General features: G+C 38.7%; 2 protein-coding genes across 7 annotated transcripts; one reads left to right on the top strand and one right to left on the bottom strand.

Moving 5' to 3' along the window:
- The first annotated feature begins 42,038 nt into the window (after positions 1-42,038).
- CLNK (cytokine dependent hematopoietic cell linker) lies at positions 42,039-98,456 on the top strand. Of its 2 annotated transcripts, XM_065659301.1 has the most exons (18): positions 42,039-42,204; positions 45,991-46,039; positions 67,281-67,330; positions 70,924-70,961; positions 73,335-73,497; positions 75,576-75,655; positions 75,960-76,005; positions 78,976-79,004; positions 79,338-79,357; positions 80,662-80,790; positions 83,831-83,858; positions 86,792-86,810; positions 87,898-87,973; positions 89,156-89,196; positions 91,568-91,701; positions 92,077-92,154; positions 92,281-92,436; positions 97,895-98,456. In XM_065659301.1, the coding sequence occupies exons 2-18, from the start codon at positions 46,029-46,031 to the stop codon at positions 98,039-98,041; spliced, it is 1,245 nt and encodes a 414-aa protein (XP_065515373.1). In that variant the 5' UTR covers positions 42,039-42,204; positions 45,991-46,028; the 3' UTR covers positions 98,042-98,456. The 2 variants fall into 2 exon arrangements, with proteins under 2 accessions (XP_065515373.1, XP_065515381.1); XM_065659309.1 differs by lacking the exons at positions 42,039-42,204; positions 45,991-46,039 and adding an exon at positions 66,197-66,269.
- A 906-nt stretch (positions 98,457-99,362) lies between these two features.
- On the bottom strand, positions 99,363-112,618 carry ZNF518B (zinc finger protein 518B). 5 transcript variants are annotated; one of them, XM_065659287.1, is made up of 2 exons: positions 112,533-112,618; positions 99,363-104,870 (listed from the first exon to the last, which is right to left on the bottom strand). In XM_065659287.1, the coding sequence occupies exon 2, from the start codon at positions 104,664-104,666 to the stop codon at positions 101,424-101,426; it is 3,243 nt and encodes a 1,080-aa protein (XP_065515359.1). In that variant the 5' UTR covers positions 104,667-104,870; positions 112,533-112,618; the 3' UTR covers positions 99,363-101,423. The 5 variants fall into 5 exon arrangements, with proteins under 5 accessions (XP_065515359.1, XP_065515331.1, XP_065515352.1 ...); XM_065659259.1 differs by lacking the exon at positions 112,533-112,618 and adding an exon at positions 112,456-112,526; XM_065659280.1 differs by lacking the exon at positions 112,533-112,618 and adding an exon at positions 112,315-112,428.
- Between the last annotated feature and the right edge of the window lie 31,561 nt (positions 112,619-144,179).

Genomic DNA, 144,179 nt, shown 5'->3' on the forward strand with positions numbered 1-144,179 from the left:
GACACAAAGTGTCCAAAACCTTTAAGCTGTTTTCCAAATTAAGCTACAGTTCCACTTCTTGCTTGCTTTTTCCAAAGTCATATGTTGCTTTTGCTTTCTATTGTTTAATATACTATTTAAATGTCTCATGTTCTCTTTATCCCCATCAATGGTTATCATTGCTATTCAGTTTGGTGGTGCGATGCTCTGCTTAGCTTGTTCCACCTTGTGCTTTTCCACAGAATTAAGAGTATTACTAACACAAGCTCCCTAACAAAAAAAAAAAAAAAAAAAAAAAAAGATAAATTTATAAAGGTTATATGGAATTATCCTGAAAAAGATTATCATGTAACTGTAAATATGATGTAACGGAGAGGGGAAAAAGACATTTCAAATAATTACCGAATAATGCTGTAATCTTGGTTTGCCTTTCAGGCAAGCATTAATCACAAAATGCAGCAAAAAAAAGAAATGCAAGAAATCCCAGATTCGTAGAGTAGTGGAGGTTGGAATGGACCTACTGAGATCAATTAAGTCTAAAGCCAGTTCTCAAGAACCATGTCCAGTTTTTCTCTGGGCAACCTGTGCCAGTGCTTGCTCACCATCAAATTATAGAAGTGCTTTCTTGTGTTAAGATCAAATTCAGTATTTTTTCATTTGTGCCCATTGCTTCTTGTCCCATCAGTGGACAATACTGGGAAAAGCCTGGCTCCTTTTCCTTCATTCCTTCCTCTCAGGAGGGAATACACACTGACAAAACGCCCCTGAGCCTTCTTTTCAATGATTCAATGATTGAACAGTCATTGCTCTCTTAGCCTCTCCACATACAAATGATGCTTCAACCACTTACTCATCTTTCTTTGTGGTCCTTTGTAGGCCCTTTGGACCCATTGTAGTCATTCCATATCACCATGTACTGGTGATCCCAGTAAGTCCATATAAGCCCATATACAGTTTGTACATCGCTTTCTGGAATGTTGTAGGGAACAAAAAGAAACCCACCAACAAAACCAAAATCAGCAACAACAAAACCAAAAACAACAAAACCCACCACAAAATCTATTGCAAATGAGAAGAAAAAATTCAAGATTTTTCATTTCACACATGTTCTTTTTTTTGTATTTGTATTCCATTCTCTCAGTGAAAGACTTGGTAGACACCAAAAGCAATACTTTCTGCAACATGCAGAAATAGGACAAATCAGTGAAGAAAAAGGAAAGTGAGTAAATCACATAGTTCATGTCTGATTTATTTCCCACAGATGTACAGCCACCCTGATACAAACAAAAGCAGAAAGGCAATGCTACAGAAGCTTTAGTTGACAGTTAACAAACAGCACAGTCCAAAGAGCCCTTGTAAAAATGAGGAAATCAAGAAAGCAACTTACGACACCAACAACCTGTGCGAAGATTCATCAAAATATACTGAATGGATATTCTGGAGTGAGTATGCACAAGGAAAAATAAGCTAGAAAGCTGTTCAAACCTTACCTTAATACTTATTGTTTCCTCACGTAATACTTATTTTCTCATTGTTCTGCTCTGGGCTTCTTCCCTGACTGGAATGATCAGACATACATATTGGGTGGACACACATGTGCTCTGGCTGTTTTCTGTGACTGTGTTGGATCCTATTCTGCTGATACAGGCACCTAAGATGCCTGCAAAACCAGATCCACTTGCTTTGATTTTTCAGCAAAACCTCAGATGTGCCAAGAAGCTGCCACACTGTACTCAGTGTAGCTCTGCCTTATTTTGGCCTTCATACCCCATCACAGTATGTTGACAGTCCTACCCAGAGATTTTACACAAATGTTGTCCTTAGGTTACCATTCATTGGAGACAAGCTACCATGAGCCCTGCCATTCCCAAGATTATGTTTTTATGACTATATAGCATAAAGGTCTCAAACTCTTTCTCTTGTGACTGCATACCTCGGTAAGAAAGTATACAACAGAATGGCTGACGTCTCAGCCACCTCTTCTCAATACCACCTATTGTACTCTAACGCAGACTTTAGAGGCTCAAAGGTACTGCCACGAAGAATCTTCTGCCTTTTGCAGTATATGAAGCAAAAGCTATGGAGCACATCTTTTTACCTGAGACACATAACAAGCAAACAACTAAACTGTTGTTTTCTTTACTATTTTTAATTAATGGATTTCTTCTCCTCTCACAATTTATGATAGATTTAAAGTCATTATTTTCTCTCTGGGTATAGAGTTCAGGAAGAATAACTATAAAAATTGGTATAAATGGTATAAATCAGTACACTGACTTTTGTGTCAATTCATGCCTATTAAGTTTCAGTGTTTTACATTTGCTTTCTCTCTTCCATCTACAATCATTTTAAATCGTATTTTTGGCTACAACTTTGTCTTTTCCTCTTTTTCTGTCATACATCCACAACACAATTCTTTCGCTCCTCTCTGCAAAGTACAAAGAGTTCTCAAGTAGGTCATCTGATGCTACTACAATTTTCCGTCTCATATATGGAATATGTTTGTTTATTTTTCTCACTTTGCAGAAATTTTGATTTTTTTCAACCAGACACATTGGTGCAATTATTTTTACCTTATTTTATGCACCCTGCTGTGTATGTCTACAGGCTCACAGTAAAAATGTCTGCTTCCTTAGCAGCTGATAATCTTCCAAGCTCTGTGGGACTTCTTTATTAGTCTATGCCAAAGGGGCACAATGTTTTTTGAGTGGCTCTAGTAGAGAGATGTTGAAACTTTTACCAAAAGGAAAATCACTGGAAAGCAAAAGCCAAGACGAATTTGCTTTCACTTAATTAACTCAAAAAAGTACATTTTCACATGAGGGTCACATTTACCCAAGTCTGCTACAGTAAAGACATATGACTTCATCATTATTTAGGCCGGTTTTTCAACTAAAGCATAATCAGTCCAATCAGAACCTGAGGTAAGGAAATTAGAATGGGATTTTGTTTCTTTCTTAAAATATCCACATTAAACTACTGGCAGATGATGTCGGATGTTCAGCATCAGTGTATAAGCCCACCGTATAGTTTAAGTAAGTGCTTAATCATACTAAACTTGAAGTAGCTCTATAACCAGTATGTGCTGCTGAATCAGACCATTGCTTTTTTATTTTTAAGCAACCACCTACCTGTGACATAAATAAATGAGAAAAAAACAAGTTTTTTTCCCCTGTGCTCTATTGTGTATGGGAAGACAAATAGTCCCACTAGACAACAGAACCTAACAATCTCATGTACTTACATGTCACTTCCTGATTCAGCCTCTGGGTGTACTGGACAAATAATTTCATTTCTGCTTTTCCTGTGAAGCAGTAATAATACTACAGACCTCCACTGAATCCTTTGAGACTTAATAACAGAAACATAATAGAGGAGATGGGAATTACCATAATATGATGATAGCAATTTAATTGTTCACAAGTCGGTGAACAACCACAAGGTAGTGCAAAAATAGTATGAAAATTCATCTTTTGAAGTCTGCTCTGCTGTGCATTTGCTAAACAGTATACAATGGTTACAAGCATATATTTATTCAAGAACAAACTATTACTTGTCACCTAGAGGTTTAGCAATTTTCAGCAACTTGACTGATAAGCAATAACTTATGATGAATTACTGATTTTTTTTTTCTGTTAAAGTTGAGCATTTGTTTTAACATATTTGGGTATCATCTTCAGCATGCTCAGACTTTCCTTTCCTTTCCTGCTGAATGGAATAGCTATTAACTGCTTCTGTTAAAATACCAACTGTCTGGATAAGCTCCATGCAAAATTAGCACACCAAATCTGAGTAAGAGGTAGAGCTGTAACAGCATCCTTCTGAGATGCATTCCGTTATGGGGGCAAATGGAGAAATGACCTGCTTCAGCTTTATCAGCTGAACGTTCCCAGTATTACAAGATTTTTCTAGAGTCTTGCTGTTACAGTCATACTAACCATAATCTTCAGAAAATAATTCTGGTTTTTGCATCATTTAAACAGCTTGCATTAGTTGAGATAGTAAGATTTAAAATTATGTGTGTTGAATAGCAGAAATCAACACCAGATTCTACAGGTCTTTCTAATGTCATAATAGTTACAGTAAGACATTTATATCAAGATACCAGGGTATATTTTCCCATTTGTTTTCCCAAAAATAAACAGGCTCCTCACTCACATCCACCTAGTGCATTTGGTGAGTATAATTTCAGGAATAAGCTGTAAAACACCTATTCTATTGAAATGTCTGAATTTTCTGATAAAGATACTAATTTTGTGTGTAGCTTTGAGTGTTGTTATTTGCTTACTAGCTCAGTGCTGAAATATGATTAAGTGGTCATAACAGCTGCTTGAAATACAGCTGTATGTGTCTCTTGACAGTGCTACAGCACACAGCAAATTGGTACAGCTATCTAGGAAACAAAGAGATCATTTTTTCTTATATTCCAACCAGAATGTTTTTTTCTTATATGCCAACCAATGTCTTCTCTCCCAGGAGGAGTCTGGGAAAATACAAAAAAGATATGCACCAAGTGAAATTATGTGACTGCTTTTCTTCTGGGGTCCTCACCAGAACAAGCACATGGATATCAGGGGGCAACCAGTCAGACATCATTTGACACGAAATACAAAATGAATGCATCAGCCTCAAGAAGGACAAAAGGAATAATGTGTCAGGTGCTAGATCAAATTTCAGGTATCTTGTTGAGGTGGCTGTCAGGTTTCTTCCGCCATCTGTTATAGACTCACCAAATGAAACAAATTGCTATACAATGGTCAAAAAACTTCTCTAATATTCGACTATGATAATTTTTTCTTCTTTACATGACATACAACTCAGGTATTCAAAATGAACAGAACATAGGAAGCTAAAACAAAAGTGATAGATACAGGCATTAGATGAGAAATGGGAAAAGTTTTCTTCTGCAGATTGAATATCTGAGACTGAAATATACAAGGTAAAACAAACATCCATAATAAAACAAAGATGGAATGAGGTTAGAGGGTACCAGTAATTAATTTTGAAAATATTTATTTTATTCCCTTCCATTTGACATATTCACTAACTTTTTCATTTATTATTGCAATCACTGGATAGTATTGGTAATGAGCTGTGTACTTGGGTTTGATTTGAATATATTGCCATTAAGATTTGGCAGCTTAATGAAATATGAATAAATAATAGTTTTAATGTCAAAGCATCTCTTATACACAATATTGCTATATTACAATATGTTTTGTAAGTTGTCTGTGTATCTGCATAAAGTACTATGCTTAGATGGAATGCATAGTAATGAAAATTACTAATTATTCCTTAACTTCATAAGTTGGGCCATATGGGAGATATTCAGATGTTTTCCTTTAGGGAACCTATATTCCAGAAGAAAGATAGAAATACATTTGAGGGCATATTCTAATCTAATATATAATGCTTTTGGAAGAATACTATTCATACTGTTATACAATCCAGAAATCCTGTTTTAAGCAAGCATGTGTTAAAAATTTGCTCAGAAAATTTATTTTGAATAATGAACTTTTAGCTTCCTTAACTCAGACATGAAGTTCCATACAGCAAGAACAAGAATCCTTTTTCCACTGGTCTAGCATATCTTTGAGACAGCTAAACCTAACTTATTGCAGAAATTCCCTGCATTAACAAATCAAATTATCAGGTGATCACACAGGCCTTTACACTTCAATTGCTTAGTAACAGTTAGGATGCATTTCTTTACATACAGAAGCAGCACAGCTGTTGTCACATATACTAACATAAATAAATACATCACTACTTACAAAGTTCAATGCCAAAAATTCATAATATCACAACCTATAAAATTAAGCAGTGGCTCCAGGAAGCCTGAACACAGTTAACTGGCACACAAAACCACTTTAGAGATAAGGAAGCTTATTTGTTCTTCAAATCCGCATTAATTTGAAGATACAATCTCCAATACAATGTTTAAAAATTTAAGCAAAACAGTTACTCATGTAATATTTTTTTAACATGCTTTCTGTAAAATAAGAGTACATATTTTGCAATTCTACTACAAATAACCATTTTACAGAAAAAAGAAGTAGGCCAAATTAAATCTATGGTGCAATTCTACTGTAAATTGATGGTACTGTTCTCAGGATGCACTTGGCCATTATTTTCTGCCAAGACAGCACATTCATGTCTCTGAAAAGCTAAAGGAGTTTAGGTAAATCCTTTTCATCTCTGAACTGGAACTTTTTCCTACTGTGTTTGAATTAAATGCATTAATGCACTGAAGCCCACAGAACAAGCTGCATGACTGTGCCTGGAAACTTCTGCTACATCCAGTGTAATGAAGTTAAAAAATCCTTTCAGAGTGGGGTGCCAACTGCAACTGCACTTTACTGTGAAGCAAAGGGTAAAACTTATAAAAAATTCAGTTCTCAATACGTAAAAGAGGATTTCACTTTTGTCTGGTGTGCTTGTAAATTAAGATGGGTGAGTCTTCTCAACATTGCTAACTTTCTCAGTTGATTTCAGATCCAAACAATGCTCCATCTTCCTGTACAATACAGTTGCAAGTGTATGAACTGGAAATAAAGCATATTGTAAACTTCTGTCTCAAGATCAAACAGTTCTACATATTATATGTTATTAAAGAAAATTATTTCCTTTAACAGGAAAAAAAAAGCCCAACCCAAAACAAAAAAAACAAAACAAAATCCACAACATTCTATGTTTGATGTCATGACCCATCCCTGATCTTTATAGCATCAGGCGTGGAAAACCCACACTCAGAATACCAAGTGCTTCCCAGTCAACCCAGGATAGGCACTAGCATTGGCCAGTCAGTCTAGTATTCCTAGTTAGGCTGGCCAAAGGCATGGTCTCAAACACTCTCCATGGACTGGTGTCCTTGTTCAGATCACAAAAATCTGCAGCACACTTGTTTTAAATCCTATAATCAATGCCTGAGCCCACACTCACGTTTGCACACTCTTTGTCAAAGTATCATGCAGTCTTTTACTATTCCTTGGCTTCTCTGAATTCCACGTTAAGCCTTCTTTTAAACAGAGTAGAAAACAAGAGAATGCAAACTTAGGTATGCTCATCCAGGCTTAACCGAGGAGTATGCAGCATCCTTGCCTCTTAAAAGCATTTCAGAATTGGAGTGGTATTCTGTTCCTTCGTTGAGAAAAGCAGCACTTTCTTTCTGCTGTAAAGGCAAGCTGCCCTGCAGCTCAAGCTGCTGCAAGAAAGCCCACTGTTATAAGGAGCTGGACCTGCAATTCTGAAGCAGGTCCTTAACTGCTGTATCATGCTTTCCCACAAGCCCTCCAGAATTTGTCACAAACTTGCTGTGGAATACACCGTAGCAGATTTGCCTGGACGAGCTTAGACGCACACTGAGAACTTACCACAAAATACAGGTCAGGCTGAAAATAGTGCACCCCCTGTGTCACAGCCACCTTCCATCCTTCCTCTTTCAGCTTAGAAATAAAACTCAGCTGCTGATCATTAGCAGTCACTGAAGTTCCTCTGTCATTTTTCTGCATTGTTTTATTACAGGGTACCCAGGCCTGATTCTGGACAGGTTATTGTATTTTACTTGTGTTATGCTCCTCGTTATTCTTAAATTGAATTGGATCTTGTCCCACATATCACTTCCTAACCTGATAAATATCTGTAAACAAGTTTCCATTTCACTACTTCTAACTGACCACAATTCCTGTAATTATTTCACCCTCTTGCATTTTTTAGGCTAAAACTGCTCTTGTTAGTGCTGCTGTTCTTTCCTAATATTCCCTGTATCCAACAATATTTATAAAAGATGGAATCAGCATATCACAGAAACAATTTATTTGACCAGTTCTTTCTAGAAAATTTGTCATAAAAGGAAATGTATTAAATGAAATTACAAAGCAAAGGAATTAGCATGTGGTACCAATTGGATAATGTAACCTTAATCGTACTTATCTCACAGCAGTTATGACACTGGTTAAGATAAGGGACACAGCATGAGGTACTTTCGTAAAACTGTAAGGATTATAACTGACAATAATCAAAACAATAAACAAAAATGGAATTAGCCTTGAGATTATCCTGTTTTCGTAAATATGTATGAATTTACTGAAGAAAGGAAAGGCTTGGCTATTTTATCTTACTGGCTTCTTATCACTTGTCACAAATGATGACTACTCTACATTCTGTCACTGTATCTCCCCCTTCACTCACAATCTGTGACCTTCCAGTATGACAGGATTCTGTTTTTAACAAAACACTGAATAGAGTTTTCTGTTCTCCATCATCTTGGATGCTAAAAGCGAGGCTCCACAAATTTAACAGAAACACCTGCCCAAGTTCATAGCCTGCTTTCTCACCTTGTATGCTCTGGGATCAAAAGTGTTTGATACATAGTTGAGAAAATCCGTGAATAAAATAATGCATATCTACTATAGAAAAATCTTCCAAAACTATTGGATTTTTACCGGAAATAAAGGAAAAGTTGATTGCATAGCTCTTTATGACTATAGATTTTTATCACAAATGCATCTAAAGCCAACTTTTTAATGGCTCGCAGTCCCCCAAATCTTCAATTCTAATGGTTCTCAATTCAGTCTCCTCAACCCCCCACCCCCCACCCCCCCATTCTGTCCTTCAAAAGTGTATGTCTTTCCAATGGCTAGTCTTCTAAGGACACAGACATTTAGTCACATACACCTTTTAACCTGTTCTCAGGGATGAAGACAAGGCAAATTTTAACATACTGTATTTAGGAAAAACATATTTGAGCTGGCCATTAGAAGTCTAGAAGGCCATTTCTTTGAGACACCTAGAAGGATCCACAGGTCCTTTGCAGCCTTTCCATTCTGGAGAATTCAGCAAGATTTAATCCCTTAGGTCAAGTTCTAAGAAAAAAAAAAAATCACATATAATACAATGGAAATTTATGATCTGCAGACACTTTCACCAGGTCAATGCCCTCCTGATTTAAAACACTGTATCTGGGAGTCCTTCCTTGAATTTCAAAGGAAATTAAAATGAAGGAGTATCTTTCAGCTCCAAGCATATAATCAAAACAAAATTGGTTATCCACTAAATCCATTTGTTGATGTGACTAATGGGAATCATTGATCTAGTAAGTGAGCCTTAATTACAGCTTTGATTTGACCATATTTTTGTTCTATTTGCAATAGATGTAATAGTAAAAACTCAGTAATAATTTATACAGAAGAACAACTTTGATTTCATTAAAAAGTTGAGCAAGCAATGTAAAAACAAGTACACAAATGGAAGAGTGAATGGATCCCCAATGATCTTCACCACACCACTGTTATTCAGCACTGGCTTTGCTTTGGTTCACTGTAGTGACAGGACAAGGGGTAATGGGTTAAAACTTAAACAGGGGAAGTTTAGACTGGATATAAGGAGGAAATTCTTTCCTGTTAGGGTGGTGAGGCACTGGAATGGGTTGCCCAGGGAGGTTGTGAATGCTCCATCCCGGATGGTGTTCAAGGCCAGGTTGGACGAAGCCTTGGGTGGGATGGTTTAGTGTGAGGTGTCCCTGCCCATGGCAGGGGGGTTGGAACTAGATGATCTTGAGGTCCTTTCCAACCCTAACTATTCTATGATTCTATGATTTTAAGTAGCCCTTTACAAGACTGCTTTTCTAATAGAGAGGACAAGTCCTAAGATATTCAGACACAAACTAGTCATTAGCATTTATACCAATGAGGACGGATGGTCATTTCTTGGCCCTCTTTTATTTAGCCCACGATATGGACACAACCCACAAGGACCATGAACCCTGACAGCTCCAGAGAGTTCAGAAAAGCAGTCTATGGACCACAGGACTCTACTTCCAAATTAAACCCAGACCACTCACATCATTGCATAGGACCACATCAAATTCTTATAGACAAATATGGCAAATAAAAAGCTGTAAATATAGCCAGCCCAGCATTTTAATAAGTTGGTTTAAACAGGTTTGTGAGGCTTTTAGAGAAGAGAAGACGACCATGGTTTGAGTACAAAGGCCTGCAACATGTAAGGTTTAAATAGCTATAGAAGGTCATTTAGATCTGAAATACTTCCACATAAAGTGACAACTGAAATTATGAAGAGACATGATGCAAATTGTATGGACTGTTCAGCGCTCAGCAATAGAAATAGTGACCTTTTAAAATAGAGTGGACTTGAGAATTGATGGCACTACCACTTCCCTAACATGTCAGTTTTACATCAAGGAGATGGATGTAACAGGATATGCCATCACCAGAACCTACCAGCACAGTTTCTGATTTCAGTAAACAGCAGGTCTCTTCCTGGAATATACCTTTCATGTGCTACAATGAAAGCTTGGTTGGAGATCCCAGGCTGTCAAGAACAGACAGCATTAGTGACAGGAATTGGATTCCTCTCATCCAAATAGTGATGTCCAGTAATGGAGCTGAAGACCCATTCGGCTCCTCGGAGCCTAAAACTTTTGAGTAGCACAAAACCCATAGCATTTGAAAGAAAAAGCATAGCACAGAAAGGAAGGAAATTCAGCTTCAAAAATGACTGTTTGTTCTGAGTAAGTATTGCATTGGTGATTTGCATGTGGCCGGCTGCAGACCTCATATAACAGAATAAATTAGGTCTGCATAGGAATATCCAAGCATACTCATTTTTTTAAAAAGCCCTAATTCGATACAGCATCTATTCTTTCTGACTCACCCATCTTCCTTCTTCACTTCTGATCTTTGCATTTCCTTTTAGTGTAGCTGTTCATTCTTCTCTTTACAGTATGTGTCTATCCATCTCTGGATTTTTTTTTTTTTTGTCTATACTGCAGCAGCTTCTGCTTTACATATTTGGGGGTTTTAAGGGTTTGTTTAGTTCGGAGTTTTAACCTTCTCATTATTGTTTCAGCTTCTGTTTCTCCTTTCCTTTGCCTTGTTAGTTTTATTTCTCGACTGCTCCCAGAAGACAATACTTTTTGCTCTATCAGATGTTGATCTTATCCACATCTTTATCATACCCCAATTCTCACCTTTCGGAACGTTATTTTTTATTTTTTTTTTTTTTGTATTTTACTTCATTTTTTCACCTGTGGCTTACATCCACATCCTTTCTGTTCCTTTGGTAATACCCCTCTGCCTTTCTCCCACCTGATTTCCACTCTACTTTCCAGCCATTAATAGGATCTCCATTCACTGCTGCCAGATTTATGCCTCTCAACACCTTTGAGGCTTCCCATTCTACTGAAGAGCTAAAGTAAAAGGAACATCAGGCAAAATATGAAGAAGGAAACTCATTAAATCATAGAATCACGGAATCATAGTACAGTTAGGGTTGGAAAGGACCTCAAGATCATCTAGTTCCACCCACCCCGCCATAGGCAGGGACACCTCACACTAAACCATCCCACACAAGGCTTCATCCAACCTGGCCTTGAACACTGCCAGGGAAGGAGCACTCACAACCTCCCTGGGCAACTGATTCCAGTGTCTCACCACCCCAACAGGGAAGAATTTCCTCCTTATATCCAATCTAAACTTCCCCTGTTTAAGTTTTAACCCATTACCCCTTGTCCTGTCACTACAGTCCCTGATGAAGAGTCCCTCCCCAGCATCCCTATAGGCCCCCTTCAGGAACTGGAAGGCTGCTATCAGGTCTCCACGCAGCCTTCTCTTCTCCAGGCTGAACAGCCCCAACTTCCTCAGCCTGTCTTCATACGGGAGGTGCTCCAGTCCCCTGATCATCCTCGTGGCCCTCCTCTGCACTTGTTCCAGCAGTTCCATGTCCTTTTTATGTTGAGGACACCAGAACTGCACACAATGCTCCAGGTGAGGTCTCACAAGAGCAGAGTAGAGGGGCAGGATCACCTCCTTCGACCTGCTGGTCATGCTCCTTTTGATGCAGCCCAGGATACGGTTGGCTTTCTGGGCTGCGAGCGCTCGCTGAAGCCGGCTCATGTTCATTTTCTCATCGACCAGCACCCCCAAGTCCTTCTCTGCAGGGCCGCTCTGAATCTCTTCTTTGCCCAGTCTGCTGCTGTGCCTGGGATTGCTCCAACCCAGGTGTAGGACCTTGCACTTGTCATGGTTGAACTTCATGAGGTTGGCATCAGCCCACCTCACAAGCGTGTCAAGGTCCCTCTGGATGGCATCCCTTCCCTCCAGCATGTCAACCAAACCACACAGCTTGGTGTCATCGGCAAACTTGCTGAGGGCACACTCAATCCCACTGTCCATGTCAGCAACGAAGATGTTAAACAAGACCGGTCCCAACACCGATCCCTGAGGGACACCACTCGTTACCGGTCTCCAGCCGGACATCGAGCCATTGACCACAACTCTTTGTGTGCGGCCGCCCAGCCAGTTCTTTATCCACCGAGTGGTCCATCCATCAATTTGATATCTCTCCAATTTAGAGACAAGGATGTTGTGTGGGACAGTGTCAAATGCTTTGCACACGTCCAGGTAGATGACATCAACTGCTTTACCCTGGTCCATCAGTTCTGTAGCCCCATCATAGAAGGCCACCAAATTGGTCAGGCAGGATTTCCCCTTAGTGAAGCCATGCTGGCTGTCATCAAGCACCTTCTTGTTTTTCATGTGCCTTAACATGCCTTCCAGGAGAATGGGCTCCAAGATTTTACCAGGCACAGAGGTGAGACTGACTGGTCTGTAATTCCCCGGGTCTTCCATTTTCTCCTTCTTGAAAATGGGGGCTCTATTTCCCTTTTTCCAGTTGTCGGGAACTTCACCTGACTGCCATGATTTATCAAATATGATGGCCAGTGGCTTAGCCACTTCATTCGCCAGCTCCTTCAGGACCCACGGATGGATTCCATCAGGTCCCATGGACTTGTGCACATTCAGATTTTGAAGATGGTCTTGAACCAGATCCTCTCCTTCAGCGGGCCCAAGGTCTTCATTCTCACAGTCCCTGCATCTACCTTCTAAATACAGTATAATTATGATTTTCTTACTTTTTCTTAATGGTATCAAGATCTAATTGCTGTGATTTTAATACATTCAGCCTTTACTAATATAGGAAAATTCTAGAACTCTTAGTTGGAACTATTCTATAGTTTCGTTAGGTCATTTAGAAGGTGAGATTTGACCATATATTTTTACTCATACAACACCAAACAGTTGCAATTATGCCATTCTAAATATTTTAATCTCCATATGGAAAGATCTATAAACTGTATTAACTCAGGGCTGTGTTCCATTAGATTAAACATATCCCCAAGGAGGTTTCTCAGTGTTACGACTGCAGTTTATATATTGCAACTTCTGTGCATAGGCAAGACCTCAGACGATTTAGATAGCCCTCAGGCTTGACCATTACAACTGAATGCAGCTATTTAAATGATTTCTTATGTTTTCCTAACTAAGAGGAAAGTGAAACTATCTGGTACATTTTAGCTAATGTAGAAAAAAATATGAATTTATTTTTCTGTTTGTTTCTGCCAGCTGTTTACTCCTTGGAGCTGAAAAGATGGTGACAGCACCTGTATTTATTTTTGATTCCATAATAATAAAAAACCAGAGTATAAATTTTAGGTCAGGCATTATAGAGAATATAAGACTCTTTGCACAAACTAGAGTTTTTTTCTGCTGTCTGTTGTTGACTTTTAACTTATTTTGCTTTATGGATCTCTTTCTGAGGTTACTTTCAGTAGTGCCATTAGGGTATAGTTATATGTAGATGGATGCAACACTGAATTTTATGTGCAATTAAAAAAAAAATTCATCTTTTTCTAAACCAGCATGTTCATATAGGAAAAGACAAAGCCTTTTACATACAGCAGACTTCTTCATTGTCTATTTCCAGTGGGAGCATGAGGAAAATTCAGGGGGCTGTTTCAACCTCTAAAGCATATACCCATGACACTTCAGCTAGAGGCAAGATTTTCTACCCGATCAGACAAAAGGACACAAAATCAGCTTTTATCACAGGGCAGAATACTGCTAGCTAGAATGATTTACTAACAACTCGGCTTTGTTTTCTGACAAAGCAGAAGCACCAAGACATAAAACACTTTATCACACCATTTCTGATAGCCAAAAAGAATTCAGAGAGCACATAGTGTTTTCTGACATAACTGATTAGAGATTGCCACAGTAAATTCTTTCATTGTCTATCCAAACCTGCCGCATGGAGAAATGTACTCACTGTTACAGAGATAATGTCTCATACTGCTCTTCCTCCTCATCTGTCTGCATTTATCTTGACATAATTCTACAAGAGAAGGGAAAAGGTGAAGAAAGAAGATATACTTAATTTGTTTACAAAGTATGGCCAGTTATGACACTCTTCAGATATATGCATCAACCTCATGTTTTATCTAACATGTATATCTTCACTTTGGCACTTTGAGTATTTTTGACTCTATAATAACTCCAGTGTTCCCAAGTATTGTTATGCATACTGTAAAAGGACTCTGGACCAAAAGGACCAAAATCCTTGCTAGTTTTATCCCTGCTTTAAAAATTAACATTTACTTTGACATTTACATAGCTCCTCTTTTGCTTCTACGCCCATTTATCTCCATCTCCCAAGCACACCTTTCATGACAGCATTGATACGCTGGAGGGAAGGGATGCCATCCAGAGGGACCTTGACACGCTTGTGAGGTGGGCTGATGCCAAACTTATGAAGTTTAACCACGACAAGTGCAAGGTCCTACACCTGGGTCGGAGCAATCCCAGGCACAGCAGCAGACTGGGCAAAGAAGAGATTCAGAGCGGCCCTGCAGAGAAGGACTTGGGGGTGCTGGTCGATGAGAAAATGAACATGAGCCAGCTTCAGTGTGCACTCGCAGCCCAGAAAGCCAACCGTATCCTGGGCTGCATCAAAAGGAGCGTGACCAGCAGGTCGAAGGAGGTGATCCTGCCCCTCTACTCTGCTCTTGTGAGACCTCACCTGGAGTATTGTGTGCAGTTCTGGTGTCCTCAACATAAAAAGGACATGGAACTGCTGGAACAAGTGCAGAGGAGGGCCACGAGGATGATCAGGGGACTGGAGCACCTCCCGTATGAAGACAGGCTGAGAAAGTTGGGGCTGTTCAGCCTGGAGAAGAGAAGGCTGCGTGGAGACCTGATAGCAGCTTTCCAGTACCTGAAGGGGGCCTATGGGGATGCTGGGGAGGGACTCTTCATCAGGGACTGTAGTTACAGGACAAGGGGTAATGGGTTAAAACTTAAACAGGGGAAGTTTAGACTGGATATAAGGAGGAAATTCTTTCCTGTTAGGGTGGTGAGACACTGGAATGGGTTGCCCAGGGAGGTTGTGAGTGCTCCATCCCTGGCAGTGTTCAAGGCCAGGCTGCATGAAGCCTTGTGTGGGATGGTTTAGTGAGAGGTGTCCGTGTCCATGGCAGGGGGGTTGGAACTAGATGATCTTGAGGTCCTTTCCAGCCGTAACCATTCTATGATTCTATGATTTATTCTAATGACTGGACTATCTCAGTTATGTTTCAGAATATATGCGATCATGCCAGATTCTAGTGGTTCAGTACCTGCATCATATAGGATTATGAGATATATCGTACTACTTTACTGGCATAGTAGTTGCACTGACTGTCTTAGTTACTAATGGGGATAATAATGCTGTGAGCCTTGACATGCTCAGTAAGACTATACCAGCTATATGCCAGCATATATAAATTCCAAAAATTATCAAGTCTATACATATATTCTGTTATTGTGCCTGATGAGTGACTGTCCCAGAAAGATAACAGTAGGACTTCAAAAATCCTGAAATCCATGAATTCCTCCATTTTATATTTCTAAGTTAAACTATCCCAGAAATTTGTGTGCCATGCATTCTTAGTCCAGACAAGACTGAGTTGCTCAGTAGTTGTTTCACAAAAAAGGCTTACCCACATTCAGAAGGGCCTAGACTGGCCCTTCTTCCCTCATTTTTAAATGGGCACTGACATTCACTGCTTCCTCTTAAGGAGATACCGATTATACTTATTTCTTCTATTTCTCCTCTTGTCTACTACCTAACACCAAGATGTCACCATTAATGCTTTTTGCCCTCCTGAGCAAGAGAAATTAAAAGATAAAAAACCCATTAAATATACCTGTGGGAGTTTTTGTTTCCCCAACAGTAGACATAATTCTTATTTTCTGATTTAAATGCATACATTTTACATATAAAGTATGGATTGGATGTATAGATTAGACAACATACAGGCAAACCAAGAAAGAGACATGCAAGTGGCACTTCAACATACGTGCAATTACAGGGTGTATTTTCCATCTTAATGTTACTTGGATGTAATGAAATGAAAACATTAGCAAACAGGTATTTCACACATTGAAGATTTTTCTGTCTCTCTTTCAGTGATTTGTGATAGGGGTGTATTTCCCCCTCCAAGGATGATATGTGAGGGAATTATACCCTTCTTCATACATTATCTCCAAACTAGAGGTAGAATTAGGCTGACACCAGCATAAAGAAGACTTCTTTTCAGAGCACTATCCAAAAATCCCACATTCCAATTCTTTTTTTTTTACTTTTAGCAGATGTATTGCACATCAAGAGCTTTATGGGAGAGAAAAAAATTAACGACAAATAAAATGGATAAATGGAGTGAATAAAACCACATAAATTAATATAAACCAAAACGTATTTATAGGATGGAGAAAAAAATAGAAGGAATAAAACCAGCTTTAAAACCAGCTCTTGAAACTCTGAGGTGCTAGACCAAGAGCTTCCAGAGCAGAGATATAAAGCCTCTTGAGGTCATAGAAATGATCAGTGAAGTCATGAACTTGATGGAGGTGACTTTTGCAACCAGAAGTGTAGATACCTGATATAAACTGGGAAAAAGTATCTGCCAGAGAAACTTGGCTCTCAGACTTACAAATAACTTTATTTTAAATCATAAACACAATATAATGACAAAAATTAGTGCACTGCAAATAAAACACAGAGAATGTACATACAGAAGTATAAAATGAGCATCTGGGTAATAAATGAAAAAGAAATATTTGAATTCAAAACTTCAGATATTGACTTGAATATTGCTGATGAATGGCCATTTCACTGGAAAGACAGCTAACTTCAGTTTAGAGATACAGTTTCACAGATCCAGGAGACCAAACTCAATGGAAAGTGGGGGCTGTTCCTGAATATAAGCTTAGTGCAAGGCAAACACCATTTTAAAGCACAGAACTTCCTTATAATCTTGTCTCTAACACCAAATTGTTTCCTCAGTCTGCATGAAGAGAATATTATTATATAATTCTCAATTCCATAAGGCAAATAAATACATCTATTACTAATTTTAATTTGTTTCATATTTAAAAGCAAAACAATTGGTCTATTTTGGATCAAGCTGCCTTTCAATCTTTGCTCATGAAAAGCCCTTTTGTTATTTCTGATTCTTCTTCGTCACAGCAGTTTCCAGTCATCTTACTTCCTATTCACATAACTAATGCCAAACTGGGGCTGTATTATCAGTGACTTTTATTTGTGCTTTGCCTATATTTATTTAAGCTTTTTTAAGATTATTTTGGACTATCAAATGAATTAAGGCTTCATGACAAAACTCAGAAATAAGGTCAAGAGTCTGAAAATAAGGTTGCCTTTGAATGCAATTGAAAATGCTGCTATGGAGAACGAAGAGCTCTCTATATTGACAGGGAGAGCAAAGAACAGCCTCAAAGATGCTTTGTCAATATGGGTTATTTAACTCAGATACTAACAGAAGCTCCAAAATGGAGGAAATTTCTCCCCCTCTCTACATGAATAAAGACAGCTTCACTGGCATAAGGTTTCTACTCAAATATCTTCCAAAGACACTTGGCAAACCACCATAACTTACATGAAGTCAGCAGTAGTTAGCAGTTAAACTCAGGCAAGGATAACTTCCATCTTAAAACTAGGAATGTAGTTTTGGCAAGAGAAATTTTACATAAGAGTTTCAGATATGTTAGTTCTCTGCTTGAGTGTCATATGGACTATATGGTTTAGCACAGAAACTAATAACAGATAATGATATGGAGATGGTTTTCTGGAAGAGTGCAATGCAAAGAGCATCTTTGTTGAAGCCCCAGAGGACAACAGCACAAATGAGTGATCTCTGCAGAGCACTCTCTTAACCAACTGTTACAGAATTTTGAAATTCCTAAATCTAAACGAGATGTGGGAAATATGAGGACTGGGTCTGGCATCACTTATTGAGGCAATTTTCCTCTCAGGCATATCAAAATTGTAGTTATATTTGTTGAAATCAAATTAGAAGTGAGATTCATAGGACAAGAGAGGCAAAATGATAACGGAAAAAATAGTTTGCTTTTTGTAGACATATGTGGTTAGGTAAAGAGTCACTTAATAGCTTCCTGCCAACCTTATGTTCCTTTCGTTTGTCATGGAGGTGTCATACTCCATAATCAATCTGTATGTTATTTCTTTTCGTCTCTCCCCTCTGGCTCCTCACTACCTCAATTCTTTCTACTCCATTTTTCAATTTGAAAAATCCAGGAATCCAAGCAGACAAAGCAAGAATTTCCATGCTGGGTCAGATAAAATGTCCATCAACAACATTTGCTGTTTGTGCCTGTCCCCAGCTGCTAATACTAACAGAAAGGCATAAGCCATGAAGTATAATGTTGGACATCTTTTCAAAATGAGGGACATAACATGTTTTTACACTGATGGGTACTCCTTCTGCCTACCAATATGTCCCTTCCTTCAAACAAATTGCTAGCATCTTCATGTGTGATATTGAGTTAGAGTCTTACACATACAAGGGAAAGGGTTGTGGGAAGGGGAAGAATTTAATCAATCCACATAGAGAATTTCTTGATTTCTTTCAGTCTCATTTTCCTCTTGTGCTGTCCTGTTTGCCCTATCAGCCCAACATGCCAGATTTAAGAAAGTTCATTCATGCTTCACTGTCATTTTTCTTCAAACATTATTAAAGCACTGATATTTAGAAATTCCTCTTTAGTTAAAGGTGAAGGTTTCGGTTTTGTAAGTATCTTTAGAAATCAGATGCTTAAGTGGAAACATTAACATATCAAAATGTGACTGAATGTCAATTTTTGGATTACTGGTCTTCATCTGAACTTTTGACATCTGGCATTTTGCTCATCTCTCTAAAGAACATGCTTCCTAAGTGATAATACTGTGGAGAACATGACACAACCTAATTAGCACTAACAGATGAAGTGTTGATTTATCATCAGAAGTGAAACCTGCTATAGGAAGGAAAAGAAGATTATTGGTAAATGTAAATAAATGCTGGTGATTAGCATTTATAATCTTTCTTTTCTTGATACGCACACAAAAATACAGAAGGAGTTTTGCACAGAGAGCTTATATGGAAATATCTGCACCTCTATTGTGGGGGAAAGAGGAAATAGCTGCTAGCAGATGGAATAGTCACATGGCCTCTTCACCTTCTCTGCTTTCAAATAAGTGCTTTCTGTTATCAGTTCCATAACCAAAATGAGAAGGTGTGGCAGGTACAGGCTACATGAGAAACCATAAGAACGTATGGGTTCCAAATAACAAGAACCCAATCAGCCTCTATACTGGAAGGGATTTGACTGTGTTTTCAGGGCACTGGTTGGAATAGCAGCCACAAAGAAAGCTGTATAAATTACCAGGTAAACCCTGATGATTGATGCTGGATTGGTGCCTATAGAGATGCTAACCATGCCATCCTTACTGGGTTGCCTTCTAGATTCACAAAAGGTAAAAAGACTTGAACTGTCCTTACGTTAGACATCTAGATTTTGGAGAACAAAAGACTGGGGAAATAAATCTCATTTTTAGTCTAAATTAGACATCTACACTCTTCCATAGTCAATGAAAAGAGATGGACACTGAGAAAGGTAATTAATCCCATCCATCTTAAGATGGAATGAAGCTTCCTGGAGACGGTTATTTCTCACCACTGACTAGAGAGTGAACTTGGATGACTGCCTTAGATTAGAGATGTATCTTTTATGATGGCTGAAATAAAATAAGACGAATCTAGGCAAAAATAACTAGAACTTCCAGAAACCCATTCATTTTTCTTTCATCTCAGGTTACCTGCAATCACTGAGAACAGTACAGATGAGTACATTTTCTCTGCTCATTAATTTTAATTCAATAACATTCCTTACCTAGCCTAATATAAATTTCTTCAAAGATGCCATATTCTGTTCAAGTCTAATAAATTTCTACTAACCCTTCAACTGTTTAATTTTTGAAATAGATTATTTTAACCCTACATCATAAATTATGCAGTATTTCAGTTTATTTTAAAAGTCTGAACAGTGGTCCATGAGATGTAAAATCTCTGTTCATTAATTCCCTGTCAATTTTCCATTTTATCTTTTTAACTGTTAATGGCTGTTTAAAAGAAAAATCTATAGGCACTATCATGTTGGAAAGCTAGTATTAAGTAATTAGTAAAAAATGATATTTTAGTTCAAGAGAAAGATTTTAGCAGCTTGCTTTTCTTTGCTGCAATGACTTTTGGTTTAAGTTTAGTACATATCCTGCCTGGGCTTGTGTTTCTTGTTTTGACCTATGAAGATGTAAAAACCTCCCCTGAAACTTGCACAGGGTAACTTTGGATCCAGAGGCATTATGGACAGGAAACACTCCATATTTTTTCTGCTTAAAATCCCTTGTTTCCTCTCTGGAGCAAATACAAAGGAAAGGTGAAGAATGAGTTCGACCTCAGTTGAGCCTTCAGCAGCCCGCTTTGCAACAGTGAACTGGCACCAGCCAGCAGCTCATTAACAGTCCATGGAGCTCGACAGCATTTGGATGAACAGTATTTCAGGAGAACACCCAGGTAGAAGACCATGCAGAATAGGTAATAAGTAAGGAAACTTGAATCTTGATCTGGTCAGTAATCAAAGGAAGCAATCTGCCCCTCAGTTATTATTTGTAGATTAAAATAAATAAATAAAAGCACTAAGTTTTGCTACTTCTAATGTTTATGACTGAATTATACCAAATATTATTATAAATAACACTACTGATTGAAGTATGGGTACCTTTCTGATGACCAAAACTCAAGAATATTCTGCAGGTTTGCTTATTAATGGCACTATTTGGAATTCCCAAATTCTCAACCAATTTTTGTAAGTGTTGCACATCTCCAGGAAAAGAAAAAAAAAAAATAACAACAAAAAAATCCAAACAAAATCGACCAACAAACAAACAAAAACGCAACCAAAAAACAAATTTGCAAATACATTCCATCAGTCAAATCCAGAATTATCAGTAACATCCTTCTGCTTAGAGGACATACTGTGCCACCTAGGTGACAACACAGTGGTGACAAATAGTATAACATTAGAAGAGTGAAGTTTGCCACATGCCTTGAGAATAAGTGGCTCAGAGCAACCCAATCAGTCTAGGCCTGCCTGAGCAGGGGGGTGAATTAAGATGGGCTCTGGTGGTCCCTTTTCACCCAAATGATCATTCTGTAACATTAGTCACTGGGTGCCAATAAACAGTCTGTGGGGCTGCTCAGCAGTAAAGCAGATGAAGTGGAGCTACAATGTCAGCTATGCAGGCAAAGCTTATGACAGGAGATGATTTGGTGGGACAGAGAGTAATAATATACACTTGATAAAGGTTAATAATTAATGTCTCAAGGGGCCTAATTGACATATTAAGATGCTTAGAAAAGCCTCCTCAAACTTACACCTGAATGTGGACTGCTACAGATGGCTGAGTAGGCTGGAATCAGTATCTTGGCTTTACATTTACGATGCCACCCAATACTCAGTGACAATTCTAAATGGGAAAGAAATTAGACAAGGAAAAGTAAACAAGAAGCGGTGTGAATGGGAAAGTCAAAGAACAGATAAAAAAAGTATTTGATATTTTAAAACAAAATCCAATGCTTTATAATTATTTTTTAATATATTCAAGCATAAATCCATTAACAATTATATTACCAGTGAAATTTCTGTCAGTATGGGCTGTTACTTCACTAGTCAAGATTTTAAAGACATTTCATTGACATTTAAATGACTGTATTTTTTCTTTTTATTATTGAGAATTTACTAAAGATAGTAGAAAGAAATCATCTCTGGAGCAAGTTTCTTGCCTTTTGCTGTGTGCAGGTTTCTGTTAGAACCTCTCAGAAGGGTACTTACATGGTAGGTAACTGAGAACAGAGAGCTGCAAAGCCTTTCACACCACACGTTATGTTTCTGACTGGAACCTGCAAACTAGGTCAGGCCCCAGATGTTTTCACAGGGAGCTGTCACATCTATGTGAGGTGTGTGAGACTGCAGAGAAGATTTTTAACTTCCTGTGGGCCACCTCAGCAGTTAAAATACACTAATACTGCTGGTTTGGTGGTTAGCATCTGCCCCATAATGCTGGTGAATGCTGCAGCAACAGTCTCACTAGCTCATGCCCACTGTTTTCTTTCCATCTTTTTTTATTTTCTTGATAGAACCAGAGCAATTGCCCATAAGTTTTATAGTATCATGGCTGGTTCAACAGTAGTGTTTGTCTAGAAATCACCTTTCCAGGGCTCAGCTGACACCAGTGATAAAGCATGGCCACTACACAAGAAAATACACTTTGGCACGATAAGTGTCATTTCAGCTCAAGTTGTGATTCTGCAACAAAATCGGCAATGTTAATTCCAGTTTCAGTAGCGGAAAAATCAACAACGTTTGTCAAAGCAATGATAATTTTCAGTCCTCTTTAAAGAATGTTGCAGATGAGAAAAGTACCTTATTTAATCAGTGGAATGCCTGCCTTTCTCATAATAGATTTGAGGACTGAAAAGGCCTTAGCATTCTGAGCTGCAAACGTTGCTCTACTATATTATTATTATTTTAAGAATGCCATGCATTAGAGCTGCTGCAGAGCTGGCTTTACCTTCTAGTTTGGTAAGTTCTCAACAGAAGCAAAAGGGTAATTCTGTAATTCTAAATCATTTATGGATAACTCCTAAACCAGAAAGATTTTATCTCAAAGGAAGCTTGGCAATGATAACTACATAGCCTATTAAATGAGTCATTGTTTAGCCCTGACTTCAGAGTGGAAGAGCTCTAATTGTTCCTTCATTCCTGCTTGTCAAGAATTAGCACAAATTCTACAGATTTCCATCAGCTGTAATTAGAGGAGTTGCTTTGTAATTCGTGACAATTTTGTCACCCCTTTCAATTTTCCAGACTCTGGAAATTTTGCATGGTTCCTGTTGCTGTATTAACCCAGCTTTGTGTCACTAGAAATGGATTAAACTAGATTAAATCAACAGTTTGCCTTTCATTTTGATGTATTGCAGAGACAAAACACAAAACAATGAGTTTAAGGTCATTCCATTTAAAAGGTAGGTCCATTCTGATGGGTCTGCGATAGCAATTGACCTAGAGTTAAGTCTTCCAAATTTGCTCAAATCCCCTACTAGTGGTAATGAAGAGTAGAGTGCTCTTGCATGGCTAAAAGACAATTTTAAGTATTTAAAAAATGGAAGATATGAAAGAATGAATATTCAGCTGGGACAACATTTAAATACCCAAGTGCTCCTGACGTGCATTAAAAGCATGGGTCTTCACAGTCCATTACTTGATTCAACTAAATTACCTATAAAATCTTTTAATTAATTTCCAAAGGTGTTGCCAGTGTTATTCCATGTTCCCTGTACAAATACTTATCTATCCTGATTGCTATGAAATATCTGAATAAATAGAAATACCTTTAATCCTGCATGAACAGCATGAATATCTTCATGAATTTTCAGAAGAATGACTCTATACAATGAAATCTTACCACTAATTAAAATTAGCATACAATTAAAAATCGGAAGAAAATAATAAACAGTTTAGAGAGTTATGATATTCCCTCCATAGATATACTTGTCCCAGGATCTTTCCACATAGCTTTTCTAGAAAGTTCTTGGACAGAATTAACTAGTGCAAAGAACAACAGGTAAGCAAAGCCCCACTTTGTAAATAATGAGTGTGACATTATTGTTACTTGTAAAATAAATGTTTTATTGCCCTTTTCTTGACAGAAATCTATCCTTAGAACTGAACTTTTCATGAACTTTAGATTTTTTAATTCCGTTTTTCTTATTAAAACATATCTTTCAATTTTCCAGTTTGCTCTATTTCAACTTCTTTAGAAAAAAAAATACATATCTATTTTCTAAGACTTTTTTTAAGCATTCTAAACCAGTTATAATGTAGATATAGCATATCTATATGACTATAAACATTTACTATGTAACTGCAGGCTACATTGCTTTAGCCTTTATCATACGATAGGAACACTTATGTGTGTGCTTCTGTTCATACTTGTCCATAATTTCAGTGCCTCCCACAAGCACACTGCAAGCAGGAAGAAGTGCTCCCTCTTTCCCTCACCTCCCACCTCTCATTGCCTTGACAAACAGGTTAATGTTAATTCATGGTTAATGCAGGTCTATTATTGACACATAGCTCTTACTAAGTATGTTTCCTGCTTACCATTTGGCAGTTTTACCACAAGCTGTGTTGGGAACATGCTGTCACTCATCTGAAGAGTCTCTGTATTTCTGTTTGAAAAATAAGCATGCATTGCTTGATAAATTCAATCATGAACCAGCTTCTTACCAAGCATTAATAGCTAGGATAGAATAATTTAAGAACTATGTGTTCAAACATGGCATTGGCCATTCGACTGCAACAAAACCTGTCCAAAAATACTGTCAGGATATTTGTTAGGAGATTCTTGGAAAAATTCCTTCCTCATCAATCTCCAACAGTGGGGCATTTTAGAAGGGAATACTAGCTAATGAACTGCTGTTTTACATATCAGCCCTCCAGGACTTTGAAATGTTTACCAGCAGTGAATTTGAGAATTGGATTTTTCAGGGAGAGAGTTAAATCTGTGTCCAAAAAAAAAACCATTGTCCAGTATCGGATGATAACCTGATCTTGGGACTGTGGTGCTCCTGTTATCCCACTAACATAGGTCTAGCCTGTATCTACACCAGCTTACTTTTATCAAACATTAAACCTGGTATTTAAAGTATTTTTAATAGTGCTGCTTTCTGTGCCAGTGTTTGTTTTCCACTAACACTTACTATCTAATGGAAAGAATTTAAGCTTTAAGCTTTTTTGCAGTCTGTTGCTTAGTGCATGAAAGCACTGCCAATTTTCAATTTTCTTAAGACAGATTTTAAAATAGAAAATAGCTGATACCAACACAATATTTGCTTGGAAATAATGTGAAGTTTACATAAGTTCTGCCTTACTTCCTTTACAAGTCCAGTCTATCAGCTTGGGCAAATATCACTGAAAATGATGCAGATGGATCAAAGTGTCCTGCACAGGTGGAGTCAGGGATGTCCACTCTAAGAACCCAGTCTTCTAACACTAAAGTCACTGATTAAGTAGCAAATATAGTTCTGACAGATTGGAATCAACAGCCAGTAATGTAAGGCATGTTTTTCTGAAGAAAATTGGGGGTAGGAAAGAATGTCCTTGTGAGAACATTGTGTCACTATGGTGTAAAAGGCACAAAAATCCTTTTCTTCCCAGATATGAAACTCAAAGTGAAAGAACAACCTTTAGGAATGTTATGATCTTCTAATTCCTTAGAACAAGAAAGTGTTTTTCCTTCTGGATTTACAGTTTCCAGATGTTTCAAGATTAAAATGCCAACCTAAACTCTGCTTTGACATCAAAAGGAGGAAAAAGAGAGAATAACAAGTTTCAAAGGGAAGAAAGGGACCAAACATGCTTGCTGGAAACACCTTCATACATTAAAAGAAATTATTACTATTAAATGTCACACAGATTTCCCTGCAAAAGTGACTTCTCCCAAAGCACCGATACTTCATACCCCCAGAACAGATCCTGGGCAAATCACTCAGCTATTTTATGTCTCTGTTTAAGCAGTTATAAGGCTCAGGAGGATGTGAGATTTTCCAACCTCACACCCTTTCTGCTACAGGCTGTGTAATTGTTTAATTTGTTTATTCAGAATTACTAAAAGGTAACATGGGCTTGATCCTTTACAAAGTTATATCTGGGTGGCAGGTAGAAAAGCTGCTTCATTTTCTTTGGCCCAGCATGTACACACTGAGTTAAGGAAACCAGGAAAATTGAGAAGGATACTCCTTCATCCAGGGAAGCTGAGGAGGAGCCAGTGGGAAGAGAGTGATACTCAGCGCTATGGTGGTGTCAGATCCTAGAGCGCTTTCTTTAAAGAAATGCACCCCAAACAATTCATCAGTGTGTAACCAAGCTGGGTATGTGCTAACATTATTTTTTTTAATAGATTTGGATAACTAAACAAATTTTTGATCAGTTAATCCAGTATTATCCTTATTATCCTTTTTTAATTTAATAACTATTTTGTATTTTTACAGCAAAAAAACTGAATCCATGATCTTTTATAAAATCCTGGTCTTTTACTAAGCCTTTCGGGGATAAAGAAATTAAAATGTCTTTGTGTTTCACAGCTACGAGGCACTTAACGTCACTTACGTCAGTACTCTGCCACAAACTCTCTCAAGGCTCGTGTTTTTGTAGTCCTACCGAGTTTTTGCATCTTCAGTTTTTCCCTCTGCGCTTTGGCTTGCTTCTGCCTCTCTTTGAATACCTCCCTGGCACAAATTGACCAAATAAAAACATTCCACCTAAACAGGTCCAACTTCTAAGTGATTACACATATGCATTTTTTTCTCTTTGGAAACTTTTATCTTCTACCGTTTCTGCAGTCAAAAGTTCAGGGCAGGGCTATATCCACACTCAGCTAAGCTTTTCTAAGCTTCATTAGCTTTATACTAATAAGTATTGAATTTATTTCTTGTTCTTTAAAATAAGCTGTTCTTTTATTCACTTTGAGTTTCGCATTAATACAATGAATTTTTAAACACTTTTTTTACCTCAGCATCTTTACTGTCTTGGTAAAACTTGCATACTTCAAAATTACTCAGTATTTTTTAAAAGGGTATTTATCAGAGGTATTTGTTCAGAGATATTTATTGCAGTGCCAGCAAACACCTCATCTTCCTTTGTGACAAAGAGAAATTCTTTCATCCCTTTTCTGCCAAGTGGTCCTTAGGGGAGTTTAGACATCAAAAAAATGGTAAAGGCTGGTGGCCTCTCACTGAAATGCAGTATGTAGTTTCACATACTGCGTTAGGGGATGGATTTTGGTTTCCAACCTCTGTGTGTCCCCAGCTCCTAGGTACTTTATAGAACTATTCTACAGGGTTTTCCCTCTTAAGCAGCTGATTATTGTGAAACCTGATTCTTTTTTCCTCTCAGAATAAGACAGATTCTCCTTCCAGCTGCCTTCTTCTTTGGAAGTGTTATACAAATCCTTTTGACTGATTTATTCTACCTTCTAATTGAGTCAAATGTGTATACTCATACACACTTGCTTCTGTAACAATTTTGTTTAGCTTAAATAACTCTTCCCTCCCTGTTTTTCCCTCCTAGTACAGAGAATCTCCTCCCAGACTTTGTCATACGAGCTGTTCCTGTTCATTTTCATCAAATATCCATCTTTTTCTTCATTTCCTTACATGTAGAATTTCATTTTATTTGCAAATAAGATACTAGGAACCATTCTTGCTCCCCACCAACCTACAACAATATTCACTTGGGATCTGTGTTGGGAAACCATTTCATGAGAAAGTAGAAATTGAACATTGTAATTTTTTTTTTATTTATGAGGGAAAACAGACTTGAGATGATTGAAAAAGAAAGCAGACAATAACGGCAACACAAACACACCAACATCCACCTTAGGCCAATTTTAGCAAAGAACTATCAATGACCAGGGAAAATTATAAAAACTTAAACCCTGTGAACATTCTGATAAATAATTCACAGTGAAACTATGGGTTCTCTACAGTGATAAAGTAATCGTCCTCTTTTTTCCTGGAGAGGTGAGAATTATGGCTAGAATCTTCTGGCCATAACCATGTAAGCCTTTGTTAAACTTTCCAGATTTTTGTTCCAGATGATGAAGACAAACAGCCACCTCCTACCAGCCCCTTTTATGCCCGGTTTAACATCTGCCTTCCTGTTTCACACACTACAAGTTATCTGTTTCACACTAGCAGTTAAACAGGTACTTAACTTTCCTGATGAATGAGCAGGTACCAGAAAAAAAGTAAATTATTGTGTTAAAGCCCACAGTTTAGAGGATAAAATAACATGCCTAAAAAATTTCAGCCATTGTGCAGCATCACAACTCAAAGCCAATGAAATTTCACACAAGCACAAAGGTGTGTCTGTGTTAGAGTGGTCTGAGACTAGGACTACAAACTGCAGGAGTCAGAATCTATTATGGAATTATGTTAAGAAGAAGGTAATATCTCTGTGCTGTTCACATAAGTTAAATACGCAAACAAGCCTTGCTCAGCATGAGTCCCACTCACATACAACTAATAAGAACATTAAAGTTGAACGTTTGTTTCCATATATATGTGTCCTAGGTGCTCCTGTCTCTTCTGATTGTAGGATATAGGTTATTTCTATCCCTGCTATTCTTTTTATATAAACTTAAGTAATATGCCAGCTTTTTGTGTGAATGCATATCATATTTAAAACATTAGCTGTATCAATCTACATACACCTCTATAAATTTGTTTCCTACCCGTTTTTCAACAAGTTGTCCCCTTGAAGTCAGCTTCCCAACAGATATAATTCCGGGAAGAATTCAGTATAGAAGCCTCAGCCACAAGAATGCAGGACTACTTCTTGTGGCTGGCTCAACAGAACCTCATTATTTTCTGACATCTCCTTAGGTACACTTGTTTGGAAAACACTGTGAAATAGGTTGCATTTAAATATGTAGTGGTGCTGAAAATGCAGCCTGATTCAAAGCAAAATCAACCGAATGTCAAGGCTGGCTAATTTTAGAAGAGGCAAAACTGAATAGTTTAAACTAAAGAACTTATCTTTTCAATGTCAGTTTTTCAGTTTTCCAGGTCAGCTTAGGTCCATACTTCATCCTTTTTTCCCTCTCCAAACCTTTTCTCCTGCTTATCCCTGCCTTTCTATTTAAAAAAGAAAATCAACAGAAAACCCATGCTAACCTCAGCTCCCAAGCTACGACGCTAAACCCAAGCTCCCATGCCATCCCTCACTTTCTTGACAACTCTGAAGCCCATAATGCGAGTGTGCAGCATGTGTCTGTACACCCATAGAGCTTCATCTCTGGACATTCAAAGTAACTTTGCTAAATGAGGCCATTCAAGAACTGAAGCATTTGGAAGTATTTTGGAAGAGGAAAAAATTACTGAACATTGATGGCTGCTGGAGGAGTTTGTTGAGGTTTTTAAACAGGTTTTAATTCATGCCTCTCCAAGTTAGCAGACCACCCCTTTAACAACCAGTAACCTGATTCTCTGCTCAAGCCATCTGCATACATTTTACTACCTTTTTCCATAGCTTGCAAGGATTTAAGAGATATGAAGTAGTAGAAAATCAACATACATATCCCAGAGTTCTTCACCTATCTAGGCTAAGAAAGCCTTAAAGGTGATGTTGAAAAGATATTTCAGCTCTTAGTTTGTTTTCTAGATTTATCTGTATTTGAGCAAATTACTAGTTTTAATTTTAATCATTTTCTTTTTACTTTTAGGTTCTCTCTGTTGTTAGACTCGTGATTACAAATGTCTGTCACTAAAATTGGATTCCATTGCTCTTAAATGAAAAAATAAATCCATATGTTTTTATTTTGGAACTCCTTGCTATTTATTTTGGAAGGTGTTTGGGTTTTTTTAATAATACAGGATTTGCATATTCAAGCTTTCCTCTGAGGGTTAGGAACGATTCTCTTTTAAGGGAAAGCTGAATCTGACACACATAACCACATGACTTTGGGGTTATGGTCTGTTAGAGAAAAATAATATACCTACTGCAAGACTTGCCCATGAGAATTGGCAGCAGTGAGTGCAATGCTGGTCTTTCAATCATCATAACAGAATGTTTGGAATAAAATATATAAAATCAGAATAAAATGTGACAAATACTTCTATCAGTCTCAGTTGTACAAAAGTCTATTTATATGCAGTGTACAAGCCAAATCTAAGTTGGCATAGTCCCTGTAAACCAGAATGTGGAAGAAAGTTGAAGACAAATATGAATAATACTAAAGAGCAAAAGCTTCTCTGAATCTCAATAAAAGTAATTCTGTTGAAGCCAATATAAACATTTCTTATTTTATTTTCCTCATGTCATGTATCTCTAGTGATTGTTTAGTAAGCTGTAGAAATGGATTTTAAAAACAGCATTAACATGTAAAGATGGATAAAATATGTGATGCTCTGCTATGCTTCTTTCCATACTGTAAAACACAGTCACAGCATAAAATAATACTAGTAAGTCTTAGCTTCTAAGAAATTGAGAGTCACGCTCTATTAATTTGTCCATAAGAGGATGATGTTTTTCTTACAGTACTTAACACCATGATGCCTTCATGTCGTACACAGCTGAGTTTACTTTTCAGTAATTTCAGTGTGATTTGAGTTAGGTTCCACTTGAGAATCCCAACAAAATATATTATGTTATCTGAAACAGATGTATCTGTTATTTTAGAAACTCCAGCCACTTATGAAAGTGATTACTTGAGTGCCTAGAAGCAATAATCATTGTCTGGGAAAAATATACTGAAAAAATTGGAATTATCCAAATCAGGTTTTTGCACACATGCAGCAGTAGTGGACTTACGAACTTTCTGGAAGTTAGTTTATGATCAGCCTTCCTCCAGTAACACTGTTCTTTGCTGTAAGCCAGTTCCCATTCTGCAGACTGCTATTTCAGAGAAATCTTCATAGGGTCATCTTTCTTAAAACACCTGCTCTTTTCTAGCCTTACTTCGTTCCATACACTTTCAGGAATCATTCCATGCACTATTTGAAATAACCATCTGTATTTGCATTACATATGTTGTGGTAAAGCACACTACTGCTCATTGGTGTGTATTCTTGGCACGCATTTACATAATTAAACACACAGCCCAATTAGTTGACACAGTCATTCAGTTCAAAGCATCAGACATCAAAGTCCTAGAAAACATCTTCAATAAAATTGTCTACTTGACATCCTTGTCAGGTAGAGAAATTGCTTGTTATTTGGGAAGAGTTAGCTTTTGGTGAAGAATACTGTCGAATTACACCCAGCCAGCAGGATGGACCATACACATGCTGAGATGCATGGGCCAAGATGAAAAGTGCTGTAGGAGCTGCACACTGTGCAGAAGCAGAGTCTTATGTGATCAGCAGTGATAAGTAGTCCTTCAGTGTCTTTAAGGACTAAACTTATAAAATCAATCTGAAAAACAAAATAAAACCTAAAACCACATATATGACATCAGCATAAGAAGACACTGACACATTCATTATTCTGGGATATACTGAAGAACTCTTTCTCCTTTGGTTTGCTAAATGGTTTTGATCTCATTTAGTATGATGGTAGGCGTTTTTAGCTTTTGTACTACTATGTTAGAAAAATTACCTTTCTTGTAGTATACAGGAGGGAATTCTAAACTAGAAATTAAAATAATTTATAGACTCATTTTAGCATATTAAATATATAAAGCAAATATAAGTAAAGCAAATACAAAGCAATAATAAAAATATGAAGCTAGCCTGTAGATGTGCTTGCAAAATGGTGAATACATTGAATACAGCTAGATCCCTAGAGCGGTATTTCCTCTATATTTTAAAAGAGGAATATTATGGAAAAGTTAACCTGAAAATGATTGTACGTAACAACACTAACAGTACATAAGAGACTCTGCCAGGAATGACAGGCTAATTAGAGGCTCTGTCAACAAACAATTATGGGCTAACACCCAGTGTTAGTAAGACCACTGATGGCAATGCTGTACATTCTCTGTTATCCACAGACGAAGGATGTGAAAACTCAAAGACAGTTCAAAGGAAGGCCAAAATAATGAACTAGGAATAGGAAAAATAAGCCCCATGATATAAGACTTAAAGAGCTCAACTTAAAAAATAAGTGCTTGATCATGAATACATGAAATAGCTTTTTGAGAGTGGGAGGCCTTTGAACCTTGCTGACAATGACATAACAAGAACCAATGACTGGAAATGGAAATTAGATGCCTCGACTTCAAAGTAGCTGAAAGTTCACAAAAGATGAATTTTCCAAGAAATGACACCGATTAAACACTTCAACAACTCAGCTTTACTAACACCTTGAGCCTGTAAAGTGAATTATTTCTCCAGAACACAATTAATTTCTCATTTGGAAGAAATTGTGATCATGGCTTATGATCATGGTATGAAAGGAAGAGTAAGGCTGAAGACTCTTTCTGGGTTTGAATTCTTTGGACTGGATTAGTATCAGTCATGTCTTTTATTTCTGAGACCCAGGGAGGCCAAGACTCGCATGCACATCCCCCACATGTTCTGTAGTTCTGCATTAAGATAGGGAATAGAAATGTCATTATTTGGGATTTGTCAAAATGCCTGTAAAGTATCAAAAATAACAGCTTTTCCTCGATGCCTTATTGGGTGCCAAGTGGTAAAGGGTTCTTACTTCCCTTAGAAGCAACAGAGTTTAGCTGTGGGGAAGGGTAAGACATGAAGTATAAACCTATGAGCAGTAGTATATTTTATAAATAAATTAAAAAATAAAAATTTAAGTCAGTGTAGGGAAATAAGTTTCCTCTCCAGTGAGAATGGAAGAAATCTTATTTTTTCACAATTTCTGACTTAAAATGAGTAATTCTGCTCTCTCAATGATCTTGTCACTGCAGAAAACTCAATTCATAGTTACATGTCATAAACATTTACGTTCTGAGTATTTAAATGTTGGTCTTGCCGGATGATCTCTAATATAGACAAGATCAAACAAGATGTTCTCATGAACTACTGGTCTTTGACCTACTTAATTTCTTTACATTAAATTAAAGCAATTTTAAAAATTTAAAAAACTTGCATTTACTATCTTGCCAGTGTAAGCAAAAGGTGAGATTTACATATATACTATATATATATGTATGCTGTATGTATATGATTAATGTACACTCTACAGACAGATAGGAAAAGCCTCACGCTTGCAGGCCCTTGCTCTCATGGGGGATTTCAACCACCCTGACATCTGTTGGAACGATGGCACTGCACGGCACAAGCAACCCAGGAGGTTCCTCGATTGTGTGGAAGACAACTTCCTTCTGCAACTAATAGAGGAGCCGACAAGGAGAGGTGCCATGCTTGACCTTGTGCTCACCAACAGGGAAGGGCTTGTTGAGAATGTGGTACTCCAGGGCAGCCTTGGATGCAGCGATAACGAGATGGTCGAATTTGAGATCCCCAGGAGAGTGAGAAGAGCGTGTAGCAAGCTCACTGCCCTGGACTTCAAAAGAGCAGACTTTGGCCTCTTCAGGAGCCTGCTTAGTAAGGTTCCATGGGATATAGCCCTGGAGGGCAGGGGGGCCCAAGACTGTTGGTTGATATTCAAGGATCACCTGCTACAAGCTCAGGAGTGTTGCATCCCAACTAGAAGGAAGTGCGGCAGGAGTGCCAGGAGACCTCCTTGGACAGATAAGGAGCTGCTCAGGAAAATTCAAAGGAAAAAAGAGGCTTATGAAAAATGGAAGCAAGGACAGGCGGCCTGGGTAGAGTACAGGGATGTTGTCCGGGAAGCTAGGGACCAGGTTAGGAAGGCTAAGGCCCAGTTAGAATTAAACCTAGCCAGGGATCTTAAGGATAATAGGAAAGGATTCTACAGGTATGTAGCAAACAAAAAACAGACTAGGGACAAAATAGGCCCCCTGAGGAAGCTTTCGGGAGAACTGGCTACACAGGATTTGGAGAAGGTTGAGGTTCTGAATAACTTCTTCGCCTCGGTCTTCACTGGCAAAGGCTCTGACTGCACCACCCAGGTCTTAGAAGGCAGACGCAGGGACTGTGAGAATGAAGACTTTGGGCCCACTGTAGGAGAGGATCTGGTTCAAGACCATCTTCAAAATCTGAATGTGCACAAGTCCGTGGGACCTGATGGAATCCATCCACAGGTCCTGAAGGAGCTGGCGAATGAAGTTGCTAAGTCACTGGCCATCCTATTTGAAAAATCCTGGCAGTCAGGTGAAGTTCCCGACGACTGGAAAAAGGGAAATAGAACCCCCATTTTCAAGAAGGGGAAAATGGAAGACCCGGGGAATTACAGACCAGTCAGTCTCACCTCTGTGCCTGGTAAAATCTTGGAGCCCATTCTCCTGGAAGGCATGCTAAGGCACATGAAAAACAAGAAGGTGCTTGGTGACAGCCAGCATGGCTTCACTAAGGGCAAATCCTGCCTGACCAATTTGGTGGCCTTCTATGATGGGGCCACAGAACTGATGGACAAGGGTAAAGCAGTTGATGTCATCTACCTGGACTTGTGCAAAGCGTTTGACACTGTCCCACACAACATCCTTGTCTCTAAATTGGAGAGATATCAAATTGATGGATGGACCACTCGGTGGATAAAGAACTGGCTGGACGGCCGCACACAAAGAGTTGTGGTCAATGGCTCGATGTCTGGCTGGAGACCGGTAACGAGTGGATGGAGCACTCACAACCTCCCTGGGCAACCCATTACAGTGTCTCACCACCCTAACAGGAAAGAATTTCCTCCTTATATCCAATCTAAACTTCCCCTGCTTAAGTTTTAACCCATTACCCCTTGTCCTGTCACTACAGTCCCTGATGAAGAGTCCCTCCCCAGCATCCCTATAGTGGATTCTGGGGGAATCTTGCCAGTGATGACTCTGAAGAGTCCCCTCCTTGAAGACTACTCTAGAAACCTTTGGTGTCTTAAGTCCCAGCTTCACAGCAAAGAATCCAGATCAGGAAGACGTGACTTACATTGAGTTCCTCAGTGGTCCCAGGCTCCCTTTTGTGAAGGTGGAGCTGAGCTGTGTGGCTAGAGACTGCGTTCCTCAGTCAGAGAGGCTCTGTTTAGATGGTGCTGCCTGAGGTTGTGGCCTCCGGAGTCACATCAGGCAGGTTATCCAAGAGCTGGGTTCCTAGAGCTCCCAGGCTGCCTTGCTCTGGGAATATCTCTGGCAGAATGGACCAGTGTTTTCAGAATGCAGTGTTTCCCTTGGGAAATAAGGTACTCAAGGTTTTCAGATTCAGAGCTGCCGGCTACCTGCTGTCAGAGCATCCAGTATGGGATGACTACATTTGTTAACGGGATGTGCTTTGGAGTGCTATAGAAGGATAAGGATTTTGATAACTTAGATTTTTGACACCTTAGAGTGGACTCCCAGAATTAATGGAAGCTTTTCACCTGAATTCCTCAGTTCCCCATCAGTCAAATTTGGATAATATCATGCCATCACCTCCCAAGGGTGCTGTGAAGATTTATTAGCTAGTGTTTATGAAGCACTCAGATACCACAGTGATGGTGCCATAGGAAAGTCTGTCAGGACTGTCAAGAAAGTAATTACTCTGGCTTCAAAGCATGCTTCCAACAACATGCAGGAAAAATATGAGGCACGATCTGAACAGTGAAGAAAGAATAAACTGTTCCTCAGCAAAACCTACTTACTGAATGTGTTTAGCAAGGCATCCTAATGCTTTTAAATAAGAAATGAAACTGGGGAAAAGAGAATCTGGATAAGCCTATCCACACAGAAATTATGGCATTTCTTTAATTCTGAGTGCTGACTGTGCAACCTCCACAAAGCTCTTCTAATACTGAATCTTTGTATAATCTCTCAAAGATTAAAACATAGTTAGATATGGTTTACCATATTTATTTAGTGTATTTAATGTATCACACATCCAGTATTATGCTTTAATCTCTATGTTTACCTAAATGAGACTCTAGCTGCTGAGCTCTACAGTGAACGTTCCTTCAGCAAGTAGTTTTACTAACCAAAAATCTTAGTTTTAGTGAAGTGTTCCAGGAAATATGACCAACCACAAAAAGTTTATACTGAAACAAAAAGTACCTACAAAAAGCATGAGCATATGCAGAGGTCCTGAAGTTTGCTAACTACAGTGAGAGTTTTTACTCATTTCTGTCTAAAATCAGTCAACTCCCATTTGAATTGTTTAAATGTAGCACTAGTAAAATTTTGATGTATTAAATTTTGAGTCAGACTCAAGCACAGGATATGTTAATTTTATTAAGAAAAACCTCTAAACTTACGTTGCAACCTTATAACACAAAAGTGATTCTCAGAATTCACAGCCCCAGCCATTGATTTATTCTTTCTGAGCAGAACATCACCCAAGTTCCACTTCTGATAGGAAACACCTGACCTGGGAATGTGCAGGAACCCAACAAGAGGTACTGAATTGTCATACAGACAGGCCAGCTCAGCTCATCAAACATTACATTTCACAAAGGAGAAGATAAGTGATCACCGGGTCAACAGTATTTTGTCTTGGTTCCTGACTTGTGCTTCCTGCTGAGCTTTGAGCTTAGCATCAGCTGAAAGTCTGTTATGCTGAGGGTGGACACTGCCTTTTGTACAAGCAGGTCCTCCTTAACTCTATTTTTTTCACCTCTAAGCCAGGCCAGAGCCCGATGCACTGGTATAATGCCCAATGAGAGTTGTGCATCTAAGTAGACAATGCTAAATCAGTCCTATATTGATGAAACTATGTATTTATGTTTTCAGTACTTGCTACTGAGGTGTGCAATGTACTGACGGGCTAATTTTAACAGCTTGAATACCCTTCATATGAAATTATTTCAGTGCTTGCAGAAAATTTAAAAATACCAAAAAAAAAAAAAGAAAAAAGCAAAAAGAAACCTTATAGAAACCTTACTTCTCATCTCTGGAATTTGGAACCCAGGTTGACTTTGTTTTGGAAAAAGAAAAGACAGAATATGACATGTTATTTTTATGCACGTGGGGAGTGTGGCAGTGACACTGAAACACAGATGAATTAAAAGGTACAGAAAAATAACTGCCCCAGTTGCTCCTTCGTGCCCCAATGAGACACTGAATAAGTTATCATATCAGCTGAACTGGAAGAGACAGAAATAACGTAGGGTTTTTTCATTTTCTAAAGGCAGAGGAATCGGTAATGCTTTGCTCTTCCTTTTGGCAATCCCATATTAACACCAGGCAGCCATGCGTCAGGGTGCATCCTCCTCCCCAAAACAGGCTTACGTTGATGGGGAATTTCAAAATATTTCACCAAAGTATCCCCGGGTTTACTTAAAACTTATCACTGAGCTCCTTTTCCCCAAACCCAAGCTTGATCAGAGAGACATTCGCTACAATTTACATGGATGAACCCAAACACCCTTCTTCCCACAAAGGAATTGCTTTCAGCAACTTTTACCCAAGCCCATATTTGACAGCTGTGCTACTTAGCCACAAATTGAGTATAAACAACTACATAAGTTGAAAGGAGATAAGCTGCTAATGACTTGCGCTAAATTTTTTAATTAACATATTCTAGAGGTAGCTGAATTGGAATAAATATGAATGGAGACCATTATCATTGTTCAGCAGGCCTGATAGGTTTTTATTATTTAAGCAGTGTTAAAACTTTCATCTCATTTAAGTCAGACTTCCTGAAAGCACAGTGCGCAGATCTCAAATACTGTGGCTCTGGAAAAGCAAAACAAAACCAAACCCACTCAAATGCATTAATGTCAATGAAACTTGATTTGTTACCAGTCAAAACCTGTATTGTTTGTTTTAGTAAATTTTTGTATCTCACAGACAGACATTTTTGCTATATGCACATATCACATTCCTAGTCAACTTGGAGGAAAGTGGATGACTGTAATGAAAAGTAGATCAAAAATATTCATAAACTTGTTCAAGGTGTGATGTCCAGGTCCAAAAATGGCAGCATTTACTTTGCCAAGGAAAACTTTTAATAGAATTCAACAGAGTAAAACTTTTCAACATGAAGAGCAGAAGGGATTCATATTGACCTACACTGGAAATTTACATTCTCTTCAGGTTCCCTCTACAGAGAATGGAAATAGAGCACTTCAGAGAGCATAAAAGGATGCTGCTCTGAATCATTAAGAAAAACTCAGTCTCCCTCCGCTGCCCATAGTGAATGGTCTCCTGCTTCAGGCATTAAGCTTGGCACCCAGCGCTTACACTGTACAAATAATAAAGGTTAAACAGAGTTATCAACTGAAACAAAGTTAAACATGTCATTGTGCACCAAAATTTCAGCTTTTTGACTTCTCCAGATGTTACTTATCTTTCATTTTGACCTGAATTGATGCAAGGCTTTTCTCCTGTTTACATTCCTATATCATTCAATCCACCAAAGCAAATCCCATTGTTTTTCTCTCACTGTTGACATAATTCCCCTAACAAACTATATGAAACTACAGTAGCAGTAGTGTACTGCATCCTCACCTGACCAATAATTAAGCAAAGGCTTCCATGAGACTTCCCTGGCACTATTATCTTTTAATTTAGCTTGGAAGAAGAGTACATTTAGATTAAAAAGGTATGTTCTGACCTAATTTATATTGGCAAAGTTGATCTATTACTGCAGACTTCATGGCCTTGATAACACAGACATTTTAATATGGAGGTGGTCTCCATAAATAGCAAAAGGCACACTGTACACCGATATGACAGACTTATTTATATTAGCATAACATATAGGAGGATTTACTGGGCTGTAGTTTGGCCTTGGAAAGCGAGACAGAGGAGTATATAAGAAAGAAAACTGAGAAGTCAATAAAACACCTTGTAAATAGAGGGAAGTACTTGCTTTTCAAAGGGATATTACAAACAACAGGATGGCAAAAAAAAGAAATCTATAAGCAGTCGAAAAATAACCTTCCTCAAAAGGTTTAAATATAATTCTGTAATGCTACAGGCAACTTGTTATTGCCTCAGGGAACTAATGCACAATATACGTGTTCCTTGTACGTAGAAATTCCATTATCATCAATAGGATTTAACCATAAAAGTATTTATCATCAAAACATAAACTGGGGGAAAAAAAAAAAAGGATCATGTGATTTTTTTTCATTGACCAAACCAAAAAGACAATGTCTGACCTACAGAATGTCACATGAAAGACACAAACATAAACAACATATAAATAATAGGTCTTGCCCCACCATTTACTCATTCCAGCTTTTCTCAGCATAGAGTTTGCACGTACCCAGGTACAACAGAAGATTCTTCACAAACATCCATACTCTGAAACTTTTTTAGCCCTTTCACTGACATGGGAAAGACAACAAGTTTTTATTCCATCTATGTCAAAGCTGAGCTTTTTCTCATTCCATTTTCTCTAGATCGCTCTACATTGTGTTGTAAAAGTTGTCTCTTTGTGTTTACTTTCCCATCATAATTCATCAGCACTCACACTCAAAAATCATTATGTTGTTAGAAACCAAGTCCGGCAATTCTGGCATTTCATCCTGTGTTGATGGCTACCTGTAATACTTCAAAATGTGAGGAATGTCCCAGTGCTGTCATGACTAACAACATAATTGACTAAAAAGAAAAATAAAAGGTGCAGAAATAAAAGGGAAGTAAAATGGACACCTCAATGTAGGACTTTCAGCTCTTCAGCCAAGAACTAAAGGGAATAAAGAGAAAACACAATGTCCTCCAAACCACAAAGAGTAATGTACAGTCCATTTTTATCTCTGCATCATAGAGAAAAATTCTGTATATCTATTTAATTCATTAAAGGGCACTTCTACTGGCCCTGTTGAGCCTCAGGTCTTCAATATGGTAGGCCTGCAAAAGATGGGGTGAGGAGAGCATCCTCTGTACATGAGGACATGCAGGTCCAAGGGTGCCCAGCGCATTCAGCCTGTCCCGCAGGCAGTCTATAGGCTGTATACGCAGGCATCCATGCAGATGGAAAGCTTGCAGGAGACAAATCATGCTGTGTTTACATCTGTCCTGAGATGCTGCTCTTTCAGAGGCATAAAGACATGGACATTGAGTCCCTCTACTGTAAATGAAACATTTTCTTGCAATGAACAGCTTGGATATTAAAGTAGTAATGTACCATTTACTAAAGGCAAAGTAATATCAGTGTCAACTACAACGTCAAAAGACCTCTTTCTGAAGAGACCTTGAGGGAATTTAGCAGCTAATCACTTCAAGATGCTGAGAAATTTTCTGAGGAGGTGAGATTTTTCAGCTTCCCCTGGTTGATATAGGAGCTCAGTGCTTACAGATTTAAGCTTTTGTCAATGTCTGTTACTCCAGGACAACAGTTACCAAAGATATTTGGAGACTCGTTACTCCACAGCGGTGGCATGTACCTTGCTGTTCAGCCTTAAAAAAGATGTACATTTCTCACAAATACTTTTGCATGATCCACAAAGTCATAAAGGAAGGTTTGCTCCCTTGGAATCAAGTAGTGCTTTTATTAGTGGTACCTACGTGAACTTTCTGAACATAGTCTGAAAAAACCCTGAATGTTTAATTTTAGAAATACCAAAATAAACTGCTTCGAAATGGCTGCTTTTTTTTTTCTTTTTACTTTTTCTTCAGTTGAACTATTAAAGGGACCCAGCGGTTACTGAGTCTGCAAGTGGAAGTGGGTCAACTGAAATTATTTTGATCAGCAACTAGAGCAAATAATTCTAGGCAAAAAAATACCATAGTCGTAGACTCATCCTCACGGCACAAAAGACACAGTCCCATCAGAAACTGCCTTACAGCTCCAGAGCTTTCTGTTCTGTAAAACAAGAGCAGGGACAGACTTCTGAAACAAAAACAAAACTCAAGTTAGCATTGCTCCAGTCAAATGAAACCCTGAGCTGAACAGAAAGTGAGAAGAGAGGATGAACAGCTCTGGAGGCACTTCTGCTGTATGCAACCAGAAAGGTCCATCCTGCAGTGGACAGTATTAGTACTATCATGCCATTTTTCCTACTTTAGTTTCTTCCTAAGAATTCCTGCAGTCACACTCCCACAGCAGGACAGCTGCCCATAGCACCATGAGAAAAGAAAGAAGAAAACTGAATTTGCATGTTGTTTTACAAATGACATCATAGAGTTCATCTTCACTGTCGAAAAGAACAAATAAAGAACAGTAGGACGCCTGTTGACTCCAATTATTCTAAATCAGGACTCTGCAGTTTTGCAGCATATGATTATAAATTTTTCCATCTGCCATAATGATGGCTCCATGCAACTTATTAATTATATTTTATTTATACAAACAGTACCATGAATGCAATGGCTTCAAATGTTTGCATTAGAAATACCAAACAAAAACATAACACGCTTTCCAAATACAGACAAAATATAGACTGGTTCGGGGGCCATATGCCAAACTAACTGAGAACCGGAATTACCTATTCCATTTTTATCTGATTTCTTGCATGAAGAGCAGATTTTCAGATAAAATACTTTTTCTTCCTGAGAAATACAACAAGCCTGCAGCAAAGCTGTTGTAGGGGCAGTCAGCTTACAACTGAAGTTATTTGTTTTGGAGATTCCATTACAAAGATTTATTGGGTCTATTGGGTGAGTGCCCCATGCATGATAATTTCTGGGCTGTCTCAAATGCCACCATGCTCTTATGCTGGACATCATTGTATACTATGGACAGATGCTCTCAAGATGTACAGCTTTCTCCCACAGCAGCATTATTTTTAAAAAAAAATGTTATTTTTAATAGAAAATATATATTTACCAAAGTATCTTTTAATAAATTACCTACATCTTTTCTATTTACATATAGGTCTTATGTTTTAAAATGCAAGGAAAAGCATTCATGTTCTACACAGTAGTCCTATACATAAGTACAAAAATCTACTGAAATTCTTTTAAAACCATATGTAAGAATAAGCACATCACTCCCTAAATATTAATTTCTTTTGAGAAACAGATAATGAAATAGTTAAACATGTCTTAAAATAATTCATAACCTCTTTGAAAAGCTTAAGAAGATGAGAAAACTTAAAATCAGCAGGAATAATTACTTCCCCCCTTTAAAATTGAGCAGCAGCCTATCAAATGAAATAAACTCTGTCCGTGCTAACATTTGAAACAGCTATTGCCACAGAGATAGTCTCTGAATGTGGGTTAAGGCAGAGAAGAGTGAGGGAGTATGCTCTCTGTCTTATCTCGCTCTGAGGCAAATTCACAGAGAGGAAACACTGGGTATTCACCGGTCAGGTCTTATCGTGCTGATTGGTGCCTGGACGTGTGGTAGCCGACCAGAGGAAACTTACCAAAAACCTGCAGAATATTCTTCCACTTGCACTGCTTCAACCTACGTCAGATAGCTTGGTGAAGCATTTAGCAAGGGTGCACAAAAATTGCTAGACAGAGGAAACCGTCTTGGCCTTGTGCTAGCTCCGAACCCTCGCGCCCTGGAAAAAAGCATCTGTGAGTTGCCCTTGTTTCTTTCTATGCTCTTCTGCTTTTAAAAGGCTTCTGCTGAAGAAAACCATTTTAACCAAGGCATTAGCTTGTGTTCCACCGTCTGCTTTTGTTCCAGCAGATACCGACTGTGAATTGAAAAACAAGGATTGCATGGGATGCAGATACTGGAAATAGCCTGCCACTTTGGGCAGCCTCATGACATATAGCAAAAGCTTGTGCCTGCCTTTTTAAACTGTTTCCCTCTCCTCTCCCTTAAGCAAATCAAGAGAGCCTTTACCAAGCAACTGGGCCTTTTTAACTAATTTCACTGCATGTGTTTTCTGCATTGCTAATTTATGTTTCCGGGTAGAAGTAATGTGTTAGAACAGTGTGATGAAGTTACACTTAATAAACCAACGCAAACAGTTTGCTAAGTAACTGTCTTTACAGAGAACTTTGGCACCTCCTATTAGTGATATATTTTGTTACTGTGAAGCTTCTGGTTGCATTCCTGGCAAAAGAAGGAATCAAATTAATGTGCTGTTAAAATAAAATCAGCCACATGCTAATTATTGCAAGAAACAAATTAGTGAAACCAGACTGTATTCATTTAAATCAGATAAATAAGTACTTCCTCCTACATGTGACTGTTTGCTGTTGTTGTGAATATAGATTTTGCAAATAATCTTGACAATGCCATCTGACAACTGCTTTACACTTGCTGGTAAAATTACTTTCATTTTCTACCATTGTTCCCTCTTGCACGAAATACAATTGGCCTGGTACTATAAAGCACTTCTAAAGCAGATAGAGCAGGACACTAGCAGCATAAAAATTAAACTTCCCAACATTTCCTGCACCTCAACTGTAATCTTATAACTGATTTTCTGAACCAGGCATATAGTGGAGCCTACACCAGCTTTCATCTTTTTCCATTAAACTTTATTGTGAGAATACAGACGGCCAAACAACCAAGGACGACCAGTGTAAAGTTTATATGATGCCTCTGTAATGCCACAGTCTCTGCATGAAAATTTGGCTCCTGGTAGACTTTTTTAGCTATTTATAGATCTCTTGATACAGGAGACAGACTGAGTTAATTATTTACAGAACTGAAACCCTTGACTGAGATGACAGCTTTTGACACTTATCTGTTTTTTGCAAACTCCTGGTGGCTCAGTCTTATCTTCCTTGCTTCTTTTTAAATTGAATGGAAGCACCCATATGAGCCTCACTTACAGGAGAGTATTTTGCTGGTTATTTCGACTAAGACAGACACATGACTGCTTTGATTGCACATCAATTTGCTTGGCAAGTCTCCTCTGCACCATAGGGTTTTAGCCAAAAGAAAGACTCTTCTTGATTCCTGCACAATGCACTGCATGTCTCTGTGTCCTTGCACTTGCTGGACAGAAGCAGAAAGGCACTGTAAAGCACATCACAAGGCCATTACATTTTGGTTGCTTGCAAAGCAATTTTGTAGCCCTGCTGAAAAGCAGACAGGCAGTTATGGTTTGTTGATTGTCAATCACTTACTCCTCTTTTAACCCATGGAACATCTACATTTACAAACTGGGTCAAGTTTACTAACCTAAATGATAGCAAAACTTTTTCTTTTAATCAATAACAGACAATTCTGGTAATTTGATTAGGTGTATTTATTCCAAGAATTTTATTTCCAAAGACCCTCACGCCCACGGTAAAGGCTGCCACCAAAATTCAGTAAGCGTAGACTGCTCATGGCAACAGTTGCTTGGGCTAACATTGTATAGTGTTAATTCTGTGCTGTGAGTGATTTCCAGCTAGGTTTAGGTACAAGAAACAAGAAGGTATTTCTGTATATTAGCTGAATAGGATTTATATGATCCATCAACTAAGAAAGTTCTACCTAGAGCTCGTTGGCATCTTTCTCAGTAGAATCTACTAATGTTTTTGAAGTTTTTTCTCTACTTCATCTTACATCCCCACTACTGACAACCTCAATCTTTCAATGCTTTCAAAGCAAGCCTTAGAAATACTGTAAGGTTTGATTTTTTCATGTGAATTTTCTCTTTTTGTCCTTGTGCTTTTAAGCTCCATTTTACACCAAAATCCTTAGAAATATCCCGAAAAAGATATCATTATATAACTCTATGTAATTATTAAATTCCTAATAATCCCCTCATTTGCAATACTGAGAGTAACTGGCAACTGTTGGAATTATAATTTTTTGCAATTTCGCTTATGTTATTTGAATATTTTGAAACAAGTTTAACAAGGAAAAAGATCCAAACTTTTAATAGATGATTTTTTTATTCAATAACACACATCCAATAGTAAATTTTCAGGCAACTTTCTTCAGAATATTAAACTATTTTTAGATATCTGAAGCATAATGTTCAATATTTAAGGCAGGAAAAATAGCTTTTCTTCTCTTGTTATGGAATAAGAGAAATCAACACTCTTGGTGAACTTTTTAAAATGCAGTCATTTAGACAAAAGTGCTGTTTCTTGCACATCATCCAGAATTTTAATCCTGTTTTAAGTTTAAAAAGTAATTAAGGGACACTTTTTCTAGTTAGATGTTCCTTTGCTTTTACTGTGACTGCTTACTGTAAATCACAAGCCACCAGTGGCTATTTCTGCTGTCACAAAGACATTATTGTGATTTCAGATAAAGAGCAACCTGCCATAGAAACCTAACAGCAGTTCCACAAACACAGAATAAATATAATCAGTACAGGAAAACAGCAGGAGAAAATTAACTATTGGAAAAGCAACCATTTTGGTTCACTGCTGATATAATTCAGCAACAGCTAAAATTGAGTTAAGGCATTTTTAACTAAACCGAATGTGTATACTCCCCTGTAAATAGAAAGCTTAAGAATTTTTGTCTGTGAATTTAAGCCCAATTTGAAATGAAAATGTGAAATAGGGCAGTGAAGGTATCAGAAAGCTCAGAAATGGTATTATAAGGTTGTGAGGCCCTGGCATTTGACAAGTTGCTGCACATTAAGAGAGAAGATAATAAGTCTATTTTTTACTCTCACTACAGTTATTAAGCTGAGAGAAAATAATGGCAGTGGACAGTGCTAGAGACAGAGTAAATGGAAAAAGTTATAAATTCCTTTTTTATGTCCAAGTTATGTGACTACTAAGGTTTTTGTTAGGAAACACCAGGCAGAGACAAGCAGACAACTGAAAAATTGATTGAGTCATCAGCTTAAAAGACTTGGCAATACAATAGCTGACAACTCTGAAACAGCTTTTAGAATTCCACATTTCTCCTACAAAACTGTAAAACTAAACTTTTAAAAAGTGTGTGTATTGTATATATTTTAACTCCGTCATTTGTGACCAAGGAATTTCACAGATCCATAGTGTTTTGATTTGGTTTTCCTAGATCTGTTTCAAAATTTATGCTTGGTTTGTAAAACTTAAATTTCATGTAACAAATTCTCACATGAATACAGATCTGTACATACAAATTCCATTACTGACTCCACAGATGGTAATGGTAGAACAATGTATGCAAAAATTAGAACTTGATCATGTACAAATAGAGATATCATTAAGGCCACCCTTAAAAACATGACTACGCTGTATACTTTCTGATGCTGGTCATAGTTGTCATCACATCTTCAAACAGACTAACACCTGTCAAAACTGATGCATTTACTCCTCAGAATAGATGGTAACTCAAGGTATGTCCTTTCCTAGTCTAGCTAAAAGTATTCAGAAAGAAAAACAAAAACAAAAACCAACAACCAAATGCATACATCTTGATTTTTAAGATTCTAAATAAACAATGTGTTCACTTTTTTTTCACAGCCTCTTTTGAAGATTTGCATTTCCATGAGTCAGGAATTATGAACAAGGAGTAAGTACTGTACCTGAATGTTTGCCAACCTCTTTGGCACTCTATACTTAGCTGTTATTGCATTTGATTATTGATGTTAATTTTATGCTTCACTCATGCTGGAGGTTATGTGGCAGTCTCACACTCCATCCACATCTTCTGTAATCTGTTACTGCCTTCTACTTTTGTCCTTTCTGAAACCGCCTGCGCCTGCTTTACATCCTAGTTCTGAAATCACTCCTCCAGGATGATTTCTGCAGGGTGTCCTCAATTCCACCATGCTTCTTCTAGTATCCAGTATTTAAAACTCATCCGTCTTTCTAGCAGAGTAGTTCAGAGATTTTAAATAAGGTAAAAGAGCCATCAGCCAGATGCTAGTCATACAGTGCTACTGCCAGTGCTGATGGGATGCAGCGGGGCAGTGAAGCTACAAATGAATTACACATATGCAACTTTGAACAGACCTCAGAAGATAAGGAAACCTACGGATCTTCCAATTCCTGGGAAAAACACCTGCAGCACTCTAGAATCATAAAATCGACTAGTTTGTAAAAGATCTTTAACATCATCAAGTCCAACCTTTAGAGTTAGCTTGTAGGAGCCTCTAGTAGTAACAGTGTGGATGGCGAAACAAAGTCTAGGCATGATTGTGAAGCCAGCTAAAATACACTGAATGCATGGCCAGAGTCATTTATCCAAGGTCATACAGGGATTTGGTAGAATGTGTTAGCAAGGAATGTACTTTCCAAATCCCGCTCTAACATTCCTCTTCACTGAGAAACTGTCTCCTGTGTCTCCTTGTCAACAAGGACATTCGAAGATAAGGTTTTTCAAAGCAGTTCCAGATTCATATATTAATGGATAGCTCTAAGAATATGTTTTAAATAACCTGAAGCCAAAGGATTTTTCCAGGGGTAATAAATGTACAATTATTGTGTCACAAATTATCCCTAAACATATTTCTCTTGTGTAAACCTCTGAAGTGAACAACTTCCGGGAGATGGAGTCAATAACTTCTTGCTTTCTTTATGTGCTTTGGTTTCTTTCTCACATACTTCTCCAAATCTATATCTGTCTCTTGAAAAAAAAACAAAAAAACAAACCAAACCAAAACATTGAGACAGAACTGAGAGGAAAAGACTGAAAGAGGCTTTTGTGTTTGTCTGAGATATCTTTCCCAAAGGAAATCTGATTTTCTAATAAGGTGACCCATCTTTCTTCTGTGATGCGAAATCTCCATCTTGCCTCTTACCCACAGTGAGTATCTAAACTTCCACTCAGGATACCTCACTTACACCACTTACATTGGTGTTGCAACACTACCGCTGTAATCTAACTTCATTTTAGGGTGGCTTTGCTTCTGGGTAGAATCACAAACATGTTCACTACATGAACATCTAGCAGCATACTGACTGCCTGGAAGTGCTATGTGTTGCATCAGGATTCAACAGCACACACAGAAAGGAAATATTCAGCACTGGCGTTTATTCCCTTTGTTGCAGACCAATTCAGTTATAAGCAACAGAGCAACTCAAATGCTGTCAGGAATGTATTTTTTATTTCAAAATACGCCTTAGGTAACTGAGAGTAATTGACAGTGGGAAACAACTCCCCAAATTAGTCTTTAGTTTTAGATTTTTCTGTCTCAGACTTTTCATAGATTTACCTTTTTTCTTCTTTATATTTCTCCTGCTCTATTTTTTGCATCTCTTCTCACATTACCTCTTCTCCATGGTTTCTTTTCCATGTTTCCTCCAGCACACCCAAATGATGGGAGCCGTCATTCAGGGCCTTCCTTTAAAGACACTTCCATTCCTTTAACAGCTCCTCTGACTAATATGAAAATGTATTTCAACAACTGTAAAGCTTTAATTTGCTGTAATATATAAGTGAACAGAATGGTTGAGGTTGGAAGGGACATGTGGAGGTTTTATCTTGTCCAGCCCTGCTGCTCAAGCAGAATCAGCTGGAACAGGCTCCTCAGGGCTGTGTTTGAGTTCTGAATATCTCTGAGGATGGAGACTCCTCAACATCCCTGGGTGAACTGTGCCAGTGTTTGACCACCCTTAGAGTAAAGAAGTCTTTTTTTCTATACAAATGGGATTTCCTGGTTTTCAGTGTGTGCCCATGGACTCTAGTCCATCACTGCTCACCACTGAGAAAAGCTGGGCTTTCTCTTTGCTCCCTCCTGTCAGGTATTTATCCTCTGAACAGTCTCAGCTCTTTCAGGCTCTCCTTGCATGGAAGATGCTCTGGTCACTTAATCATCTTTGTGCCCTTTCACTGAACTCACTCCAGCAAGTCCATGTCTTTCTTTTACTGGTAGCCTGAAGTTCCATACTCTAGGTGTGGCCTTGTCAGTGCTGAGGAGTCACCTTCCTCAACCTTCCTGGCAACACTCCTCCTAATGCAACTCAGGATGCAGCTGGTCTTCTTCGTTGCAAGGGCACATTGCTGGCTCATGTTCAACTTGGTGTCCACCAAGTGGTATCAACTACTTCTCCTAGTTTTTTATCTCCTGAAAACTCGCTGCTTCTGCACTCTGACACATCATGATCATCAATGAAAGTAGTAAACATTATGGGCCCCAGCATCAACCACTGGAGTACACTACTGGTGACTGGCCTCCAGCTGGACTTTGTGCCACTGATCACAACCCCCTAGGCCTGGCTATTCAGCCAGTTTTCAATCTTCTTCAATGCCTGCTTATCTAACTCACATTCAGCTTGTCTGTGGGGATGAATCATATACATATATGCAAATCCTATTATGCTGTAGCTCTTTCTCCTGTTCTTTTCTCATTCTTCTGATAGCATGTTAGAAAGGATGCTATCACATCCCATACATATTTCAATGCCCTTGCAATTCCCAGAGTGGGGCATGTGTGTGTGTTTGGATGGAGGAATTCACCCTCTGACTGATCTAGGAGCTGTGGAGCTCAGAGAGCAGTAATAGTTGAGTGTCTAATTTCGGTTCAGGTTTTGAGTTATGCTAATTGGTAGTTTTCTCCCAGGGACACAACCATATTTCACTTTTTTCATCTGTTGGCTTCAGGGTAGAACTCAAATTCACAGGAACATAAGGAAGGCCATGTAATTTCTTAGTTACAGGCTTGCAAAACCCTCAGGTTGTGCATGTCATAGAGGCAGTGACAGAAGCTGTAATTCAGAACATGTTATTTCCAGCAGCAGCAGATTGTGGTTTGGGGAGGGGGAAGTTGTTGGAGTTTTGTGAAGCTATGGCACTGCTTTGTTCAGGTTCAGGTCCATCAGTCAGGATCAGCTCACATTTCCACAAAGAGCAGGATGCTGCAGCTTCCGCTTACCACCCCGGCAGAAATGATACAGATCTGTGAAAAGGTTTTTTTTTTTTTACATAAAAGTTCAGTCTCTACTTCATTTTTTGCTGTGGTTATTTTTAGGCACTCCAGGCACCAAGAAAATGTTACTGCAGAAATACCCTGTAGCTACCAGATCTTGTAAAGAAATAACCAACTTATTTAAACTAGTTAGCTCTCTACTGATAGTAACATACTGACAGCAGCTCACTCCTTAGTAAAACCAGAGTATTTACCCCCATAAACTGCAGCTCTCAGTTTAAAACTAGCTTCAGCAGATTCACCTTGGCTGCAGTCCCTCTAGTAACTGAATTAAAGATATACAGTTAGGTTTTATGCATGGGGTGGAGGGTGAATTTGTGTGTTTGTAGGCGCACTACCATAATAACCTAGGAAAAAATCATGTTCTGCCAGGTAACTCTGGTCAATTCTTTACAGTAAAACTTGTGTGTATAAATGGCAATATCAGGCACTTGCAGATATTTTTCTTGCTCAGCTGGGGAAAGGGAGACTTCAATTATCAGTGCTCAGGCTTAGCTAAATGAGAAGACTTCACAAATACCCATCTTGTGAGCTATCACAAAAAATACAATGCATGTTTTAGGAAGGTAGGCTTTCACGGGGCATGGGGCCTAGGAAAAAGAACTGGCAAATCTGATTTATTAAATTATGAACAGTTCCTGAGGTCTTGCCAGGTTTATACTTTGCTATAGCAAAACAGGTTTATACTTTGCTATATCTTTTATAGATGTCAATTATATAGCTAGTCAGCTTTCCATCTTAGTCTGCCTACCTTTTTGAGACTGATTGATCAGTAGCAGGACTTGCCCAATGTGAGTCTATAATTTTGAAGGTGTTTAAACACAATAGCAAAAATTATGATAAAGCACGTGTTTGGACCACGATACACAGCATCCTGTAAATACAGAAATTCACTAATCACTAATGAACTGCTGTAATCCCTCTTCCGGCAGTAAAACACATGCCTGTGGACCTGACCAGTATAATTTCTGTGGAAAAACCCATGTGTATAAAGTCACTTAGCACTTGTCATATCAGAGATATAATTAGTAAAATAATACATAACACGTAAGAGATGCACATATTTTCCTCTCCCACCAAAACCCCCCAAAACAAAACAAAAACCCAAAGCCATTTATTCCCTCTAACTTGGAAATCAATGGGAAATAAATACCTAAATACCTTTAAATCCATGAGCTTAAAATATGTTAAAGTCAACATACTCTTTCATCCTCGAGCAAAGACATTCTGAAAATCTCTCAAAGCTTTGCTGCAGTCAGGCCTCTAGCACAAAAAGCAACGGGATAACCTAATATTCCTGATATTTTTAACTGAGACCATGAAGTAAAATAATGTCTAAAATTGTACTGTCTTATGAAATAACATAAAAGAGAACAACCTTTGTGGTTCACCCTTCCACATGCTCTCGTTCTGTGGGTGCAGTATAGAAATGGGGCTAACACAGAGTTTCCGGAGCAAGGCACTCATCCTCTTTTCTGTTTCCATTTCATTTTCTCACAAAGCTGACCAGAGGGAAGGAACGTGCGGCTGCGATTATCCTCTTCAAGGTCTCATAACAGCCATGCAATATATCACCTTAAAAAAAATGAACAAGTTGCCCTCAAGGCTGAGGACTGGTGAAACCTCCCGTGCTAGATAAAACCACTGCTTTCAGTTCAGCTACAGCCCCTGCTGTGACTGCTCTTTTGAAGTGCTCACAGGTAGGGGCAGCTCAGCACAGAAAGCCCTGCTGTTTTAAAGCAAGAAGCCTGAACCCAGGGAGCAGCTTACATTCTACCTCTTCTGGAAAAACTCCCGCTGAGCTACAGGCAGAGGTATTCAAATAGAGTGATGGGTACATTGGAAATTTTGCAATTGATTAAATGACACTTTGCATGGGAAAGAGGCTTAAATTTAAACCAAGGTCTTTGCACCAAACTGTAACATAATTATAAACCGAATTTTAGCCTGTGTTTCAAGTCTGGTGGCTTACCTTTGTTATGGAAGTGGATTGCTAACTACACTTGAGACTGAAGTTGTTGTGGTATCACCTGCATCTAAAGCAGATACAGGGATGTCTCTGCATTGAAAAGCAAGTCTTTAAGTCAAGTTCCAACTAAGCTACAGCAAATTTAAAGCCAATGTTTTAAGACAGCAGGTTTCTTTTTCTGCAGAGACGAGCTTCAACCCCAGCTGTGAGTACTTCAAAGGCATAGATGCCACAGCTGGAACTAGAGCTAGAATTAAGATGCCAGCTTCAACACATGCTAGGTTTTATGATCCAAAGTTTTCCAGCATCAGTTTTATGAGTGTACACATTTTAATAAATTGGAAGTCATCTATAACACTAATTTGCAATTTTAAATATAGCTACACTCTAAAATATTATTTAGATGAAGTAGACATTTTAGCATTTTTGAGTTATTTACGTGTCAGAGGCCTTCCTTTCCAAAGGTTCACAAATATACCTCCTGTAGTTTTGCAAGAGGCTGAAAGTAAGATTTGCCTTTATTAGCATGTCAGGTAGAACTGTTCCTATGATCAATCAAGGCCCCTGAAATATTTATACAATATACTGAGGAATGACTTCACAATCCAGCCAAGTACAGTGTTTCCTGCAAAAGGGCCAGTTCAACTATACAGACCTCCCTACCTTATCCCTGTTTCACAGACAGGTAGTTCTGCCATTGTCCATCTGCTGAGCTTGGCATCTAAAGAAAGGATCTAGACATAGGCAAGACACACAAAAGGAAAACTCCCTGCTGGTCCATTGTCCACAGGGTATTGAACGAACAGGAGCAGAAAAGTATTTTAAGAACAGGCTTTGGGGGTGCTGTCAATTCCAATTTTTACTCATGGGTTTTCTTTCCTCTGAAATGAAGCTCTACTTTTAAGAGTTTGCCCTTTTATTTTTAATGAAAAAACTAAGTCAATAATTTACAGCCTTGCTGACAAAAAGGTCTCTTAAAAATCTTCTCAAGATTTTCTTGGTGAAGTAGCTTTATTTTACTTTGTATTAATTATTTGGTGAACGAAGGATTCTGGCTTCTTTGGTTTTATTTATATGTTTCCCCTCCTTCAGAAAAAAAAAATTAAAGGAGGACAAAAATATAGAGAATGGGATGAAATTAGAAGGGAAAACTAAATTAAACTGCAGACAGCTTGATGCTTCCTGAGAGTCTTCTCTACATACTCATTACAGCTTCCATTTCCTCCCTTCCTCCTCTGGGCAAGAGGCAATGCTCCATTTTACTAGCCCACAATGAGAAACAATACAATGTTTTCTATCTGGCTAGTCTAGAATTACTGCCAATTAAGCTGCTCTGTGCAAGAGACATTAAAGGGTATCTCTTGTTCTATACTGGGGTTTACGTTTTGTCTGGAGCTACGAAGTTTTTTCAGCCTTTTTAACAAGGGCAGTACAATGTCTTTGGAGGGATTATATGCTTGCCCTTTTCTTACTGCGACTTAAAGTATAATAGAGAGCTATAGAGTAAATATAATGGTGTAATTAACTGGAGTGGCTCTGCTGATGTTATTAACCATGAGCGTGTAACTCAAGTGGCTTCTGAATAGCCTCAAAGCCCCAGGAGTGAAATACAGCTCTGTATTCACTTCATAGCCATCTGTTATTATTAAAATATGCTGGAAGTTTTAAAGTAAGACATCACTATGAGATGCTGGAAAATGGTTTTCTAGATGGTACCTGATTGCAGGACCAGGCAAAAATTATAATACATTGCTACTAAACATTAGTTTTATTTACTGTGTCACAGCAAAGACATGCTTGTAATGTTGATTACCCATTTTTTTTTCCCAATGCAATATTCTTTTTCATTTTAATTCTTTATTCTGAGCAGTTTATGTACTTGCAACATAACTATAGCCTGCATTAGGGAAGAGTGAAAAGCATACAGTTCAAAGCCATTACGGCTCTCCCTGCTCTGTGGTACAGAGCCTAGCTTGTGTGAGTCGTAGCTTTATTAAGGTCAACATTCCAGCAACTAGAAGAGCAGCTGATGCTCCTGTGGTTTTGATCTGAACACACTCATGATTTCCTTCTCATCTGCTTTCCCTCATATACTAAACATTTATATTTCAGAATTGCATGCTTAAAATTCACCTTTTAATTCACATGCAAACACCTTAAAATTTTTATTTTTAAGGTGTTTATGCCATCTCTGGCCCCTGGGAAAGCAAGACAGGAACCCTGGCTGGGACAGCAAAACTTTAGCAGGAATCAAACCTTAAGCTTTTAGCACAGAATTGGAATTTCTTGATTTTTTTTGCAGCTCCCCTTATTACATGCAACATCACTCTAGTGCTACTCTTAGAAGATATTTCAGGACAAATTGTTGAAAAAATGAAACTGGTCACAAGAGGTTGCTAATCACTCACTCAAAGGAATCTAATAAACTGGGCAAGGTAGACCTCGCCTTTTTCCTTTATAACAGTACTCTGGCCAAGTGTCTCAAGTAAAGCCAAGTATCCATGAGCCTCTGTCAAGCCACTGTAATTGTGTGCAAAGAACTGGGGGCTGAGATGAAGACAATCAGTAGAATTGTGAATCCAGTTGCTGATGGGTGATGTGGGGAGATGGGATTGTGGAGCGTGTTTAATCCAGATCCAGGAGTGGAGTTTGAGACTAAAGTAACATGACTCTGCAAGGTGCTTGGCATCAGATGAAGGATGCTGCTGCTATGGACAAAGACTTTATGTTTGTTTGGGGCTATATTAAAACTAGTACTAGAACTGGAGTTAGTGTAAAGCTCTCAGAGAGTAAGAACAGAAAAGATGGTTGTGTTGCTGAATGCCAGTGCTACCCACAGGGCCAGCAAATGCATATTATTAAAGGTTGCTTTACAGATGGATATGTTTTGTTGAGACAAAATAACATCTGGGGCAAAAATGAGGGAATTAGATGAGCATGAACCGAATTTAATATGCTGACAGATTTGATTGGACTGGTAGAGTTAGGATGAGAACCACCCTGAGGGATGCAGAGCCAGAAGCCAAGGGAGATGCTGGGACCACTGGGCTGGCTTTGCCAGCCAAAGCTCATCATACCACCCCAGTGGGACAAGCATGGTACCCAGGGGTGGTACCCAAGGCCAAGCTGGGAAGTCAGTTTCTTGTCAGGGTTACAATCATGTCTAATGAATGCAATCATGGTCAGACACAGACCAGTGGTTCCCGGGGAGGTTCAAAGTCAGGCTGGAAGTCCTTTTGTGAATGAGGGTCTGAATCAACAGGGTTCACAGCCAGACATGGGCATGACTGTGGCTGAGCTGGAGACTGATATGCCTATAACACTGCCATTGGGTAGGGTCTGACAGCCACCAGGTGAGCTGCAAATGGGATCCTGGGCCATAGGCAGGGGTGAGAAAGGCCCCAGGTGGGGCTGGTCAGGGCCATTAAAACCTATCAGTGTCCTCAAGGCCTTGACAGTAGAGATTACGAGTTACAGGAGTCCCTGAGCTATCTTTAGGGTTCAGAACCGGGACTGAGGCTCGAGACCTAAACTCTGTGGAATTAAGATATGGGCTGACAGCAGCAGCAGTATGAGTATATCTGTTGAAGATTTCACTGAAATGTAGTTAAGTACCACTCAGGGAATAAGTGGTTAGTAAAAGGCATGGTTCTCACCTGGTTAGTCAACACCAGAGGATCTGCTAATCTAGCTGGCCCTGCCCAATCAAAACTTTTACATACTGTAGAAGGGGATAAAATCACTGTAGTGCGCATAAAGAGTACATTGTGGACATACTGGGCACAGATAGGGTTATACCTGCCTTGGGCAGAGGTAAACCTATCTGTGGGATTGCCTTCCTCAAGGACCTGGGTGCACTTGGTGAGTAATGTGGAAGGGTGGGGAAGTCTGATGTGCACCTCAGAGGGGTTTGATTTTGGATGAGAATGGCCACTGATTTGAATTTCATGTTTATTGCTATACGGTAACGTATGTCATCACTACTATAGTTGCTATATGCCATATCAATGGTATTACAGTAAGAATTTCCCAGATTAATGAAGGATGAATTCTGATGAAACTGAGCAAAGTGCGCCAATAATAGAACTGAAAAAACATAGCAGTGATGGAAGCAGAACTGGTTTCAACCGTTTTTAGTATATTAATTCATGTTAGTAAAATAAAATAATTTTCTTGCATCACATGCTCATATTTGGCAGCCTTTTGGCTGCCAAAGGGCTCCTTCTTCTTTTGGTAGCATCCTGATGATGCTGCTGGTGACATCTACAGAGAAAAGTACAAGACTTTTGCAACCCTCTGTCTGCAACATGAAATGTCTGTTGCTGTCAAAGGAGAATATCTCTGTGGCTATCATTGACACCTTGACAGCAGGAAGGAAAAATAAAAAGTATTGACATACACGAATACAAACGCAAAATCAAACCACCTCAGAATAGATGTTTTTAGTAACAGAAAGTAATTCTTTTGACAAAACGTATACACACGCAGAACAAGGCACAGAGTTTGTGGAATGGTTCTTCAGTGTTGGTCATGAGGATAAATGTTACTTTCTTTTTAATTCTCCTGGGCTTCTTCTTCTAGGTTCTGTTTCATATTCTCATGAAAGAAATAATACAAAAAATGGTCATTTTGGATGTATAGATGTTATTGAATAGTTTTATTTGTTGTAAGTTGATTGAGTTTTACTTTAAAATATAGCAAAACTCTTTTCAGGTTTCACCCAAGATACTGCTAAAGTATCTTCTCCCCTGCAGTGGAGCCTACCAATTCTCATTTGACTGCCTTTCACAGAATCACACAGAATCACAGAATCCCAGCATAAGCTTTTATTTGCAGATATTTTGAATATGCCTTCTTGATATTTAACCTTGTGTTGTTCAATTTGGGTGTGGAGGTTGGAGTTTGGTTTCACTAGGCGGGATATCTCAGTACAGTAGACATTTGGGATAACATTTTTTAAAGTGTCATGTTATGGCTATATGGTGAATCTCCAGTTCATTTTGCTGTGTTCCTTTATTTAGCCAGAATGTATATCATATGCAATAGCATGTCCATATGAAAGCACTCCAAAGTATGCTAGAATAAGGACATGCAGCAATGTAACTGCTATTGAAAATGGTAAACTGGAAAAGCATTTTCTGTTTTCTGACTGACCCCTATTGCAAAGAAAGATATTATAGGAATCTGATCAAAACTCTCTTGAAATCAGTAGGGATTTTCCCATAAACTTATTTGGCTGTAGGTCATTCATTGGATTATGAATGAGCTTGCTGATGAAATGATGTAATATTAATGATTCTGCCATTAGCGCAGAAATAGCAGAGGTGAAGGAGATGTTTTGAGAAGGTTATGCCATTAAGTCAGCACTATTGATTTTTACCAAGTAGCCTAACAACTGTGCTCTCCCCAGATATGAAAACACTATGTATGGTCTCTGCTCCCCTAAGAAATGTCTAACAGCAACTAAAGTTGCTACATGCAAGAAATAAACATAGAAATAAAAAATAAACAATTGAGAATAACTGGAAGAAATTAACTAGTCCAGTGGGGAGCCACGCCCCATACCTGGTTTGATTCCAAAACCACTTCATGCAGAAAGGATGGGTACAGAGAACTTAGAGGTTTTATCCCCTTCAAATCTCCATTCATCGCAGGCAAACCTGACCTAACCAGTTTGTGCTGATCCAGAGTGTCCAGTTATTAACAGAACAGTTTGTTTGTTTGTAGTTCCTGGACTCTGCTTCTGCTTCTGTTGAACGCCTTTCAGGGAGAGAACTGGGACAAGGAGTAAAGATCAGGCTGCAATTGAAAGTGATGATTTGAGAATTTTCTTCTGAAAGGAACTTTGTGCCACTTGTGAAATGTGTCTGGTTTTCATCTTTGCCAGCTGCCAGAACCAGGCACTTACAAAAGCTTCAGAAACAGCAAGCTCTATTCCCCCCAGTTCCTCACCTTTTGTAAGCTTTTCATGTAGACATCTAACATTTCACCTACATATGTGTCTGTAGCTGTCAGGCAGCATGAACTGAAATCCCAGGCAGACTGGGCAGCTGGCAGTGCAAAGCCAATATCCAGCCATGACTTCTGAAGAGTTTATACCCTGCAGAGTGGGGCACAACGGCTGAAGAGTGGTCAAAGGCAAGAAGAGGATTAATCAGAACAGACACAGATGGCAATCTAGGCCTGATCAAGATTAAGTTGGATATTATTAAGTTTGATATTATTAAATTGGATATTAAGTTGGATATTAAGGTGGATAATTGAAAAAGAGAGAGGAAAAGAGAGGAAAAAATCTCCAAAATGGAGGTTTGTTTGTTGTTGTTTTTTTAATTTTCAGGGGAACTTAAGCAGAGCTAGAGAAAAGCCAGTCCTCAAACATGAATGCCTACAATGGCAGGTTAATTGAAACATGTCATTTATATGTCAGGAGTGACATGAATGTTGAAATAAGCAAATATAACTTATTCAGCAAAGCCCCTTCTCTTTCTCCCAAACTGTAGCACTTCTTACATTCGATTGTTCTGTGTGAGTTCTACAGATTGCTACATCAATACACAAAATATTCTGTGAAAATTACAGGTCATAGATACCATTTTCCAGTCAAACTCTTACAGAAACCACTGGTTTATTGTCTGCTGTCCTCCACTGACAGCTTTGTGTTTAGGAAATGCTGATGGCTGTTTTTCTAACAAAATGCAAAAAGGTAATTTAGGGGTTTTTTTTAATCATCAAGTTAATTATTTTTATTTATTTGCTGATGATCCAAAAACTCCAAGAAGATGCATAAAAATGAAAGAACCATCTACGCAGGTACTTGCTTGCTTTCGTTTTTACTTGGAAGAATGACTGCTATACTTTCCTCTAATACAGCAAGGAAATTGCTCCTGTGAGAATACTTGGAGCAATCATTTCCATCCACCTATAAACTGGATTTCATTGGCAACCTGTAACTACAGTGTAATGCTGTTGGTTTCACAGATACTAAGGATGTGAATATAGGTTTACAGTGCAGTAGCTGTAAAATGGAGTGCTTCAGTGTACACTGTTCTTTTCTCTAGCCACATATTTCTCTCCTACCTTGAGCAGGGTAATTTTATTCTCCCTGGATACTAAGAGCCATATTTTAGGTTAGACTCTATGACTGGGAGGGAGGGATCAAGCACTTACATTATTATATTTATATGCAGATTATGCCACCTTGACTCAGAGTGAAATTAAATTAAAAAGCTGCTTACCCATTAGCTCCTTCCCTACAGCAGACAGCAAGGAAGGACAGAAATGGCCTTTTCTTTGAGTTTTATCTCATCATTTGCCTGTCATGTATTATGGGTCTGCTCACGTTGTTTTAAGATTTGCTGTTGTACAGAAGCAGCAAATCATCAGCGTAACAGGAAAAAGGAGGGATTTTTAATTCAGGCACTTAACTCTGAACCAAATATCTTCTCAAACAGCAGGTTTGCCTAGGGCTAAGGGGAAGGTTGCCAGACTCTGATATGTGCTAGAAAGAGCATATACCCTGGGCGTAATAATAACACCCTGGGCAGTGTTGGGTTGCACAGCACCTCCCCAAATTCTCTGGCAAGTAGCTGTAGCCAGCACAGCATCCTCTGAGATATCATTTGTCTGGCTTCTTAACTGCTACCAGGATGTTGCTAATCTGTGGAGGAGACGGGAGAGATCAAACCTTCAGCTCTTGACCGCTGAGACTGAAGTACCTAGGTATTCTCTAGGCAAGTGGGGAGAGAAGGCTTTAGCTTCCTTTTTCACACCAAGCAGTTCTGAAAAGATTTCAAGCACTAGTGAGAGAAGCAAGAAGTTGAATACTTTTCCCTATGACTTCCCTGAGTAAATATGGGGTTTGAACTCTCCATTACAAAATGCAAGGGCAGTCATAAGCAATGTGGAAGTGTGGACTCAAAAAGACAGTAAAAATAGCTTGGCAGGTAAGAACATGGAACAAATCTGAAAACTGTACTGGTTAAAAGAGAGAGGCAACAGTGAAATTAATTTAAATTATATACAGATGAACATTCTGAAGGACGCATATTGCAGGCAGAACTATCTTTAGATGGAATGTTTTCCAATTCTGCATGTCCTCTGAAAGTGTTTGCGTTAGCAGAATCTTCATGAAAAACTAACCCACAATCTTTTCCCATTCACTTCTCTGCTCTTTATTCCAGGAGAAACTCTCAGTCACTTAGATATAAAAAATCCCAAGGGGCTGCACAGAATCCAAGCAATGTGAAAATGAAAATAGTTGCAGGGATGCAACTTTAAACCTCCACAAAGTGTTAAACTCATCCCCAGACCAAGTTGAGATGAGGCATTGTAATTGAATGACTCCCACTTCTATGGTCACAAACCTCAGTGTTTCAAGAGCCACTTTTTATTGTTACTTTATTACTATAAGCCATTTTACATACACACTCACTTTAGTATTTAGCTGCTTGGACTGAAAGACGTGAAAGTCCTATATGATAGACTTGTTCATTTGTGGTTTTCCTCATCTTCTCATAGAATATACTATTTCAGGTGAGTTCAGCAAAACTTGCTAAGAGACCAGTTTTATTCACACTTAAAAATCGTTTTTATTTCCGTTCACCATTTGCCTAATCTCTAAGTACCTTTTGGGTACTTGCAGCCCCTGTCTCTCCTAACAGCGTCTCTTCTGCCAGCAAGTCTCTGCCTGACAATTTATTAGTAGTTCAAACTACATGAACTACAAACTACATGCTTAAACAAGTACATATTATTAATGAAGCTGCATGGTACTACCTTGTGCAAAGTATACTACTAAGGAGAAATACGGGAAGGGTTAGGCAAGGAGAAGGCAGGTTCATGATTCATATTATTTTATTCAAGGGCAAAACTTTCATGCCACACCTCCCTGAGGAATCTTTGCAATGTGGTTCAGGTAATATTGCAGCATTTCATAGAATCATAGAATGGTTTGGGTTGGAAGTAACCTTAAAGATCATCTAGTTCCTACCCCCCTACCATGGGCAGGGATGCCTCAAACTAGACCAGTTTGCTCAAAGCCCCATCCAACCTAGCCTTGAACCACAGCTTCCCTGGGCAACCTGTCCAGTGTCTCACCACCCTCACAATGAAGAATATTTTCCTAATATCTAATCTAAATCTACCCTCTTTCAGCAGCCTGATTTTTCCATCAGACTGCCAAGCAGATCTCTTCGTTATAGCACATCTTGTGACAGACCCCATTCTCCTGTTTAGCCTGGAGAAGAAACGCTGACAGAGGATCTTATCAGTGCATACAAATATCTTAATGGCGACTGTCAAGAGGATGGGGCCAGACTTTTTTCAGTGGTGCCTAGTAACAAGATAAGGAGCAACAGGCACAAACTGAAACACAGGAGGTTCCATTTGAATATGAAGAATTTTACTGTGAGGGTAGCAGAGCTGTGGAACAGGCAGCCCAGAGCAGTTGTGGCATCTTCCACTCCTAAGATACTCAAAACTCACCTGGACACAATCCTGTGCAATCTGTGATAGGTGAACCTGCTTTGGCAGATGGGATTAGACTAGGTGATCTCCAGAGGTCCCTTCCAACCCCAGCCACTCTGTGTTTCTGTGATTCTTGTCAGCCAACACCCTCAAGTCTCTTCTTGATTCTTATCTCAATCTGTTCTCCACCTAGCCTCTGTCTGTGCTTGGGATTGCCCTGACCCGTACGCAGGACCTTGCATTTGACTTGAAGTGCCCAAAACCACCCTGCTGCTGTGTGAATGTTTTCTCTTATTCCACAGGAGTTGTGGGAAGAAACCTGTGCCAAATACCAGATCTTTTCCAGGCATTTCTCTGCACAGCATGGTGTCACGCACAATAACAAAAAACAAATCTCCGTTTTGCAATAGTAATGGCTTAGAAGGCACAGTCTCTGTTTGCAATTAAGGTTGAGTAAAATATTTTCTTCCTCTACAAGATAATGCCATCCTTTTCTCAGCCACAATCACTTTTCACTTTCTCATCCCTCCCATCCAGTACAAAGTCACCTAGCTAGGATTCATTACAGCAATTCCCAACAAGATACACATAAAAGTGCATTCTGTGATTCCTAACTGTCACCCTAAATACTTGCATTAACCAGTACTAGAAAAGTGGGATTCATGAGACATTTGCCAAGGGACTCATTTCCCTGATAAAGCTACTTTTAATACTTTTTAATATTTTGCTTATTAATGCAGTTTGGCACTAAGGAGATGTCTGTATTCGACATTCCTAAAATCTACTTTTAACCAGTACAATAATTAACTAATGTTCACTGTATTTGTGTTTCTGTGGGGTTATCTGAACTGATATTATGTTGATTGGTTGATGTATTTATACATATAATTTCAAAGGTTGCCAGGGAAACCAAGAGCACTTCTTTTTCTAAAGAAAATAATTCCAATTAATTGTGCCAGTCATCATTTTTAAATCATTTTGCAAGTGATCAGTAACATAATTATTCTAGGAGAATATAGCCTTTAATATTTATTATTACATTTCTAACACTTTAGGTAAAAAAGCCCAGAACAAGTCTCCTAGATGACATACTTGGAGCACCACAGCTGTAGCAGTTTAAATACATTAATCATATGCGCATCTGTTTTATGGATTTTTTTTCTAATGTCACAACATTAAATACGTTGCTCCTGTGGATGATCTTCCTACTGAGTCATAAAACTGACCTTTAAAAATTAAAAGCAAAAAAAAAAACCCCTCCATTTTAGGGCAATATCTGGAACATATTTCTGAAGTGGTTAGGCCCTTACCTCAGACCCAGGCGATGTTTGTATGCCTGCGTCAAAACTATGATCCTGAAACCCCCGTCACAGCTGAAAGGTCAAATGACTCTTCCCTCCCTTCCCTTTGGCTCTGCCTGCCTGTGCGCTTGTAGCAGGCTGACCCTGGCTGGCAGCAAAGCTCTGCACAGCCCCTTGCTCACTGTAACCCACGTGCAGTGGAGACAGAAGAGTAAGTGAGAAAACATGTGGGCCAAGATAACTACAGTTACAGGTAAAGCAAAAGCAGGTCAAGGGAGGGGATTCTTCTCCTCAGCTGCCAGCACTGGGGCCCCGAATACAAGAGGGACATGGACCTGTTGGAGTGAGTCCAGAGGAGGCACAAAGGTGATCAGAAGCTGGAGCACCTCTCCTGTGCAGACAGGCTGAGAGAGTTGGGCTTGTTCAGTCTGGAGAAGAGAAGACTCAGTGGGGACCTTAGAGCAGCTTCCAGTGCCTAAAGGGGCTGACAAGAAATCTGGAGAGGCACTATTCACAAGGGTATGTAGTGAGTACAAGAAGGAATGGTTTTAAGATGACAGAGGGTAGATTTAGATCAGATACTAGGAAGAAACTGCAAAAATAAGTAAGCACAAAACCAGGTAATCTCAATAATATTTAACCAATAAGGAATTGCTTGGGAGTATTTTGGGCCAAATTATGCCATTTACAGTCTCTCATGAAGAAGGATTTGACACGAGTATGGCAGGGCTTTGGAATGTAATAACTGATTGAACAAAATGTCAGGCAGTATTTAACTGTTTCACATAAAGAACTGCAGTCAGAGGAGAGCTATTTGATACAATAGCTACTTTTGTTGTTTCACTGTTGAAAAGGAAGTAAAGAGAGAGAATAAAGATAAGAAAAAATGGGCTTTTCTATCTGTTAACAATCTGTACTTCAGCTACTGACTTAGACACCTTTTATTCCTGGCAAGTAAAATTTACCCTAGTAATAATCTCCTTAAATGCTGTGAAGTAAATCAACTTTCAAATGGAGTGTCTCACAATTTACCTCATCATTTCATGACTCTTGGAAATCTTACAATTTTTGAAACAGAAACTTCTAGATATCCAATTCATCAAAAATTAGTCATAATTTGTTGCAACAGAACCCATCAAGATGAATTGACATTAATGTAAATGTCATCCTTATTTCTGTAGGTGCTCCATTACAATTTGTCTGCAGTTAAATGTTAGTCAATCATCACTTAAAATGAAGCCTACCCTTGATTTCTCTCCCCAGTATATCTTCTGGCCACACATAATGTAACCTGAATCTTGAGCTGAATGGGTATTGCTGCTCTGTCTGTGCCACTGAACTGCACTGTCATGGGCACACAGGTTAGAGTTTGTATCTGGTGAGTCTGGATTGAGTATAATAAAAGGAAAAAGTTATAGAACATAGTCAGTTAAGTGAAATTCCACATTCCCCTTAAGTTCATAGAGGTGAAAGTGTGTTAAATTGCTCAGAAAAAAAACCCACCTTTGTGCAGAAGGGAGCAATCTTGCTGTAACATTGACCAGCTTTAGCCTTATAATTAGATATGGGGATTTTAAAAATGGCATAGCTGTATTTTAAAGAAAAAATTGTGAGACTTTTTGTAATCTCTTTAGGCAAGGTAGGGATTTTATTAACATAAATCACCCAAAAGGTCCTAAAAGTCCTCACAGTCTGAACCCATGATAAGTCCCTGACAAATCCTGTACTTCTGAGCCATTTGTGCTGCTGGTTACCAGTAACATATATGTAGTTCTAACTCATGGAGATAGCCAGCAACAGAGGCATTGTGCAGCATCCCACACATAGACAAAAACCAGACAAAACAGACTAAAATAGTTCTCTGCTGAGACAGGGGAGAACCTGCAGATGGTCACTCTTCAGGTGTGTGCTGGGAAATTTGCCACCAGAAGTGTCAGGGAGGAGGAATGCGGTAAATTCAAAGACACAAAAAACCCATATTCACCATATATATAATATTCATATGCAATAGATTTTTGCATTTGTAACATACACTGCATTAGAGGGTGTTGCAGAAACACTTCTGCAAAGAAAAAAAATATTCTTTTAAATGACAAAAAAAAAAAGATACATGAATGATAATAAGCATAGAGATGGCAGAGATCAGTTACCTGTTTGTATTCCAGGTGCTCCAGACAGATAATTCAGCAGTATAGATTTAACCATTTAACCAAAATTCTCTATGGTTATAGCAAGTCTCCAAGCATTCCTCTCTCACTAACTCCACAGCTGAAAATAAAACCATTATCTTCTCATTCTTCCAAAATCTGCGTCTTCGCATTTGTGCCTTTTAGCATTTCTACATTGACAGTGAGAAAAATTAATTTATGTGCACATTCAAATACTGATTGAAATGGGGGGTTGTTGTTGTGGGGCTTTTTCTTTTTTTTTTTTTTAATAGGATTTGGGGGCATGTTTATAAAGACAATTTGAGACTTGATTCAGCAACACTAATCACAGGGTCTATGAATTTAAAGGAATTTGGGTAGGACTAGGTCCAAGTGATGCTGCTCAAGAGACCATTACCATCTTTAAAATCTGTAGGAATTATTCATTGAGATAACCCTAACTCTTTTGATGCAAACGCTGAAGTCTCTGGTCATCAAAGGGTAACACCTGAAATCATCTTGATATAAGGAAAGCAAGTGCCTGGAAAACACAGGGTTAAGATACTTTTAATTTAACTTAGGTCTAAGATAGAGAACAATGTTTGTGTTGTAAGTCTGTGGTGTGATAACAGAATTTAGTAGTCTTACTAACATGAGTGAATTATTTCTTTCCATCCTTCTAATGAGCGACCATCCTTCTAATTATCAGTTACTTTGGAGACAGTGACTCCCAAACATCTGCTAGCTTAGGATACTCCTTATCTGTCCTATCCTGTTACAAAGGTCACACTGTTCTAAATCTTTTGCCAGCTATCGGAAACTTGCAGATACAGTTGGTTTCAGCTAATTTGTGATTACTGGGGCATCCAACTGTGCCAAAGGTGAAAAGTGCACCCTGAGGAAGACTGCTTACTTCATCTTGAAGACTCCTGCCCACGACCATCGGAGGGCAGCACACAAGCTCCAAAAGGGAGGAGACTTATGATAATGAGTACCTAAACTAATGGTAATATCCCCTCCGAACTCTTGGGAACCTAATGAATATACATGTTTGTGTGTAATAAATATCTGCTTGCTTAGCCCCTCGGTGTGCAAGTTAGGAGGAGCGATCCCCCTTGCACCCAGCGCTGTAATAAACATACCTGCTTTATAACTCTCTCTGAGTTGTAGAGTCTGATTCCGTGCTTCAATCTCAGTGTTTGTTTCAAGGATTTACAGATCAGAATTATTTTTACTGAGTAAAATAATGAGCTCTAAGTGGGGATCAAGAGCAACTAGAAGTAGAGAGGGGAAAAGAACTGGTCTCTGTTGCTTTGATAGCTACCTTGCTGGTGTTTAGCAAGTATTTTACTAGCAATAGAGAAGTTGAATAGGTGCCCCTGAGTTTTAATTTTTATTCATTTGTACAAGAGTTTAAGTACCTATTCAAAAGAAACCAAAATACTGGATGCAGAAATTCAGTTTCCAGCTTTTCATTCTCTCAACAGGAAACCATTCTTTTTCCCAAAGAATCATAGAATAGTTAGGGTTGGAAAGGACCAAGATTATCTGGTTCCAGCTCCCCTGCCATGTGCAGGGACGCCTCACATTAGACCGTGTCCCCCAAGGCTCTGTCCAAGCTGGCCTTGAACACTGCCAGGGATGGAGCATGTATCACTTCTTTGGGCAACCTGTTCCAGAGCCTCACCACCATCACAGTAAAGAACCTCTTCCTTATATCTAACCTGAACTTACCCTGTTTAACATAGTTGAAAACAACAGAAAATCAGCAAAATATATATAAAATAGAAATATTTGAGGTAGAGAATACATTTACATATATGCATTTCCCAGATTTGAAAATCTTTCAATTCTGCTCATGCTTATGCTTCTTCCCCACTTACTGCTGCTTGCTAACAGTAAACTTTGTTCAGTTCTGTCAGAGCTAACAGGAAAACAATAGTGCATTGCCCAGCAGATTCAAACAGCAGGAAGACAACTTTGCCAAAAAGTAAGTAAGTAAATAAATTACTTTTTAAAGCACTGATAAGTAACATCAATACAAGCTTTATTATTGATGGGTTCATGTTTTAAGCTGCAGATAGCAAAAGACCAGATGACTTTTATGTGGTTTACAGCCTCCTCACTGAACAGGAAACCACTCAGCTTTACTCTTTGTTCAAAAGCTGCTGCTAACCTAAATTATTTTGTAATTCTAACAGTGAGACATTTGAAACTCAAAGATCTGTGTTGGTATTTCAAAACTTTGGGTAATTTGAGGGTAGATGCTTAGATACTAGGTAAAATGAGCATGCATTAATGCAGTCTTAATGTGATCTCTGGCCATATCTTCATTGAACAATATTTTTTTGCTATTGTTTTTTAATACTAAGCACTACTACTGTAATGATCCATCGATGTTGCTGGACAGGCTGATAAAGAGCTAAGGTCCAGCGGGCAAAGAGGTTGATGGTGAGAGAACCATCACCCAGTGCACCAGAGTAAGGTCAAGATCCATTTATGTCGTTATCCCACACTCAATATATCTCTTATATTCCCTATGGTAGAGTAATAGCAGGATGGAAGAATAGCACATCAGGACTGGGGGAAATTGTTTTGCTTCTTCTGCTGGCTGGCAGAATGGGATAAGCACCATGTGCAGTGGCACAGCTGCATGCTGAAGAGAGGTTTAGCTCCTATCTTCCTAAGCAAATTCATCCCTTGAACAATCCTGAATATGTTAAAGCATCAATAAGGATGTTACAATATTTATGTCTAAAATGAATGCTTGTAAAATGAGCAGAGCTGTCTGTAACTGCATCAAACTTGGAGCTACAAGTGAACAGAAAGGTAAGGCTTGACCCAAGATTGTTGAATTTCAAAATCTGCCAACTCATTTTTCAGATTTAATTATTATCCTTGTAGCTTTCACTCACTCTGTTAAGCTTGACTCTTCAAGATGTTTCATCGAACAGTGGCTATTTCTAATATTTAAATGGATTTTTTTTTTTTTTGTCTATAGATCTTGCTCAAACATATGCGCAGCAATGAATCTGGACATACATTCAAAAGGTAAAATTCTTTCATTACTGAAAATAGAAGTACTATATTGTGTCTTTTTACCATATTTATGACTTGGAGTCAGTGATAGTTTGTAAGATGTAGGTGTGAACAGATCAGAACACTGTATGATCATAAAAGTTACAATTAATTGTAAGGAAAAAGGAAAAGACATGGATACCCACTAAGTGGAAACTGGATAAACATTAATGAAGAAAGCAAAAAGGTGTTTACTTCCAGAGTACTGCAAAAAGTCATCCTTTTGTTGGAAAACATTAATTTGATTGATGACTTCAAGAAAGCAACTGAGGGAACTTCCCTTTTTCCTCTGCTGCCAGTCATGAAAAACTCCCCTTTTTTGCTGTTTAAAAACAATGTGACAATTACACAGGATCTCAAAATCTGATTCCATGACAGATTATCATCAGCAGTAAGCAAGTGTTTAATCGCATTGATTTCAAAAGTAAAACATTGCTCTTATTTAAATCAGTGGAAAATGACACCAATTTCACAACTCTAGCTGAGCTAAGAGATATTTAATGCAAAGCATATAAAATTATCTAACTAAACAGGCAACTTGCCAGATGAATGTGTTCGGTATACCTTATCTTTATTGTGTTCTGTGAAGTTTGCTTATATGCATTCGGTATCTATACAATACAGACATTTTAGATCTATGGCTGGAAAAGCAGTTCTGGAAAAAAGACCAGCAGCCTATCACCTTGTTGCAAATCTTGTATTCTCTGTGGATAGCTGGCCATATCACAATAGCTCGCCATAACTAGCATTTATTCACATACTTTTTTCACAGCCTGCCTAGTCTTTTGCTTAGTCCTGGAATTAAACCTATGCAATTCCAGAAGCTTCTACTTGTTTTACCTAACCCCTCCAGAGGCTAGAGGAAGATGCCCATACACTTAACAGGACAAGGTTTTATGCCATACTTTTGGACTATGCAGGTTCTTCCTTGCAGCATTTCCAGCCTCATTTTTTCTCTACTGAAGTGATTGGGAGACACTCTGTCAGGATCACAAGGTTTACTAAAATACAACCCACAATACCGATTTCCGTCACTGGCTAAAACACCGCAGTGACTAAGAAAACAGCGTGTTCATGATTCATGGAAGTCTACGGGAACAGATCTACCTTCTGCTTTCTCATTTAAAGAAGGGCTATGTTTCTGACATTGGGTTTTCATGTACAGATTGCTAACCTGTCACCGTTTGGAACAGACTTTTTTTTTGACCACTATGAAAAGCAGGCAAGGTTGCCACAAAATGCACACCATTTTATTCCCTTGCAAATTAAAGACAAACTAATTCCCTTTTGTCCTTTGACATCAGGCATTTTCTCTCAGCTGGCAGAAACACACCCAATGCCTTCCTATTTTTGTAACTGATACACTCTATTAATTTTACAGAGGATTGTAGCAAAGCAACAAAATATTTTCAGACTGAATAAAATATGATTAATTCCTATTGCTTGTGGAGACTGACTCCTGCCAGCTCTAAGACTTCAGCTTGCAGTGAAAAAAACATTGATGCCAGAAGGTCCAGCTGATTGCAAATACCTGGTACAAAGATTCTGTTCTCTTTCATCCCTGTATAACAGCCAGGGCACCAGAAGCCAGGAAACTTGAAGATGTCCCTGCTCATTGCAGGGGGGGTTCACTAGGTGACCTTCCAACCAACCCAAACAATTCTATGATTCTATGATAAATTGGATGTTCCGGGGTGAGACTCTTCAACAGTCGTTCTCTACCCAGGTGACATGCGTGCTTCTCATTCTGAAGGCCGATATGTATGGTGTAGCTGACAGTGAAATTTTCATCTTCACTACCAAAATGTCATCCTTAAATAACAGGAGGAGCAGGTTCTAGATGGTTTGCACACCTCAGCTAGCACAAAGCAAATATATGGGCATTCACCTATGTAAACGGAATGCCCACAGCAGAGCAGGAATGCTGCCTCTCCCTTCACTCACACTGTGCACAGGAGGAGATAGAAGAAAGGGGGAGAGAGAGGGCTGGAGCTCCTCCAAACCATGGTGATTCCTGCATAACAAAATAGATTATAAACTATCCTGGACATCAAAGTATAAACTGATGTTGGACAGTAATAAATCACCCTAAAGGCTTGTGTCAAACAGTCCCTTTTAGATTAAGCCATGAAATACATGGCTAGAAACTTATATTTACCATTGTTACTCATTTCTTACTGTTGAAGATAGAATAACCATGCATTTAAGACACTGACTGCCTTTTCCATTATTATATTGGTACCACCAAGTTATTCTCGTCTGCCCCAGTTTTCCTCAGTGAAGTCACTGATTTAACTGGGCTTACTTCTGATTTGCACAAGCATAACTAAACAGAAAAACAGACAACTAGTTTGCATGAATAATTCTCCCTCCTCTCCCCCTGTGGATGACCCTCCAGCAATAAAGTACTCTGCATATGGAATAAATGAACATTCAATGCCATCTGCTGGGGTACACAAAACTCTGCAATACCAGGTTCATGCAGTATCCAGAACTTAAAAGTACAACAGTGACAAATGTAAAGAGGCTGTTCCGGTAAAGACTGGCCTCTTTCACAGCTGGAAGGGAGGGTTGCTGCCCATCCTTCTCGCTCTTCAACACAGGATACAAATGTGGGTCTGGTTTTAACTCTCTCCTTGCCACAAAAGCATTAAAGTCCACAACTCTCCCTTCCTCCTAAGCATTAGAGCATGCTGTAATTATATATTATAGGTTAGGCTAAGAGAAAGACTCTCATGCTCTATGTTTAAAATCAGGTTATGATGTAGCCATAGATGCACGATTTGTGAAGCCACAAGCAGCCTAAGCAATGATTGCTTCAACAGTCCAGAACAAGAGCACATAGTGGGCAAGGACATACCACGGCTGTTTTGCATTCAACAGTCACTGGATTAAATATGTAAATCAGATTATGGGCAGAACTTGGCAGCCTCTACTCAAGTGAACTCACTCTCCTGTTCATCAGCAATTTGGCCCTGTAACTCACGTTCACCTGGCTATACCACGACACAACTTCCATGGGCTAATGGCCACTACCTGGTAGCTGGACTGCTCTCGGTTTTGGACAATGTGAATTTAGAGCTTCTCAAGCTGAAACCAGGACTCCAGTTTCCTGGGCAAATGCTGTGCTACTAAAGAGAAGACACCAGCACAACCCATTTTCCAGTTCAGTATTGAAAGCAGAAGATCAGATTTTCTTCTGCCACTAAGGGAACAAGACACGTTTCTATTCAGAAGTGAGATTTCCAGACCAGGATCCCCAAGCTAACCGGGGTGAGCCCTTACCACTCTTCTGCGTTGTGTACCAAGCAACATCCTTCTCTGGGTATTTTCTGTGGGTGGGTTTAGACATGCTAGTGGTTGTGAATCCCATTTCTACACAGCTACTTCCTCATGAATGACATTTGTCAACAAATTCATGGGTGGATTGGCTTCATCTCCTTCATTTTAGAATCTGTAAAATACTGTGCAGTTGGAAGCTTATTATTCCTTTAGATACATTATTAGTTATTGTATCATTTTCTACAGAATGACACCTGCTGACATTTTTTCTCCATTTCGTACAGAAAACAAAAGAACTATTCTTGCTAATACCAATAATTATGTAAGTATCACCCTGTTCTTCCTAAAATTTTACTTTTTTTCACTCCTTGATGTGTGTTAATACTGTCTTGGCCGTAACACTAGTAACAGAAAATGTAATCCTGTTTTTTAATGTAAAATAATGCATGAGAATTTTGAAGTATATATGAGAACCTTTACTTTGTTTCAGTGGGAGCCAGATTTGAGAAATGACTCACTCACTTGTCAATTCTGTACTTATGATCTGAATCTAAAATACACCTTTATCATCAGATCATGTGAAAATAACAGGATTCAATTTGAAAAAGTACGTAAGTCATAAACCTCAAGGTTTAATATGTAACCAGTGCAAAAGAAAGCTGAAAAGCTAACAGTACACATTTCAATGTCTTCCCATTTGTATCTGATAGTTGGTTTTGAGTTTCAGCTCAGGCGTATAAGAAAAGACTGCAAACACATTACAAGTCAGAAAGATGAAAAGAAAGCACAGGTCCATTGCTTAATAAGCAAGTTGAACAAGTAAAGGATGACTAAAGAAGGCTGATGAAATCAATACGTTGGCTGCTTCAGGTTTCAAGAAAGGTTAATTACAGTCTGACATTGCATGGGATTAATACCAACTAGAAAGCAGTAATAGCATGGAGCGGAATAGGGAAGGAACAGCTAGGAGAGTATTTACTTATGCTTAAGCACTTAAGGAACTATTTGAAGTAATTTTTGAGACATTAATTGATTATCTTTGCACACTCTCCAAGGAGTCCTGAGTTCCTAAAGCAATGGAAAAGAACAGTGGCAACCTCAATTTCCTACAAGAATGAAAGCAAATCCTGAGGTTCCTTGGGTACCTGGAGAGACTTAAAGAAAGTCAGTCTGAAAGCATCTTTTAGAAATAATAAATCCGATTATGTAAAAAATTTGTAATGTGAACATGAAGAACATCACATCAACTCTTCAAAGTAATTTCCTTCTTAACAGACTATGACCATAATGGGAAGAAAGAAAATGGCAGAAAAGACGTATCTTGATTTTTGACAATTTCCAGAAGACAGTGTCACAAGTAGAAACCTGGATACCTGGTCTAGATGAAAATGTGTGAAGTGTTTGCACAGTTCAGCCTATCTGACAATAGTCTGCTACTGAACTGGAAAGTTATACAGCAGCAGAGCCTGCAAACCCAGGTGTCCTGCAGGGGTCTGTCTAGGCTGTGGTGAGGATTTTTTTAAGTACTGTTATAAAAAGGCAAACCTCACCCTGAAATGGACTGTCAAGAACACTTCTTTGAGGTCTGCTTGAAGTTGCATTAAAGATGTATACAACTTCCAGAGAGTTCACAGGAAAATAACACTGGGGATATGAGGTTTAAAATCTTTTCAGTTGGTTGATAACTTGGGAAAGCTTTTAACATTTCTGCTTGCTTACTGAGAAGACTAAAAGGAAACATAATTATAGGTGTTAAGGATAATAAAGGTTGAAATAAAGTGGATAGGAGTACTTTTAGTGTGTGTCCTTTGAGCATAAATTCATTTAATTTTTAGCACTCAAGAAAAACATGAACTGAAAGGACAGTTAGCTAGCGGAAGAAACCTCAGGAAGCTATTGATTACCCATTACTAGTGAGTTCAAAAAGAGATTAAAACAACCAGGGAAGACCCAAGTGCGTGGATGCACCTATACTGTCTCTGGTAGCAAAATTTGACTCACAGAGACACTTGGTTCCCTCAGCTGAGTTCACTCAGGAGTAATCTCAACTCTGTGCTGTGTGCACCTTGTCTCCTCCTGAAAGAAGCCAGTAGTTACATTCCAGTGTGTAAACAGTGAGTATGAAGGGTGGAGCAGGACTGCAGAAAATAATCTTGACCAAATCTAGTGTAAGTGTACAGACACATCCAGAGACATCCTGAGACACTCTCAGCACCACATTTCTGAGGATCCCACTTGCTATCATGTTCACTTGGACTGCACAGTTGCTAGCACAAATTCCCCAAAACAGTGCATGTTTTTACTTTAAAGTGTGACATTTTTGATGAGCTAGTTAATACATTCTTGCAAGTAACATATGTAAACAGTCAGTACAATATAAATACCACATGGATAATACTATAATGAAAGGCACAGTTTCAAATGTCTGCAATGATCATAAAATTAAACACTCTTGTTATATTTTAAGAGTGGTGACAGGCCAAATTAAGAGAAAAATCTGTCTCCCAAATGGGTATTTTATTAATCTAAATCAAAAATTTAGATCCTCAATACCCTTGCTCAACTTCTTTCCATCCCTTCAATTTCTCTGTGCACAAAAAACCCTCTGGTTCTGGTAATCAAACATTTCTAAACCTCAAATTAATTTTTAACTTAAATTTATTTGTATTATCTGCGTATCTCTTTTTCTATACAGAATGAAGATTTGAAAATCAAGGGCAAAAATTACTTACAATCTTCCTCCAAGGTATCTGAGGAAGAAGAAGGTGACTATGAGACTGTAAGTTCCTCCACTTTGGAGGCCATCCATGCTTTGAAAATCCTTCCTGCCAAACCTCTACAAGAATCCGAATATGCAGGTAATTCTTGCTGTCTGCAGGAAGTGAGACAAACCTGGAGGTAAACAGGAACAGTACAGATTTGGGGGTTTCAGTCTGGGTATTTTTTTAAATTAGATGGCTCAATGAACCAACGAATGGATCTTTCACAAACAAGAAACTGTGGTGGGCAGGAAGAGAAGGGCTTTATCTGCATCTTCATATTCAACAGTCACCCTTATCTCCATTAGCTTATGTTAAATGAATAATTACATAGTCAAAGAATCACAGAATGGTTTGGGCTGGAAAGGACCTTAGAGTTCATCCAGTTCCAAACCCCCTGCCATGGGCAGGGACACCTTCCAACAGATCAGGTTGCTCAAAGCCCTGTCAAGCCTGGCCTTAGACACTGCCAGAGATGGGGCAGCCACAGCTTCTCAAGTCACCCTGTGCCAGTGTCTCACCACCCTCATAATATCTAATCTAAACCTACGTCTACCCCCTTTCAGCAGTCTGATTTTCCATCAGACTGCCAAGCAGATCTGTTCATTACAGCTACATCTTGCAGATGACCCCATTTGTCACCCTCTTTTACTGATTTTTCATGACAACTGGTGAAATGCAGCAAGTATATTCTTTGTGTGGCACATCGCTTTTGTAATTTTAATATTACCTTTGCAAGAGAAATTCTAAGATCCCATTCCACCTGGAATGTGCAAAATAATGACTGTTTAAACCACAGCCATTTCAGAAAAGCTCACTGCTATTTAAACCTAGAAAACTAGGATGGAAAACATATTAACGAAACTTTCCTCCAGATGATAATTTGCAGATGAGGAAACGTAGTATTCTTTTTAAAGGCTTTCTCTGCCACTTTCAAGTGACAATAAGCAATTACTTGGAGTGTATTTCTCAGGCATTCTTAGCCTTGCAGGATAGCAACATTAATCAAGTTTGGGTTTACTAAAGCCATTCTAAGTCACATTTAATGCCCAAACATACACAGCCAATTAATATCCCATTTATGAAAGTGAAATATCATCCTCACTATCCATGCTCAAAGCCATTATAAACACACTGTGCAGGTTTTAAACCATTCAGTAACTGGGGGGAAATCCAGGATCAATATATGTATGAAAGCTTGCTCCAGTTCACATCAGAGTCAGCAAATATTTTTGTGGGAGTTTGATATTTAAAGCAAATAGGCCAATTTTATCACGAGAATATTTATCCATGTGTGAGCAGATCACAATCTGTCTGCACATCCAGATATTCTCCATTATGTTCCACATGCTCATTTGCATATTTTATTTGGAAATTGGAAGTAAATTCCAAATGTTGGTTTTATTTTGGTTAGTAGAAAAGACTTTCAGTCAGCATCTTTAGTTGATTATGTAAGACTGTCCTGAAATACCAAAAGGACACCATGTTTGTTTTGTGATTTCAAGGAAAACACATTAATCAAAAAGCTCTATTTTGCCTGTGTATTATGCCCTGTAACTATAATGTGGCAGGATACAAGAGTGAGGAAAGGTCTGAGAATGTATTTCAGAAAGGCAAAACTCAATGCTAAAATCCCATTTTGCCATCTTTCCTAGACGGATAATGGTACACTTGAGATATAAAATTAATGATTCAAAACTGCGTGCTAGTGTGCAACCTGTACATTTCTTTTAGATGGCCATGGGTGCAGTATTCATTAAAAGACAAACTGAAAATTGAAAAGCTCTCTAGAGAGTAAGCTCCACACACACAACCCTTGCAAAACCAGAACAACACAATGGCATTACCAAGAACAAAGTTTCAAATAAAAAACAAATTCACTAATCTATTCACAGTTTAGGTCAAATGTCTGCCTTAACTGTGCACCAGCTTATGAAGACTTTTTTTTTTTAACCACGATGAGGAGGTTACCCATGCAGCTTTTCTCAGGGTCACGCTTATGTCCTCAATACAATAAAGTAACAGTTTATTTCTGAGCAGAAAAAGATTAAAAAGCAATAAAAATGGCAAGATCTGACCTGAAAAACCTATTTTGAACATTAAAAACTCTTCTTAAAACTTTGTATTACTGAATTACTCAGTAATGCAATTAGTTGATTTTTCTTCCTCTTTTACAGATAAACGTTGTTTAAGGCCTTCAGGTACCACTTCCCCATTGAACACTCAGCACACATCTCAGACCCCTCAGTCCTCAGCTGTAAGTAAAGATCTTAAACCCTATTCACAAATAGACTTCGATTTTCTGTGCCATCATTTAAAGTTATGTGCAGTCTGTTTACAGTCTCAGACACATAACATGCACTTGTACAAGGTCACACGAGTTCATGTGAGCTGTTCCTGTTTCACTTTGCACCAACATACTCACAACTTGCTTTCATTTTTTGACTGCTGGGGGTCTACCAAGAATTAAGGGCATCCCAGTCAGGAGCAGTGCCATTTCCACCAGCCATAGTTTCAAGGATGATGACTAACATCACATCTTTATTTTGTTCTATTAACAGAAACACACATCTGTTCTGGAGGGGAGGAGCACACCAAGTTTTAGAGGTATAATAAAAAAATCTGCCCGTTTCTTCAATCAGAAATAGAAACTGCTGCTTCCATATTTAGCTTATCTATATAAGCAGAGATTGCAGATGATACAGTAGGCATGGTTTTCAGAACAGCAGCTGCTTTCCAGAATAATCATACTGCAATTTTCACAATACTGTTTCAGCTATCTGACATCAACTTATTTGCAAAAGGAGACAGATTTGTCTTATGAGCTTGCTATTCCTTAAGGGGGAGAAAATTAGCCATTCAATTTAATAATCAGGTTTTCCTTTTCCCTACAGTCATAAAGACATAATGGGGAGGTGCAGGGGAAGCTTGTGTCTCCTGAACTGTTCCACCAAAAGACTGCAAGACCCCTGCTATGTTTTACTACTCATGATCTCACAGTTTTTGACTCCTTATCCTTCTCAGGCATTTTGTATGAACACACTGTAAAGCATAATCTAATAATTATTTTTAAAGAGTAATATCACCTTTAACAATTCCTATTAAACATTTACATCCTAGGGTAACTATTTACAAAAGCTATCTGACAATGTTCTCCTATTACGAATACGCTAATTACGTGGTATATCACCTACCTTACACTCTTTCTCCAGTTTTATCTTTCACTGCAAATTTGCTTCAAAGCCTATAATTTTGAGTCACAATTGTACCTTTAGTTTTTGTTTGTTTTATTTCTTGTGGTGAAATCAGAGACAGATTGCTATCTTATTATTGAAGAATCTAATGAGGTCTCCAACTATTAAATCCTTTAATTGATGGCTTTACTCAATCATAAGATTATTTTAAATGTAGGTTTCCATAAACTTTTCTTTATTCAATATATTTTAGATGTAAAACTATCTCACAAAGCCAGCTACTGAAGGTTTAAATATCTGATTAACCTTGAAAAGGAATTATATTTTTTCTTATCATTTTCAAATCTTTGAACCGCATGCTAAATACGGCCAAAAGGAATGCAATCACCAAGCCAGGAAAATATGATCCTTTCTACATTTGCTACAATGGCTGATTTTCTGAGAGTAACATTATACTTGATCAGCTAGAAAAATAACGCTGAGAATTCCATGCAAAACAGAATTTATCTTTTTCCTTTTAGTATAAAGAGTCAAATAATTCTTACAGGTTATGAGAAAATAAGCACTATAAAGCTTGCAAAATGAAAGGTCAGATTAACTTTTGCGAGCAAATGCTGATGTAGTTTATAAAAAAGCTGAACTGAGAGAAATTTGAGTAAGTCAGCTTCAAAATCTGCAGAAATCGGTTGGCAAGGTCCCACTGACAGTTTGCCAGTTTAGATAAAGCTTCAAATTCCACCAGGATTTAGTAGGTTGGATCTACATGTTAGCCTGCCTCCATGAGATGTGTGCTGACATTAAGAAAGATGAGCCATAGACAGTGCAAGCAGGTAAAATAAACTCTGCAGTTTGAGAACACAACTTATGCATACTTTTAGTACATCCTGAGCTAATAGTGCTTATAGAAGACTATTATTTTCAGATAATAGCTACACCATTATTCAAGGCCAGGTTGGATGGAGTCTTAGGTGGCATGGTTTAGTGCGAGGTGTCCCTGCCCATGGCAGGGGGGTTGGAACTTGATGGTCTTAAGGTCCATTCCAACTCTATTCTATGATTCTGTGATTCTAAATGTATGTCAACATTTGTTCTCCTGCCCAGCGCTATTAAGTGGCTTTGCCACAAGATGGCATGAACAGCACAGAAGAATTTTTTCAAGTTATTTTCTAGAACTGTTAAACATTTAAGGTACCATTATTTTATTAAGGCCAATTTGTTACTGTTTACTTGAAGGAGAACTTAAGATACATTGCATCTCTGCTTATGTTAGTTAGGATTTCAGTACGTAGGACTTATGAAAATATTTTCAGAATCTAAATCTAATGCAAACAGAGTAAGATGGGGGGTTATTATTAAGATGTTCTATGTTCATTTATATAATCAGTCAATTTTGGTAAATTTCATTGCAAAAAGAAACAGATCTACTTTCACTGCTTTTCAAGACTTTTATACATTTCTATGCAAAAAAAAAAAAAAAATCAAAACAGGCAAAAAAATGCATCCCAAAAAACTTGATAAGATGCATATATAAAGTCTTTGAACAATATTTAAATTTACAATACCCGAAGAAATATCACCCTCAAATGTTTCATTCCAAAAGCCAGGAGTAAAACCAAAGTTCACCTCATTTTATTAAGTATCATGGTGATATTTTAATTTCATTTATTTTATAATTTAAGCACACAAAAAAAAACAAAACCAACAGAAAACTGTTTTTTCGCTGCTTTAGATGATTCTTCTGTCTCTTATGAAATGAGTATTTGTGAGTCATATTAAAAGATTTATTTGCTATATCACAGGAAGTTTCTCTATACTTCTATGATCACCATAATTATCTAAGTACACTTAGTTTTGTGTTTCATATGGAGAGAAACACAAATGGTTGAGAATAAGATGGACCTGAATCTGTCTGTGAATCCATACTTAAGAAAGACTAAATACAGTACAGATCACACAAAATCTACTTGACTTGTAACAAGCCTCTTCCAGAGCCCATTGACCTCATGTGCAGAACAGCTAAGAGAGAAAACAGGCACATCAGTGACCTCTGTCTCAGGGCTAGGCTGTGACTCACCTCCATTCCCACACGTAACAATCTCCTACCTAACCTCCAAAGCTTCCAGCTTCTTCTAGGTTCACAGAAATTAATGCTCCTCACTAAGTAGCAGGAAAAGTTATGGAGATACAGATGTGAGAGGTAGGGTGAATGCTGTGGAGACAGCAACATGACCTTGGAGCAAAGAGTTCTGGAGATAAAGCCAGATCAGGATTGGGGATTTATTATTGTTATTACTGGCATTCTAACAACCAGAATAAAGCTATATCTTTATTTGTGAATTATATGGGTAGCACACTATTAACAATTATTAATAATTATTTATAGGAGAACGAATGAAAATACATGGATCCCAGGTAAGCAGAATATCTCATCATTTGCCACTTAATATATTTTTAAAAGCAGGCTGCAATTTTGCTAGCACTATCTAAAGGATATGAGAACCCATACCTGCAGTCCTACATTATTTCACTGACTTGCATTCATGGCTTATGTGGATGCCTTTTACCTCTTGGTGATTTTAACATGGCATATTAAAGTATGATAACATGTGCTGCCGAGCACATATCCTTTGACACAAACCCTTTGACTGTTGACACAGGCATGCCTGCTTCATCTAACTCTTTACATTTCTCTTAGTAAAACAAGGAAAAAAGCTGACACAGATTTTTGTTTCCTCTCTTTTCCAGGAGCCTGTGCCTCCTCCACGGTAAGATCACTTAAGAGATTGCTTGCCTGCACTCCTTGGGGAACACAATGCTAATGAATGCTCACATCCATCTGCACCACTCATGGCAACAGATGACTGGGAGTGAGCCAGCATCCTTTTACCACCTGGCTCTGTATGGACTCCTTTATGTTCTAACATGAAAATAGGGAGAACAAAACATGAGCTGTAAGTGTTCATAGCTGGAGCTCAGGCCCGCATCTTCGAAATCAACTTGGCTGAGCCTATGACCAAGTCAAAACTCTAGAAATCGTGAATCTGGTTCAACCCAGATACAGACTGTTGGGAAAAAAAACCTTCCATTGATTTGTGTTGGCGCCTTAGGCTCTGTTCACCATGATATTACTGACTTCATTGACCCTTAAATCTTTCTGCCTTTTTTTTTTTTTTTGCTACAAATCTAAATCATGTCCATAGAATTCAACTAGGATATTACTCACTCACACAGAAGATGAATCAAGCTCTATTCCACAAATGTACTTGTCTGTTATGCCCATTAACAAAAAATTAATCACTTCTCTGAATTTTTAACCCCAAACAACAACACCTACCATGAAGACACCCTTCAAACAGGTTATCCAGGACTGACAAGCTTACTCCTCCATGCCTACACTGACTGCCACAAAAACTATAAAGAAGTTTAAAATATGGTTAACATTATGGACATATTTAGATTATTCCTCAAGTTAAAATATGAAGTCAGAGCATAAAAGGACAGTGCAGCTTCACATTCTCTGCCAGGAGCCCGCCGCTGAAGGGCAGGTCAGCAGTACAGCATGCATGCACCTCCAGTTTTACTCACCCAAGCTCTATGTGCTACAGCTTCCAGCTGGAGCTGGGCTGTGACTGGCTGGGCCCAGGGCATGGGCAGAGTGTGCCCACACCTGCCAGAAAACACTGGGCTGGCATTAGCTGCAAGTCCTCCGGGATGAAGAGTATTTTTGTCTGTGTGTCCGAACTGCAGCGTGCCCCGTCTGGGCCTTAAATACAGCCATATCCACCCAGAAACACCAGCACCAAAGAGCTGTACTGGGCACACAGTAGTGAAGTGCACAGAAAAGGGGGTTAAGTGGCATGTAACACAGTACAGAGATGTCTTGCAAATGTAGAATATTCTCCAAAATACTATTGCCATTGAAGGGCCCCAAGAAGCTCCTGAACCAGAGCTAAGCTCAGCACACATGCATCGAAATGCTCTCAGAAAATTCCAGTGGTTTACTTCTTGCCCTTAAAACACAGTCCCTGGGCCTCTACTGCCTCTTCAAGTTCTCCTTTGACTTCCCTAGGCCTCTGAAGACACTGCCAAAGCAGTATCAGCCACTTCCTCCAGAGCCGAATACAAGCAGCCAGTGCTTTCACACGAGGAAAGCGTTCAGCCAAGCTCACACCTTTCCAATATCAGCAAATGTGACAAGGTACGCCTGCATTCCTCATCCTCATTCCCCGAGAACCAAAACACTCTCCCCAGTTAAACCACAAGGCTTTACCTCCATCACACCTCTGCTTTTACTTAAGAAGAAAAAGGAACTTATTCTTTTGACAGCTGTGAATAATTGGGAGAAGTGGAATTTAGTGTAATGTGACACTAGCAGTTTTTCAAGAAAAAACTGCTAAAACAATGGTGAAGAAGGAGTAGAAAAGTAGGCAGAACATTAATGGATACTTTAAGGTTTGCCCTACTTTTTCTTACTAACATTCTTACTAACATTTAGAGGGTTTGCAAACACTTTTAAGCAGAAACAATTGCATTTGCTTAGCACAGTTGGTGAATCAAGGGAAGGAGGAAATACACTGACCACACCAGAGAAGCAGAAATTAGCTCTACATCCCAAGGATATTACATTCAGCAAATGAATGACTAATCTGCAGCCAGAAGTCTTTCTCCAGCCCTTAAGACGAATGAATCCAGGCTACAAGTCACTTCTTGCTCTTTTCATCTTGCCCTCTTTTGCCCTACAACACCCATGTTCATTCAGCATCCTAACACAGCAGTGTGGATGAGTTCTGAAGCACAAACTGCTTGCGTCCAGCTGTATGACCAAGCATATGCATCTGTCTGGTTATGAGTCTCATTGCTATTTTCACACAACATATGTATCTACACAGAGGCATATCTGTTCTTGTTGTGTGATCAAAATGCACATTCATAAATGGGGATGGTGGAGGACACATGCTAGGAAGAGGAACAACACACATCCAGGGCCCACAGGGTAAGATACTCAAATGTCTCTCAAGGAAAACCTATTGCAGCCAGAAGTTTGGACACAACTGAGCTGTGTCAATCCTGTCCATTATTCCTTAAATGGTTTAATTTCAGTTCATCTGGACGGAATTTTGATTCATTTTAAAAAGGTCACTACAATTCCTATGAGGGGAAGTTTACAAATCAATGAAATAATCTCCAGCCTATAGTTGAGCGTATACTTAAGGAGTGAGCTCTAAGTATGTGTTGGTGGGATTTTTTCCTGAATGGTGCTTAAGCTCTTTCATGGATTAGCTTCCAATAGCTGTTGGTTAAGACATTTTATTAATATGAATTAGCTTCATATTCAGGTGTGTGATCTGACCTACAGCTGCAAACTTCGCAATCCCATGACTGATCCCCTCCCTCGGTAGGGCAGCACATACATTGAAAGCCCTGTGAGAACCATTATAAACTGTGTTTGCCAGCAGACATCAGTACACAAGAGAATATGGATTTGAAAGGTCCTTTTATAAAGCCAAATTCTGCAATATAAATACATGGTATTTCTTACTCTGGAAGTAAACGGCAGCAGCAAAAATCATAATCACCAAGCTCCACTTCTCATTGCAGCTATAGATACCAAAATATTTCTAAGTTTGCCTGGGGGTCTCTTTATAGTGCTAGGTTTTTAATCAGAGTAAGAGAGCAGTGGCACAGACTAAGACCACTCATGATCTGGGGAAGGCACACAAGCACTTCACTCAAAATATTTCTCGCCCCTGTTCAGTCCAGTCACAGCTTTGTAAGGAGAAAACATACATACAAGCTGCAGTGCGGAGGAGTACGGCACTACAACCGTTATCTGCTAGACTGTAAGCAAAGCTGTCAAACCGCAGATGTGATTTAGGAGTCCTGTTTTCCAACAAGATTTGGAAGACTTATAAAATTAAACACATCATTATTTACACACTCTATAAATGCCATCATAAAAAATAGTAATAATAATAGGTGTGTGCAGGATCCTGGCTGTGTCTTAGAAGCTTTGGTGTGATCTGAAAGTTTAATGCCTGCGGTAATCTGGCCATGCGAATGGCAAATCCCTGGCAAGGCCTGCAAGTACACCTTTATTACCCTTGAACTGTACCATGCACCCAATGTCCTCAATACAAGTTTCACACATCAAATAATGACCTTGGAAACCAAGCTAACAAATTTTAGAGGCTAACACAGGAGCAACTATGCAAACTCAAAACAGTTCCTCTCTTTTCTCCTAGACTTCCTGAAACATTCCCCTAGCAAATAATTCCCAAATTTCTCATGTCTTTAACCCTCCATGCTGATGTTTTGAGCACAGACACCAAAAAGAGACTCATTCTCACTAAACAAGTGTTGAAAATAGCTCCCAGAGTTTTCTATAGTGTGTCTTCCTTTCATGCTCTCTCTGACTTGGCAAAATAACTCCGTGTCATTCTCTCTCGCTCCGGAAGGTAAGCTAAGCAGGGACTAAATCCTGCAGCCTTCAAAATGCCACTCAATGCTTATCCACACTTTATGTTGCTAAACCACTTCTAAATTCTTGTCCTCTGCCTCTTACAAGGTATCTGCTACTAAAAAGCACAAGTGTTCACCATACCCAAGACATCTAACAGAAGATGTTATAATCAATACATTGTCACCTTTTGGGGGGGAGAGTATTTTCTGATGAACCTTCTTAGGAAAAGAAGATATTCCTGTTGGCCAGCATGTCAGAAGGCAGAAATACATGTAAACGCCTACTTGAATCAGGAGGAGCACTCTCCATTCCTCTTTTCCTGGTTGTACCTCCTTCGTTCTACACTTTTCGATCTGCCCCTTTAAATGTTTCATTTTTGAAACCCTTCAGCCTTAAACGAAGTTATCTCCATTTATAGTTGACTTTAAAGTTCGTAATAAGATTCTCTGGCATGAGATAATAAAGTGTTGAAGAAAGCTGATAATCATTCATATCTCTTCTCCCCTCCTCCCAGAATAAATCCTTAAAAAAGACTTCTCTCGGTTAACACAATGAATTCAGTGAATACGATTCTTTTTTATGGAAGCCCATAACCTTCTCCTGCAAAAAAATTATGGAAAAAATAACCAGCCTCTGCACTTCCATAGCAGTAATAAAATCCTTCTCTTGCCAAGGGCTGTTAAATTTCAGTGATGATGTAATCAAAGTATTTAAGTACCAAAAACTATTTTTATTTTATGATAATGAAATGTTTTTTATAAAATTCTTTCTTTTCCAGACATCTATCTGTTAAGGAACTAAATAAAGTAAGTAAACATCTTTGTATATATTAGGACCATAAAAACCATACACATTCTATGCCTGCACAGCCTCTCTTGTTAAGAGTATTTTAGCCTATTTGATAAAAATAATGATTATATTAATTTTGGGTCATAAAAGTATCTTTAACGCGTGTAGCGTTTTCAATACCACTATTTTCTGAATGGCAGGTCAGATCCTGAAGTTGCTTGCAGAAATAAAAACATACATTCAGTGCAATGCTACCTTCCCAATCATCCACATAAAAGCACATCTGGGAACTGCCAGATGTTGCAGATGCCTGTGAATGATGAGCAGTGGGAGAGACATTCTCTTCCAGAGAAACAGAGATTCCACAGATTCTTAAAAGCAGAAAACTAAAATAAGGTCAATAGAGGAGTGTAATAGTAATACTTTGATGGAAATACAAGGCTACCTCAAAAATAAGATGTTCCTTTTCAGTAAGAGAAACAAAAATTGACAAATTTTATATCTAGAACAAACCTCATCTGTTATCCCTCAGCTCCTTTCTCCCTCTCCTCCCCTTCCTCCTTACCTAGGGCCTCTTAACAAGCCCTGTGCAGCTGGCTGTGTCCAAGGAGGCAGAACCTGAGAAAGACGATGGTGGAAAGGCACCTATAGGTATATGTAAAGCAGAAAGCAGTAACATACAGCGACTGGCAAAGACAAGTGATTTTTTCCTTCAGATCCCAATTTCTGTAAAAAAAAAATTTAACAAATTCCTTCACTTGCTGCTTGAGCCAACAAAGTAAAGCAGAGGAAACAGTTTTAGCATTGAAGGAGCTTAGCTATGGCAAGTGGTTTCCTATAAGACGTATTAAGAGATACAGTCCCTACAATAATGTTCTAGTTACTGCACTAACACATTTCTATTGTATTGTTTTTTTATCTCATTGCAAGGGGAAGGAGGACAGAAATGAAATTCTACAGTAGTTAAGCCCAGCCATTTCCTACCACAGTGGACTGTAGCACAAATCTATAGACTGGTCTAGCTCTAACTTTCAAATCCTCCGAGTTTTTCTTCTCCACAGTAATGAATGGGAAGCTGTCCCAAACTTCACTCCTTCTATGGTTAGAAACTCTCTTCATTTGAAAGATCATTGGTTTGATTGCAATATTGTAATTAACATTAATTGTAAAAAAAAAATTATATATTGGCAAGAAAATATTTCAACACAAAATGCTTTGTCTCATCCTAGATACTGACTCATTACAAACAAGATATGAAAATGCCAAGAGCAATAAATATATCACCTCTGTAATTAATATTTCTGTCTGGGCACTGTACAGCTGCACAGATCCTGCAATTCCTAACAGGCTCTTAGATTGAATATATCTCAGGAGAAATACTGCGTATCTCATAACACGGAAAAGATAAAATTTCATTTGGATCACTTCCCATTCATGTAGATCTGAAGACATAGTTTCAGTGTAACCTAGAGGAGGAGATGGTGTGCCCTCATCAGGGTTTCATACACCAAATACCAGGTCAATAGGTTTGAGAGTAGGACTGCCCTTCACCAGGACCCAGACAGGCTGTCAGGAAAGGGTCAAAAGAAGCTCAATTGGAAAGGACAAATGAAAACTCCTGCCCCAAGATGGACTGGCCCCCTTGGCAGCAGCTCTGCTCTAAAGGACCTGGGGGCTATAGGCTGAACTTGAGCCACTGGTGTGCCCTTGGGTGGCCATAAAACTAACAGCGTAGTCAGCTGTATCAACAGAAGCATAGCCAAGAGATCAGGGAATGGTCTATTCCTTTTTCCTCATCATTCACTAGACAACACCTGGAGTACTGCACAAGGCTGCAGCTGACAGACAGGAGTTGGTCAGCAGAGGCTCACCAGTACAGCCAGGGTGTGCAGGGAGTACCTCCCTGTGACATAAGGCTGGTGCAACTGGGCTCCCTTAGCCTGTAGGGGCTGGCTCTGGGGGAACCCAATAGCCTGCCAGTACCTAAGGGATGACTATCAAGGCAGAGCATGGCACTTGACAGGGTACACAGTTGAGGTACTAGAGGCAATGATCTTGAAACGGAAGAGGTCTCAACCAGAAGTAAGGAGGAAAAAATAATTTTGAGGGTATTTATGAGGGTCTTGGAACAGGTTGCCCAAAGAGGCTGTGAAATCTGGAAGTTTGCAAAACCCAGCTGGTCAAAGCTCATCTCACAGTTCACTATGTTTTAAGCAGGAGCTTGGACTAGAGACCTGCCTAGGTCCCTTCTGACCTGAATGAGACTATGAATTTTTAAGTAACAAGTAAACATTATCCAGAAAGTAATCTTTAAGGAAGGCTCACAGTACAACATCTACAAAAATAAAACATTCTATCCTTTAATATTTATGTATTACAGTCTTGTATGTAACAAATTAACAAAATCATTACTATTCCCATAATAATACAGAAATAGAGTTAATTTATGAGTCAAACTCCGGTCTTCAGACACCTGCCTATCATTCATGTCTTTGTAACATAATATGCTGAATTAAGACTCACCACATTGTGATTTTGAACAAAGTACCTGCCATGACAGTCAAAATAATTGTACCATCATTTAAGGAGCCTGAAAAGAAATGACTGATTTTAATCTTTGGATACTGTATCTCCAGTCAATCAAAATCAATCTCTTGATTTAATACAAGATCAATGAAGGAAAACCATATCTAAAGTTAAACTGGTGCACAAGTCAATATGAAATGGTGATCATTGTAGTAAACCATTATGTTCACTTATACCCCTATAAATTCAGTTCTCGTTGCCAGGGAATGAGATCAGCATTCAGCCTGAGTTTCTGACAAAGTGATCAGGTATTACTGATTGAATGTCTGTATGTTGTTTTGAAATTAAAAGAGTTGGGTCTGTTGGGGTAAGTTCAAGTTGGTAATTGAAAGAAAAATATTTACTATGTTATCATTTTATATAGGTACCTGGAAGAGAACAAGGTTAGTATGTAATATTATGATATTAATTTGCTTCTCTTTCCTTTATATTCCAAGAACAAAATATTCTGTCATTAAGATTCCAGCTGAAGTGATCAGCATAAGACCCTGACATCTACCCTGCTAAGTAGCATTAGGCTGTCTGGCTCTATATTTAAATGAATAAGTGATGTCCCTCAGGTATACGTCTGCTGAGCACAGAGAGATTTAAAGTGACCTCGACAGCTGGGGAAGATAGCGGAAAAGGGCAATTAACTTGGCATTAACTACAACTATCTGGGAACCAGGGTATCATACTTGTTCTAAGCAAATCGAAGTCTTAAGGTTCTGGGGAAAAGAAGAGTGCTGGAACTTAAACCTGAGGGAATGACATCCCAAACAGAAAAGACTGGATCAATCTGATCTGCAGAGAGAACATTTCATCTTGCTCCTCTCCCATAATTTGATGGTGAGAATTTTGAAAGAAAGTTTTTTTAAAGCTCTGGGGTTTAAAAGCCACAAAACAAAAATGCTTTGAAAACATGCCAATTCCTTAGATGTACATTCAGCTTTCCAAAAACAGCTTAAGGCACTCGCTGCGTACATGTGCATGGAAGACACCCATTCAAAAAAAATGTTACTCTGAAATATTCTGAACATAGATACAGGCTACGTGATTTTATGCTGTTACACCTTCATGTTAATGAGTTCATAATTTCCTCTGGCATTTCCTTTTGCAGATTAAGGCAGTTTCCTGATTTTCAGCTAGAAATAGTACTGATTGCATTAATAGATTCAATGCCTATCTATCCTGTCCTATAAAAAGCATTCATGAACCCTCCGTATACTTCTAGTACACCATATTACATTATTTACCATTATGTTAAGCCATATTTGATATCAGCAAAATCTGTAAGATTCACTACATGCACAAATGTTTCCCACTGAAATCGTTAGTTTACTCATTTAAGCCAGACTGATGCAGCCTATGAAGTTTTCCTATTGAATTGCCTCCTTTTCATATATGAATTTAGTTAATTTATTTCACAGTAGTTACTAGATACTAAGTCACACATTAGAGGAAATAAGTTCTTATACTTTTTATTAATAGTTACAGATTTGGGGAAGAAACCTGAAATATATTTTCAAGCACAAGAGTATAAATCAAAGCATCACCCTGAAGCCAGGTAAGAATGTAAGAATTTCATGAGTTTGTACTACATGCTTCAAGGACTAAACACTCTACCCTAGAAAATAATACTTCACTACAAAATAAAAGCAAGATGTCACGTTCTGATGCCATGTAGTGATATATTATGTCTTGCCCTGATGCATGACAAGAACGATCTTTGGAAATTGCTTTCAAGCTATTGTAATTGCACATTCAATTTTTATCTTTAATAGTGTACTACTGTATTACATTTTTGCCTCACTTTCCATGATAGGATGTTAGATGCACTGTATAAAGCAGCTCTTCTATCTCCCACCATTTCCTCTCCCTTTTATTTCCTATTTTCATCAAAGAATACACACCTGTCCTTTCAAAGGTCAATTATTCTTCCATAGACATCTGCCACAATTGTTCCTATTTTTCTCTTCTAAATGTGCTTTATGTTCTTTTATGCTCTAAATGTGCTTTTTTAAATGTGCTATATCCTCCTAAAGTACTCAACAAAACCCAAAAGTACAGGATAAAGCAGATGGGAAGAATATGAATGATTCAACATTTTTCCTAGACAAATACTCAATCTTACATCTAGCCTTGTTTACAATGAAGGAATTTCTCCAAGATAAAACTATTGTCCAGAGTAAATATGACGGTATTTGTGACCCCTACTATTTTGTTTCTTTCTGTGTGGCACCAGCTGCTCTGTTATGTGAAGTTATTTGGTCGGTGCTCTTCCCAGTGTAACCATTTTAATTAATAGCACAACAAAATACCAGCTGGGTACTCAGCAGCGGTCTAGAAAATCAGACAGGACAGGGAACAACTGCTCCCTGGGTCTTCCTATAGAAGGATGGGGAACATCAGGTGAAATTAGCAGGGAGCACGCTAAAATGAACAAAAGCAAATTGTGCTTCAGTACACATGCAGTTAAAATGCGAAACTCTCGCCAAATTCTCTTACGAAGGGTAAATATTTATATAGTTTCAAAAAGTGGCTCATGAAATTAACGGGAAATCTGTCAAAAGATGCCAAATAAAAAATGACCACCCAAAACTCAGGAAAGCCCAAAGCTGCAATTAGTAGAGGAAGGGGTATTCTAGGGAAGCACAGCTTCTCTAAGCAAGAGCTCCCTAATTTGGCTCTTAAATATTGCCATTATCAAATATTTTTCTGATCACTTTCATTCATTGTTTTTTTCTAGCCTTCAGTGCAAGCAGAACTCTAAAAACATTTGCAGCTCAGGTAAGAACTACAGATTGATTTGAGAACTAGACCAGAAGCGGATAAATAAGAAACAGATCCATGTTTCCATGTGTGTATGTCTACACTGATGATATTCAATGCACCAAGTTAGTACAAAGGGAATGTTAAAGCAAACCAGCAGAAAACAAGTAAAACAATGACACAGGCAATAGCAGTGAAAAAACAAGCAGTCACTCGCACAGCTACACCCCATGTCCAACTCTGAATGCAAGCGATGAATCATTGTAGCCCCCAAAGCCAGAATAGGATGGGAATTTGGAGAAGCTACTAAAGGACGATGGGGAGAGGAAGAGAAGGCAAATTGCTTGGGCATAGAAAGAGCCACAAAGTGCATGCTGTGATCACAACTGTCTCTGCATTTTCAGGCAGAGATGAAATCAGCTGGGTAAATGGAAGCTACAGATGTTCAGGACATTATAGAGCAGTTACTATGGGTTTAATGCCTTGTGTAAACAAATAAACTGATCTTTGATGAAACTGCTTTAGATTTATCCCAGATTCCTAGAGGGAAGAACTTGTAGATGCCATTATCAGGCAGGTCTGTCAAATAATTATGTTTGAAAACAGGGCTTCCTCTGGACTGTGTGGCTTTACCTAAGGGAACGTACTGGAAGCCAACATTAATATTGTTCAGTTTTGGTCCCCGCTATACAAATAAGAGCTGCTGTTAACTCCATCCCAGCCAAACCCAGAGCATGAGCATTGCAAGATTATTTTCCACTTCTTGTCCCACAGCTTAAGACATACCAGAAAAAAAATTGCACAGAACATACACAGCACCAGTCACAAAGCAAACAGGGTCCTAGCCATGGGGTCTCTTTTTAAAAATAAAGTATGGGGGATAGCCACCAAAAATGCAATGTGAACACAAATGCCAAAATCAGAAGCCAAGAAGCTGAAGGGTGACATACTCATATTTTGACAGCTCAAACCGATTACAGAAATGTAGATGTCTGGTCCCAGACCCTTTGAACAGTGATTTAATTTCTGAACGGACTGATTGCCTGCTGAAGATCATGGCTGTTTGTCTACTGTGACCAGCAGACATTTTTTACTGTCTTAAAAACAAATGGTTTTTTGTTATAAACCAGAACATGTTAAATGTATGTATGAAACAAGGGAACACAGTAAAAATTATTATTCTTCTGTAAAAGAATGTCTTCCACATAAGATTTCTTTGGTCATATACTATAGTCATATACTATGTACATGCAGAAAAATAATAAAACTGGTGAGCATAAACAATGGATAAAACATAATGAAATACTACTGGGGCAAACAGTGCTGTCTCTTGTGACAGTAAGCAGAACAAAAAGATGGAAGCTATTGATTATAATTTTTCTCATTTACTCCAAAAATAGTCACTAGGTCATTTCTCCCACCAGCATGGCATGAAACAAACAAAAATGCTTCCTATTGTAGAGCAGGATATGATGGTTATCTTTATTTAACCATTTTATCCCTATGTCACGTACCTGCAAACTGCATTTGGCCTATACATTGAGAGCAAGCCCTTGCTTTTCTTGGGCTGTTTCCACTAAATTCTCCTCAGTCTAACCCTGAGCCTCCAACATCACCCCATGCTTTGTGATCCTGACCCATGTCAGCTCCCCGGTGATCTTGCAAGCTGGGTCCATCTGCTAAATGACAGTCCTAAGTCTACAGACAGCAAATCACATCTGGGAGGGCAGTTTTCAGATATGTGCACTCCCTCAGTCAGTTGCCAACCAAGCAGCGGAATATGAACCAGGAACACACAGCCAGGGACCACCATCTTCACCTTATTGCAAGAACAACCTCACTTCTTGGTCCTAAATTTTTTAACCGAAACAAGCCTCAGAGCACACTGAAGTTCATCAGCATGGCAGAACCTCTGAATCCTTTATAAGGTTTCAACAGCTTGGTAGAAATAATGCTAGCTGGTAATGGGATAATAAGGGGCTTTAATATGATCCAACACAAATAAAAGGGGCTCAAAAGGTGACAGTAGAACAGAATTAACCATTACACTTCTCCTATATTTATCATTTTATTTAGCATTTGCTTTTTTATTAGTAGTTTAACTATGCTACGTGTGCAAGAACCTGGCAGAGTGACATCAATTAAAAACCACCAGGAAAACAATGTGTTAAATCTCTTGGGGCATGAGTCTGAAATCACTGGCGCTGCATTAACACAAGACTACTCATAACTGACTGCTCTAGATTTTAAAGGTTAATATCACAATAGTGTATTTCTAAAGCGTAAATGCTATTCTCAGACTTACTAAATAAAACTGATAGGGTAAAAGGTAACTATGACTTAAGCTTTAAAAAGTACAACTTTTTTCCTTCTGAATTTACTTTCACAGGGTCCATGTTAAATGTAGCAAATTTGTCAGTGAAGAAGTCACCATCTCCTACACAGTATACAGCATGCAAACCTAAATCAAAACGTTCACTTGTAAAACTGGAAATGCAATCCCCTACCCAACCCACTGAAGAGGTAAGAAAAACACTTCGCTTGATAGAGACAGGTTTTTAGAAAGCAGGATTATCCCTGTAGGGTACATACCCACACACTGCTAAGAACCGATGTCTTCTGAAAACCCAGGAAGTTAAATGGTCTGGAAGCTGTGGGTATTCAACACCCTTGAAAACAGTCCAATATGAGCTCTTCAAGCCATGGATAAGAATTTATATGTCTAATTTGATTCAGATTTCCTAACAGTACTTCTTGATAGAAAAGTGTTACAATTATTTTTATAACTGCACTAAACTTGTTTTAAGTGCAGATTTGATATAACCTGTTTTCACCAGCCTTTGCTTCTGCCAGCTGTGGTTAATTTCTATACACTGATTATGCTATCTTAAAATTAAGGACTTAAACAAATATGAATGGTACATTGGAGAATATGATCGCCATGAAGCAGAGAAGGCACTGTTACAGGAAAACACTGTAAGTACAATCTGTCCCAAATCCTGGAGTGTAAACTCTTGGAGAAAACATCTGTAAACTGTCCACAATTAAAAATGTTATTGTGAGCTAACCATACTATCCATAATTTTAATTTGTGTCATTCAGGATGAGACATTCTTGGTTAGAGATTCTTCAAAGAAATCAAAAAGTGAACCGTATGTTTTGGTTGTCTATTATGGAAGAAGAGCATACAACATTAAAGTACGTTTTCTGGAAGACAGCCAACAATACGCGCTGGGAACAGGGCTTAGAGGAGATGATGTAAGTAAAATCCCATCTACTGTTACAAGTCTATTGTTTTTGTGTCACATTGCACAAGTTTTTAATACTAAAGATCAGTGGCAAACCCTCCCATGTAACAAACTTGCTGTGACATTGAAGTTTCTTTTACAATACTCTCACTTCAAGTGTACTTCAAAGTTTCATCACTTCAAAATCAGAATTTAAAACCAAATTTTACATACATAATTAAAAACAAATTTTACATTGACTCAGTTTTAAATCAACGTGAAAATTTTCCAAGTACTTCCAGAATACTTCTACCTACACCTGCAAACAGAAAAGTCTTCCCTTAACAGGTATACATACTTTTTTGCATATTTTTTAATTTGCTATAAATACAAGCAGATATTTTAAAACAGATACAACTCAACATATCTGACAGCAAGGCCTGTGGCTATCACTGCTGCACAGTATTTCTTATTGTCTGTCTCATACACCAAAACAGGAATTAGTTTTCTTAAAAAAATGAGGAAATACGACAAAAGTTGTCATGGATGTTCAGAAGCAATTAAATCATGTGAGTCCCCCCCACCAACCAGTTTTTCAGCCATGGTAAATTTCAATTAGGAAATCCCTTTAGATTAGTAACGCTTTTTTATGTAATTAAATTCAATTATATCCATGACAAGTCCAATTGACTCCTATATGGTTAAAGAACATATACCGTATCTGCATGTCTTACACACAAAAAAAGTTAAACCTGAAAGAGTCATCTCTATAGAGATATGATGTGGGGAGTGAAGGCGATAAGATCTGCATGAAAAAGTTTGGGAATGAGCTCTGAGGCCTTGGTGCTTGACAAGCCCTGGGCCAATGAGTGGGGGCATTGAAGGCCAGGGAAGGTCGAAAAACAAGCCCTGGGGGGATGGGCCAGGATGTAGCTGTGGCAGGAGTCTCAACTGACGATGCGGGGGTTGTGACAGCGTCTGCTGCATTGTGATTGATTGGACTGTTTACCTGGAGATTTCTACAGGGGCCAATGAGATTGAACGTTGTTATGTTTGGGCAGGTTGGCAAAGTACTGAACAGGGCGATAAAAAGGGGTTGGTGGTAATAAAGTTGGATTTGAGTCTCAATTAGGATTTGAGTCTCCTCATCAACTTGAGTCCATGTCGTGAAATGCCACAATATGATACTCACAAAAAAATTAGAAGAAACTTAAAGAATGCTCAGCTGTGCAGCAAAAGAGCAGAGCAACAACTGATCATGAGGATTATTAGCTTTGTAAATGAGACAGAAATCCAACTCAGGGAAAGCAGCAAAGCTTGCTTTGCTGTGTCTTCAAGTATATCCTTTTCATGTGTGCCAATACTTTTAAAACTTTCCTATAGATAGACTTCTAAAAACCCGAAATCAAAACCAACCCAAGCTAACTTAAGAAATTTGGCAGGTCCAAGTTTTACATTTGGATTATCACTAGAAAACATGGAATAGGATTCACGAGCTTTCAGAGATGAGGGGCAAGGTTTACTGACAAGTTGCTCTTCAGGAACATTGGTTTAATAATAAGGGGGGGGGGAAACACCATCCTTCATTGTTCAAGCAACACCAAAACAGTTTGGGAAGCAGAAGGACAGAACAAATTGAGAACTATACTGCAGTACTGCATCATCCCAGCATTACGGCAGTGAACCATCAAGGCTTCTGTAAAACACTGGCTCATTTCTGAACTGAACCTCCCAGATAATTTTCTGAAGGTTTACAATGATACAGAAGAAAGTTTAGTTTTCTGTGGTTCTTACATTGTTTAGTCTTCCTTTAACAGCCCTGATATTAAAAAAAAAAGGCTTAACCACAATGACTGGATAGAAAAATGGAACTGAAATATGGCACACTACAGCATAATATAGTATGTGTACGGAACACTACAGAAACCTACAACTAAGCTTTCACCATTTTAACAATTAATGCACATAGAAAATTACCCGAATAACATGTGAACATTTTTTTCTGAACTAAAAGGAAGGAGAACACAATCCCTTCCCATCTCAGGAAATACCAAAATATATGACATTGTTCCAACATCTGCACAGAAATTACGTATCTTGAACAATAGGTCTTGACTGACAACAGTCAAACTCAAAAGTTACAATTCCAGAATAAGGATTTCAAGCACCTAGTTAATAACCAACAGTATATCTAAGACTTGGCTCTACAAGGTCAAATCTGTAATCATGACACATTACCTTAAACCTTCTTTCTTGAGTATTGTTTCTTTTTAATTCAGAAATCCTTCCATAGATCAACTACAGAAAAATTTCAGAACTGCTTTGCTAGTCAGCTGCGGCCAGGGAGCCACGGAGACAACAGACCCTACTTCTGTGCAGCAGCAGACATGTAAATAGAATTAACTGGGCAGGAAAAACATAGGCAATCATGAACAGTCAGCGGCACCAACCATGTTCAGAAGATCTACTTCCACCTCAAGCAGTCTCAAAGGATTCACAAAAACACTTTCTTGAAAAGTGCCTCCTCAGCTTCTACAGCTTAAGGTTCTTACCTCAGGAGGATGAAAACAAATTGTAACGCTGTGAATTACAGCAAAATTGCTGCCTATACTTTTCCAGCGCCTGTTAAAATGCTTTCCAGAGTGCTCTACAATGTTCCTCCACAGGGAAACCCTTTGTTACAATGCATTTTGCAGTATGTGATGCAGACAGACCAGCTGCTTTATCTAGAATAACTGAATATTCCCTCTTAACCTGTCAAAGAGAAAGAAACCTAAACAACAACAAACAGATGCAAACCTATTACATTTCTGCCCAGATGGTGATTTTATTCACAGGTTCAGCTCTGCCATGTTTGCGCTTTTGGATTAGTCTATTTTCATCCATTAAAAATACATTTTTCCTTACACACATTATTCAAAGTTTTCCCTGTCCTACCTCAACTTCTAATTTTTCATGTACAGTTTATTAGATGTTAGCACTCTGTATCATCAAAGACTCCAGTCAGTTTCAATATTTAAGATCCAGATATTCCTGTAACAAAGCTTATTTCATACACATAGTTCTTTTGAAGAAATCAAAACCTTGCTCACATTTAAAGCTGATCATGACACAAAACTCAAGTATTTTTATCTCCCTTGCAAAACTAGATCTTCCACACACAAAATACATGTTTTAGCATGTCTGCAGCATGAGGCTGAACTCACAATGCAGTAACTGAAAACCAAAGGCAGAAGTAGGCTCCTCTTCAATTCAGTACCTGTTTTACAGAGAAGCTTAGAGCACAGCCTGATCTAGATCTCTGGATCTTGCTGTTCTGGCCACAGGTATTTCTTCCATCCTCACTACTCCCTACCACCATTTGCAGCTAATTTTCATTTTCAAACCATCATACACGTCATATCATTTCAGTTCATTTCAAAGTCAGTGAAAGGGATTAGCTCCATCTGCCTTCATCAGTCATAAGACTGGCCTGACTCATCAGAACAGATAAGGGAGCACTTTCACCATGCCTTCCACTGATGGCATTATGTCAAAAGCTAGAAACAAGAAAATGGACTCTATGATCACCTCCTGAGGGGATGCTCCACACCTTAAATGACGGTTCCAAGGATGAACTGTTCTCATTCAGAATGTGCAACATGTAGTCCGGAGTCCTACCACCACCCCAACACAATTCAAAATTACACCTCTCACAAGCAGTCCTTGAGACGTTATTCCTATCTCACCAGAAAAGTCTGGAGACCAGCAGCTAGGATATTCCTATGACAGCAGAGATCAGTTCGAATATCTTCAGATAATGAAGGGAAAATAATGAATCAAAGTATTGAATTTTCTTCATCTTTACATCTAACAAAGCGTAGGGTGCCATTAAAAGAGCTGAAAACCTAAAATTCTGGACTGTCAGTGCTCATCACCATGAAATCTAACTTCACGTTCTAGCAGCCATGAAGAGACTCAGAGCTTAGTATTCTAAATCTCACTAACTCTGAGTACAGGATAAAACAAAACAGGAAGAAAAAGAAAACCTAAGTAACATTGCAGACATTTTTCCTGCGTTATCAGAGCTACAGCTTAAAGGTATATTAACGAATAACGTGACACAAGCCAAGCGAAACTAAGTTAAATTTCCAAAGCAGCTGAACAATTACAGTAAGACTTTTTAACTTTCCAAACAACAAAAAACATCACAAAAGAGGAAGAGAACTAGTACTGATGAAGAGGGGGTTTTGAATTAAAGAAAATTAGGATTACTTTGTTTTGGCATGAAATACAAATCCCAGATTTCCCTAGATGTCTAGTAGCAACAGCGACCTTCAACAGAAGGCAAAGACAAAACAGCAAAGTGGAAGAAATGCACAGAAGTAAAAATTATCAAAAGCTGGAAAACACACTGGTTTGGAGATCAAATAGTCTTCATCTTAAAATAATGCAGGAACAATTTCATCTCATCACAGATTTAATCCGATTCTCATTAGCAAGGTGTGGATCAGGTGGAGATGACAGAGACGACTATGAGATACTATCACATACATGACAGCCATGCCTACAGTAAATGTGATATAAGACAAATACAGGATAAGTATTAATGTACCAGTAAGCTTTCACTACTGTGTACAGTTCTAGTGATGTCATACCAATGAGTCTCAAGACTAGCTCAAGAGGAGAAAGAGTGGTGTGATGACATCTTAGCGTGTGATGACATCTTAGCGTGTGATGACATCTTAGGGGTGTGATGAGAAGATAGGGAAGCGAACCATTTAAGCTGAAGCGCTGCTACCTGTTGGAATGGCAGGATTAAGAGACTCCCACACCAGGACAGATGATGTTAAATACCTCACATAGCTTTCTGCTGCTGTTTGATCAGTTCAGGAACCTTGAACCACACCTTTATCATTTCAGGAATGAGCTCGAAAGATGTAATTTTGTTGAATACCAGAGAACAAGCCTAAAACCCTGCTAAGACCTTTCTTGTTCCATTAATTAAGGGGATTTTATAGCAACTTTCTCAGTAAAATGAATGGGAAAATAAAACGTATATTTAAAAGGGTACAAAGAAACCTGCAGTGTAAAGTATTATGTATTGCTAATTAAGTGTAACTTTTGACAGCAAGTAATGATTTATATTTGCTGTACCTTTTCAAAATCTATGATTACATCTGGCATCACAAACTTTTATATGTGATACTGCATTCTCAGGGCTTAGATGTGCTCCCCTTTTGCCCTAATCAGCCAGATGCTTTCTCCTACAGAAGACACGCACACAAAGGAAACAAGAGGATTAAAATCTGGTGCTTTTCCTTCCATGGTTGCTTCCATTTAATCTAATCTAATCTAATCTAATCTAATCTAATCTAATCTAATCATAATTCTATGCAAAGTATTACCTATTTCAAATACTGTCATTTGCAAGTCTTTTAATGTTATAGATAAAGCCATCTAGCAATTTCATTTTCAGTCACTGATTACAATTTTTCTTTTTCCCTCAGAAATTTAATTCTGTGAAAGAGATCATAGACTTCTACAAATGCGTTCCCATCACACTCATTGACGGAAAGGATAAGTCAGGAACGCAGAGAGAACAATGTTACCTTACATATCCATTCCAGCTACGCAAAAGATGTTTTCTGCCTTAATGTCACCAATTTGCTTGTATAGACCAATTATATAAAAGTCTCAAAGAACAAATTAGCCTTTGAGTGAGGAGCTCCCCGTAATATTACGAAGCACTCTACATTGTTTCACTGAAAATTCCTCTCCAAGTGAGAACACAAATCAACTCAATTTTTTTATTCGTTTTTAACTTCAAGGATACAGGTAAAGTATATGCCACTGTATTAATTCACAGGAAATCATTAAGGGACGGATACCTTGACAATGACTGAGGAATTTGCTTATCTTGCACTCTACCTTCTAACACAACACAAAAACTGAATTCAGTCTTGCTTAAATGTTACTGCAGCTGTTAGTAGCAAACTTAATAAAGCATTCTAGTCACATAAAAGTATTCTTGCTTTTAAAAATACACATGAAATGCTACTTATCCGTGTCCTCACTGCTTAATAATTTCATTCAGTCTAGGCATGTGTTTGCCTGGGAACAACCTGTGCTCAGCAGCCACTGAAGTCAGTGGGTGTCAGATGATGCTCACAGCATTGGAGCATATTATAAAGCTAGCTTTAATTATGTAAATTCTATTACTTAACTAACACTTATTCTTTAGCTTAAGTAGCAGATACTCCGTATCAGAGCCTTCAAAAACTTAGACAGTAAAACCATTATGCAAACAGTCCCTTTGAATTCGTACCACGTGCAAATGACAGAGATAAAAAACATCAGTAGGAACTGTAGATGTGCTTCAAACTCATCACGAAAGCATGTTCCAGCTAAAATATACAGTAATAGTTACTCATATAATTTGAGGTTCGGGAGGCTTAACTAAACTCATTTTAAATATGAAGGCAAACTTCCAATATCTCTCTGCAAACCATCCATAATCTTCCTTTTTAAGCACACTCAGAAGTTTAACTAGGCAACTGGAATATATCAAGAAAGCAACTTCAGTTACTCTACCCTTACAGAATAGGAATGAGAAGAATAAAAACATTCAAGCCCAAAACAAGACATTTCAGTTAATGATGTAGTATGTAGTGGCACAAACTAACTCTAAAAAAAAAGAAATCAGCAGTTGGTTACCTCCTCACAACCTTTTTATTTCTCAATGATGCAGCAAAACGCAAAAGAACATTCACTGTAATTATTTCTCCCAAATCACTGAGACTGTTATACCTGAAGGAAAGTATTGACATTATCTAAAAATGAGAACGAAAATGAACAAATCAGAAGCTGCCAAGTAGAGTTTGGCAGAGCTCAAAAAAAGGAAAAGAGGCATGTTGTAATCTCCTTTAAGAGTTTGTATCTTTAAGAAAATGTTCTAATTTTGCCAGTGAAAACTCATACGAAGCAAATTCAAAACTATTTATTTAGTAGCTTCTACAGAAACAAAATTAATTCCACAAAGGAGTAATTTTAACCATGTTTTTTTTAATTACATTAACAATTTCAATATTTATTACATGTGACATGCTGTAACTGTAAAACGGAAACTGTTTTCACAACTGAAAACGCAAACAGTACTGTTAAGTTTGGCATCAAAGTATATGAAGTGGAAAAAAACCCTCTAGTGTACTTATCTAAAAAAATAGAATTCCATTTGAATATAAAATGAGAACTGTCATTTCATTTTTCTTGACAAAACTGACAAAAGAAAATTTGTTCTGTGGAACAGGTTAGTCTGATACAAATAATACAAAAGTCTTCCATGTGTACATGATGAAAAGGATCTGTCTTAAAGCACCAACTATCTGAAGGACTTTTAATACTGTATTGCAAAATGATGGGAAAGCAACATTTTAACTAGTTTTGAAAATAAGCCTCAGTCAGATGTAGTTTTAAAATATATACATTTCAATGCAGATACAATACATACTTTATCAAAACAATGTATAATCTGCTGAAGTATATAAAAAAAATATTCCCAGCTTAAACTGCTTACAAAACTGCACCAACAGTGAAAAGAGTTAGGGACTACGAGCTTTTCAAGTGTAGTCCCAGTTAAAACATAGAACACACATCCAGCATTAGAGTCAGTACTGATTTTCTTACCTGTAAAACTGTAAGAAGCTATTTTAACTCTAAATATGTGCTTCAACATACTGCATCCTATATGGTTTCAAAATTATTTAAAATTGACAAGATGAATAAAAACACATACTGTTCATGTACAGAAACATTAGACTTCAGTATCATCCATCCCTTTTCTTCACTAAAAACTTCAAATTTGGCCCTGATACAATAAAGTGTTTAAACAGCTGAGTGATGTTTACACTGAAGTTTGTAGATACACATTAGACATACATATGTAACTACACACACGCCTGTATGAATTAAGACCTACAAAAAATATATTCTAACAATACCTAAATTCTTAAGAAGGATGAAAGATTGCACCGAAAATCTGGTTCAACACTGTCAATGTAAAAGCTGTGCAGCATCATTTCTCATTTTGAAAGTCTTCACCTTCAGCAAGTTCCCCCTGTAAATAAGCATTAACTCACCAACTAGAGTTCTAACCAAATGACCTATTACGTACATGTGTTTCTATCGGGCTATACACACATGGTGGTAGAGAGTTTATGTTTGGCTATTACTTCCTTAGATTTCAGAACAGCCTTGAGTTCATATAGTGAAAAGCTTCACCCCTATCAGTCCAAGCCTGACAATACTCTGGCTCTGCCTGTTCAGAACAAAGATGGTACAGAAAGCTCCCTGTGTTGTGCTCTCTCACATCCACCCAATACAGGCTAGGTAAAAACTAAGTACTAAACAAAATTAAACTTTTCAGTGCTGAGCTATTGGGAGTAACACTGATCCCACAGACTGTTCATTTGCACCCCTGTATCTCCTCTGAAGTCAGCAGAAGTGGTTTTGTTTCCCTGAAACAGTATGTCCTTTTAAGTTTTACTTTTTTGTATGTGGTGCTTAACTTGCAACTAAAACCTATCATACACAATTGCTGCCCACAGAGGATCAGAAGTGCTTTTCAGTGCACATATGCTCAATCTCTGAAAACACTATGCTGTATTAAAACAATCTAAACCCTGTTAAATTTACAAAGGTATCATCATCTAGGATTTTAATCCACATAGACCTAGCACAGACAGTTACAGCACAGTATCCTAGTACACACAGAATGGTAACTAGAAAGATGTTTGCATAGCAAATCTCTTCCAAATTTCTCCTATGGACAGATGAAGTTGAACTCCAGTACAGTTTTCAAACATGAGAGTGCAAAGTAGTGCTTAATCCTATCAGCTCTTCTGTATCGCTAACTTTGCTCTCTTCTTCCACTTTGCTCACAGTAGACACCTTTTGGCAAAATAAAGCAGTTATTGGAACTTTCCAAACAACTTAGTGGCACGCAATAAAAATAATGGGAACCTTTCACTAGTCTCTCACTTAATGCTTCTGTGATGGAAGAGAAAGAACATCCCAACCCTTGGTTGCCTCTATCAAGTGCCTCTGTCCATGACTTATCCATTCTTCTTGGTCCATATATACTCTTCCACAAAACCAACACTTAAACAGACACTGAAGTGTTTCAGCTGGTGAAGTTTCCACCACTTGATAGTTGTTTTTATGGGTCTTTTTTAGTTTCATTTTTAGCATACTCCGCTTTTTTGCTTGATTTCCTGCCTCAATGTTCTGAAGAGTAAGACGCTTTCGATAACGTCTAACACCAAGACAACTACTTGTCCTTTTTGACAGAACTACTTTCAGGACTTGACCCTTATACTTGTTGATAGTCTTCATGACATTAATTATCTCTGGCGTGTCAACATCAGGATGGTTTAGTACCACAACTGGCTGGTTACGACGAGGGCATTTTATCAACTGATTTGTTCTCAGAGGAACAAGCCGAAGACGTCTTGCTGTCAAAAGATACGACATGTCAGAACTTGAACTGTTTTCTGACTGAGTTCTTGTTTTCCTCTTAGGAAGTTCCCTGAAGCTTGCTTGTTTTGCCTTGTTTTTGGAACCTAGTTGACTTTTTGAATAGGGTTTGCTGTGCTTACTCACATTACTGCTTTTCTGCAACAGCACACCAGTTTGTTTGCTATTATTTTTAACACTTGCCTCTCGCTTTGGTCTTTTCCTGAGTGATATACTTCGGGACTCTGCATTCACCTCACTCTGATTAGGTAAATATGGCAAATTACTGCTAACTGCCTCAGAAACACTGACAGGAACCGGGCGAGGCAGAAACATTTCATTGCAACACACAGAAGGAGCTGATGTTTCACTCCTGTTTTCTATTCCATCTGAGTTTTGACTGCTAGTAGCATTCAGCACTCTCAGCATTGTCCCTTTGGGGATAAACACTGGAGTAGCAACATGTGAATTTTTAGTTACTCTGTTTTTAGATGTACTTGCAAATGTAAGCAGCTGATCTTTACTGTGCTCTTCACTACTAATCACATTGTTTCTACCATGCACTTGAGGTAAAGAGGCAGGCTGTTCCACTTCAGAGGCAGAAACAGCCCTCTCACAGCTCGCTGAATTTTCTTGAGGGGAAACCACTTTTTTACTAGAAGCTTGACATCTCAAAGGCATGGATTTCATGTTAGATTCAGCAGCAGACATGAGCTGAGCAATCTTTCTACACAGCAATGTTGCTGACTTCTTACTGCATGTTGAGTCATCCCATCTGACACCCTCTGGAACATTTTCAGTCCCAGAGCTAAGAGAAAATACAGATGAAATAACAGGTCCCTCAAAAGGATTGCCTTTATTTTCCTTCTTCTGTAGCTCTAATGATTCCAGAAGACGAGTGTTCTTTTGACTTATGGTTCCAGCTCTCTTTACTTTGCTAAAGCCAAAAGTCATGCCCTCACAAGGTGGAGTTTTAGCGACATGGAAGTTTTTTCCTGCTTCAGAAGATGTAACAGATTTTTCATCTAAACCCTTACCAGCTAAATGCATTTCTGTAGAGCTGACTGGCAGACTCCTGCATTCTTTGTCAACCCTCTTTAGAGGCAATGTATCCTTTTGTTTAATGACTGCAGAAGAATAATTTTTTCCCTCCTGACCAGCCTCTACTGAAGTGTTCTTGGAACTTGCATCTTCAGAAATAGCAGCATATTTTGGAGGGGATATACCCACACCTTCATAACAATGCAAGTCATAATGTAAGTTATTTTTTCCATCTACTTTCCACCTTGATGATTTAAAATCACTTCTTTTTTCCGTATTATTCACCACCAGAGATGGAGAACAAAGTTCTATAACACCTGAATGGATATCAATACCCTTCACCAAATGAAAGCATAATTTTGATGCGTCTTCCCTCTGTATACATACAGAGTTACAGTCTGAGAGTTGAGAATCAGAAAAACAGAGACATTCAGAATGTTTGTCATGTGTACTATCTAAATTAAGCTGGTTACTGACACTGGCTAATTTGTCTACATTCACTTCCATCATTAGTAACTCATTTTGAGATATAGAAGATGGTTTTTTTCCTTCTGCAGATTGTTCTATACCTCGATTCTCAAGTTGCTCTTCAGCACTGTCCACAGGCTTACAAGTTGCTTCTTTCATAGGGATTAGTTTAAGAACAAGCTGTTGTGCTCCATTCACTATTTTAATCTCTACTATTTGAGCTAAACAGTTAGAAGGAACTACAAATTCAGATGGTGCAATTACTGTTAAAGGCATCCCAGGTTGTAAAGGCTCTGTTTTAGGAGAATAAACCTCGACTTCCACACTTTGATTCTCACATATGCCTATTTCAGATGGCCCTAATATTGGTTTATCCTGGACTGGTGCTGTGTTTATGGTACGTTCTACATCATGAGACAAACTGGCCCTTTTAGTTGCTTTACGTGGAATGTGACAAACCATATCTGAAGATGAATTTGAATGTTCATTCTGAAAAGGAATTTTATCATATTTCAGCTTTTCAAATAAAGTGCTTTGAGTTGGCTTCTTTTGCCTGTGGTTTACGGTATTATTTGATAGTCGTTTTCTGGGTGTTTCATGTACTCTTCTCGTATGCTTTACTATGTAGTCATGTCTAACAGCACCATATTCGCAGTACTTACACTGATACGGAAAAGTTCCAGTGTGTTTCACCAAATGTCTCTGGAATTCTCCTTTGGTGTAGGATACGTAGCTACAGTGGGAACAAATAAATTTAATTTCTTCATGTTGACTTACATGCTTTTTATACTGTAACGGATCCTTTGTTGAAAATCTGCATTTATCACAGTAGTATTTACCTGGCAGAAAGTTTTTAACTTTAAATGTTTTCTGGGTTTTACTTGGAGATTTTTTTTCTCGTTTTTGAAAGTCTACAGCACTGGCACCTTCAGGAACAAAATGGAAAGCTGGTGGTGGAATATGACTGCACTTCTTGCAGATGAAATTTTTGTCTTCAGTCCACCCAAGCTCCTTACGCTTTTCTATATCTTGCACTGCAATTTTCTGAACACTTCTGCATTTTATACAGCTTATCAGTGACACCTTATTGCTCTCGGCCTCAGTCCCCTGGTAACAGCAGTTCTGGTCATCATCCCCTTTTGATGGATTCACTTTATCCTCTGAAGATTGCTTTGGGGATGTGGTTAAGGAATTATTTTTATCATTAACTTGGCCAGGGTACAACGTTGGTAAAATTTCCCTCATTTTTTTCAACTGCATTTCAGAAGATGTGAGTCTGCACCAGTTTTGTCAAACACAGCAGCAATAGAGAGAATGTCTTCTTGGTATTAGTCTTGTGTATGTTGCTTATCAATCATTCAGGCCACCAATCTGCAGAATATACACTTTGGAAGAAATGGCGCTCAAGCAACTGCATCCATATTATGTTCCGTGTTCTTTATTTTATTCAGTCAACTTGCAGCACTAAGGAATAAAAAGCAGAAGATTAAGTCAGTTACAATCCACTGACTGCTGAAATACAGTGACCTAATGATTGAACTATTAGTGAACTGCAACTGGATTACAAGGTGCAACTCTACTGTTAATAAACCACTGGCTATTCTGCACATACAAACATGATCTTCAAGCAAAACATACCCAATTCAATAATCCTTTAACATCTGTTCTTATTAAAAACGTTCATAAATTCATACAATTACCTGCTATGCATCAAAACCTAAAGAGCTCATGCTATTTCTTCCATGTCATGATACATTTCATGTTTAAGAAATGTGTTCAGAAGCCTAACAAGACAGACACTTGCTAACAGAACTGAGCAGCAGAGTATGATTTCAGTTCATATACAGCTCTTAACTCAGGAAAAGATATTATGAGACACTACAAGTGTCACTTGTGAATCACAGCAGGATCACAAAAGGAGAGTGATTACAATGATTAGTAGAAACACACAACTATGTGTTTGATTTTGAACACAAGGCATTTTAAGTTAGTATGGAATTCCTGAAGTATAGAAGGAATCTGTGCCAATGTTTCAGAACCAGTCTTTAACAGCAATTCGTAACAAGATGCGATTTATAATTCACATGTTTTGAAAGTAATGAAGTAAAAATAATCTGCAGCTGCAAAATTAATTACTTTCACTTTTATTAATATCACAGTGTAATCACTTCTCTGTATGTGGACAAGCATATAAATAATTCACTCCATCCTGATAACACAGAATGTGTCAATCAAGCAAAATAAACAATGCAGTGGGAAGCAGAAGGAAAACAGTAATATCAGTGTAAGACCACCACATTAACTAGTGCAGTATATTTGGCCCCACAGATTCCAACACTCTTACTGTCTCTCTTCTGTATTTAACATGAACAAGATCTCAACCTTTAAGCTTTGCCAAGACTATAAGACCACTGCTATTTGGAAAATAAATCACTAAACTGGCCTTTTGAGAAACACATAAACCAATACATGGTCCAAAACTAACACCAACAAGTAAAATCTGCTCAAAATCTTTCTTATTCAAACATTCCTACTCACAGACATGCTGTTGCACAGATCTGCGTTCATGTATAGAACCTATTTGATGAGGTTATTTCAGGACTGTCGGAGCAGGGAAGAATCAAGACATGACCATTGTGATCCATAAGCATGATTTGTTTATTGGGCTTCTACCTCCAGTTAATATAGCAACAATAATATATGCATATGCAAATACTAGGCGCTTGATTGGTTCTGGCGTAAGTAAGGCATTGCGTAAGCTCATTATTTTTGCGGTTAAACTGTGTACTTTTATATCTTCTATTTTTATGTGCTTATCTTGTTTATTAGTTAGTGTCCTTGTCTGTAATTGGCCAGAGCATGGCGCTTCCCTCCAGATGTCCCTCAGTTCCTCATTATCTGGTGCTAGTAAGTCTGCACCATTCGCTAAACAAATGTTCTATTTCAGCTCGTTGATGGGAACGTGACCTTTCTCTGTTAGCCACGTCTCCACACAGAACTCCTTTAGTTTTCAATATATCTTATATAAGACATATGCTTCTGAAATCCACTTCCTCTCCAAGTCTATCAACAGCAAACAGGTCCTGTTCTGGGCTCCAGAAGTACAGCACTGAGATCACCTAAGCAGCATTCTATTACAATAATTCTACACAAATGAGAAAAATTTACACTATGGTACATCTCCCCAGTGGCTTGAGACAGGAGTCAGCATCTGATCCAGAAAGCTTTTCTGGGAGCTCCCTGTGCTCTATCTGCCAATAACTGCTATAGGAATGCTGTCCTAAAGATGCAGCTCTGCAAAGATGCATGATGTAACCTCAAATAACAGTAAAACTGAGTTAGAAAACTGGTTAGGGACAACATAATGGCCTTTCCACTCTTTAGCACATGGATGGCTGCACACCTGTAAAACTCCTCAGTAGGCAGTTCTTAAGACTGTAGTAATCTCACCTCATTGCAATGCAGACAGTTGTACACCCTTATGTGCAAAACCTCTATTTCCCAAAAAGCAAATCAATGGCAGCCTCCCAGGAAGAAGGCAAGTATACACGACTACTGTAATCACGATCTGAAGATTCACATTTTAAAATAATTCTAATGTTGCTAACGTTATGCCCTCTATTGTCCACATTCTAAAGAGGAAAAAAAAAGCAAATGCTTCTGATAGTCTCTGATGCACCATTCTTCCCCCGCTACTACACTTCTTAGACTTAAGATGAACCTTATTGACACAGTAGTGTGATGGTAGGCCTGCGTTCAGGAGATCCATTGTTTTATCTCAGGAAAAAGAGAACTTGATTAGCTCAAGATCCAGACCAAAGACAGAATCATAGACCAGTTAGGGTTGGAAAGGACCTTAAGATCATCTAGTTTCACTCCCCTGCGATGGGCAGAGACTCCTTCCTGTCCAACCTGGCCTTGAACACTACCAGGGATGGAGCATTCATACTTCCTTGGGCAACATGTTCCAGTGCTTCACCACTGTCACAGTAAAGAACTTCTTCCTTATAGCTCACCTAAATTTCCCATTTAAGTTTGAACCCACCACCCCTTGTCCTATCACTACAGTCCCTGCTGAAGAGTCTCCCTCCAGCACCCTTGAAGGTCCCCTTCAGATACTGCTATGCGGTCCCCACACAGCCTTCTCTTCTCCAGGCTGAACAGCCCCAACTTCCTCAGCCTGTCTTCATATGGGATGTGCACTTAGCAAAGATGCTTTGAAGATTTCTACACAGTTTTAAGAAAGACCTAAAATTGTGTTTGTAAGGAAAGGGTGAAGTTAGATCAATATTTGCCTTTTTTTGCTGTTAACAGCTATCAAATGATACTGAAACTGCCCTCCATCTGAAATGACCAAAAGGTAAGTATAGAGCACTTTATGCCATCAAAATCCTTGACCACAAAAAACAGTTTTAAGAACACATGGAGTTCTCTTATACTCTTTTAACACTGTAAACTTCACCTTATGCAACAACATGAAAAAGGACCCACTACCTTTAAAGCGCAGGAAAGTACAAAAACCACTGTGAAACATTCACCAGACAGATCTGGGTTCCTCAGTCCAAGAGGATACTAGGAAAATTTAAGGGGTAATTCAAATAACAGGCTGGTAATGTTCCTAAACTTCACTAACTCAAACAGCTTTATATATGAAAATATATATATGTGAAAATATATATATATGAAAATATATATATATGAAAATATATATATGTGAAAACAAACAGGTTTGTCATGGTTTAAACCCAAATGCAAGTTTTCACCTGTGACAAACAGAATGTTGCTAGAATCTAGGTTTCTAACGTTGGAGTTACTGCAACTGCATTTCAGATGTACAGTGGGTTGATTTTAGCCAGCAGCCAAGCAGTCACACAGCTGCTTGCTGGCTCCCTTCCCTTCCCTGGTTAGCTAAGGGAGTGAATTGGAGAAAAAGAGTGAGAAAGCTTATGGGTCAGGACAAAGGCAGTTTAATAGGTGACAGAAAGAGGTGGAGAGGTTATGCAAAGGAAATCAGTCTCCACCTTCCACAAGCAGACCGATGCCTAACCAGTCTCCAAGCAACAACCTTGGAAGCCAACCCCCATCTCTGCTCATTCTTCTTCTATTTGCAGTTTTCACTGATGAGCATGACACTACACGGCACGGACTATCCCCTTGACCAATTCTGGTTAGCTGTTCCAGTAGCATGCCCTTCCAATCACTTGCCCATCCCCTTCCAGTCACTTGCCCACCCCACGCCTACTCACTGCAGTGGAGGCAGAGGTGGGGGGGTAAAAGAAAACCTTGACATTGTTGTTGAGCAGGGTTTGCACAATCAAAACACTGGTGTTTTATCAACACTGATTTAGCCACAGATCCAAAACACAGCACTGTATAGGCTGCTATGAAGAAATTTAACTCTATCCCAGCCAAAGTACAAGGTAAGAAAGAACTGAATAACCACTGATGAAGTGACATCGCCGCTGTCTCCACACCTAGTTATTCACCAATCTTTTCTGGACACTGAACAATTAATAAGAAAACATTTTATGCAAGCAGGTCCACTTTATCATTATTTTGGATAAACCAAGCACAAAAGTACACTGTAATTTAATTTTTATATTTATATATATATGTGTGTGTGTGTATATATATATATATTTGGGGTTTTTTTGCTACTTCATAAAAATAAGATCATCAGCATACACAGAGAGGTGGTGCAATCCAGCATCCATTTATTCCACATGGGGAGGGAAGGGGGGTTAAAGAGATTCCCACAAAGATTTGTTTTGTTTAAAGAGTTAACAGAGACATGCTTCAGAAGATCTAATTAAAGATACATACTCCATTTTTCAAGTTACAATCAAATACAGAGCACACAGACCAACTCAAAGGTATCATTAAAGGAAGACCCGAAAGTCTACATGGAGTTTGAATGGCAAACTGGGAATAGTATGACTGAAGAACAGAGTAAGAAACACTAGCAGGGTTAAACTCAATTCCAGTCATTGTTTTTACAGGAATGGATTCAAAAAAAGTTTGTAAAAAATATTCTGAAATACAATAAAGTACCTGAATTAGGAGAAATTTAAAAAATTTACAGGCCCTAGTTTTTGGGGAAATAAAATAAAATAAATTTGAAGCAAAAACATAGAGGCACATGGAAAAAGGACAGCAAAAGGAAAATAAAACAACCTTTCTCACTCACTCCTCCTACAAAACACCTACAATGCGGTGACGTAAAGAAGTTGGGCATTTAATAAAAAGAAACATTCCCACCTTTCACACACTAGTATATCCTGAACCTTGCTGCTCAAGACAGAGATCAATAGATCTGCAGGAGTCAAAAGGCATTCCAAACAGTGGATATCACATGTACATAAAGGTCAGAAAACACAGATCAATTAAACCCAAGAAAAAAAGGAAGAAACATCCTCTGCAGCCTGTCAAATTCATAAAGCACAAGGGTTTTTTTGCACTGCAGTAGATTACAAATCATTGACGTGGCCGCTGCCAGACAAGAACTGCCGGTGTCTTCCCATTATTCTCCTGAAATATCCATTTACTTCAAATATAGTAATCTTTTGTTCATGATTTCAAAGAAAAATGTGTATTCTTCAGTGGTTTAGATCCCTTTTTATTTCAAATTCTACACTACTATCAATAAAATGGGTGTGATGAGCATCATGCATTTATCATATACGACCAAATAAATAAGACCTGACTGGTAAAGCACACACCTTTTACACACTAAGTTCACAAACTGCATCCAACAGTCAAGGCCAGCAGCAATCAAGTTGCAACAATCAAGTATCGAAAAGCCCATATAAATCATCTCTTAAGAGAAACAAGCTTAAACAGGATTGGAAGACACTGAGCACCACTGCACCAGGAAGATGCATTGTATAAAATCCGAGTCTCTGAAAAGCTTAAATCTCTGTGTAAGTTTAAAATTATCTGTCTGTGTTTTATAATAGTATATATAGCATACACTGCCCATTTAGCACCAACTGACTAAGCAGAGTTAACTGTTCTACTGACCCAACTATGTGGCCACTGACTACCAGTCGCTAATTTTAGGCCTAATGACTGGGAGACATTCAAAGTGCTTCACTTAGGTGTCATATATAGTACTAATTAAAATAATTGATTCTGTATTAAAAACAAGAGATTCAAATACACCAAAGAAATTTCATCTACAATTATTTCTTCTTAAAAAGACACCCTGTTTCACAATAACAGCTAATCACAGTCATAACTTTTGATCCTAAGTGCACTTTAAATTTTTTCCATCAAAATGAATGGGTAATGTCAATGCAGAGAAATAAGAAGAGCAAAGAATACACATCAGGTTTTTAGAGCTTACTTTTATTATAAAATATACATTTATTTCACTCTACAGAAAAAAATTAATTACATTCAACATTTTTACTACACATAAAGTTAAATAAAATACTGTTTAAAAGTAGATTACTTTTCTGAATGCATAGGTGAAAAAATGTCCAATTTACTGACATTTATTGGTGTTGTATAAAGGCAGGTACACATATGTATTACACTGAAATGGAGGTCTGCTTCTCTGTGGCTCTAGGACTGATGCTTAGCTTTATCTGTATATGAAAGATACACATTTCTGACATACCACTCAACTGCTTGGTGGTCTTGCAATAAGCTTAGTTAGTTATTCTCACATAACTACTGTATCACAAGTAATACTTTAGAGAGATGTTTATACAGTCACTTATCATTATATGTATGATAAAATTTTAAATTTATGCTGCACATCTCATTGTTTCACTCAACTTGCAACCATTTTCAAAATCTTTCTATATATCCAAACAATAGTGACTAATATTCAGCATCACCTTACTCTAAGCTCTAAGGCCTGTATGCAAGAAAGCAAAGAAGTATGGCATTGAAGAAAATGGGAGAGGAGGAGGGAGAGTTACATTAAAACTATATATTCCTTCATGCCCAGTTCACAAAACACTCATGTAGATGCTAAAATTCACTTTCACAGACTTAATTCTTGCTAGAATTAGCCATATGCTATCTGCATATGCAAGAAAAAGGCCTTGCCCATAACCACCTACCGTGGTAACAATGCAGAACAGAATGCTAGCGAAATCATGAATATACCATTAGTCTTCTTAATAACAAAACAGACTTTTCTGTTGAATATATATCTCAGGACACTTTGGCTATAACACTGGATCACTTATTTAGAAGAAATACAAGTCATTTTATACGTCTAAATTATCTTAAGTGTCCAATGTAACACTGTTACGATAAACCTTCTTTCAACAAAATTTAATGTAGGATTTAATTAAGCAAATCCTACGCACAAATTCCCTGAAGAACACAATTTACACACAAAACACAAAATTTTTCAGTTTTGCTCAATAACACAAGTTACTAACCCGAATGCTTCTTTTCTTGAGGAAGACGACCAAGATGACAAACCTAGGCAACAGCTTTACAGTCCAGACGAGGCTGAAGCAGCCTGATGGCGTCCACGAGACAGCAGCACCCGCCAGCCACCACCACAAAACCCCCTTTGCTTGGGCAGCCAGCCCACCCGCACAGACGTGCTGCCGCCCCTCGGGGGGCAGAGAAGGGACTCCCTCGCTCCCTGCCCGGCCCCGCAGGCCCAGAGCCGCCGCTGCCCCTGTGGAGGCGGCCGGGCGGGCGACGGACCCTCCGCAGGCCTCGCAGCCCTCCGCCCGCCGCCGCCGGGGTGGCGCCTCCGCCCGCGCCGCCACGCAGTGGCGCCGCCGGCCCGCAGGGGGCAGCACCGCGCGGGCCGCCGAGCCGCAGCCCGCCGAGCCGCCGGGACCCCGGGACCCCCGCACTGGCGGGCCGGGCGGCGGCGAGCAGCGTCAGGCACGGCGCTAGGCCGGCGGGCGCCGGGAGAGCGTGCGAGCCTCACCTGGTTCGGAGGAGGACGAGGACACAGGCGGGTTGTCTCCATCAGGGGCAGACCCCGCCACCGCTCCCCTTGTCCCCGGGCGCACACAAAACGCCCACACTCACCCTCCCGGGCCCGCAGCTCCCGCCCTGCGGTACTTACCCCAGCGAGGGCGCGGACCAGCCCCCGCCGCCGCCACCTCGACACGGCCCACCACCCACCGCGGCGACGGAACTGACCTCAGCGGCCGCGGCAGCGCCGTGCCGCCCCATTGGCCAGCGCCGCAGCTCCGCTCCCGCCGGCGGCGCCGTGTAGAGCTCTACTGAGGGCCCCGGGCGCGCCGGCGGCCGCGCAGGCGCGGTGAGGTGCGGTGGAAAGGGCTCCGGCGTTGGGTGGCACCTTGGGAAGCGCCGGTCTGGCACCGGTGTGGGGCCCCGCAGTGCCCGAGGGCACAGCGTGGCCTTTGGGGGATGGAGCTGGGCTGGTGCTGAGGCACCTGCGAGGTGCAGGCGAGGGTCTACATGATGTGCACCATCGGGTTGTTGCCTGCTGCTGTCCCTCAAGGGTTCTGACAGGACAGCAGGCGGAAGGAAGAGCCGTTGTTGCCAATAATCTCTCTACACTCTCCTTGGTACCACCGTGTTTTAACTCGTCTATGGTGTGGGCATACATGACGTGTGGATTGCTCAGTTCTGTAGTACGATGACATAGCAGTCGTGTATTTTCAGATGCTTCCTATAAAATACAAATTTCCTGTTAAATAAACTATTCTTAGTCAAAGGGAGGAAGAAGGATTTTAACTGCCAGCATCTTGCCCTCTAAAATCACCTTTAACGTCACCGAAGTATCTAACCACTCTGCTTAAAAAGAAAGCCACATTTAACAGGGGGCTCAAAGTCTTTCCGGGTGGCATCTGTTAAACGGTGTATTTTGGCACATGCCTTCAAGTTAAACTCTGTTCTGTTGATTGTTCCATTAGCATGGATTTCTCTGTGATAAGGGGAACCATGAACAAGTTACAACTTCCAATCAGTTCTGCACTGGAATAGTTGGAAACAGGACTTGAGCAATCCTTACCATTGTCTACACACAAACACAGATCTTTAGGGATCTCGGATTTTGGAATGGGCTCTTCAGGTCACAATAAAGAAAAAGGAAAAGGAGAGTTAAAGCTATCATACAGGGAACTCTGGGGAAAAACAATGCACTCAGCTATGAATTTCTTAGTTCCAAAATGAGATTATGCCCTCAGCCTGTTACATGTTTTGATCAGCAGTGTTAACAGTGTTCTTTGGAACGCTGTAGTTTATTGGACATTTTTAAAGCTTGTGAAAAAGGTCTTCTGGCTGATAGAGCCTATTGGGGTTACAAGGCTTTTGGCAAAGACTGTCAAAGAAACTTAGCAGTAATGGCATAAGACCAAATGTCTTGGAATTAATAACTGGTTAAAGACAGAGCACAGCAGGTGGGAGGTAGTGTGTGGTACTTGTACTACAGATGTCACAGGTGCACTGTTGTAGCAGTCCCTGCTTGGACCTGCTTAACATGCTCGTAAGTGATGTGGGAAGGGAACTAGTCACTCAGGTGACAGCCTTCTGATGATACATGAAGCTGTTCAGTGGCTTAAGGAGAAAAGGTCACTGAAGATCTGCAGAAGTATCTTAAGAAACTGAATGACTAGGCAGTAAAATGGCAGATTGTCTTTTGGATAGAGAAGTGATGCACTCTGGAGAAGAACAACCTAACATGAAGTATAAAATGAAGGGCTCCGAGATGACTAGTTCTGTGCAGGAGCAAAATCTTGGAATTATGCTTCTGTGCAAATCTCACTTCAGTGCTTAATAGAGTTCAGAAAAATGAGCTGTATCCTGGGATTTGAAAAGGAACAGAGAACAAAGCATCCTTATGCAGCTGTGTAATTTCATTATCTGACCACATCTTGAAAGCTGTTAGTGGTTCTGGGTTCCCTCAGCTCAGGAAAGACAGAATAGGAGTGGGAAAGGTTCAATGAAAGGGAAAAAGGATGTTCAAAGGTACTTTGCTCTTAACTTCCATGTAAGGAACAACTAAGTAAGCTTCTGTCTGAAAAAACGATGATATAACAAAGGGCTAAAAATCATGTGTGTACATTGTAATGTAAAGAGTTATGAGTGAGAGCTGTGTATGTGGGTCCCATGAAAGCCACCGGGGAGAATTTGCACTTACTGATTTTTGTCAGCTACTCTGAAAAGGTGATTATGTGATGCTATGAAAATTCACTTTCCCAACTCCTATGTCAGTCAGACTTTATAATATGAAAGTGTATTAACTTTGTTCATATGTATTGTTTCACATTATACACTGCAATGTAATAAGGTAGTGGAATTTTACTGGAGGCTTTGATATTGTTCATGCTCAACTAAAACAAACTAAAAGACAGCCCAGCCCTGGAAATAAGGACTTTGTTTCTTGGAAGCAGAGAGCTGTCCCCAAAGGATAAAGGATACCCATGGACAATCCAGATAAAGCCAGCATCTTAGCGCCTCTAAAACATCTTTGAAACCCTCGCAGTGTTCTCTGGCATTATAGATAAGTAACTCTCGCAAGACTGCCTCCAGGAACATCTGAATGAATAGGCAAGCAGCAAGAACACAAGCAGAAATACAGCTGCTTTGCAATTTTCACTATGATTAGTAACTGGTAGTGTGGGTCTTATGTTGTACCTGAATGGTTGAAGGGTGTAAAAATCACATTCATGGTGACCCAGTTTGGCTGGGACATCTTGTGTTCATGAATAAATATTTACCCTTATAATTCTGTACTTTGCTTCCTAACCTCTCTTGATCTGCTTGAGCCAGTTGCCGGTTTTTGTAACAGTGAGGTACACTTACCAGATTGTTTTCTTCAAAACCAGCAAAATTGGAAACAAATAAAAGGCGGTATTCTGAAACAAAAGTCGTAAGTCAATAGTTTGCTAGTTATTTTTTCAGCTCATCTCTCTGTATCTGAAACAGTCCAAAATGTGACAAATAGTCTTCATATCCCTAAAATGGAATCAGTTATCTGATACAAAGCACTTATAAAGCACTTTTACCTCTCTTTCTTAGATATGTCTAGCTATATGTCTAGCTAGCCTACTCTGAAGTTAGAAAGGCAATTGCCTGTAACAAATGCAAATAGATTGTTTAGTGTTTAAATAAGGACAGACTAAACAACGTCATCCAGAAGAGCCTTAGTTATGGAAAGCTTGAGAGCCAATTTGCATCTTCCTTAGTGTTTTCCAGCTACGTAAATTCAGTCCTTTCCCTGCTTTTTCTAAACTCGCCTTCAAAGCTACTCCATTTCCTTTCCTTGTGATGTGAATGCTTCCTGCACAGATGAGTCAGACCCAATCAGACCAGGTCATAGCTCTTCTTTCTTACTTAGATTTCCTCCCTGAACCTATTTAGACTACCAGAGAGGGAGTAATTCCGATTCACTTTCCACCTTATAACTCCCTTTGTGTTTGCCATTTGCCAGTCTGCTTTAGTGACCTCTCAATTCCCAGCCCTTTTGCTCCTTCTCAGTTTGTCCTGTGACCCGCCTGCCCTGCAGGGCTAGTTAGGCAATTGCTGAGGACCTAAAGGAAGGGTCCTCACTAAGTGGTAAGGGTTGTTTACCCAAGTAGGAGATGCTGGTAGCAATGTTACTAATTGGCAAATAGAAGCAAGTAGCCTATTTTACTTCACAGTAGGTCTTAGTTTCCACAGCAAAGACACGATGCCCTCCCTGTGTCCGTTACACCATTGCTATCCCCTGTGAGTCTAGTTCTGTCACGCACTGTGGAACACCCACGTGCCAGGAATTCACGACGATTACTCTGCTGCTGCTGGTCCCTTTGTCAGCCTGAATTTCTTGTCACCCTCTAGCAATATAACATGAAAAGCTGACTGTGGCTTGTATAGCCGTAAGAGCCACAGGTAGACAGTTGCTGCTGTAGAGCTTCAGCTTTGCAGCTCAACTGCGAAATTATGAAACAGCTGTGTTTGGACAAGGTTCAGGAGGAAAGAGAACAAAGAGGGGTGAGTAAATGGGCTACAAGATTAACCAGGTGCACTAAGAGTTTTTCTTGGAACAGCTTTACTTACCAAATTCACAGGCTCTCCCAAGGAAGTAAGAAAGCAATGCACTTGAAAACCCAAGAAAACCAGCAGTGATAACCCGTGTTGAAAATGAGAAAGGATGCTTTTTCAAGACATACAGAATTTCTCTCTTAGCCACTGCAGTAACATAACAGCTTATGCTACCCCACTTCAGGACACACTATTATAACAATAGTCAGGTACGTATGTTTATTCATTATAAGCTGCAAAAATGCAATAGCAGAGTCTATTGGACTCTGGGAATGGAGAAGAAAGAGCTTCTTTTGGGTATATATTATGTGAATGCACTTTGCAGATCTGAATTATGTTGAGTGGAACATTTTGGCTTCCAGGGTGAAAATATACTACTTTGAAAGCATTCATAGCACTTAGAAAAGAAAAATGCAGTGTTTGTTTTCTGAAATGTGCAAGCACAAATTGCATACAGTGACAATACTCAGGATTTAAAATAGTAGCAAAAGAAGTTTCAATTCTGAAAGTTTCCCAGCCCTCATAATGCAGGCTTGGACTCTGAGACAGAAGGAGGAGCCAGCTTAGCTCTGCCTTTGTGTTTCTGCAGGTGATCTTAATACTGCAAGATACTTTCCCACTTCATGTGGCTAAGCAAAGTGCATACATTATATGATGCATTCTAGAGGTTTCTTTAAATACAGGTTGCTGCTAATTATCAGCGTGCTCCCTCCTGCTATTTTGTGTGATTGGAGGGCATTAGGACTATTAAAAAGAGTCAAGAGGGTAATTTTACATTATGATGTTAATTTCTGCATCCGTATTTTTAAAAGCGTTACATGGCTATAGGGGTCTCGGATTTTGCAGGCGCACAACTACTGGTTATCTATTGCTCTCTAGTGGCCAACGTGCAGCCGTGCTGCTGTACTCGTTATCAAGATTGCCTTCATGGTTTGTTATCAGGAGTGTGTTACTGTCACATTATAAAATCCTCTGCAGACAGTCACCCTCGGTTAAAGGAGATTTAAACTTCTAGCCTTGGGGAAGAAAAATATTCAAGTCTCTTGCATTTTTCTGTCTTCTCTTGCCCCAACATTTCTAACATTTACACCCACATCCCTGTTTGCCTGTGACCTCACCAGCTCATAGATAGCATCTGTTTTCTCCACGCCAAAAAGTACACAGACAAAGCCTCATTCCCCTGTTCCTGAGCTACATGGCAGTGCCTAGTTCTGCCTATCACCAAGCAAAACATGTTTCCATGGGCTACTAGCAAGCAAGGCAGAACAGCTACTAGTTGGGTTAATGGCGTTGTCAAGTCGTTTTGTTTGGGAAACAGATTTAAGCATGAAGGCGAAGGCCGTGGGCTGTGTGATCACATAAGCCCTGTTCCCTTGGGAAATCAGGTTAATAGATGAAATTTCAGACGAAGGCAAAGAAGCTAACTGAGATTATGGGCAGCGCAGGAACTGGTGTGAGGTTCTGAACTGCAGGAAATGGGAAGCTTCTGCAACGGCTTTTCAACAGACAGACTGTGAGCAATCATTAATTTGGGGGTGACTTCAGCACTTCTGTGAAGGGCAGCACACAGTGATTACCTGCGAGAAAGAGGCAGAGACTCTTCTAGCTCCATGTTCGCTGTTCATGGTTAGGCCGAGAAAAGCCCCTGGGGTAACGGCCCAGGGACCACCACTGTCAGCTGGCACATCTTCAGCAGCAGCCCCCCGGAAACTAGTGGGCGGTGGTGAAGAGCTCAGTGCACCCCATAATTTCCTAATGGAGAACAGGGATGAAATATGAAGTGAGAAAGCAAAAATTAAAACTAGGTTAAAAACACACAGTTACAAGTGAACAGTTCTCTCTCACCACTAATTTTTATGGCTTGTAGCTATCACTTAACATTTGAAGATATCTAAGGACAGAAAAACAGTCTTAGTCAAGCAACAAAACGTGTTTATGGTAAAGATACATCCTGTAAATAAATACAGTAAGAGAAATGTGAAAGAGTCTTGCATTTTACATAGAAATCAGAAAATCAGTGCTTAGCCATATATCATTAATATGTCTTAATACTCTTTTCAGGCTTTTTATATACAGTCTGCAAGTTCACTAAAACACCCATGATAATAATATGAATACTCTGCTAGATATTTGTTTCACTTCTAAATATATAGACATGCAGTAACACAATCCATTACTACTGTATGGTTGTATAGTCTGGTGAAAACAAACCTTGTGGTAATCCTGTTTGAACATCCCTGAGCACCCAGTGCTTTCCTAGGAACCACTGCCAACAGCACTGGCAGCTCAGGGTTAATTCCTCTGTTTCAGATTCTCTTAAGGATTGTTCATACAAGGAAACATATACTTACCTGGGAGAAATAGGAGAGGCTGACCACACAATGAGCAAAAAGGAGGAAAAATCAGTGTGGGTGTTCTCTTGCCTGTATTAGTAATAGCTGCTGTGTGATAACAAAACTACATATCTTTGGTGAAAGCAGATTTGCCTCACACAGTAGGGGCCTCATTTCCCCAACTTACTAAAATTTCAAGGTGCCTTAATTTCTTTTTTCAGTATTGTAACTATTATAAGAGCAGATACTTGGCCAATCTGTGGAGTTTCTGTTTTGTCATCTATGAGGAAATTAAAGACAGGTAGAAGATCATCCCTGTTAAATCTATACATATGCAAACCCTGCTAAAGCAAAAGAGGTCTTAAATGACATTGTTTTATTTAAAAGTATTTGCCTTGTGACTTTTTATAAAAAGGTCCTAGTTTGATATTAAACAAAATATTGAAGAGTAATGTAAATCCAGAAAAAGACTGCACAATGTGTACCTTTTTCTTTAGAATAAATGAAGAAAGGCCAAAGACAAATTTCGGGCCATTTTTTGTTTTTCTCCAATAGCTCAGAAGTTCAGGTCGTTGTTGCTTGTGGTTTACTTTTTAATCTATGGGGTTTAATTCCTGAAGAAATAAAGGTGATGAATTAATAGAAATTCTTAGGATTCTAGATTTAGTAAATACATGTTTCAGTCAAGCCTGAGAACTGCATTTTCTTTCTACTCCTCAACATCCCAAAACACTGGAGCTGCTGTGTCAGCACAGAGCACTGAGAATGGCATGAGACTTGGCTGTGCTGTAAGAAATATAAGCCCTTCAATATAGCCCTGAGACAAAATGTGATATCAAAACTGCCTCATTCTGGATCAAAATCACATTTAAGTGGCATCTTTTAATTTCTTATCTTAGGCATGAGAAGATTAAAAGTTTATAGTTTCTAGCTTAAATTTTTCCTGAACCTATAGATTGCTGGAAAGTATCTTGGGCATCTGATAGTTAAGGGTCCCAGCATTGCACCCATATGGTTTAAGAGAAACAAGTGTAGTTTTTAGGACAGTTTTGTTCAAGCTTACTACTGTAGAACTGGTTCATCATTTGATGCAAAAGAGCCTGTGTTTTAGAAAATGCTACAGAGTCACAGATTTTCCGTTACTTGAGACCCATGGGATTTTAAAGTTTCCTGCTGCTATGACAACTTTGGCAATAAATTCATGTTAAATACCCTTTTGATGAGTCACAAGTGTTTATTAAACCCTTTGTGGTGAACTACTGTTTCCATTCAAAGAGTCTCATTGCTCTTTCATAGTAATGTCTTAAGGGGAGTAAGTGTGCTGTGTGGTACTTAGTAGCCGTCTAGGGTTAAACCATGACACATAATCATTTACTCTCTCCAATCTAATACTAAGGAACAAAAAAATAATGTTTTGGATTTGTGCAGTCACAAAAGAAATTTTAGCAAGTTCCTTGCTTTTCAGACATAGTCCCAAGTGTAGTGAGAGGAAACATTTCATCACATTACCAAACAGCTGCAAAATAAAGTATCAAAAATATTGGATATTCACAAATCTGAAAAACAACTTGCTAAGTATCAAATATACTGAATTCTGTATATTCCAGGTTATCATCTCTACTGTTTATCAGAAAGCAGATCTGATAAACACTATCACTATCACTTTCTCCCTGTGCACTACATCTATAGATGTTTTTATTTTAAATGTGCCTGTAAGAGAAAGGTGATAAACAATACATTACTGAAGGCTAAAAAGTAAGCTTTTTTTTAGTATAATCACTTTCATCCCCACATACTTAATGTTGCTGTCTCCCCTTTGGAGCTTTAAACCTCCTTAGCTCTATAGATAAACCCAAAAGGCCAGACGTAACCAGTGCTGTACAAGAGCTTGGGTGAGTAATCAAAGGAATCTCTTAGGCTTCAACATTTAGCTGCCTGAAGTCTAGTTTGGTGCCATCAGACATGTTTGAGGACTGATATATCTCATTTTCTTTGCAGCTTTTACATGCTACATTGAAAGGAAATAGATTTGAGCAGCTTATGATGGGGAGAAACCTAGACATAAATGTATTCTGAAATATTACTTTTTTACATAACTTTAGTGTTGTAATCATCACTGAAAAAAATGTGCACAGTTTTCATTTTAAATAAAAGTCAGTTAATTGACTTTGAACAGATAACACATGCAGCTAAGATTTTTTATACACCTAATGAGCTTATTTGGCTTTTTGAAGTCAATTTGATGTCTCAACAGGCATCTTTAGTAATATTTTTAGTTGCAGTAAATAATTTCATAAAATAATGAGGTTGGCAATAGGGAAATCTTTAGTTAAACTAGAATTAGAAGAGTAGAATACATTTCCTAGCACTGCAAATTGGTATTTTTTGCAAGAAAAATACATTCTTCCTTCCCCATTCCTGGAAACCATTCAACATAAAGGGAACTAGCAACAGTAACATTCCAAGTGAGATATTATTTATGCTGTTACTTTACTGTAGTGCATTTAACTCTTCATTAATATTGCTAAAACATGTCTCTGAGTTAAAATTGTTTAACTTCAATGAGTCTTAGAGGGAGCTATTCTTCTGCATAAGTTTAGACTTGTAATTTTAAGCAGCAGTTTTACTGTAGAAGCAAAGCACTAGTCTGTTTCTGTGTTATTACCAAGAGTTTCTTGGAGTCCTGCCTAAAAAAACCCCTGAAACTGTAGAGCAGTTCTATAAACATGGATTAATTTAAATTAATACTGATTTTTTTATATTAATATCTCCAAAAATGGTTTATTTAAGGTCATTCAGTGCTTATAGATCTCAATGGCACCAAGACCCTATCTACCTCTTTAGTTACCGACAGAACTTTAAAGCCCTTACCCAGCACACATAACTGACTTATTTAATAGCACAAAATGCTATCTTGTTTGCTGTACCTTTAACTATATTTCTTCAGAACTAAAATAAAGATGCGCAAATAGCTCCCCCTTTTACATTCTGTTACCCAATTTTACCAATATTAATTTATCTCATTTATATTCCTATTTTTTTAATGACAAATTCCTATCAAATCACTTCAGTTAGAAACATCATGAGGTCTGTATTCAATTCTGTATTTAAAAGTCAGTCATTAACTGATCAAAGTAAAATATGGAAGTAGGATCTGTTCTTTTTATGCTCAGAAGTGGGTTCCTTCATTGCTGTCATCTTTACTCCAAGATCTAAAGGCAGGATTCAAATCTGCTAAAGCTGATAGAAGTCTTTCCATTGATTTTCAGTGGGCTTTGGTCAAGCTCCAGATGACCTAGATAATTACGTCAATGAACAAGCTGAAACTCATTGAACAAGCTGAAACTCATTGAACCTGCTTGTTTGCAGAAGCCATGAAGCAGGTCAAAATTGTCATTTAATCTCTCTATCCTGGGTAGACCAGTGATGAAACAGCACACTAGTAAAAGGGAAATTTTAAAGGCGCAGACCTGAAACAACCTGCTGTACATGCGTCACTTAGTTACCTTAGTTCTCTCGTCTTAATTTCTCTTCATACAACCTGCTTCAAACTGGATAGTTCAGAATTAACTTAAGAATGCTGTTTCTGCTCCCTGTCTTTGTTTTCAGTTGACTTTGGCAAAATGGATGCATGAACACTATGTTCTAGAGTCCAGCACACCTTTAAACTTGAAGGGAGTTTTAGCCCATCAGTACGTTAAGGATATGGTTTAGTGGCAGACTTGGCAGTGTTAGGTTAGCGGTCAGACTCAATGACCATAAAGCTATTTTCCAGCCTAAATAAATTTATGATGAGGTGAATATTCTGAGTTATCTGAAAGCCTAAAACCTGTAAAATGGAAAAATATGCTGGATTGATAATGCTGTACACTTCCACTGAAGTACTGCAAGTAGAGAAATGAGATACGATCATAAAGAAATTTAAATCTATTCAAAAGCCTTTTTGCTGCATCTTTTTCTTTAGCATGAAATTGCACATACAATTTGAATCAGGCATACCATTGTTTCAGTGCACTCTTATCCACCACCACCAGGACAAGAAAAATTGCCTTTTTTTCCTCTCTTTGTCCTCTTCAATCATCACGTGTTATATCTTCAAAATTGCTGATAGCCTCTTTCCCCAGACAGGTTTCTTTAATTGTTTAATTGTTTTTCTTTAATCAGCAACAGTTAATGATGAATTTTGGTCAGAACAGAAGGTATTTGTTGTGAAAGAACATAAGACAAATAAGGAAAACACATTTCCTGCAGTTTCCAGCTCTGTGGTGCTGACTGAACAGTTTTGCACAGCAGAAGAGCATCTCTATCCTGAAGGGAGTAAATGCACAACATAGGTAATGGCAGGAGAATTGGTGACAATATGGAATGTTGTACGAGTCTATGAACTCTGAATTGCTTCATATATGCCTGAATCTCAAAAACATATTGCAACATGACCAACTGTAGTTTGCCAGATGACAATATAAGTTTTATAAAAAACAGTATTCAAATAAATCAGGAAATTAAGGTTAAAACTTAAACAGGGGAAGTTTAGATTGGATATAAGGAGGAAATTCTTTCCTGTTAGGGTGGTGAGGCACTGGAATCGGTTGCCCAGGGAGGTTGTGAGTGCTCCATCCCTGGCAGTGTTCAAGGCCAGGTTGGATGAAGCCTTGTGTGGGATTGTTTAGTGTGAGGTGTCCGTGCCCATGGCAGGGGGGTTGGAACTAGATGATCTTGAGGTCCTTTCCAACCCTAACTATTCTATGATTCTAAATACCATACCTAGTACATTCCACATTGCATATACATGCTACTGAAGGAAAAGTGGGTATTTATAAAGGACTTCCAAGGAATGAGAAAAGCAAAGTGGGATCAAAATAGAGGATGACAGATTTAACTTGACAATAACAACAAAAATATGAATATTTTCTTGTGAGAAAAAGCATTAGGACATTTTATGTTTTAGAAATAACTGCATATGGCCTAAGGTAGAAATCTAGGACTGTCTTGTGTGGTGAAAACCTTGTTGAATTAAAATCCATTTCTGGATAAAAAGAGGGGATAATAACCTTTTCTATTCAAATTAGGCATGGATTTGAAGCAGAATTTAAATTGAGTAGTAGCCTGGAAGCTTTGATTTGCATCAAATAATTGGATATGTACTTCCAACATGCAAAGCAGGCAGCAGCTGAAAATGTTCTGAAGCAAACTGAGATTTTCAAAATCATCACTGAATCATTGGTAACAAAGGCCAGGAGTACTGGGAACAAAACCAAGAGTGAGAAAAGTATTAAAGATCAGATGATTCACACAGGAAAACTTCATATGTAAAATAACAGCCACTTTGACTGCTCCAGCCATTCAGGGAAAAGGTCTTTTCACTGGAATTGAGAATTTTATTAAAATGTCAACTATGCGCTCATGTGCTTAGGTCAGACAAACAAACCAAATGCTAGAAATGGCAAAGAAAGGAATAGAGAACAGAACAGAGAATAGTAATTTTCCCTATATGAAACCCATATGTCTGTACCTTGGCTATTCTGGGATGTTATGACTCCCTCATCCCAGGGACTAGAATGGGTTCAAAGAAGGGCAATGGTGCATGATCAGAGTTGGACCAGCTCTGTGAGGAACAAGTGCTAGCATGAGAAAGAAACCCCTGAGGAGGGAATACAATAGAGGCCTCTACAGCCATTAGCAACACAGCCAATACATAAAGGACAATTGTTTTCACAATCCAAGAAACAGGGGTTTTATTCACAAATAAAGCAAGCAGGCAGCAGATGCAGGACAAACAACGGGAGGCGATCTTCCACACAGTGAGTAAATAAACTACAAAAATCCTAGTGATAGTTCTGTTCATTGTAAAAGTGTATATGAATTCAGTAAGTGACTGAGCAAATGCAAGCAGAAATATCCACAGAGGCCTAAGTAGAGGGAAATCACTCTCAGAAAGTATCACTACATGATTACTGGTGTTTGTACAGTGCACTAGGCATCTGCTGTTGATTGCTACAGGTTGCTGGGTTAGAAGGACCTTTGGCCCATCATGCCACTTTTATACACTTGGGCTGCTGCAGTTACATGCTTGTGCCTTGAACAAATTTTATCTGTATTGTGCATCAAGTTGTTGCATCAGATAGATGTACAATATAAGTGATCTTCCACCCTGTCAAAAAGAAAGGGCAGGAACAACAGAGAGCAGTTACTAGGGATTATTAAGCTATAATTAAATAGAAATAATTAAATAGAAAGCTATTGATGGTGATTTTACCATCAAATACAGCAATAGGCATTTCTTACAGAAGAGCAGATTTGTTACCGTGCGATCAGAAGCAGTAACTTAAAAAGTAAAATAACAAGACTGTAACTTACAAGTCCAAGGGCATTTGGGATTCTTTAATATGCTAAAATTTAAGTTACCCATTAAAATTTGGCTCAGATTTCAGAAAATAGTATAATTAATTTATTAATTTTATATAATGTGAATGCAATATCTATTTTTATATTATTCCTCCATAAACCAATTTTATAATCCACAAGAACTGACTCAAAGCTTGAGACACTTTGTAGACTTTGGATGTTAAAAAAGGTGGACAGCGATAAGAAGTTTATTAATTAAGCATAGGAATAAATACTAGGAGTGTTAAACTGAGAGCTCAGTGAGACGGTCTGGCCATTATCATGGTGAGAACAGTTAAGACAAACATCTCTGTCTTTTAAAGGTTCTCCAAGAAGGCTTTTAAAGACTGTAGTGATACTCTGATATTCCCGGATGGAAAACTCACTCTTCCTGTTTTACTGGGATTAAAGTGTATCCTTCAGACGTTACCGTCAATTTCTCTGTTTTCAATAACTGAATTCAACTCCTTGGCTGAATAGTCACCAATGAATCACTGCTAAGCTGTGAAACTTACGCTGTATTCCTTCATTAGTAAAATATGCAATAGATAGTGTATCCCATTGCTGAACAGACTGGATTTTGTTGCCTGCCTAAAAGACTTCTTATGTATCATGATATAATCTTCCTAATGAAGTAAAGGGACCTTATTTCCTCCTGTAGGACTATTCTGACAGTAGAGCAAAGTATTCAGATGCTCCTTGAACCATGGCTCTCTTTGAGAGTTTTAGTAGCCGAGCTCCTAGAAATTTCCTGTGCTCCGTCCTTTGCAGCACCCATCATTATTTCCCTAATTATTTTCTTAAGGTTGTTTCTGGCATTATGGCTGATGTACACCTAGAAGCTTGCTTTGTATGAAGTTATACTGTTATTACCACACCTTTTGATGATAGGATCTGGAGTTCAGTCATTACAATGCTGGTATCACCCGAAAGTAGGCGGCTCCCATACTGTGTGTTCACAGCTTACAGCCGGTGATGCACTGCATGGATGAACCTCATTTGCATGTTGGTATTAAGGATGCTTGTCAAATACACAAACTTTATAGCTCATCAGGTACACACACTCGCACTGGAGTAAAAGTTGGGGAATGTTTAATTCTTAATATTAAGAATATTATACAACAATGAAGTACAGGATACATCTGCCAAGATATCTTTGTTGAAAGAGATGAGACAGTCCTTAGTTTAAGGGAGAAGTGTCAGAAAAAATGTCCAGGTATATTAGAGATGACTACGAACTTCAAGGAAAGGACTGATAAAGAAGATTTATTCTGACAAATGTAACCTTTGACTTAAAACCTGGATGAAGAGAGAGGTTCCTGAGTGTGGGGGTCAGCAAAGAGGCTACAGTCAGTTGGCTGACTGCAGGCAGACTTTAGATTTATTTTTTTTTATATAAAAAGATTAAAGCACAGTTTTCTTTCCCTTTTTTTTTTTTTTCTTTCTGCTGATGCCTTTTAGAAACACTTGTAACCGTGCAGCAGTCCTGGCTGTTCAAGGTGTTGTAAATAAATATTTTCACTCCATTTATCTTAACCTAAATCAAGTGGAATGCGATGTCAGCCTTTGGATAATGTTACACAACTTTACCCCTGTGGCGGTTATATTCCTTAAAAGTCAGAAACTGGAATTTTCAATGAGGACATTATTTCCCAACAGACTGTTGCGGGATATTCAGCTGGTAATAGAATGGTTTTACACAAAAGCTACTCAGGATAGTTTGAGATCTGGGATCACACAGGTCAAAGACAGACATTTCTTCTGGTGATTAGCAATAGCTCTAGCTCTCCTAATACACTGAGGACTGTGCCTGACACCCAGCAGTCCCTGGGGACAGACAGCTTAGCACACTGTATTCATTAATTGTGAGAAATCATTAAGAATTCTTCTCCTACTTTCTATACAGTAATCATTATTGTACTCATTACTGAGTTAATTGCAATAAGCAGTAATGGTTTTAATACTTATCACCTCTTTGAAATAAGTACATATAAGCACTAAATAATACAGCTATTTAGTAACAGCATTGGAAATGAATTTCAGATATCTAATGAAATTATAGTACTCCCTAAGCTCACAATGTTAAAATGCAACACAAAGCAAAATAGGTAATTGGAATGTAGGCAAAAAAAATTATTACATTTAAATTAAGGTACAGTTCTTACAGGTCAAGTTAGACTGAAATCATTCAAAAATATAAATCAACCCTAAAACTTCAATTGCTTCTTATTTTCTGCATAACTACAGCCTGGACTTAGCATATGAACAAAAGAATAGAGTGTGTGTCTTTATGAAAAAATAGAGTGAACAAAAAAAAAGAGCCAGCATGTTAAATTGAAATGACAGTTGTCTCATATTTCTAATGGCAAAAAAATGAAATCAGTATAAAACCAAAGTCTAAGAAACATCACTATTTAGGTACTTTCTTTATGTTTAATCTTTTTTTCTCTTCATGAAAGAAAAGACTTCTTGAAAAAGAGACTGTTAAATAGGACAAAATCCTTTCTTATGTTTCATACGGAAGAAAAAAAGAATGAAAGTTCCAGTAGTTTATGAGAAAAACACAGTAATACATTATAAACTGTTTGCTAATCAATAGGAGAACAATCTTTGAAAGAATAAAGGTCATATCCAGTCAATACAAAGTAAATCCTCGTGGTTTCACCTTATATTCTGAGTAACATGAATACGATTTTACAAATGTGTCCCAGCTCACACCCTGTTGAAATAGGCAGGCTAAATGGTTCAGAGTGGTAGTGGGCCACAAGAGTGCTTTGTGCCTGCCCCTCTGCCACTGAACTGCTCTGTCCTACTTCCAGTGCAGGCTCTTTTGAAGACAGTGGGAGTCTGATCCCATCTCTTTGTTTGCCTTTACATCTTTTTTTCTGGTGTTACTGCTGTGCTGCTGCTCTGATGGGTGTCATTGCTACCTTAGCAGCACAAAGGAGCTCCCAGCAGCACAGGCCCTAACAGATTCATGAGGTGAGATGCTGTGTACTGAGTACTGACAGAATCACTAAACTATTTTGTTATGGCTCCAACCAGGATATTTGCTAAAACCTTCCTGCCAGTGACAGGCTTCAACAGTAAGGGCTTCAAATGTATTACAACTGCCAGCCAGCTGTAAATAACAACCAGTTGCATTCGATGAGTCAGACCAGTGCAAGAATAGATCTTGAGGAATCTATTTTTGTTTGTAATAGAACCAAACCTTAACTATAATTCTGTCCAAATGATTAAACTGAAGCTGCAGTGCATTTGAAAAAGGGGATTGATGTTAAATAAAGACTGAATAGTGAAAACCTTCTTGATGAGGACAAAATGTTAAATAAATGTTTGCAATCTGGATGTATCTGTGGTAAATTGCCATAATTTAAGTCACTGATGGAGGTGTAAGAAGTAAAACAGAGAATTCAATTACTTCCCCAAAGAGAAGACTGGAATGAGAAGCTGATATATCAGAATTCTTTTGTTTACCCCCAAACATCACCAAACAACAAATCATGGCTCAAACATGAGGCAAAAATTGCAGTTAATGACCAGTGACTGCAAAAGTGAAAACCAAATCTAAAACTAGTTGAAAATGAAGCAGAAACAGAGGCGGCAGTGTTTGGGGAAGGTGATCAAGAAGATAAGGATTAGCATCACAACGACTAACTCAAATGGCACCTGTAGCAGCAGACAGTTGATCTGCAAGGCCAGGGTTGTAACACTGAAGGGGGATTGTTCCTTTGCCCAGAGCGTTGCAGATACAGACCTTTTATTGAGAGAAGCAATGCAACTTTTAATAGATGCCAAATTACAGTAATTAGAAAATGTAAATTATAGAGCCTGATGTTAGATTATTCTACCAGATGTCAGATGGTTTGTAAGATTCCTGAGCTACTTCTGAAACCTCGGGACTCCTGGCAGGAAATGGGCTTGCCCTGGCAGCAGCAGGATGTGATGTGTTACCTGCTCTTCTGGAGCCTGCTAAAACAACAGCAAAGATTTTCAGATGGAATAGTTGACCTTCGGTTACTCTTACAATGCTCTTTTACAATGCCACCTGGAAACATCACCCATCTCCTTTATTGCCATATCCCTACCAGCTTCAGTAAACTCTGAAAGGAAAAAAACCAATGCAACTACTTGAATGGCCATTTTTGGCTCATGTGCATACCCAAATATCAATTTCTGCTACCAAGAGGTGAAAGTCAGGGTAGAAGTTGGAGTAACGTGGCCTTCACTTTTTACAGTTGAACTCCCCCATGAATGTGTCTAGATTAGAGTTTGGGGGGGGGGGTCGTGTGATAAATACTGAAAACACTGTTGGTGGCAGGTTTGAACTTCAGTGAAATGGAGATTTTGCATAGAAAGAAGTAGATAATTTAGCAAAGGTGCCACTTTAACCTTAGTGGAAAACAGAAAGCTAAAAGGGGCCATTTTCCTCTGAGCTTAAAGGGAGTTAAAAATGTGGGTTTCCTTTTTTTTAAAAGCTTGCTTGGAGAAGTGCCATCCGAGCAAATCTTTCTACATCATTCTTTACCAATAAATAAACATTTGCAGTATTTAGTGCAGTTAACAAACAAAACTAGTTCCTCCAAACTGGAATTCAAGATGCCTTTTATTTTACCAGACCTCCTACTCCCAGCCCATCTGGAACCCATTCTGGCTCTGTGTTCTGGAATGTGTAATACAGCTATTGATTAACCATTTCTTAAAACAACACCATTTACAATACAGTACTAAGTGCCCATTTCACAACAGGTTAGACATTGGCATAACTGATTTTTCAGAGGCAGGATGGATTTGTCTTTATTATTTTCTTGGGTATGGTTGTTAGCTTAATTTTTTTCTATAACGCCCCAATTCTTCTGGAATCAACAGCACTCAGAAGGGTTGTTGCGTTGCAACACTCAGCTGAAATGCTGTAAAACTGCCCAAGATTTCAATTTATTCGAGGACAGTATTTTAGCTCACAATTACATCTTTGAATCTGACATTAGCAATACATCAAATTGTGAGATTTACTTGCTTCTTAATAGGGAAAGATAATCTCTGTCTGTCCTAAATCATTTCAGAACAGAAGCTATTACTATGATTTGAGTCTTTCCTCTTACATGACTTACAGTCTGTTTTCAAGCTCAGACTAGGCAGTTTCATAGCCTTTGAAATCTAGTCCATTTCCTGTCATAGGACTGTGGGTGGATTTGGCTAGAAAACTTTTTGATGATAGATACTGTTGTAGTGCAATTTCATTCCAAAATCACACCAAAGTTTTCTGCCTCGTATTCTTCATCTTGTGGATCCCTGTTTGACATCCAGGATTTTTAAACTACTTTTAGCCTTGCCAACAATATGTTTTATTCAAATATTTCATCAGCTAAAGGGAATTTCATTCAGATAATGTGAGTGATATGAAAGCTAGATCTCCTCCTTTCTTAAAGATTTCCTTTCAAGTCTCAATGAACCAATGTCTCCTGGGCGTTACTTCCCTCTTTATTTTGAGCACAGCAACAGAACACTGAATTGCATGGATTAATACCATGAATAATCATAAATGCTGGAATTTAGAGAAATCAAGACTGAATCTGAGATCCACCAGCTGCCTTCTCCACAGAATAACAATGCAGACTTGTTCACCGCCATTCTCTAAAAGCTCAGCCTGCCATTCCTATAAAATAAAATAAATTATACCCTGCACTTGTAGCCAATTTCTTGTAAATGGCCTGAATAATAATCACTCTTGGGACAATGCTTAAATTATCCTTGTGTCCCATGAGTTGATTTCTCAGCATCACAGTTCCCATTCTCATATTTGTGTGGTTGTTTGCTTCCTTTCCCTGTAGCAGAAAAGGAAGGAGCATATGCTGTGGCCTCAATATGACACAAGCAGAACATGTTTCAAAAACCACATGTATAGTCTTTGTGGAGAACTCACACATGCTGCTACAAGGCACAGAAGGCTGGTTTCTTGCTAAATGTCATTATCTTGTTCCATAGGGCAAAAAAAGTTATGTGGGAAAAGGGAAGAGAACTGAGAGCAGCTGAAGCCTTCTCCTACATCCTTCTTTGTTATTTTGCCATGCCAGAGGCAGGTAGCTGACCCGCCTTGGATAGGTGGAGAGTAATAGACAAGATGACTTTCACAGACCTTGACTATGTAGATGATGCGGTAAACTGGAAGAACATCAGAAATACTTGAATACTTGAATTCAGACTGCCCTGGTGAGGTCATTTCATCTCCTCATCTCATCTCCAGAGTTGAAAACAATTACATGCAGGTGCAACACTGCTCTTACAAGGCCTGCAATTCTGTCCTCTAACTTGTCATTCACACTCTTCAGCTACAACTGCCTCTGTAGTGAGACTGAGCTGCAATATGTGTCCCACAGCTTTATCCTATATAGCTGTGGCTTAGATGGTAAACTGACCAAGAGAGGTTGCTGTCTTCTGAGGGCAAGATGCTGAAAAGCCATCTTACTGCATCTTGTGCCTATGTTCAAAATGGCAATATTATTTGTGTCTGCACATGAAGGATGTGGTTCAGAGCAGAATTCAAAGCTCCCAAAAACATGCAGTGAAAAAGCACAAGAAGGAACAATGCACTGTCAAGTTACTCAAGCCTTTTGAGAGAATAATTACAATTTTTGTTGATCCTCTGTCCTTGTGAGACCCCTGAACACTGACTGACATTTCTTAAAATGATGTCTGTCTTTTTACAGCCTTTTAAAACTTCACAAGTGCTTGTCAGCCCCTCCATGAGCCTCGAGCATCAGGACTCACCATTTAAGAGGCACTGCTGGGCAAATTCCCCTTCTACTTATGTGCTTGGAGAACAGAGAGGAAAACCTCCTGAGATGTGCTGCAACACTGGTGATAGGCAGCTAGGAGCAGTGCAGGTGGCTCACACACATCCATGGCAATACTGTGCAAGCAGTGTCTGAGAAATAGTCTGAGCTCCTCCCTGCAGTAGGGCTTCAGCCTTGACCAAGGGAGTTTGGGCACAGTGGTTGCTGCTCGGCTCACGTATGTATGGGGTTATTATTCACTTCTCTCCTAAGAAACTTACAGCTAAGACAATGTAAGACAGCGTTTAATGTCAACAGCTGTGAGCCTGCATTTATGCACGTTTTCCAAAATTACAACATTACAGCATTATCATTAGACTGGCAAACACTTCAGTTACACAGGGCAAACTTGAGTGTGGGAGCAGTTCATTTTACAGAACAATCCCTTCACCCGCAGGAACTCAGGTATAAATGCATAATACTGGATTTACAGCAGTTACCCCAAAACTTAAGCTAACATCAGTGCCAGTTATTCTGGAAAAAAAAAGAATTGGCTTGATTCAGTGTTTAAACACTGTGATAGTAACGCATAGAAATTTAGAGCAGGCTGTGCCATCTAGCCATTGGGGCTCTATGCACAGGAATCCTGGGGACTTTTCCTCTATCTGATGGGCTTGTTGGTTAATTTGGGCAAATCACCTCATTGCTGGTCCTGTATTACCCACAAGAATGCTAAGAAGGTTGCACCTATCTTGATGCAGAAGACACTTAAATGAGAAACCTTATTTCCTTATAGAAATTACAAACAGATAGGACTGGTCTATAGGCTGGAGTTCCTCAGCTCCTCAAAGATGCCAGCTGTGCATTCGTATATATCCTTGTATTTCAAATTGAAAGTCTCAAAAATAGCTCACACAGGTAATAGTTATTCTGCATATCTGGAGATTTGACAAACAGAAAACAATAGAATGGACAAAATCCCATTAAAGCAAAGAAAATGCTCTGTAGCAAAACTTCTCTTTTACTATTTCTATTCTCTGCATGATAGAAACCATATTATACCACCAAATGTCAAATGGGAATAAAAAGACTGAACTCCTCCAAATTTCTTTAGGGTATCTTTCAAAAATTAAACATGGATGGAGTTTTGTAATTTCTGATCACACCCCAATACATAGGGAAGTGCAGACATGAATGAAGATCTTCCCAACTTACCCATAAAATTCAATAGCAAATATTTTCATGATCAAGGATGTGACTCGTGGAAAGAAGCAGTAAATATATTCTTAGAAACTAATTATAGCTACCTGTTGGTTTTTCGACTGGTCTTGCAGTTCAAGAGAGGAGCAAAATTTTAGGCAAACTTACACACTCTCTGTAGTCTAATAAACAAGTAACTGGGTGAGAATCAGTTGTATAAAGAGATCGAAACCTTCAACAGGTACTATAGAGAGAGATATAGATATATTTATATATAGGGAGATTATGCATGCGTATAAAAGTATTTAAATAAGCCACCATGTCAAATTGGTCACTGCTTAAAATGCACAAAATTACAATGAAATCTATGTTCTTAGAAAACTCTTATGTGAAACTAATATGAGTTAGGAAAAATTAAGATAAATGAGAAAGTGATTCCTGGGCCAAACAGCTTCATGAGGAAAGCTTATAGCATGAGTTAGAGAGTCAAAAATAATAAATGGGGGTGGATGGTGGTTTTATATCTCTGAGAAATAACAATACCCTGATGCTTGCACCAACTTTGGTGAGGACTGACAGCTATAATGCTAATGAATAAGCAAAAGAAATAATAACTTTCTGATTTGTACATTTGAAGAATGTTAGATACGATGACTCATGATGTCTAATACAGGATTTTTATTTAGAAGCAGAAATTCAGAAATATGAAGTGACAGTCTGAAAAAGAATCAAATCAAACCTCTTTAACAAATACAGAATTCATACACAATCACATCTATAATGCCAAATGTGACCCATACAACTACAGAAAATGGATTTGATTGTGAATAGTAACATATTCTGCTGCTTATTCATTATTTATACAGGGAATGCATAAAATGGAGCATGACATAGTGCCAGAAACTATCACAATAAGGGCAAGCCTACAGTTAGACCATCAAGATACACACGTATGAGCCAACTCAAGTCTTAGAGTTCTGTGGTTGCTCCAGTGTAACCGTTAACCATAAAAATAAAAGATTAAAGCCTCTTGAGAAATATGCCTAATCCAGGACATGACATAGCCTTGCTGCTCTGGCATCTCACTAATTCAACTTGCTCCTTAGGTTAGAATTTTAATGATGAACAGTGCTTCTTGGCATTTCTGCTCCCTACAATACCATTCTTACTTTGCTGAACTAATGAAATGCAGGATACCCAAGAAATCAGACCACTGATGCATACCATTGCTCTATAAATCAGGAGGCTTGTTCCTGGATTATCTAAAAGGATCTGCAAAAGATAACAAAGAAAAATAAATTCATTTTGATGCTTAAATCCACTTCAAACAACATTCCAGTGCTGGAAGAAAATATTTATGAACTTGCAAATTGAAAAAGTTACAGATATTACAAGCAGTTTTCACCATGAGCCCTATCTATGAAAGACTAAGTGAAACCAGGAAAGAGGGATTGCAGTAATTTGTACACCACACTAGACACTGCACTAGCTTGATGCCAAAGTTGTCTTGGGCTATATACTACAGGGTACCTCACCTCCAAAACAGGCACTAGATTATTCATGTCTGCCATCTGTAATTGTCCCAAATACAGTCAGTGACTCCAGTAACCAGTTAGCGATTATAACAATGGGAATAATGACTGTGGCAACTATGAGCACATTCTTCTTCCTGTTAATGGTATACTACAACAGGAAATATGCATTTTTTACATATTATAATGGTTAATGTGAGAGATGTTTTGAGAGTCCAAATATGTACGCTTTGAATTCAGGCCTCTTTGGACCAGAGGCTACTAGTTAAAATGCATTCTGCTCCACACTGTTCCTGGATAACAATATGACTTAGGATTGCTGACTATTCATTAGAACAAAGATAGGCTACATTAACGTCTTGCCATCCCAGAGTTGCATGTGAAAGAGGAAACATGGGTCATAGTGTCATGAGCCATGACAACAGAACTCGTGGAAATCTTAGACATCTCTGTCACATGTACATTATTGATTTTCACTATGGGAGGCATGCAAACATTTCTTTACTCCTGCTTTGCCAGTTTCTTTTACTACCCCAGCAATCCAGGGAATAAAAAAAATGGATTAATTAATTAATGTTTTATTTAGACAATACATATTAAGAATGATGTATCAATTAAAAAAAAAAAAAGGCCACCAGTGCTGTTCTAACACAGGTTTATCTTCTGAACATCGATTATGAGTAGTATGTCTGTTTTTACAGTATTAATAAGCAATGTTACAATGGATTGCAATATGGATAGCTTTCCCTAAGAACATTCAGAATATTTGATGTGCTACACTTATGGAGATGCAGTACTTCAAAAAGAAGTAACCAAGAGAAATGAAATTATTACTAAAGTACCAGTTTAATATATTATGTACAGGAATAGAACTGTCATCACTTTGAGTGAGGTACCATCAAACATGCCACAGGTGACTATGAACTATGTGATTTACACATTTCCACGCTATAAGATGCACCAAGGGCAAATATTGGAGTCCAAAGAATATTTCTTTAACTGTTTTTTTCAAATCAAGCTTCTAATACATAATACTATCCTTTGCTTGAATGTATTGGACATGTCTCAAAGAACCTAGGAAAGAAAGAAGTAGCTGTGGCTTACAGATTTCAGCTACTGAATGCTCGCCAGTGAAAATATACACATCATTCTTGTGCAGCTTTTGTCAATCCTAATATGATTAATGCCCAAACCTCTAATTAATCTGTCATTCCTATTTTATATGGCAATGCAAATCCCCTCTCCCAGCAGGTCAGAATACAGGATTCTTGCTATTTTTCCCTGTGTAAAACAAGTTTTCCCACCAGTGCTCGTCATTGATTTTGTAGTGAATTAACCATAATGTCAGCCCTAGCAGTGATTTTCTGGGCACACATGAAGGAAGGGCACAGGCGAAGAACAGTGTGTGTGACTGCTCCTTTGCTACGCATCAGGCTCACCTAGCTTATTGTTTTCAGGATCAGGGTGGAATTATAATCAAACACCCCCTTCCTCCTCTGGCAGACTGGCCTGATCATTGAGAGTTCATCCCCATGAAGGAGGGATTGAGATATGAGGTTTCTGCTTGTCAGTGGAGTGCTGCTGCTTTGCAGAAGGTGAAAGGAGCCTCAGGGGCTGTGACTGACTTTATGAGATACATGGAACTTGTCACTGTAATCCATTGGCTTGCAGACTTTCAGGCCTTTCTGTTGTCAGTCGCTAATCTACTATAGCAACAGTCTCTGTATAGCTACTTTCCCTCCAACATCCTCAGCTGAGGTGTAGCAAGCAGACTGGCATTTTGTGAGACCTGAGCACAAGCTAGCTGACACTGCTGGATGAGATCAAAGTGAACTTTAAGGCATTATGGAGAGGGCTGACAATAAAGAAAAAGAGAAAGGGTGAAGAAAAAAAGGAAGGAAGGAAGGAAGGAAGGAAGGAAGGAAGGAAGGAAGGAAGGAAGGGAGGGAGGGAGGGAGGGAGGGAGGGAGGGAAGGAGGGAAGGAGGGAAGGAGGGAAGGAGGGAGGGAGGGAGGGAGGGAAGGAGGGAAGGAAGGGAGGAAGGGAGGAAGGGAGGGAGGAAGGGAGGGAGGAAGGGAGGAAGGAAGGGAGGAAGGAAGGAAGGAAGGAAGGAAGGAAGGAAGGAAGGAAGGAAGGAAGGAAGGAAGGAAGGAAGGAAGGAGGGAAGGAAGGAAGGAGGGAAGGAAGGAGGGAAGGAGGGAAGGAAGGAAGGAAGGAAGGAAGGAAGGAAGGAAGGAAGGAAGGAAGGAAGGAAGGAAGGAAGGAAGGAAGGAAGGAAGGAAGGAAGGAAGGAAGGAAGGAAAGTAATAATAATAATAACAACTATACGGAAAACTGAGAGACCCCTGAGGGCACTGACAGGGTTTAGTCACCCAGACCAGCACTAACAGTGACCCCAACCCATGCACACAAGATGTAGAATTCAGCTCAGACCTGGGTCTCCTGTCCTTCCCAAGCTGCCTTGCTAAGTGTGCCTGTCTCTGGTCCCATCTCCTTTTGCTGCTCACCAGCAGCTCATGCAGTGGGTGTCTGTGGAGAAGAAGCACCACTAGGAACACCATATGATAGTAGATCTGTAGCAGGAAAGTGATGAGGAAGTGAGATATAACAACAATAATGATATTTCTTGACTTTTCTAGGTGCATTTTTGCAAACTAGTTTTTTTGCTTCATTATTTTTAAGGAAAGAAATGTGTAATGAAGAAAGAATCTAATGAAGCTTGTGATTGTGAGTAACCATTCCTTATTTTGTTTGATAATCTTATAGTTTTCCAGATCCAGCCAAGATGAGAAGGTGCTTATAATTCATTCTCAGGGTCATCAGACAAAGGAGTAAGGAATTCTGGTGACTGGAATTCAAAGGTGGATATTTTATTTATTTATTTAATTAATTTTAAATAATACGGGGCTTCATAAAGTAATTATGGTATAACAGAAGCCAGGTTTGATTTGTCTACACAGCAAAGACATCTCTGCCAGAAATATTTCTATCAAGGGATTGCAGAGTGCTATTGTTACAATGTAAGCCCATTTGCAAACACCATGAGTAATGAACTAAGGTAACTGTGATTGTGTTTGAGGAAAGGTCTATCACCTGACAGTTTTACGGGCAATTTTTTCCACCCCTCCACTATTTGTCCCCACCCATAAGCAAAATACAAATTATAGTTTCAGAGCCACAAAGATGGATTATTTTTAATTTCACAAAATTTAATGGTACATGTACCCTGGCAAATCTTCAATGTCAATAAAGAAAAATGCTCAGAAAGGATAAGGAAGGGAAGACCAGGTCTTTCTTCCTTGCTTAGTTGAAGGAAGGTTTGACATTGCAAGACTATTTCTTTGTCCTTTTTTCAAAACATCATTTTTCTTCTTCCAAATACTTAATGACAGTTTACACGGTTCAGAGAACTTGTAGCTTGACTGGAAGAAAAAGACAATAATGTGCTGCAAGATCGAGGATACATCTGAAGGTGTGTTAATACACGATTCAGGCAATTCATTCCATTCATTTTTTATAACTAGCAAAAAACCCTATTCTTTTAATGCTATTATATTACTTTCAGACATACTACAACTGTATGTCCGGTGATCAAAAATAGCAGTCACAACTCTATAAGAAATTATATTATTCTGATTGGAGATCTATATCCAATATAGATGCTTCAAAAGCCTAATAGTTAAGTCTTCTTATTCACCCTAATCGATAAATGCCAGCTAAAGGGGCTAGGCTGATGCCTTCAAAATACATTGTTTGCTCTGAGTAGACTCTTGTGGCTGAAGCATCCTGTCGAACAGATGAGAACCTGCTTCCCTGGGGTCTCCTTGCAAGCAGGCATAGAAGGACCCAGCACAGAAGCTGAAGAGACTCTTTCTTAAGTATCTTCATGACAAGGATATGTATTTCTTTTTGGGGCCAACTTTATTCTTACCTTAAAATAGCTCCTCTCTTCACCTGTGAAGTTTCTAAAACTTGCATTGTGATCTTGCAAGTACAGTCTTCCAGGAGTCTCCCCAGGCCCTCTCACACTGCCATTCATACCAGCACTGCTGGAAATGTTTTTACTGGTACATTCTGGAATTACATCTGTCCTTTGCATGGCAACATAAAATAGGTGAGCAATACATACCCTGTGATCAGCTCATGTATCCAGCTCCTTCTTCTCAGGTTCTTCTTTGTCTTTGCTTTCTAATGGAACAGTGGACTTTTAGGAGGACTTGTACATGTCAAGACCTAAGTACAAGACCTTTGACTTTCATTTTGTGCTTTGAAATTCATGCCAGCTTTAACTATAGAGTAGCAAAGGTTGTTTAGTTCTTACTTTACGGAAGTCTGTCCTTCTGACATTTTGACAATGCATCCAAGTCCAATGCAATCAGAATTTTTCATCTGAAGCACTTGCTGAGCCACAGTCATCAGAGGAGGCTTCAAACAAGAGCAGTCTGAGGACTGATGCTCACAGACCTATCTTGGTCACTGTTCCATAACCTGATACATTCCATTGCAGCACAGCCCACTGTTGCCTCCTTTTCACCAGCTCATTATCCATTCTCGTACTAATTCCCATCTGCTATACTTTAACTAGCACTTTCCCCATATAGTAACTTTGGGCTACAGGGAGGCTACTAGGAGAGTTCTTGATTAATAAACCCTGACAGCATCCATCTATCTAACATTTAACAACTTAAACAGAAATGTCAAGCACATTTCACAAACAAAATGAGTCGATAACATGGTGTTTACAGAAAACCGTATGAGATCCATATAATTTCCCTAGAAAATAAGAAAAAACCATCAAGACAGCCTGATGCCATCTGTCCTGGTATATTGCATTTTATCCTACTTTCCAGATAGCTTCATGGTCTTAATTATTATTTAAAATCTGTACAAGACATTTACAACCTTCAGGACCTTCAAAATTTATACACTTATTGTTGTTGCTGTAATTGTCCTAATTCAGGTGGCTTGTCAGGCTACAAAGTCAGGATGGTTTTCTGAATCTGGAGACTTAAGTGTATCAAGAAGAATCTCCTCAACACAAGTAGAACAGGCAAACGAGTTGTCAGCTATATTTCATTTTGTTTGTTTTAGCACAGTTCAGGTAAATTAAATACTAAAACTGATCAGGCTTGAAAGAGTCTCTTTTGATCCACATTCATCATGACTAGTGCACATCACCCAGCATTCTGTGGGGAAGCAGTAATCAAATGTGACATGCACAAAAATAAAACAAGAAGTTGAATTATATGAATAAGAGTGTTAGCAGGCAGTAAGGCAGGCATTTGAGTATCTTTGACCCTTTGAACATGCCCAAACTTGCCTCTTTGCTTCGCAACATGGGACGCAGATCCAAGGATGATTCCAGGCTGTGCAGTCCTGAGCTGACCCCCTGTTCATGACTGTGGGATCGTCAGACCATGTTTCAGGAAGGGTTTCAGTGTTTTCTCCTGACAGCATCAAAGACCCTCCTCGTTCTGTGACCAAGTAGAAATCCAAATTTAAATCTAAAAGACATCACAAGCCCGGAGTTACATTATTGTATGCGGTCTGGCTGGGGTGGTTTTCATTTTTCTTCAGGACATCGCATATGGGGCTGTGTTTTAGATATGTGCTGGGAACAGTGTTGGTAATTCAGGGATGTTTTAGCTACTGCTGAGCAGTGTTTATGCAGAGTCAAGGCCTTTTCTTCTACTCCTCACCCAACTCCATCAGTGAGTAGGCTGGGGGTGGCGAAGAGTGTGGGAGAGGTCAGCCAGGACAGTTGACCCAATTAACCAAAGCGGTATACTATACCCGTTGTATGACGTGGTTGCATGACCCCAAAAATTGATGCAAGTATGATGTCACATGCAGCAATTTGGTTTGTTTGTGTTTTTTTTTTGTTTGTTTGTTTTTGTATTAATCCCTTTACTTATCACACTGCATTTTTTCTCAGCTTGCTACTTTTCTTATTGCTGTTCTAATTCTATCCCCCATCCCACGAGGGCAGTGAGCAAGCAGCTCTATTGGGGTGAGCTGCCACCCAGGGTGACCCCACTGTAGTCCTTTTCAGCACCCAACACAGGCCACAAAGTGTTCAGGACAATGATAAGATTAAGATTTGATCAGAGCATGCCAGGGGGGACTAATTATTATACCTGATTAGCAGTTGCAGTTGCTGGTTGCAATGTTGACTTGTTCTCAACACTTATTTGTTGCCTTACGTGCTCTGTGCCATGCTTCATCTCTTGCTGAACATCAAACCTGAGAGTATTTTAGGGGCTGGCTGTGGGCTTTGCAGTTTGCTGTGTTGTGCAGCACTTGGTTGTGTTTTGCCAGGGAGAATTATGCTGAAAGTTCCCTGGCCTTTAGCCCAATCTGGTATTTGGTACCTGCATTGCAGACATCCCAGTACCTCAAAAACCATCTCATGGAGCCAATAACTGCACCTTTTCCCTCTGAGAGCCAATTTATGGATGAAATGAAGAATGGCACCTTCCCCTTCTTCTCTGAAAAGATGCTCTGTGCCTTGTTACAGTGGCTCTTCAGTCCCTTCAGCATCCTCCAGTAATCAGAATGTCCATGCTGGTCTGTCTCAAGAATATGTTTCCGGCTTTTCCTAAGGTTAACCATCTATTCAGGAATTTCACACAGGGATATGGCCTGACACAGTGTTATCGTTGGTAGCAAGGTGCATGGGATATGGGCAGGTACCTAGAACAGTTTTCACCTCTGAGGGTGTGGGACTTCACCTTGAAGAATTGCGGAAGAACGGGGAAATCTGATGTGTACCTCGACAAGCATTAACCTTGGGTGAAAATAACCCATTATTTGAATGACATGGTGCCATTGCTGTATGATGCCACTGCTGCATGATGCTGTACATCACCAGTAACAGCAGAATGCCAGCAAGTTAAAAAGGCTGGTTTGGTCTAAAATGAACAGCAAGCATATAGTATATGAAAAACTGGCATCTACTTACAAGATCTGGCTTCTGAACACTTTTCTTTAGGCCAAAGTGACCCCACATTTGACCCATTAGAGCACTCTTGTGTTTAAAGTGTCTCACCTACACTTGGCCCTGCATGTAATGCGTGCTCACATACAGCAGCAAGAACTGGCTGGCACCAGCGTGGGGTGAGGCAGGGCTGCCGCGACACAACCCTGTAAGATCAGAGAGCCAAACCCAGCCAAAAGAAGAAGGCAGGACATGATTAAAAACCCAGCTCTCATCTTTTCTAAAACCAGATCACCCCTTCTGCCCAAAAAGAAGGCCATGACATCACCTGTCCATAAGGAAAATCCATCTGGGCCTAGCAAAGATGGTTGTTTGTATAATAGATGAGTTTGCATTGATTATACAACTCCATCCTTCTGTCCCATTGTTACTCACAAGCCAGTACTATAATCCCATATGTAACATTGTCCGACTGATCAGGCCAACTTAATAACACAGTGCTGGCATGATAAGCACAATATATATATATTCTCTCATACACATAAAGTTTAACTCTGTGTTATGAGATTGATTTTTCAGAGCAGTAACAGCATACACCAAGTACCTTATGCTTTCTGCATTTTTATATGGAGAAATACAAAGTTTAAAGAAAACTCCAGAACTAGAAAAACCTGAAGATATTAAATACACACAGAGCCACAAATTTGTTTTGAATTGAGACTGCACACTTTTAACTGAGACTGAGTTCTATGTTTTATGTACTGTAAATGACGGACCTATTATTCACAACTACTGACTGGCCTCTAGCAAAGAACACATACAGCCCTGGGAATGCAACTCCCCAGGCTGGGAAAGACAGGATTTTATAATTAAACCACAGAAGGTAGTAAAGAAAATATTTCATTATTTACTGCTTTAATAGACATAATACTAATATAATATAAAAAAGCTTTCTATGTAATCAGTGTTACATGTATATATATATATATATACACACAGTATTCAGATTCTTTTCCATCCATAGCTTTGCACAATGTTGCTTTTCTTGGCTGTTGCTAAAATTCCTGTTTGTTTCTAAACAAGCATGTAAATAAAATACTTTTCATCCAAATTATTTTTCCCTAAACACTGGTTTACTAGGTACATCACAGGTCATAGTAACATGGGAATGTTTCAGTTAAATCAGCATGTATTATTTCAATTTGCAATGGTGAAATAAGAACCATGTGCAAGTCTGTTTGAGCATGATAAGAACAGGAACAAACATTCAGTCTATGTTTGGTTTGAGATTGTCAGCATTTTAATATTATGTGGCAGGTAAAATGCTACAATGGATGTGGTAACAGATGGGGAAAACATTAAAGCTTTCCTAGACTTCAGAACACAACTGGATATTGTACTTCAATTGTCATAAGGTTCTCCTATGCACCTATTAGCTCACATTCAGCTAATAAGCAAAGTGATGAAAGGTAATATTTTAATAAGTTAAAATTATGGCATTCATGCTGCAAATGAACATCATAGAATCGTGGAATCATAGAGTCATAGAATGGTTTGGGTTCGAAAGGACCTTAAGATCACCTAGTTTCAACCCCTTGCCATCATCTTTCTTAATGAGTAGGTATCATCAGCTATGAGGTGAATGTACAATGAAGTCAATGGGGAAGAAATATCAGAGGACTTCACCCAAATTTAAGGGTATTTTAAATACAGGGGAGAGAGATCTCTCAGCTCTTTCCCTGCAACACTTACAGAAAAAAAGCTATGGGATTTGAAAATACACATTTTATTCTGAAATTTGTTCCCAGTGTCCACACTTGCATTGCCAATTGCTATCTCAAAACAGCCAGATATGTCACCCAGTATTACAGAAAAGGTTGCTCATATATGCAATATAATAAAAAGTACAGCTTACATCTTAAAACCTACAGCGGTATGTTACCAGATTTCTCACAGTTACTTGCAAGGCATGGCAGTTAGGTACATAAAAGAGACTATAGTCAGAGCCAGCCCTTGTCTGAAAAGCTTGCAGTCCTGCAGATGGACATAGGTTAAGACAGGGAGACACCAGTCAGAGAGTCAAGCCTTTATACTAGCACCTTGTTAAAGAACTGGTAGTGTGTGAAGTTTTACACAGTCTGTTGGGTTCCCAGAAATACCTCATGAAAGTATAATACTCTTTAGGAAAGTTTTGAACGTCTGATGGCAGGTCTGGCTCTAAAAATACAGTGTGGAAGAGGTCCTGCAGAGATAAATAGAGAAGAAAATAACAGAGAAAAGACTAGACCCTTTACTGGAGCAAGGGAGCAAGGTAAGAGAGAAGATCAGACTGCTGAATGAGATAGAGCTACTAAGGGCCTTAAGACAAGACTTTTAAACCAGTCGGTGGAAAAGAGCAAAAATGGGAAACCATGGCAGGTGTAGCAAAGTGTTGTGTTGTGAGTGATAGGGAGTGAAGAGAGACAGTTTCCAGTGAGGCTGCAAGGAAAGAAGTTATACTAAGGGAGGAGAGCTAACTGAAGGACAGCAGGTATGGTTAACTTGTATTTAATGGAATGGAGGGAAGGAACAGAAATACATGTTATGAGCCTGCCTGAGTGACAGGATGGAGCTGTTGTCAGGAGCAATAGAGAAGG

The sequence above is a fragment of the Lathamus discolor genome, chromosome 1 (genome assembly GCF_037157495.1).
Source record: "Lathamus discolor isolate bLatDis1 chromosome 1, bLatDis1.hap1, whole genome shotgun sequence".
Taxonomy (NCBI): Eukaryota; Metazoa; Chordata; class Aves; order Psittaciformes; family Psittacidae; genus Lathamus; species Lathamus discolor.

Bases quoted from the DNA above. Each gene is read 5' to 3' on its own strand.
- CLNK (XM_065659301.1), top strand. The intron at 87,974-89,155 runs GTAAGAATGTAA...GTTTTTTTCTAG, and splicing joins AAGCATCACCCTGAAGCCAG to CCTTCAGTGCAAGCAGAACT. The intron at 92,155-92,280 runs GTAAGTACAATC...TGTGTCATTCAG, and splicing joins CACTGTTACAGGAAAACACT to GATGAGACATTCTTGGTTAG.
- ZNF518B (XM_065659287.1), bottom strand. From the start codon at position 104,666: ATGCAGTTGAAAAAAATGAGGGAAATTTTACCAACGTTGTACCCTGGC.